The sequence below is a fragment of the Cupressus sempervirens genome, chromosome 3, assembly GCF_028749045.1.
Source record: "Cupressus sempervirens isolate cs-2001-9-10 chromosome 3, ASM2874904v1, whole genome shotgun sequence".
Taxonomy (NCBI): domain Eukaryota; kingdom Viridiplantae; phylum Streptophyta; class Pinopsida; order Cupressales; family Cupressaceae; genus Cupressus; species Cupressus sempervirens.
Genome location: NC_143120.1, coordinates 86718813 through 86862991, shown reverse-complemented (window position 1 = coordinate 86862991; position 144179 = coordinate 86718813).

Here is a 144179-nt window from a genome sequence, read left to right as displayed (position 1 = left end):
GGAAATAGTTGAGAAAGAGGAGGGGGAGAATGTTGAAGCACAAGCCATGCAACTAGCTCAACCTAGAGGATGACAACTAAATCAAGGGATGGTGGATGAGTTTGAAGTGATTAACCCCTGTAACTTATTCCAGATCAAGGGGAATGACTCACCACTCACAAATGAAACCCTGGTGGTTTCACTCCTAGGTATTATCAAAATACTATCCCCTACCTCTAAGATACTAAGACTTGACTACCTAAGTAATGAATGTAAATGGAAAACCCCTAAGAGGTATCCTAGAGGGGTAAATAGGGCTGATGTTGGGTCAAAAATGAAGTTAGGGAGACCTCCAATTAGGAACATTTGTAAGAAGGAAATAGAAAAGGATATGGTATAAGGTGAAACAAAAAACACTGAAGGAATTCCAACAACACAAGAGATGAAGATTATATCCTAGAATGCGAGAGGGCTTAATAGTCCTAGGAAGTAGTATGAAATTTTTAAAAAGATTATTGAACTTGATACTGATATGATTCTTTTGTAGGCAGTGAAAATGGTAGAGCAGGTTTTCTCTAGAGTGGCTACTTACATTTGGCTAGGTGTCAAATTTTCTTATAGTGATGCTAATGGTGCTTTTGGTGGCATTACAATGTTGTAGAACCTAGAGAAGGTGGTGGGCTCAATGATCCTCCTCAATACCCACTTTGTGGTCATGTGTTTCACCTCTCAAGATGGTAGCTAGAATTTGTTCAACTTCTATGCTCCTGACACTTGAAATGGTAAACTAGTTGTTTAGGATGAGGAAACTAAAGTGGTTGATTCTATCAGACAGGGAAACATATTGTGCATGGGTGATTTTAATACCCCACTTTATCCTTTAGAGAAAATGAGGGGCTCAAAGGACTTTTCTAAAAGTATGCATGACTTGGAGGGCTTCCTTAGGAGGAATGACTTGATTGATATTGATCTCCAAGGTCCTACTTTCACCTAGTCTAACAGTAGATTGGGGATAAATTTGATCTAGGTTAGGCTGGACAAGGCCCTTAGCTTAGTTGCTAGGGACATTGTCCAACATAAATCCTTAAAGTTGGATCCAAGGACCATATCAGACTACTCTATTAGTTTTTTCATGGGTGTAAAGCCAAACTACCAGACAAAGGCCCTTCAAGTATTAAATCGTGTGACACTCACACCTAAGATTCAAGGATGTGGTGGAATAAATTGATTGAAAGAATGACTATGTTTTGTATTGCTAGAAAACTTGAAAGAGTCTACAAAGAGGTTCTAAGAGGATGGAGAAAATCTTCATTCAAAAATATTTTCAAGGAAAAGAATATTATTGAAAAGAAGTTGGAATCTCTTTAAAATTATCTGGCACAACGTAATGCTAACATTGAACAACAAAAGGAGGAGAGGGAGTGTTAGGATAGGTGGAAGACCCTCCTAAATCTGGAGGAAATCTTCTAGAAGCAAAGATCTAGGGTCCAGTGGTTGTTGGAGGGTGACCAAAATATGACCTTCTTCGATAGATCAACGTCAAGGAGAAAAAAGAGAAACACCATAAACCTTTTGGTTGATGATAATGGTTAGAAGATAAAGGAAGTAAAGGAGATAAAAGATAAGGCCAATAACTATTTCTAGGAAATCTACAACCCCCATTAGTTTAGGTTAGTAGTGAGATGCAAAATAATATTTTAAGGTTCTTAAATGTAGTGGTGAATAAACAGATGAATGTGCCCATGACTGATAAGGTCAAGGAGGAGGAGGTGAGAATGGCACTATTTAGTATGAATCAGCACAAATCCTCAGGACCTAATTGGCTTCCCCTAGCCTTTTTCCAAGAATTCAAAGATATTGTTAAGTACGTTGTGGTTCACACAGCTAACAACTTCATTAGAACTAACAAACTATTGAAGGAACTTAACCTTCCATTCATAGTTCTAGTTGTTAAGATAGATGACCCTAGATGTCTAGAAAATTTTAGACCCATTAGTCTCTACAACACAATCTATAAAGTTCTAGCCAAGATAATGGTTAGTTGCATCAAGCACCTACTTGATAGGTTTATAGGACCATGCTAAAATGGTTTTATGCTAGGGAAGCAAATCCTTGATGTGGTCATAACCACACATGAGGTAATTCACTCTATTGAAAGGAGAAAGAACCTAGGTATGGCCCTTAAACTTGATATTTCCAAGGCTTATGATAAGGTCTACAGGGAATTTCTTTTTGCTATCCTAAATAATTTAGGCTTCAAGTTATCAGAATTATGAGTGTTGTGAACATGGTCACATTTTTTGTTCTTTTTAATGGTGCCCCTAGCAGATTCTTTTCTTCCTCCCAAGGTCTATGACAAGGTGACCCCCTATCACCTTACCTATTCATCATTGTGGAAGAGGTGTTGAGTAAAAATTTAGTCACCATGTCTAACTCTAGCAGAATAAAAGGCTCCAAATCTACATCCCTATGACCACCACAAATTATCTAGCAATTTTTTTATGACACCTTCTTATTTGGAATCTCTTCAATTCATGAAGCTAGGGAGTGGAAAGATATTCTAAATTATTATGCGATGGTTTTGGTACAATTCATAAGCATAAGTGCACAAAGTTGTGGTGCCAAAAGGGGGGTATAAGTGGACTCCATTTTCCTGAAATCTGCAAATTTTGAACTTCAATAACAATTTGAAGATAGTTACGCTCAAAATTTTCAGATATGACCAAAAAAAAAGTTGTAGTCCTTTGAATCTAGTTTCTAAACTACTATTTTTTTTTCAAAATGGTTTAGTTTTAGGTCCTCAAAAAAGGGGTCCACAAAAAGTGGTACTATTTATTCCAAAAAAACATAGCACAGTACAAAGTGTGGCCCCCCTAAAATTTTAACTTTTTTTTTGAAATTTTTTAATCACTCTGGTCAAAAGTTACTTAATAGTATGTAGTTTATCCCATATTTTTTGAGTAATTTTATAATGTCTATTTTTTTTATTAACAAATTTTTTAATTAGACACATCCCAAAAACGTGAAATATCTGTGTGCTCCCCCTAGAAATAATTGAAAACTAATCTAAAATTAAAACTTGTTTTTTTCAAAGTGTGTAGAATGGAGTCTAGTTTCTAAAAAACCAAGTTGTTACAAGATTCGATGAATGAGCTAAAATCTATAGCCCAATTAGTACGTGGTGGTTTTTGACAAAAAATGAGCATACATTCAAAAGAAATTATAGATGAAAGGATTGAAATAGTTCAAATTAAAAATAAATTATATGGTTAGATAGCTAACACAGAGACCTATAATGCTATGTAACTTGATCTTATCGATACCCAACCACGAGAAATCTTGAAGGGGAGCACAGAAGAAAAAATAATCATTTTTTGTATATTTGCTGGAAAACATGTCTCAGGCCTATTCATCAAATCCAAACCTTTGGGTTGGATCTCCAAGGCAAAACCAAGCCTTAGGCTTGGGTTTGATTAAGGTTTAAATAGTGCATGCGTCCTATAGCGCGCATGTGCTATAGTGTGCACGTCCTATTTAAACCTCAGTTCTAAATAGTGTGTGCGCGCTATAGGGTGCAAGCACTATAGTGCGCATGCACTATTAAGATGTAAGTTGCAAAAGAGAACTAGGTGGGGAGGGATAGGGGAATGGCTATGTGTGTGAATGAAAGAGGTAGAGAGAAAATAGGGGATAGGAGAGGGGAGAGAGTACAGGATGGGAGAGAGAAAGTGAGAAAGAGTATGGGTGGAAAAGAGAGTATAGGATGAGAGAGAGAGAGAGAGAGTAGGTGTGGCAAAGAGAGGAAGTGTGAGAGATAGTACGGGTGGAAAAGAGAGAGTGTGGGATGGGGGAACGAGATTTAAAGTAGGGGATGGGAGAGAGAGGAAGTGTGAGAGAGAGCATAGGTTGGGAGAGAGAGATTAAAAGTAGGGGATGGAGAAGAGAGAGAGTAGGTGATGGGAGACAGAGTGGGAGAGGAAGAACTTGAAGAGAGGAGGATGGGATTGCATGTGTGTGAAAGAGAGAGAGTATGGAATGGGAGAGGGGGAAGACAAAGTAGCTCAAGAGAGAGTAGGGGATGGAAGAGAGAGTAGGCGATGGGAGAGGGAGTGGGAGAGGGGGAGATAGGGGGGAATAGAAATGTGTGTAAGAGAGAGAGAGAGAGAGAGAGAGAGAGAGAGAGAGAGAGAGAGAGAGAGAGAGAGAGAGAGTAGGCGGTGGGAGAGGGAGTGGGAGGGAGAGAGAGGTGGAATGGAAGCATTTAAGAGAGATAGAGTAGGGGATGGGAGAGAGTAGGCAGTGGGACAAGGACTGCGAGAGAGAGAGAGAGGGGGGGGAATGGGAATGTGTATTTATTTATAAGAGAGATAGAGTAAAGGATGGGAGAGAGTGTGAAAATTTGAAAGAAAGTAGTAGGGGATGGGAGAGAGAGTGAGAGTAAGGGATGAGAGAGAGAGAGAGAGAGTAGAGAGGAAGAAAGAGAATTTGAGAGAGATAGACAGTAGGCAATAGGAGAGGGAGTGGGAGAGGGAGAGGGAGAGGGAGAGAAATAGGGGGGATGGGAGTGTGTGTGACAGATGTAGAGAGTAGGGGATGGGAGAGAAGAAGGAGAGTGGGGGGATAAGAGTGTGTGTATCTATGAAAGTGAGAGAGTAGGGGATGGGAGAGAGTGTGAAAGTGTGAAAGTAGGCGGTGGCAGAGAAAGAGTATGACGATGGGGGAGAGAAAATAGGCGATGGGAGAGGAAAAGAGAGAGGGGGGATGGGAGTGTGTGTGTGTGTAAGAAAGATAGAGCAGGGGCTGGGAGAGAGTGTGAGAGTGTGAGAGTAGGGGGTGGATGAGAGAGAGAGTACGACGATGGGGGAGAGAAAGTAGGCAGTGGGAGAGGGAAAGAGAGAGGGGGGATGGGGGTGTATGTGTAAGAGAGATAGATTAGGGGATGGGAGAGAGTGTGAGTGTGAGAGAGTAGGGGATGGGAGAGGAGAGAGAGAGTAGAGGATGGGGGAGAGTGTGAGAGTGTGAGAGAGTAGGAGATGGGAGACGAGAGAGAGAGAGAGCAAGAGATGCGAGAGAGAAAGTAGGCAGTGGGAGAGAGAGTGGGAGAGGCAGAGAGAGCTTGTACAAGATGGGAGAGAGAGAGAGAGAGAGTAGAGAGGGAGAGAGAGATAGTAGGCAGTAGTAGTGTGAGTGTGTGAGAGAGTAGGGGGTGGTAGAGAGAGTACGATGATGGGGGAGAGAAAGTAGGCAGTGGGAGAGGGAGAGAGAGGGGGAATGGGAATGCCTGTAAGAGTGAAAAATTAGGGGATGTAAGAGAAGAGAGAGAGTAGGGGATGGGGGAGAGAAATTAGGTGGTAGGAGAGGGAGAGAGATAGGGGGGATAAGAGTGTGTGTGAGAGATCTAAAGAGCTGAGGATGGGAGAGGAGAGGGGGTGAGAGAGGTAGAGAGAGTAGGTGGTGGGAGAGGGAGAGCAAGAGAGAGTAAAGGATGGGAGAGAGTAGGAAGAGAGAGAGGGAGGGGATGGGAGAGAGAGTAGGGAGGATAGAGAGTAGGGAGGATGGGGAGTGATCTATTTTGAGAAAGTAGGGGGTGGCAGAGAGAGAGTACGATGATGGGGGAGAGAAAGTAGGCGGTGGGAGAGGAAAAGAGAGAGGCGGGATGGGAGTGTGTGTGTAAGAGAGATAGAGCAAGGGATGGGCCAAAGTGTGAGAGTGTGAGAGTAGGGGGTGGCAGAGAGAGAGAGAGTACAACAATGGGGGAGAGAAAGTAGGCAGTGGGAGAGGGAAAGAGAGAGAGGGGGATGGGGGTGTATGTGTAATTGAGATAGAGTAGGGGATGGGAGAGAGTGAGAGTGTGAGAGAGTAGGGGATGGGAGAGAAGAGAGAGAGTAGGGGATGGGGGAGAGTGTGAGAGTGTGAGCGAGTAGGGGATGGGAGACGAGAGAGAGAGAGTAGGGGATGGGGGAGAGAAAGTAGGCAATGGGAGAGAGAGTGGGAGAGGCAGAGAGAGCTTGTACAAGATGGGGGAGAGAGAGTAGAGAGGGAGAGAGAGAACTTGAGAGAGAGAGAGAGATAGTAAGTAGTAGTAGTGTGAGTGTGAGAGACAGTAGGGGGTGGTAGAGAGAGTACGACGATGGGGGAGAGAAAGTAGGCGGCAGGAGAGGGAGAGAGAGGGGGAATGGGAATGTGTGTAAGAGAGAGAAAGTAGGGGATGGGAGACAAGAGAGAGAGTAGGGGATGGGGGAGAGAAATTAGGTGGTAGGAGAGGGAGAGGGAGAGAGATAGGGGGGATAAGAGTGTGTGTGAGAGATCTAAAGAGTCGGGGATAGGAGAGGAGAGGGGGTGAGAGAGGTAGAGAGAGTAGTTTGTGGGAGAGGGAGGGTGAGAGAGAGTAAAGAATGGGAGAGAGTAGAAAGAGAGAGAGGGAGGGGATGGGAGAGAGAGTAGGGAGGATAGAGAGTAGGGAGAATGGGGAGTGATGTGTTTTGAGATAGTGCGTACGCACTATAGTGCATACACACTATAGTGCATACGCACTATCTCAAATCACCAAAAAATGGTCAAAAACCAACCTTGGGGCTCATTTCATCCATTTTTAACTTTTGGTCTGTTATGCTGTCTATTATTCCGACAGAAAACATGGGTTTCAACATCTAGCAAACACTATTTCAACACTTTTGGAAGCTAGCAAACACCAAATTCAATCATTGGATACGTGAATTGAAGAATTTTTTAATATTCTTTTAATAGAAAAGGTTAGTGCAATCCATTTTAAATATTGTTTGTTGATATATAGATACAAATTTGATTATAATTTGATATGTTATGTAATATATAGTGAATTCTTTAAAAATTGTATGTTTGAATGAAATGTTATTTCGAAATGGTTAGAAATTTGACAAGTCATTTTATATATATTGTGTATTCATTCAAATAATTATAATTTTTATATGTAATTGAATAATTTGTAATTTACGCATTTTAAGTAATTGGGATGTTTGAATAATTTGACATGTAGAAATCATCATCATGCCAAGGAAGAAACCAAAGATTCAAACAAATGTAGATAGGGAGAGAAATTTGACAATTAAAAGAGATAAAATGAAATTACTACATGAACAAAGAAAATTGCAAAGCAATGATGAAGAATTAACTTTCAAAGAGGATCAAGAACCACTAGTACAAAGAAACCAGGAGGAAGAATTAGAAAGACAAAGAGAACGAATGAGATTGTTACGCTCAAGAAGACAATTGAATTGTGAAGCTACACCATCCTCCAATGTTGGAGTCATATCATCCACTACACCATCTTCAAATATTGGAGTCATATCATCCACTACACCATCTTCCAATGTTGAATTCATATCATCCTCTCATGTTGAAGAGACACTGATTTATAGATCCGATGATATACACACTCCATCATGTCATGTTGAAAGCACAACATCAACACATCAAGTAGGTGATATTCCATCTTTTACATCTTATTGCCAAGGCACATCATCTTCAGTTCAAGGTACGCAATACACTCAACCTTATATTGATGTTCAAAATGTTGAGAGAATTGAAGAGATTAGAACACCTTCTAGAATTCATTTTAGAAAACCAAAATATTTGATTGATATTGATACTAACATTTTGAAATCAATGCCTGACAAGATTAGCAAGCATACTTGTCAAAGAAAAGTTAATCATATGTGGAGATTATTTTTTGAAGAATTAAATATTACAGGTCAATGCCAACTATTTGTTGAAATGATGAGGAATTTGAAATTTAGGTCTATCATGAAGATTCTTGGGCTAAGAATGATGGATGATTCAAATGAAAGAAATATTGTAAAGAATCTAATGAGTGCTTATGAAAATGTGGGTTCATGCACCAAAGATAGTAATATCACAAGACAAGTACTCACATCGACAATAGTAAGTAGCCAAATGAAGAAAGCTTGACTCATGAGAAAGACAATCAAAATATTAAAAATTGGTGGAGGTACCTTAAGGAGAGCCATGCTAAGGTGTGAGAGATTAGAAGATCCAACAAAAAATGAGTTATGGACATTTAGCGGTAGACTACCGCAAAAGGATAAAGAAATTAGTGAAGCCTTGAAATCATTGATCGAAGATTTTTGGAAAAATAACAAGTGTTTCTCCTAATCAAAGAGATGTTGTAAGAAGGAGGATTGGTAGCCAAAATCGCGAGCCACATGCGAAACATTTTTTGGACTCAACTCAGACACAATTTTTTGCAAAATTTATTGGTATGTATCCTCAAATTCGAATAAGTAAAAGATTTTTTGAGATGGGTAAACCTTTTTATGTGAAAATAAATCACACAGGCACAACTTGTTGTTCTAGGATACATATTGAATTTTCTAACCATTTTGATGTTTTTAGGCACATATTTGTAGTTTTGCATTCTCAGTTTGTTTTGCAGGATTGTGACATAAAAGAGCTACCAAGATCTTCAAGGGAATTCATATCCAACATTTTATGTGAAATAGGGGACGGCCAAAAATTTTACAAGACATCATGCTTGGATGGTATGTGCTTATTTTGTGGTTCTTTGCAACTTTTATCAACTTGTCAACATATGGATAGTACACATGCAATTGGAAATGAAATAGTAGATTACAAAAAATTCAAGATAGTGACGTATGCTCTAAAAGATGGGAAACATGGTAAAAGATGTGATCTAATTATTGAAAAGATTCCAGTGTATGAGTTCATGAAGATTTTTTGTGAAAAGATTATGTACGAGTATGCAAGGCATACCCATAGAGCTCAATGGTTGGATTTGCAATTCAATTTGTACAAGGATATGTTTCCATTGGATACCATTGTTTTAGTTGTAGATTTTGCAGTGAACTACACACTACAACCACAAAATGAGGTGCAAGCAAAGTATTATACATCTCAACAAGTTTCTATATTTGTTCACATAACATTCATGCATTCACCTACAAGTACAGAGGATGATAGGAAGATTTTGAGGGAGTACCATTTTTAGATCAGTGATGATCGATCACATTCTACGGAGTTTATACATGGTTGTTTTCAACTATTTTATGGAGATTTGGCTAACAGGGGCATATCATATCATCAACACATTATTTGGTCAGACAATTGTGCATCTCAATTCAAGAATGCATGGATGTTCTATTGGTTGATCAGGATGCACAAGTTGTGTAGAATTCAATATATGTGGAATTTCATAGAAGCTGGTCATGGTAAGGGAGAGCACGATGGTGTAGGCACATGCATTAAAAGAGCCTTGGCTCATGAAGGACTAAAGTACAAAGATGGAGCAATATTCATAGATGCAAAATCCATCGTCCAATGGTGTAACGCTACAATGGGTCTAGGTAAGGAAGGTGAGTCTACAGTTTGTAGATTTTTTTGGTTGATAGATAATACTAACATTGCACCATATCAAGATTGTTGCACACTAATAGGATCTAGTGAGTTACACTCTTTTAGAAGCTCTGATGTAGGTTCATGGAGTATCCACACATGAAAAATGGCATGCTATTGTCCATCATGTGCAGAGGAAAATTAGGATGACTATGAGTCAACTGAATGGGTGGACAAATGGGATATACAGGTTTTGGACCCAATTGACACCTATCGTCCCCCACAAGCACTGGAAATGGTAGATATGGATTCATCTATTGACTTTGAGTGCTTGTCAGATTTAGTGCAACTTGGTAATATATATATATATATATATATATATATATTAATTAATATATCTTTGTAATTTCAATATGTAACTTTATAACTTTTACCCAAGTATTTTCTAAATTAATGATCGCATTTTGTACATTTTTCACTGTAGGCCATGTTTTTGCTATTATTGCACCTAAAGATAGTGAAGAAGGGACAGATTATTATTTGTGTTGTTGTGTTGAAGCCAAACAAAAATTGGATCACTCGGTTATAGATGGTGAAGGTTTAGAGTACCATGTCAGTGCGGTGGTTGTAACAAGCACATGGCTTAGACGATATCCTATGAAGAATCCTAACTTGTGGTTATTCGAGGATTGGCAAACATAGAGGAAGATTCTTCGTTATTCAAACCTTGTTGTCACATAAAATGTCCACTTGATAAAATATGGTGGAAAACCATATAATAAGATTCTTTGGAAAGTTTGTGAGTCAAACCATGAGGTAATGCTTGAGACATTAAAATGTTGAGCAGATCCAGTTAGCTCATTAGATTGAATTGGGAGAGAGAGAAAAAGTGATCAATTGGATCCAAATACAATGTTACAACCTCTCCCCCAAGACTATCACATGACTAAGGTGGAACATATTGTTATGATGTGTAAGTGATGAGATTTAGTTTTGATTTGTTTAGAATATAGATACATTATTTGAATTTATATTAGATTCTTTAATAGGACCCATTTTTTTAATCTTATCTTAGATTTGTTACTATGCTAATTCTTCATTTGTAGGTCACCAAAGAAGAGGGCTAATAAATTTGACGCACAATAGATAAAGGGTGAGATGCCAAAATCATCTGCGAAATGGTATTATCAATTCACATCCTCAATATTTATTAGTAGTCTTTGTTCAAGTACCATTGTATGCTAATCATCTTATGCCTGGAATTGTAGAGGTTAAATTATGTCAATATTAAGGTTTGTAGCATCAATACTAAGATTTTTAGCATCAATTGGTCATGCTAAGTATAGTAGTTGTATCATGAATCCTTCTGAACTAATATGACTAAGATTCTCTGAAGAAGACTAAACCATATAATCTGTCTACTCCCTCTTTATATAAGACTTTGTCAAACAATGAGAATGAAACATTGATTATTACTCCCCCCTCAATGTAAAATTCTCATTGATTGCATTTTGTAAAGTTTTAAGTCACTATCAACCTCTATATCATTGTACTCTTCTTATCATCAAATTACACAACAATGAGAATATGAACGATGACTTCTTCACATGAACCTGACAATTATAAATGCTACACCTTAATAAATGTTTGGGCTTGGTCTTTACCATTCGAGCTTATAATACAATACATTGGCTTCATTTGTATTTGAAATTATTTATTATGTTTGTTCCAAAAGTCATTCTTCATTTGCCAATAGGAAAATGCGACTATCATGAAAGGCACAGTCTTATAATTTGTGATTTGTACAATGGTATAAAAGCTTGGTTGTGGGTTTGAATCCATTGCCCTCATGACCCTCCTTCTCATGCATTTATTCTATTTATTCTTCTACCTCCTCCTCCGCTTGGCCATTTTGCAACACCATCTGGATGGAACTCTAGCCTTCCTAAAAACCATTATACATGACCTCTCCTTCTTCAAGATATTCTATAAAAAGTTCCTCAACCCTTGAACCTTTCAAAATCCCAATCTCAATGGAAGGCTTCTAGACCAAAGGAACTAGTAGATCTAGTTCTTTAAGAGAAAGAGACAACAAATCCAATTTTCTAGTGACTAGATGGAAAATTGGGGAAATCATTTCAATTAGTTGTAAATTGAAAGGAATTATAAGTAAACTATATCAATATAATAAGTAACTTAGTAATTATATCAATATAATTTAATTACTAAGGAAATAAATTTATTACTCTAACATATAGTACATTAGTTTGCAGACAAAGGTGTTGAATTTGATGCTTAACAGATTTACATACATGTATAATAAATAATAAATGTTGTAGCTTTGGGATCAACACTATAAAATGAAGGATGTCATACTACATTCATAGAGGTACCAAAATATTTTATTTGATATGGAGACAAAAGAAAATGTGTATTCTTCATAACTACATTTGAGTCTCATGTATTATCATTTTCAACTATTGACATCAGAGATACCTTTACATCTTCATCATTGTATTGATCAACGAGTCCTTATTGCACTCACTAGTTCTAAGCCAATGACTAAGGTATGAAAGAGTTTACATTAAAATTTCATTAGTACTAAAATTAAATATAAAATTCATAGCCACAATTGAGTGGTAACTTTGATGGTTTTTGTAGGGTCTTATTATTCCTGACCATCACTGTATCCCTGAGGTGTATATACAGAGGAATTATCAGCTAGCTGTAAGAAAATATTAAGTTTTATGTGTAAATATATATATATTTTTAATATAAAATAGTTATTTATTCATATATAATTTTGATTGTAACATGTCGAGTTACAGAAGATTCTAGACTAATGGACTAGTGAGCATGTTAGGAAGACCTCGTTATATACATTGGTCATCTCCCACTTGTTGGCAACTAAAGACAATTAGGGATTTATTTTGTTCCCCTAGTTGGAAAGAGTATATATCTAATGATGTACATTTTACACCTATATGGCATTATTGGGCATATGTTTTGTATAATTTTTTCTATGTATGTCATTTTTCACATATATTTCATGTATGACATTATTATACATATGCTTATGATGTTTCAAATTATTGATAAATGAATTATATGATATTGTTAGACCTTATGGAATCAACTTTGATTTTTTGTTATCACATTGGTTTGATGCTTGTATTCAATCAATCAACATATTTTCCTTTTAATTCTTCCACATTTGGCATATCCATCTAACAATGAACTTATGATACTCCCAACAAGAAGTGCATGATTGCATGGTTTTATGGTGGATGTCCCTCTCCTTTTTAAATTCCAATTTTATTCATCTACATGAGTAAGGGAGATCAATTCCATTTCTTTCAATTGTATTTAAAGGTCATTAAAGTTTTTTCAAACAATGTGATTAAATAAATATTATTCAGCATTTACCTCTATCATCAAGGTTGATTCATTCCTCCTCTTATTTTACCAAATAATTTGGATGAATCACCCATGGCTCCATACATTTCTTGAAGAAAATTTTCAAAGACTTTGCAACATGTCTTCTCTTCTTCCATATAGTTCATGTTCATTGAAGACATTTGGTCAAACAATATATATGCTTTGTATATTCTCACAACACCAATAGTCATGGTACAATGCTTACAAGATCCATAGTTGAAGATAAGCTATGTGAAGCTCCTAGAACCATGGACCTATACTTAATTTAGTATTATTGTATCCATGTTACTTATAAAATTGGAACTTTCACATAGATAAATAGGGAAACCAAAATTGAAAGCCAAAGTTAACATAGAAAAGTAAAGCAAGCCTCAACTATATTCTCATTAAACACTGTGAATTCAAATATCTTTGATGGGGCATATCTCGAAGCTCGTGAAAGATATGGATGAGGTTCTAGTTCCTATTGAACCATGTTGCAAAGACCTACAATAACCTCTCTCACTTTTTGGAGATCGCATTCCGTTTACATTCTACAATGCCATCTTGGGTGATGTTGAAACTTGCAGTGTTGGCGAGTACAAAGTTGCCAACTGCCAAATCTCTCTCATCTTTCGTCGTGGGATCAAACTGTCTACTCGATTAGCTCCAGGTGGCTGGGTAAACCCTATCCCCAACCTCATCTTGTCCCCTTTAGTGCTCGAACGTTCTCAGGCACGCTGAACCATAATGTCCCTAAGGGTCACTAAATGCCACAGGGCTGCAATCTTTGACGGGGCATATCTCAGAGCTCGTACAAGATATGGATGAGATTCTAGTTTCTACAGGACCGTGTTATAGATAACTACAATAACCTCTCTCACTTTTTGGAGATTGCATTCCATTTTCATTCTACAACGCCATCTCGGGTGATGCTGAAACTTGTAGTGTTGGCTAGTACAAAGTTGCCAACTGCCAAATCTCTCACATCTTTCCTCATGGGATCAAACTATCTATTCCATTAGCTCTAGGTGGCTAAGTAAACCCTATTCCCAACCTCGTCTTGTCCCCTTTAGTGCTCGAACATTCTTAGGCATGCTGAACCGAAATGTCCCTAAGGGTTACTAAATCCCACAGGACTGCAATCTTTGATGGGGCATATCTCAGAGCTCGTGCAAGATATGGATGAGATTCTAGTTCCTAGAGGACCATGTTATAGAGACCTACAATAACCTCTCTTAGTTTTTGGAGATCATATTTCATTTTCATTCTACAACACCATCTCGAGTGATGTTGAAATTTGCAGTGTTGGCGAGTACAAAGTTGCCAACTGCCAAATCTCTCTCATCTTTCATCGTGGGATCAAACTATTTACTCCATTAGATTTGGGTGTCCGGGTAAACCCTATCCCCAACCTCATCTTGTCCCCTTTAGTGCTTGAACATTCTTAGGCACGCTGAACTGGAATGTCCCTAAGGGTCACTAAATGCCACAGGGCTGCAATCTTTGACAAGGCATATCTTGGAGCTCGTATGAGATATGGATGAGATTCCAATTCCTACAGGACTGTGTCGTAGAGACCTACAATAACCTCTCTCACTTTTTGAATATCACATTCCATTCTCATTCTACAACACCATCTCGAGTGATGTTGAAACTTGCAGTGTTGGCGAGTACAAAGTTGCCAACTGCCAAATCTCTCTCATCTTTTGTCGTGGGATCAAACTGTCTACTCCATTAACTCCAGATGGCTAGGTAAACCCTATCCACAACCTCATCTTGTCCCCTTCAGTGCTCAAACATTCTCAGGCACGCTGAACCGGAATGTCCCTAAGGGTTACTAAATGCCACAGAGCTGCAATCTTTGACAGGGCATATCTCGGAGCTCGTGCGAGATATGGATGAGATTCTAGTTCCTACAGGACCATGTTGTAGAGACCTACAATAACCTCTCTCACTTTTTGGAGATCACATTTCATTTTCATTCTATAATGCCATCTCGGGTGATGTTGAAACTTGCAGTGTTGGCCAGTACAAAGTTGCCAACTGCCAAATCTCTCTCATCTTTCATCGTGGGATCAAACTGTCTGCTCCATTAGCTCCGAGTGGCCGAGTAAACCCTATCCCCAACCTCATCTTGTCCCCTTCAGTTCTTGAATGTTCTCAAGCATGCTGAACCGAAATTTCCCTAAGGGTCACTAAATCCCACTGGGCTGCAATCTTTGATGGGGCATATCTCGGAGCTCGTGTGAGATATGGATGAGATTCTAGTTCCTATAGGACCATGTTGTAAAGACCTACAATAAACTCTCTAACTTTTTGGAGATCGCATTCCATTTTCATTCTACAATGCCATCTCGGGTGATGCTGAAACTTGCAGTGTTGGCCAGTACAAAGTTGCTGACTGCCAAATCTCTCTCATCTTTTGTCGTGGGATCAAACTGTCTACTCCATTAGGTTCAGGTGGCTAAGTAAACCCTATCCCCAACCTCGTCTTGTCCCCTTCAGTGCTCAAACATTCTCAGGCACGTTGAACTACAATGTCCCTAAGGGTCACTAAATGCCACAAGGTTGCAATCTTTGACGGGGCATATCTCGGAGCTCGTGCGAGATATGGATGAGATTCCAATTCCTATAGGACTATGTTGTAGAGACCTACAATAACCACTCTCACTTTTTGGAGATCGCATTCTATTTTCTTTCTACAATGCCATCTTGGGTGATGTTGAAACTTGTAGTGTTGGCCAGTACAAAGTTGCCAACTGTAAAATCTCTCTCATCTTTCATCGTGGGATCAAACTGTCTGCTCCATTAGCTCTAGGTGGCCATGTAAACCCTATCCCCAACCTTGTCTTCTCCCCTTCAGTGCTCGAACGTTCTCAAGCATGCTGAACTGGAATGTCCCTAAGGGTCACTAAATCCCACAAGGCTGCAATCTTTGATGGGGCATATCTCAGAGCTCGTGCGAGATATGGATGAGATTCTAGTTCCTGCAATGTTGAAACTTGTAGTGTTGGCCAATACAAAGTTGCCAACTGCCAAATCTCTCTCATCTTTCGTCATGGGATCAAACTGTCTCCTCCATTAGCTCTAAGTGGCCGGGTAAACCCTATCCCCAACCTCGTCTTGTCCCCTTCAGTGTTTGAACATTCTTAGGCACATTGAACCAGAATGTCCCTAAGGGTCACTAAATCCCACAAGGCTACAATCTTTGACGTGGCATATCTTGGAGCTCGTGAAAGATATGGATGAGATTCTAGTTCCTACAAGACTATGTTGTAGAGAGCTACAATAACCTCTCTCACTTTTTGGAGATCCCATTTCATTTTCATTCTACAATGCCATCTCAGGTGATGTGTATCTTAATTATATTGTTGGAAAGCGTATCTAGCATGTCATTTTTGGAAAGAAAAATCATGGAACTTGGTAAATGTTTCATAAGTTAATGAAATGTGTCACTACCAGATTATGTAAACTTAGGATTATATGATCTCCAAGAGTTTTGTTATGTTCTTTAACGCACCTTGGACGCAAGGTAGTGTGTAGCTTCTACTCCCTCTTTGTGATTAATGTTAGTCACTTTGTATATGTAAATTGGTTTTCAATTGGATATGTTATTTTCAACCTTAATGGTAAATGAAGGATTAGCTTGAATCAGCTTGTAACTATCTAGCCACCAGATTTTCTATGATTCCATCAAATGTGGGTTTTGTTTGTATTTATTTATTTATTTATTTTTGTTGTTCTCTTAACCTTTGAGGCTTTGAATTTAAACTTGTGCACTTTGGTTTTTGAAATTTTATGTTCTTGAGGTGGCTAGGAGGTATGTTCTATGTTGCTAGTTATGTGTTGTGATGTTCTCTATCAGGTTCAATGTGAAACATTGATAGAATGTATAAGGGAATTCAAAATTTATGCTTGTAACACAAATGACCATTCAAAATTGAATATGATTACAATATGTGAAATAGCATTATGAGAACTTGTAATGCTCTTGTGAACATTGTGTTAATTCTTGTAAGAATCCCTAAGATGCTTGTTATACTCAAAATTTTGTTGAAATTGAATTAATTTTTATCCCGTCGGTTAATTGGCTTAGGGTGATATATGCTTCTTGGATGGAATAATGAGTTCATGATTAACTCTGTATTAAGATTCATAGCATCTTCTAGTTATTTGCAAAGGAAATTTATAAATTAAGCTAATTTCATATGGCTTGCTTGAGAAAAATGTCCGTGTTCTTATTGATGGGTACTAATGACTGTCCACATTTAGTTCTTCAATATCCTATTTGACAAGCTTTCCATAGACATTTCTTTGCCATACTAAGTATTTTTGAAAACATATTTGAGTAGAAGCACTATAGTAGATACTACATGATGTTTAAACAAATAAAGTAATGGGTTAAAGACTATTATTTCCAAGGTACTATGTCATAGTATTTTAATTGTAATGATCTTAGACTAATGATATTCTTGAAGGTAACTTTGACATGCAACAAGAAAGACAACCTACAACCAAGGCTATATTGTGCCTACAACCAAAGCCATAAATGCACACAGCCAAAGCCACTAGTGCACATAGCCAAAGCCATGGATTCTTATAGCCAAAGTTACGAGTGTTCGTAGCCAAAGCCATGAGTACATGAAGTCGATGATCACAATTGTTTACAACTATTCACCAGAAACAACTTCTTTGCAATTTTTGAGAAATACTAATAAAGAAAAAAATAACATCTACTAGTTGGTAGACATAATGGCAACTCTCTAGCAATTGAATTTAATTTCATACATGCACATATCTAATTTAATATCATACATGAACATATCTAATTTAACGTCATACATGAACAAACATATAATATAAAATGATAACCAATAATGTCATATACATTAACAAACACATAATATATTATGATAACCAATAATGTCGTATATGAACAAACATATCATATATTAACCAATAATGTCATACATCAAATATAGAATGTCATATGTACATGAAATATATGTCGAATATGTCTCTCTGATGCCTATATATATACATGGGGAAGGAAACAAGTCTCTCGACATCCTCTGCTGTCGTGTGGAGGGAGACAATGGAGATGACAGGGCCCTCTGACACGCTCACTTGACCTATTGTTGAGGCTCTTCTCTAGGTCCAACTGATACAAAGAAAGTAGATATGAATAAATATTTATTATACGTTGAAATCAAATATATGTACACAAAAAATCAATTATTTTCTTACCACCAACAAATAGTCACTCTGTAAGTCCACCTCAAATGCTCATGGATGATCAGGTGTGACAAGACCCTACAAAAATTCAATAAATATAGTCACTTATAAATAACATTAGAAATTTTGAGATTAAATATTATAAACAACAACTAAAATGAAGAAAATTCTTTCATACCTCTGTCAGTGGTTGTGAGCTAGCCATAGCTGTGGCCACTCCACTATCAACAGACTGTCGTAGATGAGGAGGTGTGTCCGACATCATGAGATGCATGCCATACAATACACATTATATTTAACATGAAACATGGAATAAATATAATCAAATGAATTAAATTAACATGAAACAATTGTACCTGTGTGAAGCTTGTATGATGTCTCTACTTTGTGTCTGTGGTAAAGGTTGAGGGTCTTGTGGAGAACTGATGGACATGCATAATTTTTTTTCTCAATCCTTAATATGATTATGTAATAAATATATGTATTAATAAAAATGATTAAATTGATACATACCTCAGGACTCATCGAAGGGACAAAAAATGGGCCTGGAGGATCACTGCTAGGCCCAGCAACACTTTGACCTTAAATTTTGAACAATGTCAATAAATGCTAACTAATTAATCATTCACTATACATATGAAATGTGATCAAATTAGTAGTTTACCTATGTGTCAATTCCAAATGTCTTGTTCAGGAACTCATCGGTGACAAGCCCATCATCTGGACCATCTCTGCAATGAGTACCAAATGCGCATAGGGATCTGCATGAAGTGTGCATGTGACCACGATGCATAGAAGGCTCCCCCTCAAATAATGGGCTTGTGGAATGGATGAGGGTCTACGTCAAAGCATTAATGGTCCCTAGAGTGCTAGCCTCTACATGTTCCTTCACAACTAAAGGAATAATCACATGCTCGTACTGTGGATGGACCACATGTGCCCTAACTACATTAGGGTCATGATGTGCTCCTGGCCTCTCAAATGATGACCCCCCACCTCTACCTTGGGAGTCTATCATATCAAAATAATTGGGGATCTCCCCAAGGACAAACTCACAATATAATTTCTTCAAAAAATACATGGGGACCTCATGATTGTTGCAAGGAGTGGCATCAAAAACCATCCACCATCTACCCCAAAAATTATTTCTAATAGCATCGTGTATGCACCAATGGATGGGGAGTTGTTTAGTACCCTCTCTAACAGTATTTGGCTCGCCGAGTTTTCTAAATAATGCACACATACTACCTTTTGATATTTCTTTTTTTTTAACATCTTCATATGTCAATTTATTTGCATAAAATCTTTTTTGTTCATCCCTCTTAGCCCACCAAATATCTAACTAACCACTACTTGAGGCTATCTGAGTGTTAGTGGATTCGAGGGATGATGCCAATTGAGCCCTCATTGGATTGGTTTGTTCGAATTCTTTCAACTGAGCAATGAGTCTTTCTAATTCAGTTTTGCCTCTCTGTATTTCATTTCTTATATTTTCTTGTGTGCCTGGCAGAGGTCTTGCAATTGGTTCAAGTTCTGGAATTTTTTGTTCTTCTTGAGGAGGGTTTTGATTTTGAGGTTCTTGAGGGTTTTGTGGATTTTTTGATTGATTATGGACATTTCCTGATAAAAAATCAATTGAAATCAAACTAAATAAGCAAATCTAAATGAAATTTGTAAAAACCCTACAAAAGAATATCAAAAACTAATAAAACAATATGGAAAACATATTAAACAATGAAAAGTTAAGTTTATATTAGTTACCTCGTCATCGGGGGTGTGCTCGTTGTCTTGGATTTTGTCGGCGAGGAGGCATTTTGGAAAATGGTGGTGAATTTTTGTTGTCAAACCTGTGTACGCGCTCTTGGAGAGCCAAAAAAAAAAATGAAAATGATGGGCCGCAGGTCTATAGCCCATCATATAGCTTTTTGGACATCAGAATATCACATACATGCTATTGAAAATTAGAAAGAAAAAACCAAAAAACTTGTCACCTTTTTGGCACCACAACTCGGTGCATATGCCCATAAAGTATTAGAAAAGAAAAGTGTATTTTTTCAACACATACACTAATTTGAGAGAAAAGGTGACTAGAATATTGGAATGCCAAGAGGTAATTCTCTCAGATACCAATCTTGGTCTCTCACTTATAATTAAAGAAGTCTCAAATCAGTAATGGAATGGCCTAGTTGAACACTTTCAAAGAAAGTTGGTGAGATGGAAAGGATAGATCCTAAATAGTGTAGGGAAACTCTAGCTTCTTTCAACCTCTTTGTATGGAATTTTTGTGTATTTTTTGTCCATCTTTATAATCCCAGGTAGATATAGAGATATTTTACAAAAAATCCAAAGAAATTTTTTATGGTGAGGTTTTAAAAGAAGACTAAGATGAGCTTGGTGAGCTAGGAAAATGTCTGCTGACCTAAGGCCCTTAGATGTTTGAATATAAGGAGGATAGGACATATAAATAAGGCCCTCCTAGCTAAGGTTGGTTGGAGATTGATAAAATTTCTTGGTAGTTGGTGCAACATTGTGAAGGTCAAGTATCTTGGAGGGGACCCATTCCATCATTTCCTATGGACCCATGCTCTCCCCCAGGGTTCTAAAATTTGGAACAATGTGGTGCACACCCATAAAATTCTAAAGATGGGTACTCACTGGATTTTGGGGGATGGAAACAAAATTGACTTTTGGGAAGACCAATGGCTCCAATATGATCCCCTCATGAAAATTAGGTTCCAACCCTTACGTGAGACTTGTAATAGGTATAATGATACTCTCACTTGAAGCTATATCACCTCAAATCATCAATGGATACAAATTTAGAATCAAGAGTTTACTGGCATGAGACTTGCCCTGGAACTACAAAATATTCTTCATTATTATCAGATTTCCTCCACCTTTGTGGATGACTCTTTGGTTTGGGTACTTACCCCCTTGCATGACTTCATAGTGAAATTGGTTTATCTTTGTTTTCTAAGGGGGGATGTGGTCCAAGGAGATTAGATGAAGCTCTGGCACCCATGGATCATGCAAAAGATAAATTTCTTTTGGTGGACAACCTTACATGAGACTATCCTCACAATTGATAATCTACAAAGGAGAGAGTGTCAACTAGCAAACTATTAATAGATTATTTCTTCAACTAATTATTAGTAACAAACATTCACTAGCCAAATATCTTAGAACTTGTCTTTAAAGTCTTAACATATACTTCTAGAAAACCTCCCAAAACTATTAGTTAGTTAATATTATTTCTGGAAAGCCTTAATTATTTCCAAAACTAGCAGTTAGTTAATATATTCTTGGAAAACCTTGATTATTCCCAAAATAAGTAGTTAGTTAATAGTACCAAGTTTACTTATTCACCATGGTCATGTCATACTATGAATCTTCATCTTTGAAATGTACCACATTCAAGATCTTTTAGTTGAGATTGAGAAATTGGTTTCCTGAACATTTTTCAAACATATTTAGTAAATTACTAATTGGTGAAAGGAGAAAGTACAAATTTTCCATGGTGAGGAGTGATGCAAAGGACATAAAAGAAAGTTGAGTGGAGTAATTTTTCCCACATATTTGGCCCAAAGATGTGACATGTTGAGATTCTTTGATAGTACAATATAATTTAATCTACATATAAAATTATAGAACTTTTTGCCTCTTCTTTAAAACCATGGGATGTATTTCTATCATTGATGAATTATTTCATAATTCTCAAGCATGGAATAATACCAGCTCAAATTTAAATTGATCATGTTTAAGACTTTAATAGACTATGGGAAGTAATAGGGAATTCATAAACAAGCTACTAGATGGCATATTATAAGAATCATGTTGACTATCTTTACTCGGGTCCAAATAAAGAATAGGTCATGTGACTGGTATCGATAGTTTAGAATAAAATGTCATCAAAATCACTGAGAAGTTGTGCTTTTGAATTTATGTTTAATTTTTATCTTCTAGGATGCATAGTTTTTGGTCCAAACTAGGACTCTTGCAACACTAATGTCTAAGTTTATATTCTTGGGCAGGAATTCTTTAGTTTTTAAACAAATGCATTTTTTGATTAATATCAAATTGATCATTTTTTTTCATAAGAGTGTAACTTTTTTATAGTAATGTAACTATTGGAATGTATATCTATGAAAAGTTTCATGCTAACAAAGACATCATTCTAATGATTTTAGTTAGAGCAATATTGTTTATCATTATAGGATAGAGTAAGCTCTATCACTAAGAGATAATTTGACAAAAGACATACAATGAGATGATCATCATACCAAAAAAAAATTTCTACAAAGAGCACTACACATTTAGGCAAAAAATAGATTGATATAAGCATGTAAATCAGTATGATTCAATACAAACAAATAAAATAAGTATAAACTACTTAAACATACAAGTCAATTCAGAAATTACCTCCCCAATCTTAGATTAATCAACCCTAAAATTATTTTTTCTCCAACACTAAAAAATACAAGGTATTGGATTGATGAATGTTCCTTCAAATTAGAAAGAGGAATGATCATTGATATGGAGTATAAGAGATTAAGAAGCCTCAAGATTGACATTTTCTTCTTATGCATTCATTAACTTTGGTTCTTCGATAAAAATTTTCTAATGTTGAGAAGTAGCATAATGGTTGTTATTGTCTTTAATTGCATTCCTCTTGTAGAGATGCAACATAAACTAATGGAATTACAATAATAGTGAAAATAAATAAGAGGATAAAGTGTCTCAATGCATTGACAAAGCAAGGATGTTTGATAAATCTTATGAATCATTTGTCTACAATTACCAAAGATCCAAAACAGACAAGCAAATTTATTTCTCCATAGCATATGTCTTTCCTCAATGCATGTGGAAGCAAGTATTTTTCCATTGATCTTTTTTTGTTTTTCCCAAATTTAAAATAACTCATATAAAGATGTCAAATCATGAGGGGGCATAATATACTCCATGTTGTAAGGATGTACTTTCAAGATAATTTTCACCTAAAATAAGAATTACAGGGAAGCTAATTGTTATGAACATGAAGTAGATTTATGCACTTTTCTATCCATTTACACAAATAAAATCTATTTGAGATTTGTAGAATTAGAATCATTTAGAATCATTTATACCAATAAACCAAATAATCTATAAGCACAAAAACACTTACCATAAAAAGAGTTAACCTACTCACTGATCGATAAAAATAATTAAGCATAGAGAATAAAATCTGAAAATTAAATTATCATAATTTTGTACTCATTTGAGAAGAATCAAAAAAACAAAAATTCAAAGAAAGAAGTTTTATGAGGCGTGTCTCCCCAAAAAATAAATTTGGATGAATTGACATTAAGAACAAAATTTTTCTACATACAAACTATTGACATGACTATGGTAGGAAATATTATTCTAGTAGTGGTAGCAACTATAAATTTCATCAAAGCCTACATTGATGGATGAAATCCATGTTCAAAAGAAAAATTTATTATGAAAAACATATAACAAGTATACAACTAAAATATGAAAATATTTGTGTAGTAGGAGAAGATTTAAGGAGTGTACAATTAAAATGGAGAAAATAAAATTGTGAATTTAAATTAAATAGAGCACCCCATTATACTTGTAGATCTAAAATAAAAGCTCTTATGCTATACTGATAATCATAGAAATAAAAAATAAAGCATAAACAACGATTTTTTGAAATTAAAGCGTATATTATTAAAAGAAAACTAAAATAGTTAACCGTGACTATTGATCAAGATAGTACTAACTACAATAAAAAAACCTAAACAATAACATGCAAAGAGATTGCATGAAAATCAAAGTTTTGCATATTATGAAAACTAATTAACAAATAATTAAAACTAATGCTGATGAAGCTAATTGCAAGATGAAATTTTATTAAGAATGAAATAAATAAAACAATCTAAATAAAAAATGATGCGAATGATGCGGTGGAACTAGAACTCCACCATGACTAATGCATGCCTTCATGATCAAAAATTATGGAGTGATGTGGTGAAGGAAACGACGCATGCCTTCAATCTCCCCTGCATGAACAATGGGAATGAGACAGAGGATTAATTTCTTAAGGAAATAAAACTAGTGGTAGTGAGAGCTTTGCTAAAGATATCAACAACTTTCTCAAAGGTTGGGGAAAACTGTAACTCCATTGTGGGTCATCCTATGCAAATCATTCCCACTTTTCATCATGAATATATTAGATGAAAAGTGGGATAAACTTTTTTTTGGGCACTTCGAGCGAAGGATGGGCATCCATTGAAGCTCAAAGCCCTTGCTGCCCAAAGGTCCGCTTGGGCTCTGAGTGACATCGTGGGCTTCCTTCAAAGCCTCTTAGCTTCATGAGAAGCCCTTAAAAATCCTAACCCTGGTGACTTTTAAGTTGATTTACCACTTTTGAATGTCATTTTCATGGTGACTATTTTGGACTAGCGGTTGGAGTGAAGTTCATGATGTTTGCAATTAGACCATCATTTCATATTAGCATATTCAACCTCCTTCAAACATTTAGTGTACTAGGTATGTTCATTTTTATATTTTTAATGAATATTTAGTTATTTATAATCATTGTTTAATTATTTTGATGAATTATCAGTAGTTTCTTTAAAAAATTAGTTAGTTTTGTGAATTTATTTAGCTTTTAATGGATATTTTTTTATTTTTAGTATACAGTAATTAATTTTATGTTTATATTTTGTATTTTAGTTTAAGTGTTAGAAATTATTGTTAAAATTATAGTTAATGGAAGAAATATTATATGTTTAGTTTATTTAAACGCTAGGTAGATAAACAATAAAAACAAAAAATATGATTAGATTTAGAAAACAAAAAATGTAATTCTAAATGTAGAAAACCAAAAATAGGATTTGATGTAGAAAACTAAAAATATGATCTAAGATGTAGAAAACCAACAATAGGATTAGATGTAAAAAAAACAACTTAAATCTTAGAGATGAATAAAAATTAATAAAAATCTCTCTTCACTTTCTATCTCTTCTCACTTTCTCTCTCCTCACACTTTCTCTCTCTTCTCACTTTCTCTCTCCTTAGACTTTCTCTCTCTTCTCACTTTCTCTATCCTCATACTTTCTCTCTCTTCTCACTTCTCTCTCTCCTTAGGCTTTCTCTCTCTTCTCACTTTCTCTCTCTCCTTACTTTCTCTCACATCACTTCCTCTCTCCTCTCATTCTCTCTCCTCACACTTTCTTTCTCATCACACTTTCTTTCTCCTCTCATTATCTCCCTCTCCTTACTTTCTCTCTCCTCTCACTTCTCTCCTTTATCTCTCTTCACTTTATCTCTCTTCTCACTTTCTCTATCCTCACACTTTCTCTCTCTTCTAACTTTCTTTGTCCTCAAACTTTATCTCTTCTCACTTTCTCTCTCCTCATACTTTCCCTCTTCTTACTTTCTCTCTATTTACTTTCTCTTTTCTCACTTCTCTCATTAATTTCTCTCTCCTTACACACACACTCTCCTCAAATTTTTTCTCTCTTCTCATTTTCTCTCTTCTCACTTCTCACTCATTAATTTCTCTCTCCCCACACTCTCTCCTTTGTAGTTTCTCTCTCCTCACACTATCTCCCTATTCCTACTTTTTTCTTTCATCACTTTATCTCTCCTTACACTCTTTCCCTCTTCTTACTTTCTCTCTCACCACTTTCTCTCTTCTCACACTCTCTCCCTCTTCTTAGTTTCTCTCTCACCACTTTCTCTCTCCTCACACTTCCTCTCTCCTTGAACTCTCTCTCACACAAGTTCTTTGTCTCCTCACACTATCTCCCTCTTCTTATTTTCTCTCCTCACACTTTCTCTCTCACACAAGTTCTTTGTCTCTTCACACTCTCTCCCTCTTCTTTCTCTCTCTCCTCTCACTTCGCTCAAGCCTTACTTTCTCTCTCCTCACTCTCTCTTTTCTTACTTTCTCATCACTTTCTCTCTCCTCTCACTTCTCTCTCCTTCCTTTCTCTCTGAGCATCAATTTCTCTCTCATCACACTCTCTCCCTTTTCTTACTTTCTCTTTCATCACTTTCTCTCTCCTCTTACTTCTCTCTCCTTACTTTATCTCTTATCAATTTCTCTTCCTTACACTCTCTCATCACTCTTTCTCTCATATCACTTTCCCTCTCCTCACACTTTCTCTCTCCTCAAATTCTCTGTCTCACTTTCTCTCTCGTCACACTTTCTCTCTCCTCTCACTTCTCTCTCATCATTCTCTCCTTAAAATTTCTCTCTCATCAATTTCCCTCTCCTCACTTTCTCTCTCCTACTCTCTCACTCTCATCACTTTCTCTCTCCTTACTTTCTCTCTCATCACTTTATCTCTCCTCATACTTTCTCCCTCTTCTTATTTTCTCTCCTCACACTTTCTCTTTCACACCAATTCTCTGTCTCCTCACACACTCACCCTCTTCTTACTTTCTCTCTCTTCTTGAACTTTCTCCTTCTTACTTTTTCTCCTCTCACTTCTCTCTCCTTACTTTCTCTCTTATCCATTTCTCTCTCCTCACACTTTCTCTCTCCTTACTTTCTCTCTCATCAATTTCTCTCTCCCCATTCTTTCCCTCTCTTCTCACACTTTCTCTCTCCTTGTATTCTCTCCCTTTTTTGCTTTCTCTCTCTTCATTTTCTCTCATCACATTTTCTCTCTCACACAAACTTTCTCTCTCCTCACACTTTATCTCTCCTTTCAAATCTCTCTCTCTCTCTCTCTCTCTCTCTCTCTCTCTCTCTCTCTCTCTCTCTCCTCACACTTCTGTCTCCTTAAACTTTAGCAGGTTCTACAGATATGAAATAGATGTCAAGTGGTTCCAAGTGGTTCCACATGCTCATGGAGAACATTTAATATTCTCTCTTGGTCATCAATATCTAATCTCCACTTGCGACATCCACCTTTATGTTTAACTCGATGTAGAGAAATGGACATAGCAATACCATGGTGACTAGATTGAAGCACTTTATTGTTAGGTTGGTAATCAACAAAGTAAATTCCATGTTTCACTAATATTTGTTGCCTGAGATATGTTCCCTACAAAACAACTGAACCTATAGACAATGTATTTCAAATAATTTTTCATCATTTAAATATGAACACACTCATAATTTAAATTAGTTAATTTAAAGCACATGTACCCATAGGGAATAACATTCCATCATTTTCTTTAAATTCCAACCTTTCAAAAGTACAATGCAATAAATAGTAACTCACTCCTTCTACATTTCTAGGCTCAACGATAACTGCAAAGACTTCCCTTATACATACAATTTAAATATTATACATATATCTTGTGAGCTCTAAAATTTCTCTGTGACTTTAATATATTTGTATATAGATTTATTATTTTTAAAATTTTACTTACCAATTTGAAGTAGTCTAGATATATGGTTATATTTAGTAGAAATCAATGGAATGTCATCAAAGTTTTCATCTTCATCTCTATTATCTATATTAGTAACAACAAGTGGCACAAAAGTCCATACACCTATATATCCATGATCTTGATTGATTCACTAATTGTAATTCTTGGCAATGCAATAACAACAAAAACATGAATAGTATCTCATGTACAATGTCCAATTATGATGATTGGTACTCATAACAAAATGTAAGGATCATGTTTTTCCTATCCTCTTGCAAACATGCATGCTTTTTCTATCCACACTTGAGGACACATAGTTAATATATATACAAAAACAAATTAGAAATAAATTTGTGTGTGTGTGTGTGCGCGCGCGCGCGCGTGTGTGCGTGTGTGCGTGCGTGCATGCATGCGTGCATCTGTGTGTGCATGCATGTGTGTGTGTGTGTGCATGTGCAATGTGTGTATAACTTAAATTAGATTTAAGAGAAAATATATAAACACACATGTACATTTACTTGGTATCTCCCAAAATACTCTACATGACACTATTTGACTCACTCTTGATGATGCACCAATCTCATTTGATGCAAAATGTGTCTTGCACCATTCAACAACATCATGTGTATTATTTATATGAACTCCCTTATAATTCATTTAATACTTTCATAGAGTATTTTTGATACAAGCTCCAACACAATCATGTTCACCTTTTCCATGTCTACTTTCAAAGAAACTCCATACGTGTGGTATGTTTTCATCACAATGATATCAAAAAAGTGCATAAAATGGTTGAGATGATTTGAATTGTTTAGCACACCTATCTAACCAAACATAATGTTTATCAATACTTATTCCTCTTTCTTTGATATATGTGAAAAAAATTTGAAACAATGTTCTACATAATGAATATCATGTTCTTTATCATCACTTATGTAGAAGTCATATTCTTTTTTGATGACTCGTACTTCAACTATGCGTTGATTACCATTTAAATCTAATTGTGCATTACAATAGCACACTGGTACCATAATAGTAACCTGATCTAAAAAATAGTAGTCTGATTGAATAGCCTTTTGATGAACAAAGAAATAGTTTTGTGCAAAGTCAACAACTAATAAAATGGTTCCAAGTGGGAAATGGTCTCTAAGTGTTGAAATTGTTGTGCTTGCCACTTTTCAAAATATGCATGACAAATATATGATTGTATCAAACTTTTAAATTTGTCCATAAAAGCTCCCACATTCATCTCCTCTTCAACATATTATACTCTTTTCTATTTTTTCCCAAATTTAGTTTGATTTGTTACATACGTGTAACCCTTGCAAGTTATCATTTTAGTGACATCAATACCTTCATTATTCAAAGGAAAAAGAGCCAAATTATAACATGGGTCACATATTCCTCTAGTGCAATTGATTTGACCAACATGATCATCTATTTTTTCATAGAAAATAGATGAGATGAACTCACTTTGTCTACTAGGAGGCGTATTTTCATAACCAAAAGTTTCTTCTATAATTTTTTGATAAACTTGATAGTGGAGATCAAATTCAATATGATAATGACAACAAAAAGTTTCAAACACTTTGTTTCTCCTAACATAATATGGCTTCAATCTTTCAAACAATGTTTGCTCAATCTTTATATCTAGATTTGAACTACAAAAATTAGACAAACATTTCATGTTGTGTTATGTCCAACCAATGTTTTGTATGATGTTCATAAAGGTTAGGTCTAACCCTATGTCTAAGAACATCTCTAGTATTTGATGAAGGAAAAGTATTATCATTCCAAAATGATATTACCAATTTTTTTATTCTATCATCAATCATATCACAATGAGGAACTCTACCCATAATTGCCCAATTTGCTTCCAAAGTGCTATCATCCAAAATCATTCTTCTCTTAATATATTTTGATACAGTTTTTCTACTAAAACCAATATGTGATGAAATTAAAGATATTTGTCTATTGTTTGGTATACTAATACAAATAATAGATTGCAACATAACTCTTCTTGTAGTGATCTTATCTTTACTTTGAGTTTTCTTCCCTATAGAGCTCAAACATTTCTTAACATTTTCGACAATATCACTTTGCATGTTCAAAAAATTTCTCCTTTTTTATGTTATGTCTACACTTAAAAATTTTAATGACTCTTCCACATTTTTCTATAAAAGAACACGAGTAAGTACTTGAGTTTTTTTAAGTGTTTCCAAAGCATCAAATTTACTTGCTATATCTTTTACTATCTTATTCATACCTCATTTTTTGGAAAGACTTAATGATTTAATATTAGCAAGTGATCAATTTATCCACATCCAAGTAAATTATTTAAATTTCTATGACTAATATTTTTCTTTACACTTGTGGCTAGTCTAATGCATTCATCTAGAGAAATTTGAGAAACTAATCCTGACCCTTCTCGAAGTTCCATTGGTTCATGTCCATAATTATCATGGGGTATGTGCACCAAGTTGTGGTGCCGAAAGCATGACACCTAATGTTTTATTTTTTATTTTTTAAAGTGCATGCATGCTATAGCATGTACATTCTTTGAAAAAAAAAAATTATAAATGGGTTGCAAACCCATGGCCCATTTTATCATTTCATTTAGCTTTTGCATTTCTCCCAAACAACGCACATGCGAATTAAAGAAGTTGAGGAATTTGGTCACCCTCCTCCTCGAAATGCCTCCTTATCACCAAAGTTCAAGATCCAGATCACGTAGTATGCTTTCTAATCTTGTTTTTGTAGTGTTTTATATGTTTTTGAATTAGTTTGTAAGTTTTACATTGTTTTGTAGGTTTTTTCAATTTTTCTTTAAAGTTATTTATTTATTTATATTGCAATTGGTTTCTTATCAGGAAATGTAAATAATCAACTATCAAATCCTCAGTTGGATCAGCAAAATCAAAATGAAAACCCTCCACAACAAGAGCAAGACATTCTAGAACCTACACCTATTGAAAGACCTCCTCCTAACACCCAAGACAACATTATGAATGAAATAGAAAGAGGAAAAAATGAATTAGAAGCACTCATTGGTAGGTTGAAATCTTGTGGACAAACTAATCTGATGAGAGCAAAATCGGCATCTTCCCTCAAATCCCTTATGACCCATGTAGCTTTTGTTAGTGGTTAGTTGGATATTTGCCATGTTAATAGGGATAAATAAAGAAGATATTATGAAAAGAAATTATCATATCAAGATGTATAAAAATAAATAAATAAAAAGAAAAAGGTAGGATTTTTGAATTGTTTAAAAAGACTGGTGAACAAAATATTGTTAGACATATAACTAAAAGGTTTCCCATCCATTGGTGCATACATGATGGTATTAGAAATAACTTTTGCAATAGATGGTGGATGGTCTTTGATGCCCCTCCCTACAATAATTATAAGGTTCCAATGTATTTCTTAAAGAAATTGTATTGTGAATTTGTCCTTGGGGAGATCCTCAATTATTTTGATATATTAGAATCTCGGGGTAGAGGTGGGGGGTCATTATTTGAGAGGTCAGGGGCACATCGTGCCCCTAATGTAGTTAGGGCACCTGTTGTCAAGCCATAGGGTAAGCATGTGGAAACTAGCACTCTAGGGACTATTAATTCATTGATGCAAACCCTCATTCATTGCACAAGTCCATTCGTTGAGGAGGATCCTTCTATGTATTGTGGTTATGTGTGCACATCATATGGATCATTATGCACATTTGGTAGTCTTGCTGGAATAAACTAATTTGATCAAATTTTGTATGTTTAGTGAATGACTAATTAGTTAGCATGTATTGACATTGTTCAAAATTTAGGGTAAGAGTGTTGCTAGCCCCAATACTAATCCCCTGGCCCCATTTTTTGTCTTGTAGATGAGTGAAGAGGTATGTATTGATTTAATCATTTAAATTAATACATATATTAATTAAGTAATCATAGAATGATTGACAAAAAAAATTTATGCATGTGCATCACTTCTCTACTAGACCATCAATATTCACAAGGGACTCCAAGGCTAGGCATGATAGGAGCTTTGTAGAGGTACATTTGTTTCATGTTATTTGAATTCATTTTATTATATTTGTTTCGTGTTTCATATTACATGTAAATTGTATTATATGACATGCAGCTGTATACATATGAGACTCCTCCTCATCTTCACCAATCCATCGATCGTGGAGTTGTTGCAGCAATGGCTAGTTTAGAGCCATTGACTGAGGTATGAAAGAATTTTCTTGGTTTTAGTTTTTTTTTTATAATAGTTAGTACCAAAATTTCTAATGTTATTTAGAAGTGATTATAGTCATTGAATTATTGTAGGTCCTTGTTACACTCGATTGTCTATGAGCCTTTGAGGTGGACGTATAGAGTGGCTATTTCATGGCAGTAAGAAAATAATTAAATTTGTGTGTATATATATTTGATTTAAATGTATAATAATTATTGATTCATATCTACTTTTTTTATATCAACTCGAGTTAGAGAAGAGCCTAAATAAGAGGACAAGCAAGTGTGTGAGGAAGACCCCATCATCACCATCATCTCCCTCCACATGATGATTGAAGACCTCTAGGGATTTGTTTCCTTCCCCTCATGGGAAGTAGAAGATATGGTTGATAGACAAACATGTATAGGCATTAGTGGACATATATGTTGGATTTTATGTCAGTGGACATATTCGATATACATTTGATGTATATATGAAATTTTATATTTGATGTATGACATATATTTGATGCATGACATTATTAGAGTTATGAAATTATTGGTTAATATATGATATTTTTTTTCACGTATGACATTATTGGTTATCATAATATCTTATATGTTCATTCATGTATGACATTATTGGTTATCATAATATATTATATGTTCATTCATGTATGACATTATTGGTTATCATAATATATTATATGTTTGTTCATGTATGAAATTATTGGTTATCATAATATATCTTTTTTTTATTGTTTAAATTTTAAGTACATTTCATGTATTTCATTTTAATGTAAATTGCATCCAAAATGATGTAGAGTGCTCACACCAAAAGCTAGTGGATTCCTAGCAAGAACACATTTAAGGCAAACTACCTTTCCCACCTTCGTAAGTGTCTTCAAAGACTCTTTCCAACTTGGTTACAAAATTGAAGAAACTTCTACCCAACTTCAAGAAACTACTTGATCACTTTCCCTATTCAAGACTTTAGAAGCAATAAGGGCAAAATGAGCGAATTTGAGAAATAGATCATAATCAACTCCTTGCTTCAAAATAACATCTTAGAAACTTCAAGGAACAGCTAATAAATATCTCACAAAATTTAGTCTATCATCTATTCCATCCTTCTAAGAGATTCTTCAACATCTTGAGTGAAAAAAATCTTCCAAGATCCTATGACTGTATTTTCTTTGCAACATGTAATTTGCTGATTTTTGGACAACTCTTCACAAAGAGAAGTGATTATGTTTCAAACCCATGAAATGAATATTAAGACAACCAAGAAGATTCTTAAAATCTTTCACTAACTCCATTCAATGATAACATGCAGCTATATAAGGCGTAATGACTCTCAAAACACTTATTGAGTCAACTTATTAACAAAAACAACAATAAAATAATAATTGTTAGGACTAAGGTAACTTGGGTTTATAGGTGACCTCATGTTTCTTGACCTTACAAAAAAGGATTACCTTATTACCATAAAAAAAATAGCATTTCCGAAATGATGTGTATGATCACCCCTTTACCTTCTATCATGAGTCTCCATCATTGGATGAGATGACATATCTAGTTGCCACAATCAAAGATCCCTGCCCTATAATATATAGTGACTCTTAGGGATGATTCAGTTTGATGTGCTTGAGAACTTTTGAGCACTCAAAAAGATTAGAGGATCTTGGGGCTAGTGTTTACCCAGCTACTCAAAGCTAATAGAATGGATAGTTTGATCCCACGACAAAGGGTAAGAGAGATTTCACAGTTGGCAAGTTTGTACTAGCCAACACTACAAGTTTCAACATCACCTAAGACTCTTAGGGACATTTTGGTTCAGCGTGCCCAAGAACATTTGAGTGCTCAATGGGATAGGATGAGCTTGGGGCTAGGGTTTACCTAGCCACTTGAAGCTAATGGAATAGATAGTTTGATCCCATGGAAAATGATGAGGGAGATTTGATAGTTGGTAGCTTTGTACTAGCCAACACTACAAGTTTTAGCATCAATAGAGATGGCACCACAAAATCAAAATGGAGTAAGATCTTCAAAAAGAGAGAGAGGTTATGGTAGGTCTCCACAACATGGTCGTATAGCACCTAGAATCACATCCATACCTCACACAAGATCTAAGATATGCCTCAACAAAGATCACTACCCTATGGCATTTAGTGACTCTTAGGGACATTTTGGTTTAGCATGCCCAAGAATATTTGAGCATTCAATAGGATGGGACAAGCTTGGTTCTAGGGTTTAATCGACCACCTAGAGATAACAAAATAGATAGTTTGATCCCATAAAGAATGGTGAGGGAGATTTGGTAGTTGGAAACTTTGTACTAGCCAACACTGCAAGTTTCAACATTGCCTGAGATGGCACCAAAAAATTAAAATGGACTAAGATCTCCAAAAATAAATAGAGATTATTGTAGGTCTCCCTAACATTGTCATATAGCACTTGGAATTGCATCCATACTTGCACGAGCTCTGAGATATGCCCCATCAAATATCACTGCCCTATGGCATTTAGTGACTCTTAGGGACATTTCAATTTGGCATGTTCAAGAATGTTTGCGCACTCAATAGGATGACACAAGCTTGGGGCTAGGGTTTACCTAGCCACCTAGACCTAATAGAATAGACATTTTGACCCCATGATGAATGGTGAGGGAGATTTGGCAATTGGCAACTTTGTATTGGCCAATACTACAAGTTTAAGCATCACCCGAGATGGTGCTCCAAAAAGAGATAGAGGTTATTGTAGGTCTCTACAACATAGTCCTAGGGCACATAGAATCGCATCCATATCTCACACAAGCTATGAGATATGCCCTATCAAAGATTGTTGCAATGTGGTATTGAGTGACTCTTAGTGACATTTTTGTTCGACATGGCCAAGAACATTTGAGTGCTCAAAAAGATGGAATGAGCTTTGGGCTAAGGTTTAGCTAGCCACCTAGAGCTAATAGAGTAGACAGTTTGATCCCATGATGAATGGTGAGGTAGATTTGGAAATTGGCAACTTTGCACTAGCTAATGCTACAGTTTCAGCATCACCTAAGATGGTGCTGCAAAATCAAAATAGAGTAAGATCTCATAAAAGAGAGAGAGGTTATTGTAGGTCTCTACAGTACAGTCCTATAGCACCTAGAATTGCATCCATATCCTGCACAAGCTCTAAGATATGCCACATCAAAGATCGTTTCCCTATGGCATTTAGTGACTCTTGGGGATGTTTTGGTTTGGCTTGCCCGAGAATGTTTGAGTGCTCAAAGGGATAGGATGAGCTTGGGGCTGGGGTTTACCTAGCCACCCGAAGCTAATGGAATAGATAGTTTGATCTCATGATGAATGGTGAGAGAGATTTGGTAGTTGGCAACTTTGTACTAGCCAACACTACAAGTTTCAACATCACCCAAGATGGCACTGCAAAATAAAAATAGAGTAATATCTCCAAAAAGTGAGAAAGGTTATTGTAGGTATCTGCATCATGGTCCTACAACACCCAAAATCACTTCCATACCTCACACAAGCTCTAATATATGTCCCGTCAAAGATCATTTCCCTATGGCATTTAGTGACTCTTAGGGATCTTTCAATTTGGCATGCCCAAGAACATTTGAGTGCTCAATGGGATGGGACAAACTTAGGGCTAAGGTTTACCTAACCACTCAAAGATAACAAAATCACTAGTAGAAAAACAACAATATATTACCAAATAAACTACTAAAAAATGTAGATATGTGACTAATTTTGATCATGTGACCAATGGTAGTTTATTGCCAGACATTTATCTCCCAACCAAATTTATGACTAAACTATTTTAATCATTGATTTAGTCATTTATTGTTGTTACTTGGTAGTTTATATGGTAATTTATTTGGTAATTTTGGTAGTATATTTGGTAGTTGATTTGATAGTTGATTTGGTAGTATATTTGGTAGTTTTTTGGGTAGTATATTTGGTAGTTTATGGTAGTATATTTGGTAGTATATGTGGTGGTATATTTGGTAAGATATTTGGTAGTTTATTTAATCATTAATTTAGTCATATTAGGGCATGATGGAATTGAACCGCCATCCTCCTACTTATAAAACACGTACTCTTCCATTGAGCTAGTGCCCTTTAATGATCATGGTCTTGGAACATGATATACTCTTCTCAAACAACACAAATTTTAGTTATTATGAAAAACAATAATCTAAATCTTTATCAATAACAATTCAACAATTTTAAATTCTTTTGTTCAAGCATTTTAAAATTATATTTTATGTCAGTTATACTTCTCTAAATTATTGTAGTGATAGGCTCTTATAAAATATAATTTGGGGCATTTTGGCCATACAGGTATTGTTTCTGTGCTAACTTCTTAGAAAAGAGATACAATTGATTGTGCAATTTATGTCAAGAAAATAAACCTTTACACTAAATAAACCAAGTAACTATGAAGGCCAATGAAAGATCATCTTTCAAATTAATTGACAATTGCATTCTAAATGCAACTATGTACACACAAATTAGATGTTGTTCAAAAAAAAGTATTTAATCCATTAAGTATAAGAGTTGTAAAATGAAACAATTTAATGAAATAATAACCCTAATCCAATAACACCTATCTATAGTGTTTTCTTAGATGCCTTCACCTCTAGTAGTTGTGCCCTTGCCTTTAATGCATATGCTTTATGTGATGGGTAAACAACTAGTGTTGCAACTTGCTTCAATTAAGCTTGTACCTAGCTTGGATATAATAAAATGTTATTAAACAAAAGCTGAAATTGTATATAAAAAGCAACAGACAAAATAGTCATGCTCCTATGAAAAGATACTTTAGAACAATAGGAATTATCCATTACCATGCAAGAATAAATTACACCAAGTGGCTTCTACTATAAGCTACTATAAGAAAAATACACATTATATAGAATTGTCACAAGACAAAGAGATAAATATTCTTTCCAAAATTAAGGATTTATGTTTTCATAAGATCAAACTAATAGAATAGAGAAATAAAATAAAGGGGTGAGTTAGTTGCACACTATTCAGGATAATAGTGAGTGTTAAATTGGATATTTCCTCAAAAATTATTGTACTTGGTTTGAAAAGAAAAGCAAAATCAATGCGATATGACATAATGGGAACCCAAAAGAGAAGAAAAATGGCTATTGAAATTATTGCTGCCACAATCAAATTTCACAATCCTAAGCTCATCTGTATCTCTAAGCTTGTCAGTAAAAAGTGTTTAACCATCACCAAATTATGAAAAAAAAATACTTTTATTGCTTGTTCTGTAAATTTTAGGGAACTTGAAAATTACCCAGTGGGAGCTAAAAATCTCATCAGTATCCTAACTCCAACTCCATTCATGTTCATGCTACATGAAATAAATCAGCACATGTCCTCCAGTACACGCAGCATTGCTTCTTGTAAAATATAAGAGGCAATTTATGAAACTATACCATAATGAAAGTGAATTAGTAATTTGTAATACAATGTTTCCAAACTATTCATAACAACATAGAAATATATATTAGAGATTTAGTAAAGGGTAGGTTGCCAATTTTGACAAGACAAAACTTAAACTTGAGATCATGTTAATTAGCTATAGATATTAATTGGTACCAAAATCAAGTGGATGTTACTGATGCATCAATTAATTGTGATATTGAGTAACTAGCAATGAAAATGATATAGAAACTATTAAATGCGAAAGCATTTTGATTGGAGTAAAGAGTGGAAAAAAATAATTGCATTCCCATGTTTGTCTAGCATGTCCTCAACATTCTTGTATATGCTCACCACTTGGGTCAGCAATGTAGACACCATCTCTACATGCAGAGTCTCTAATACAATATCTATCCTTAACTTGCCAAGTAACAACTATGCTTCCACGTGTACGTTTACAGATGCTCAGGTTTTTCTACAATTTGTCAACACACCTCAGTTAAAAAAGTAATATGGTTTTTCTACAATTCGCCAACATGACTCATTTTAAAAAGTAATATTTTAACAATCTACAGCCTAAAATAAAGCCAACAAAAATACTTTGATATTCCCCCACATTTATTAAAAACACCCCAACTGTTCGAACATCTCACTTTGATATTTCTTAGCTCTCTTGTACAAAAACTTGTGAAGTCTCCATTTTGGCCAAATGAAATGTGCCAAACATTTATACTAGAAAAACAAACGCTAAAATTAGATCATTTTTCCATTAAAAACATCGAAGATAAATATAGCAAAACAATCTATAAACTAAGTAGAAATGCAATTCTCATTAACTTGAATTTGATACATCATTCATATGATAGTAACAAAACATGTAATAGATAAACATATTGTAACATTGCATACCATGAAAATAGGGGTGAAGATGAACATTATATGTAGATTTTGTTGTAGGAATGTTGTTATGAAGATGTAGACATGGTAGCCATGCTGACATAACAAGGCCCTGTCGATTTTGTAGATCACCTCCAAAGGTAGGAAACAACCACTCATTAACATCGAGCAATACAAATCACCTCCAAAACACAAAGGAATTAACTTTGATAGGTCTATCACAAATGATCAATCACCTCAGAATGAATGACTCTCTTTTTTGACATCCAAATGATCAAATATTAGACAAAACTAATGGCCTCGAAACACTTCCAGCAGAAAAATATAATGTTAATAAATTTTTATTACAAGCATGTGAGACCAATAACAATATGCATCTATCGTGAAGCCTCTGAATAATAGGTTTGGTGTCTAATCTTTTTTTCTAGTGTATAAATCAAAGTGGAATGTAAGCATACCTATACAATTAGGCCATTGTAGTAGTATTACCACTTTGCTACCTCTACACAAACATCATATTAGCTCTGTCTCCTCTTCATTAGGTTTCTTTAAGAATCAATTAAAATTTCACATTGATAATGATAAAGTTTCATTGGTGATTCCACAAAACCTCAGGAATTATAACTCACTATCAAATTTTTGACTCCAGAGTTGCCTCTTAGCAGAAGACTAATCGGCCAGCTCCTCACTTTCAGTAGAACTTGGATGATTTTAATGCCTCACTCCTCCACCATTGTAGGAATTGAGAGTAACATGGAAAGCTTAATTTTTGATTAATGAAGATACAATTCTTCTTCACCAGGTTGTTTTCAAAAAGCTTTCAAACTATAATTGCCACCCCTCTTCTACATGCAGATTCGTGTCTCCATTCTACTCCTCTCTCCTAATGCCACTGCACAACCCCATCTCCCCATAACTAAGCACACACGATCCAACATACTCTCATAAAGAAATGTGTCTTCTCTTCCATAAGGACCTTATAGCTTTCTATCATATCCTAGAACCATCTCTACAGTCCAATAGGAGAACAACAACAAAATTTGAATTGATAGGCTTGTTAAAAATTATGCATCGTTGCTGATAGAGGTAGTAATGGGAAGATAAATTTTAATTAAAATAAATTTATGATTGGTGGTTGGAACAAAGATTAATCACTGTTTAGTTAGAAACCCTTGGCAATAGTTTCCTGCCATGGGAAGGAACTAAAAATAAAGCACAACCAACTCTTGTATGGGCTATTTGATACCATGGTCTGAAAATGGTTATTTATATGATAGGTGTGATCTAGGAATGGAAAAAAATATTTTTATTTGTAGGTACATTTCATGAATACAAGGTCTTTTCAAATAAAAAAAACCTAGGTAGAATGTCCACCCTGACTGTGTCTTCTGATATTATAATGCTAATGTCTGAGCTCCCAACATCAAGACTAGCATAACGTTTCTTAGCTACATTAGGGATACTCATGAATCTTTAGCCAATATTAGGTGATAAGGATTTTGGACAAGAAAGTACGAGGTGACTGGTTATGAGAACAATCTAAACAATTCAAACATTAAATCACATTATATATCATAACTAGGAAATTCTGAGTGAACATACTGTAGGAATGGTATTTTTACTCATTTATTTTGTACATAAATGAATAAATGACTAAGGTAAGCCTATCATACAACAGTCAACTTGTGGGTAAAAGCTTTGAGTTGAAATTCAGTATTATCTATGCTTGATGATCGTTGTAAATGAGGCTTGTAATCACTGAATTCCAACTATAGCCCAAAATTTATATATAGTCATTTATTTCTATCATGATTGGATATGAAATAGTATAGATTTTATTAGTTCATTCAATATCATTTAAATCTAAGATCAATTTGAATTTTACATTCAATTCAAGTCTCTGTTTTTCTGTAGTTCAATATTTGTAACCCATTTATTTTGAATTGGTTTATAGTTTAAAATCCTAAAGAATCTATTAGATATCATGTTCTTCTTTTCAAAAATCTTTAAAAAAAAAAAATTCTCATACAAGAGTCTGATGCTTTTTTTTGAATGCAATTATTCAAGGGAAATTCTACAGCATAATGCATATAAATTGTTTTAAATAAATGTCCCTTGGGAAAGAACCCAAACACTAGTAAAGATTACAAGTGAAATGGGATGCACTCACTCATTGATTCATTTGGGTTTTCACATTGGAAACTTATATTTAAATATCAAGAGGATATATTAAATGTTTAAATATACAAATTTAGTCAGGTGAACCACCAAATAATTATGGATGTTGTGTACATCAATGACAAGGTGAATTCATTTGTGGTTTTGCCTCTTTATTATTGCATTGAAGTGGAAGGATGCCCTATAATAGAAATTGACCAACCAAAAAGCCCATACAAGTGCTGGAACCAAAGGTATCTTATAGAGTAAATAATTAAAATCTTAGATGTACCCTTTGGGAGGGATCATTAATTCATCAAAAATTGACTATAGAAGAGCTCCTCCAATGGTTTCAAGTTGAATGCTTAACAACATACGAAATGATTTTTTTACTTTTATATATGTTGCACTGCAATGTACAAACCATAAGAAAGCCCTAGATGAATTTCCAAGATAATTCTTTCATCTTATGTGTAGCTTTTAAGCACAAGGTTACCCCATACAAGAAGGAAATATATTGTTAAAAAAAAAGAATAAACAATCCCTAGACAATATTATATCTAGGGTTTCATAATACTAGATAAGAGATACCATTTCTTCTCAACTTGCCATAGGAATTCTAGATGATAATAATAAGCATAATCATTTCAAAATTATAATAAATTCAACCCATTAAATTCGTTACAAATTCTAGGGTTTTTCGTGTCTTGCATAGGAGCAATTTATGCAAAATCCTAAACTACAATAAATGCTAAAAACAATGTTCCAGCAAGTGAATCCACCAACATTCCACAAAAACGAAGTCAAAAGCAAGTGAATTCATTCCATATCATCCAAAAAATCACAAAATGCTATAAAAATATATAAACAAATTCTTAATTACTATTCATGTTCATGATTGCAATTGCAGCAAAGACATAGGTCAACAGCAAAAACACATTCTAAATACCAAGATTTACGATAATTACCCTCGAATCTAGCTGCAGAGTAGCGTGTTGTGAATCTCGAGTAGGCGACAGAGAATAGTTGGCACAGTAGATGACAGAATCGACGGTGAGCTTCAGAATATTATGGACACAAATTTAATGATAATAAAAAGAATAATCATAAGCACCAAGCTCCGTTCATGGGAAAAAATGATTCAAAAGTTGCATAAGTCAAATTCCATTTTAGAGAAAAGATCTTTTGATTTATGGGTTAACATGATGGAAAAAATCCTTAATTATTTATGAAAATCAACTCATTTGTGTGCAGATAGAACAATGGATCTAATATGTCATGATAATTAGCTTTAAAAAAATTACTGACAAATTAACAGTAGCAATAACCCGGTCGATGAGATCGCTGAGAAATGGATATAGATGCACATTTGCATCTTGTTTCGTGGATGCCATGGCTATTACATATAACTTTTCATGAGACCTAGAGGGAGGGGACACAATTGGATAGGTTTTCTTCTTTATTTAGAATAATTATAGGTCAAAATAGACAAATTAGAGAACCACCGACTAAACTAGCATATATAGTTTAAATACCTAGGACATTTAGCTTTTGTGTAATTGAATTTGTTTAAATACTTTATATTTATAACTTTAACTAAATTATTTTATAAAATTCAAAAGGAATTATTACATCTTTTATGGTTCTCTCTAAAAAAAAGTTTAATATTATATTAGAATTCATTATAGTTGTATCAATGTTGACATATGTATACACGCACACACACACATGCATATATATATATATATATATATATATATATATATATATATATATATATATATATATATATATATATATATATATATATATATATATATATATATAAAATCATAGCTAAAAACTAATTATGCATTCATTTCTAAAAATTCTAGTGTAATTCAAAAACTTTTCAATCTTTCAATATTGGTAAAGTATTTATTAATTTGATATTATTATTTTGATTAGCAACCTCCAATGCAAATTACAACCTTATATATTTTACTAATACATATCAAATCAAAAAATACTTCTAACTTTATAAATAAATTCTTTACTTCTAACTATATAAATAAATAAAATGATAAGGTTGGCAATAAAATATATATAGTTAGAAGTACATGTTTTGTTTTTTGTTAACTTTTTGCTAAAAGTACATGTTTTGTAATTTGCATTGTATATTGATAAGTATATGTGATAGTCTTATTCTCCCTTAGAAGCTTATTGGAAGAATATATTTTAAAGGAAATAGAAGAAAATGTGTTTGATAGACTACATATTCAACTAGAAGACAAATACAAGTGTCAACATCCCTAACAATTATAGATTACTCCAAACTAAAAAATGTTACCTATAAAACGAATTTATGTAGCGACATAAAATAAAAACTCAAATTAGTTGAATGGTTTTGCACACTTATGAAGTTGTCCTATCCATTTTGGTTTGAGGAGCGTGCAAAAAAAACAATGTGATTAAGAGTTGCTATTAATATTTTTGATATGAAAAGTTAGACTTCTTATTTTCTTTTGAGTGCATAAAGGGTTTTTTTTAGGAGTAGATTTGAGGAGTTTGATTATAGATTGGGGTGACCAGTTCATTTTTAGTTCAATATCAGTTGAGAGGATATTAAAGAAAGTTTACTAATAATGATGTATTGGTAAAATAAAAACTTTATCAATAAGTACTAAACATTAGAAAAAAGTTAAAAGAATGTATTAATATGAATAAAAATTCAAAGCTCATTGATTTAGTCATTTTTTTGGGTGACTAATTATTAGTAATCATTTTTTTAGCCATTTATTTGATAATTGATTCAGTCACTTATCTTTGTCTAACCCTGTAATTTTGCTTGATGACTAGATTAGTCATTTATTTAGTCACTTATAAATTATCTAATATTACTATAATCTAATCACTTTTAATCATGTGACTAAAAAGATTAGTCTTGTGACTAAATTTTTTAGTCACATAGTCATTTATTTGCCAAAATTCTACTAGTGAATAGACAGTTCGATCTTATGAAAAATGGTAAGGGAGATTTGGCAGTTGCCAACTTTGTACTGACCAACACTATAAGTTTTAGTATCACCCAAGATGGCACTACAAAATCAAAATAGAGTAAGATCTCCAAAAAGAAATAGTGATTATTGTAGGTCTCCCCAACATGGTCCTATAGCACCTAGAATTGCATCCATACCTCACAGAAGCTCTAAGATATGCCCCATCAAAGATCACTATCATATGGCATCTAGTGACTCTTAGGGACATTTTGGTTCAGAATGCCAGAGAATGTGTGGGGACTAAATAGGATGGGACAAGCTTGGGGATATGGTTTACCCAGTGACTTAGAGTTAATAGAATGGATAGTTTGATCCCATGACAAATGGTGAGGGAGATTTGGCAGTTGACAACTTTGTAATGGCCAACACTACAAGTTTCGGCATCACTCGAGTTGGCACTGCAAAATCAAAATGGAGTAAGATCTCTAAAAGGGTGAGATTTTATTGTAGGTATCTACAATGTGGTCCTATAGCACTCAGAATCATATTCAAACCATGTATGAGCTTTGAGATATGCCCCGTCAAAGATCACTACCCTATGGCATTTAGTGAATCTTAGGGACATTTCGATTTGGCATGCCTAAGAATGTTCGAGCACTCAATGGGAAAGTATAAGCTTGGGGCTAGGGCTTACCTAGCCACCTAGAGCTAACAGAATAGACAATTCAATCCCATGACAAATGGTGAGGGTGATTTCACAGTTGACAACTTTGTACTGGCCAACACTACAAGTTTTAGCATTACCCAAGATGGTACCAAAAAATAAAAAATAGTGTAAGATCTCCAAAAAGTGAGAGTAGTTATTATAGGTCTTTTCAACACAATCTTATAGCACCTAAAATCACATCCATACCTTGCACGAGCTTTGAGATATGCCCTATCAAAGATTGTTTCTCTATAGCATTTAGTGACTCTTAGGGATGTTTTGGTTCGGCATGCTCAAGCTTGGGACTATGGTTTACCCAGCCACTTAAAGCTCATAGAATAGATAATTTGATCCCACAATGAATAGAGAGGGAGATTTGGCAATTGGAAACTTTGTACTAGCCAACACTACAAGTTTCAACATCACCCAAGATGATGCCATAAAATCAAAATGGAGTGAGATCTCCAAAAAGAGAGAAAGGTTATTGTAGATATTTGTAACACATTTCTATAGAAACAAGAATCACATCCATACCTTGCACGAGCTCCACAATGTGTCTCGTCAAATATCACTATCCTATGCCATTTAGTGACTCTTAGGGATGTTTCAATTTGGCATGCCCAAGAATGTTTGAGCACTCAATAGGATGGGATGAACTTGGGGCTAGGGTTGACCTAGCCACTTAGAGCTAATAGAAAAGACAGTTCAATCTCATGATGAACAGTGAGAAATATATGAGCAAGATATGTATGCTTAGGCCACTTTGTGCAAGATATGAGCAAAAGTTGCTAATTAGGAAAAATTGGGTCTTTTTGAGTTTTTTCTCAAGATAGCCTAAGATTAGGTGTTTTTAGTTTTTTAAAAATAATTTGGAACCTTTTCCAATTCCTAGAAGTGAAATCTAGTAAACTTTGCATTAGTTGCACTTTTTGTACAAAATTGCAAAATCTGTAAAAGTTGCTTAGAAATGCAAATCTGACTAGAAACCTTCTAACCTTCAAAAAAATGTTTCCCATGCTCATATACATGAACATGGATAATTAAAAATTCCCAAACTCCCTTTTGCACATTTTTTCTAAAAATTGCAAAAGTTGCTCAGCAAATTTTTGAGCAACATTGCAACTTTTGAGCAATTTTTGCTCTTTACATATTTAGGTCAAATGGGTCCATCTAGGACTATTCTAGGACCCTAATTAAGATTCTAGGATCTATTAGGTAACCAAATACCTTAGTTTCCCATGAATATTGAAAGACAATGAATAAGAATTTGGGTACCAGCTACAGATATTTCAAAGACATCCAAAATAACATATATTATTCTTTCAAGAAAACTGAGGTACCAATTCTTTCAAATATAATGTTAAAGAATGTTGACCATACACAATGATATTAACTTCTCTCATTTTAGAGTTTGGAAAGTCTTTATATCTCCTCCTAGGTATTTCCCTTTCATCCTTATGGTTTACATCAGCCTCCTTCAAGTTTTAAAAAGAAAATCCATAATTTCTTGCAAAATCAACATTTTGCAAAGCTTACAAAATTGCAATATAGAAACTTTTGGATTTTTCTTGCTTGCTCTTCTTAACACTTCTAACTTGTTATTTAGGCTATCCCTTAGAAATTTTATGCTAGGGACCCTTCCATAAGCTAATGACTCATTCCTTAGGTTATTAATTTCCCTATTGCAATGTATGCCTTGATCTTTAGTCCAAAATAGTGACTCTTCTAAGGACATTAAATGACATCCAATACTCTATCTACCACACCTAGGTCCAATGATGCTTATTCTAATTATAAGACTAATTTGGACAATAAAAAAAAAAAAATGAAAATGTGAGGGGCCTATGATTCATGGTGCCCATGCACCTCACCTCTCTCTCTCTCTCTCTCTCTCTCTCTCTCTCTCTCTCTCTATTCAATCTAATGAACCAACTAGATCTACTCTACATTTTGATGTCTCAAGTATTGCCTCCTAGTCTAACTTACAAAATTTCCAAAGAGTCTTATTATGTGATTTTCCACCATATTTTATCAAGTGTACATTTGATATGACAATAAGGTTTGAATAATTAACAATCTTCCTCTTTGTTTTCCAATCCTTGAATAACCACAAGTTAGGGTTCTTCATAGAATATCGTCTAAGCTATCTGCTAGTTACAACCACATGGTACTCTAAACCTTCACCATCTATAACTAAGTGTTCCAATTTTTGTTTGGCTTGGACACAATGACACAAATAATAATCTATCCCTTCTTCATTGTCTTTAGGTGCAATAATAGCAAAAACATGGCGTGCGGTGATAAATATACAAAATGCGATCATTAATTCAAAAAATACTTAGGTAAAAGTTATAAAGTTACATATTAAAATTACAAAGATATATAAATATAGATATTACCAAGTTGCACTAGATCAGACAAGTGGTCAAATTCAATGGACTAATCTATCTCTACTATTTCCAATGCTTGTAGGGGATGATAGGTGTTAATTGGGTCCAAAACCTATATATCCCATTTGTCAACCCATTCAGTTGACTCAGAGTCATCCCAATTTTCCTCTACACATGATGGACAATAGCATTCCTTTTTTCGTGTGTGGATACTCCATGAACCTATATTAGAGATTCTAAAAGACTGCAACTCACTTGATCCTATTAGTGTGCAAGAATTCTCATATGGTGCAATGTTAGTATTATCTATTAACCAAAAAAATCTACGAACCATAGACTCACCTTCCTTACCTAGACCCATTGTAGCATTACACCATTGGACAATGGGTTTTGCATCTATCAATATTGCTCCATCTTTGTACTTTAGTTCTTCACGAGCTAAGGCTCTTTTTATGCATGTGCCTGCACCATCAAGCTCTCCCTTTCCATGACTATCATTTGTGAAATTTCACATATATTGAATTCTAGACAACTTGTGCATCCTGCTCAACCAATAGAACATCCATGCATTCTTTAATTAAGATGCACAATTGTCTAACCAAATAATGTGTTGATGATATGGTTTGCTCCTATTAGCCAAATCTCCATAAAATAGTTGAAAACAACCATGTACAAACTTTGTAGAATTTGATTGATCATCACAGATGTGATAATGGTACTCCCTCAAAATCTTCCTATCATCCTCTGTACTTGTAGGTGAATGCATGAATGTTATGTGAACAAATATGGAAACCTATTGAGACATATAATACTTTTATTGCACCTCATTTTGTGGTTGTAGTATGTAATTCTCTACAAATTTTACAACCAAAACAATGGTATCCAATGGAAATGTATCCTTGCACAACTTGAATTGCAAATCAAGCCATCGAGCTCTATGTGTATGCCTTGTATACTCATAAATAATATTTTCACAAAAAATATTCATGAACTCATACACTAGAATATTTTCAATGACTAAATCACATCTTTTACCCTATTTTCCATTTTTTACAGCATATGTCACTATCTTATATTTCCCCTAATATACTATTTTATTTCCAATTACATGTGTACTATCCATATTTTCATATGTTGATTACATTTGCAGAGAACCACAAAATAAGCATGTACCATCCAAGCATGGTGTCTTGTAAAATTGTTGTTCATCCCCTATTTCACATAAAATGTTGGATATGAATTCCCTTGAATATCAAGGTGGCTCATTCATGTCACAATCCTAAAAAACAAACTTAGAATGCAAAAACACACATATATGCCTAAAAACATCAAAATGGTTAGAAAATTCAATGTGTATCCTACAACAAGTTGTGCATGTGTGAATTATCTTCACATAAAAAAGTTTACCCATCTCAAAATTTTTTTGACTTATTCAAATTTGAGAATACATACTAATAAACTTTGCAAAAATTTATGTTTGAGTTGAGTCGAAAAAATGCTTTGCATGTGAGTCACAATTTTGGCTACCAATCCTCCTTCTTACAACATCTCTTTGATTAGGGGAAACATGTGTGTTATTTGTCCAAAAATATTTGATCAATAATTTCAAAACTTCACTAATTTCTTTATCCTTTTATGGTAGTCTACCACTAAATGTCCATAACTCATTTTTTGTTGGATCTTCCAATCTCTCATACCTTAGCATGGCTCTCCTTAGGGTACCTCTACTGATTTTCAATATTTTTCTAGTCTTTCTCATGAGTCATGCTTTTTCCATTTGGGTACCTACTATTGTTGATGTAAGTACTCATCTTGTGATATTACTATCTTTGGTGTGTGATTTAGAACCCACTTTGTCATAAGCACTGAATGGATTCTTTATAATGCCTTTTTTATTTGAATCATCCATCATTCTTAGCCCAAATATCTTCATAATAGGCCTAAATTTTAAATTTCTCATCATTTCATTAAATAATTTTCATTGACTTGTAATATTTAAATCTTCAAAGAATAATCTCCACATAAGATTAACTTTTCTTTGACAAATATGCTTGCTAATCTTGTCAAACATTGATTTCAAAATGTTAGTATCAATATCAATCAAATATTTTGGTCTTCTAAAATGAATTCTAGAAGGTGCTATAATCTCTTCCATTCCCTCAATATTTTGGACATAAAAATAAGGTTGAGTGCTTTGTGTACCTTGAACCGAAGATGATGTACCTTGGCAATAAGATGCAAAACATGGTAATATCACCTAATTGATATGTTGATGTCGTGCCTTCAACATGACATGATGGAGTGTGTACATTGTCTGATCTACAAATTAGCATCTCTTCAACATGAGATGCTAATATGACTCCAACATTGGAAGATGGTGTAGTTTCACAATTCAATTATCTTCTTGAGCATAAAAAATTTCATTCATTCTCTTTGTCTTTCTAATTCTTCCTCTTTGTTTCTTTGTAATGGTGGTTATTTTTCCTCTTCAACAGTCAATTCTTCATTATTTCTTTGCAATTTTCTTTTATCTCTTTTAATTGCCAAACCTCTCTCCCTCTCTTTTTCTATTTGAGTTTTTGGTTTCTTCCTTGGCATGATGATGATTTCTATATGTCAAATTATTCAAACATTTGAATTACTTAAAATTTGTAAATTACAAATCATTCAAATACTTATATACAAATTACAATTATTTCAATGAATACACAATATATATTAAATAGGGTTGTCAAATTTCTAACCATTTCCAAATAACAATTCATTCAAACATACAAATTTTAATGAATTCACTATATATTAAACAAAATGTCAAATTATAATCAAATTTGTCTCTATATAACAACAAAGAATATTTAAAAAGGATTGCACTAACCTTTTCTATAGAAAGAATATTCAAAAAGCATTCAAATAGTGTATCCAATGATTGAATTTGGTGTTTGCTAGCTTCAAATAGAATAAAAGTATGTTCAAAAAGCCTTTCAAATAGTGTTTTCTAACTTCCAATGGCTTGAAACATGTGTTTTCTATAGAACAATAGAATACACAACAGAAAAAAGTAGAATATAGATTAGTAGGGACCCAAACTTGTATTATGACATTTTTTGGTATTTTCACATAGTGTGTACACACTATAGCACGTATGCACTATAAAGCACACATGCACTATGTGCAAAATAATCTCTCCTATCCCACCATCCCTCATCCCCTACTCTCTCCTCTCTCTCTCTCTCTCCTACCTCTCCCCTCTCCTCTCCCATCCCCTACTCTTTCACTCTCTCTCTCCTCGTCCCATCCCCTACTCTCTCTCGCTCTCTCTCCTCTCTCATCCCCTACTCTCTCTATCTATCTCCCTCTCCATCGCCTACTCCCTCTCCCACTCTCTCTCCTATCCCTTACTCTCTCTCACACTATCTCTCCTCTCCCATCCTCTACTCTCTGTTGCTCTCTCTCCTCTCCCATCCCCTACTCTATCTCTCTCTCCTCTCTCATCCCCTACTCTCTCTCTATCTATCTCCCTCTCCCATTGCCTACTCTCTCTCACTCTCTCTCCCCCATCCCCTACTCTCTCTCACTCTCTCTTCCATCCCCTACTCTCTCTCTCACTCTCTCTCCCCCCATCCCCAATCTCTCTCGCTCTCTCTCTTCTTTCATCAACTACTCTCTCTCTCTTAGGCTACTCTCTATCTATGTCCCTCTCACACTCCATCTCCCACCACTTACTCTCTCTCTCCCATCCCCTACTCTCTCTCTCACTCTCTCTAATCCCCTACTCTCTATTACACACACTCCCATCTCCCCTCTCTCTCCTCACTCTCCCTCTCACACTCCCTCTCCCACTGCTAGTCTCTCTATCTATCTCCCTCTCCCACTCCCTCTCCCATCTCTCTCTCTCTCTCTCTCTCTCTCTCTCTCTCTCTCTCCTCTCTCTCTCTCTCTCTCTCTCTCTCTCTCTCTCCCCTCTCCCATCTCCTACTCTCTCTCTCTCTATTTCCCTCTCCCACTGCCTACTCTCTCTCACTCTCTCTCATCTCTCTCCTCTCCCATCCCTACTCTCTCTTGCTCTCTCCCTCCTCTCCCATCCCTACTCTCTCTATCTATCTCCCTCTCCCACTCCATCTCCCACTACCTAATCTCTCTCTCACTGTCTCTCTCTCATCCTCTACTCTCTCTCTCACTCTCTCTCTCCCATCCCCTACTGTCTCTCTAATTACACACACTCCCCATCCCCCATCTCTCTCTCACTCTCCCTCTCACACTCCCTCTCTCTCTATCTATCTCCCTTTCCCCACTTCCTCTCCCATTGCCTACTCTCTCCAATACCGTACTCTCTCTCTTGCTCTCCCTCTCCCACTCCCTCTTCCACTGCCTACTCTCTCTCTCTCCCATCCCCCACTCTCTCTCTCCTCTCCCATCCACTACTCTCTCTCATAGACATACACTCCCATCCCCCTCTCTCTCTCTCTCTCCCTCTCCCACCACCTACTCTCTCTCTCTCTCCCATCCCCTACTCTCTCTCTCTCCCTCTTACACACACTCTCATCCCTCCTCTCTTTCTCTCCCTCTTCCACTCCCTCTCCCACCATTATTTTCTCTCTCTCTCTCTCTCTCTATCTCCCTCTCCTACTCCTCTCATCGCCTTCTCTCTCTCTCTCTTTCTCTCTCATCTCTCTCTTCTCTCTCTCTCTCTCTCTCTCTCTCTCTCTCTCTCTCTCTCTCTCTCTCTCTCATCCCCTACTCTCACTCTCTTTGCCACCCCCTACTCTCTCAAACACTCTCACACTCTCTCCCATCCCCTACTCCCTCTCGTACACACACTCCCACCCCCCCTCTCTCTCCCTCTCCTACTCCCTCTCCCACTGCCTACTCTTTCTCTCCCATCCCCTACTCTCTCTCCCCTCTCCCATCCCCTACTTTCTCTTTCACATACAAACACTCTCATCCCCCCCTCTCTCTCTTCTACCATCCCCTACTCTCTTTCTCTCACTCACACACTCTCATCCTCCTCTCTCTCTCTTTCTCTCCCTCTCCCACTCCCTCTCCCATTTCCTACTCTCTCTCTCACTCTCTCTATCACCCCCTACTCTCTCTCTCACATAGTCTCACACTCTCTCCCATCCCCTATTCTCTATCTTATACACACTTCCATCCACCTCTCTCTTGCACTCCCTCTCCCACCACCTACTCTCTCTATCACACTCTCTCTCCCATCCCCCACTCTCTCTTTCTCACTCACACACCCTCATCCTCCCCTCTCTCTCTTGCTCTCCCTCTCAAAATCCCTCTCCCACCAACTAATCTCTCTCACTCTCTCTCTCCCATCCTGTACTCTCTCTCTCTCTCTCACAGTCTCACACTCTCTCCCATGTCCTATTCTATATCTTACACACACTCCCATCCCCCTCTCCTACTCCCTCTCCCACCACCTACTCTCTCTCCCCTCTCCCATTCCCTACTCTCTCTTTCCAAGACACACACTCCCATCCCCCTCTCTCTCCCTCTCCCACTCCCTCTCCCACCACCTAATCTCTCTCACTCTCTCTCTTCCATCCCCTACTCTCTCTCACACACTATCATCCTCCTCCTCCTCTCTCCCCACCGTCTACTCTCTCTATCTCAAACACTCTCTCCATCCTGTACTCTCTCTCTACCATCCCCTACTCTCTATCTCTCATAGTCTCACACTCTCTCCCATCCCCTATTCTCTCTTACATACACTCCCATCCCCCCTATTCAACTCCCTCTCCCACCACCTACTCTCTCTCTCACACTCTCTCCCATCCCATACTCTCTATCTCTCTCTTAGGCTACTCTCTCTCTCTCCCCTCCCCCATCTTCTAGTCTCTCTCTCTCTCTTTCACAAACACACACTCCCAGTCCCCCCTCTCTCTCCTCTCCCATTCCCTACTCTAGATCTCTCTCTCTCTCTCTCTCACACACACACACACTACTATCCCCCTCTCTACCTCTCCCTCTCCCACTCCCTCTCCTACTACCTACTCTCTCTCTCACTCTCTCTCCCATCCCCTATTCTCTTCCTCTTGAGCTAATCAAGCTCTCTCTCTCTCTCCCCTCCCCCATCCCCTACTCTCTCTCTTTCATAGGAAGACACTCCCATCCCCATCTCCCTCTCATCCCCTACTCTCTAGATCTCTCACACACACTCCATTTCCCCTCTCTCTCTCCCTCTCCCACCACATACTCTCTCTCTCTCACTCTCTCTCTCCGCATCCACTACTCTCTCTGCCACCCCTACTCTCTCTCACACTTTCACACTCTCTCCCATCCCCTAGTCACTCTTACACACACTCCCATCCCCACTCTCCCACTGCCTACTCTCTCTCTCCCATCCTCTACTCTATCTCTCCCCTCTGCAATCCCCTACTTTCTCTCTCTTTCACACACACTCTCATCCCCTCTCTCTTCCTCTCTCTCCTCTCCCATCCCTTACTCTCTCTCTCACTCTCATCCTTCTCTCCCTCTATCTCTCTCTTTCTCTCTCTCCCATCCCCTACTCTCAATCTCTCTCCCATCCCATACTCTCTCTCTACCACCCCCTACTTTCTCTCACACTCACACTCTCTCCCATCCCCTACTCTCTCTTATACACACTCCCATCCCCCTCTCTCTCTCTCTCCCTCTCCCATTCCCTCTCCCACTTCCTACTCTCTCTCCCATCCCCTACCCTCTCTCTCTCTCTCATCCCACACTCTCTCTCTTTCACACACACTCACTCCTAGCCCTCCTCTCTCTCTCCTCTCCCATCCACTACTCTCTCTCTCTCACACACTCCCATTCCCCCCTCTCTCTCTCCCTCTTCCACTCCCTCTCCCATTGCCTATTGTCTCTCACTCTCTTTGTCTCCCTCTCTACTCTCTCTCTCATACCCTACGCTCACTCTCTCTCCCATCCCCTACTCTCTCTACCAATCCCTACTCTCTCACTCACACTTCCTCTCTCTCCCATCCCCTACTCTCTCTCTCCCCTCTCCCATCCCCTATTTTCTTTCTCTCTCCCATAGAAACACACACACTCCCATCCCTCTCTCTCTCTCTCTCTCTCTCTACCTCTCTCATTCCCTCTCTATTGAAATTTAGGTTTTAATAGTGTGTGTGCACTAAGTGCATATGCACTAAAGTGTTCCCATGCTATTAAGACCAAAATTTAAAAATCTTTAAATAGTGTGTGTGCACTATAGTGCACACGTGGTATTTAAACTTTTGCATTCTACCAAGTCTAAGGCTTGGTTTTACCTTGGGGATCCAAGCCAAAGGTTTGGAGTCTCTAAATTTCTTTGAGACATGTTTTGTTGCAAACATATAAAAAATGATTGATTTTTCTTGCGTGCTCTCCTTCAAGTTTCCCCATGGTTGAGCACCAATAAAATTAGGTTACATGACATTGTAGGTCTCTATGTTAGCTATATGACTATATAATTTAGTTTTTATTTGAAGTATTTCAAGCCTTTCAACTATAATTTATTTTGAATGTATGTCCATTTTTTATCAAAAAAAAACATGTACTAATTGGGCTATAGATTTTAGCTTGTTCATCGAATTTTGCAACAATTTAGTTTTTAAGAAACTAGACTCCATTCTACACACTTTGAAAAAAAGAAGTTTTGATTTTAGATTAGTTTCAATCATTTCTAGGGGGAGTACACAGATATTTCACATTTTTGGGATATGTGCAATTAAAAAATTCATAAAAAAAAATACACATTATTAAATTACCCAAAACAATCTAGGATAAACTACATAGTGTTAGGTAACTTTTGACTAGAGCAATTAAAGAATTTCAAGAAAAAAAAAATTAAAATTTTAGGGGGGCCACACTTTGTACTGTGTTATGTTTTCTCTAAATAAATAGTACCACTTTCTGTGGCCCCCTTTTTTGAGGACCTAAAAATAAACCATTTTGGAAAAAAATTAGAAGATTAGAAGCTAGATTCAAAGGACTACTACTTTCATTTTTGTCATATCTTAAAATTTTGAGCATAACTATCTTCGAATTCTTGTTGAAGTTCAAAAATTACTGATTTTAGAAAAAAGGTGTCCACTTATACCCCCTTTTGGCACCACAACATGGTGCACTTATCCCATATCCCAAATTTTTATGTCCTGGATTGTCATGTCCCAAATTATTATGTCTTAGATTGCCATATCCTAGATGGTCATATCTCAAGTCTTTTCAACATGTATTTGCTAATGTTTTGATTGTTTGTTAAGACCTACATGCATATAAATGAATAAATTTAGAAAATTATTTATTAAATTTCAAATAAACGCATCCATATGAATTTACGCATATACATACCTTCTCTTCTTTTGTGCTAATTTGCTAAAGTTTTCTCACAATTTCTTTGTTTTGAATTAGTTCATCTATTTCTTGCAAATTTACTTTGTCTTCCTTGCCATCATCCCACCTTCGATTTTCAAAATATTTTAAATTGTCAATTTGATCTACAAAATAACAACAAAATATTTCAAATTATCTTAAGTCTTCTTCCATTTTCTTCAAAACAACAAATTCCTTTTAACATTTTTGTGTATTTATTAAAATATGAGACAACAATTTTTATTTATACCAAACAAAATAATTTCAAATATTTTATTTTGGGCTTACTAGTGGCTTCAAATGAAGCCCATAGGACTAATTTAGGCTGACTAGGGGCTTCAAACGAAGCTCATAGCACCCAAAATTATTTCTAAGGGCTTTGCTCAAAGCCCCTTGGCACCTAAACATGTCTCTGAAGGGCTTCATATGAAGCTAATAGGTGGTTGAATCCCTTTGGTCATGGACGGGTTGGCCAAGGGGCTTCAACCAAAGCCCACTTGCTTGCACAAGGGCTTCAAACAAAGCCCCCTTGTTGTCCCACAAAACCATTTTTGGATGTTGTTTAAAAACCCAAGGGGATTTGTTTCAATCCTCCCTTGATAAGAGGTAAACCACCCAAGGGGCTTCACATGAAGCCTCTTTGATTAATTGAAGACCCAAAAATGGGCTTAGACTGAAGTCTTCTTCGTGTGAAGCCTCCAAAAAAGTAAAAGTTTCAAATTATGCTCAATTTTTGACAAATTTTCTTCTTTTGATGGCTCAAACAAGGACCAAATAATTTTAAACATTGAAACTAAGTTTATAAATCTATTCTCCTTTCAATAAGCTTTCCAATGAATATAATTTTAGCATATATTGTGTTTATTGTGATGTTTTATTTTTAATTTTATTAAATATAAGTTTTTTTAGTCATTTTAGAAACCTCCATTTGATACCTTGGAAAAAATATATAAGTAAACAATAATTTTAAAAAAGAATATGATCATCAAAGGTATGTGTATAAGCTTTCTAGCAAGTCAAGAAAAAATGTATTTCAATATATACAAATCAAGTTATATTGATCAAAAGCAACCTATGTCTAAATTATCGCTAGTGTCACTTTGACACTAAATAAAACCTATAATTTTTTATGGAATTGAACAAAACCAAAAAAAATTTCTAGTTATTGATATTACTATTCTAGCCCAAAAGTAATTTTGTAACTATCCTATTTTAAAAAAAGTTATGTTTATCAAAACACCCATCACTTTTTGAAAATATCAATTTTCGTATAAAGCACTTCTCAGAGGAGATAAAGAAAGGGGCTTCAAATGAAATTATTAAAAAAACTAAAAGATATTTTTAGAAACTAGATAGAAAATTCTAAAAATCTCTAGTTTACATCATCATAAATTTTTTTACCATTTTGTCATAATATGCATTTGAAAATCAAGTTTTTGTTAAAAATATCTATTTTAGTGTCAAACTTGGTTAAAAAGTGGGAACAATTACCATGGCCTTACCCTTTAATATTTATATGTTTTTCCTTTTCAAGTTGTCTTGAATATAATTTCCAACAAATAAAATTCATCCCATAAGTCAACTAGAACTAACCAAAGAAACTATTAGATTAAATATATTGAATCAGGAAAATCCTTTGTTAGCTGACACAACTTAGTCAAAACTAACTCAGAAATGACTTTCCTTCATACTTCCTTTGGTAACCAAGTGAGCTTAGTTAACATTGGTTCCATTGAGAATTTCCTTAGGCAACCAAGTGAGCTTGGTAGACATTGACTCAAAACTTGGTTAACGTTGAAGTACTTATCATACACTAGAACTTCCTTTGATTGTTGAGTGAGCTTGACATACATTGATTTCTTGATATATACTTCACATTTGTGTAACATCAAAGACAACATCCAATTGAATGATTGTCTCAAACAAATAGCCCATTTTTCATGGATAAATTCAAAGAAGAAATGAAATAAACATTTGAGATGTTAGATCTGGGACTTATGCATTATTTTCTTAGGGTGGAGGTGTAGCAAAAACCTAATGGTATATCCATTTCTCAAACCAAGTACGTTGCTAATTTATTGAAGTGATTTAGAATGATGCCATTCACAACATTTTCTACCCCTATAGCCCTTACTGAAAAGTTAACAAAGGATGATCCAAGTCCCTATGTTGATCCTACATTATACATAAGTTTGTTTAGGAGCTTACTAAAATGAGGGTTGATATTATGTATGTCATGAACCTTATCTCTCAGTTCATGAAAGATCCACAAGAGTCTCATTGGAAAGCTACAAAAATAATCTTAAGGTATGTGAGTGGTACACACAATTTTGGTATTCATTATTCTCGAAATGATAAGTTTGACAAGTACCCATCTGAATCAAATCTTGAATGAAGTGATGGTAGATTTCAATGTGCTTCGATATAGCATAAAACACTATATCCTTGGTCATTGCAATGGAACTACTATTATCATAAAAAATAGTTGTAGGATGTTCTTGAACCAAATGCAAATCTTCTAGAATCCTTCAAAACCATATTGCTTCACAATTGGCTATTTTTTTTGCTACTACAATATACTCTTCTTATGCTAAAGATAGAGCCATGGTTTCCTTCTTCTTACTACTCCATGAAACAACTCTAGAACCATGCAAGAAAACATAACCAAAGGTTAATTTTTAATCATCCATTGAATCAACCCAATTAGAATCTATGTAACCAACCATAAGGTCAAGTTGAGGATTGAAATTAGAGAATAAGCATTGGATTGAAAAGATAAATCAAGGAAGAAAATTATAAGGATATTAGGGTATCTAAATTGACCAAGTTGCAAAGAACATTCTGATAAAGGATGATCAAATATTCAAGGAAGAATAGAGATCTAAAATCAAAAAATATAGTTGCATTAGCAATTAGATCATGTTATTTTTATTTCTAATAATTGTAGTAGTGAATCAAATCTCACAATAGAGTTAGCTTAACAACTATTTTCCAAATCCTCTAACAAGGCGGCATTTCTAGATTGAAGTGTCTAAAGACCTCTAGCAAGGCCACTCCTAACATGGTGAACTAATTCTTTAATAGGGTCATACCTAACAGTGTGTTTTGTAACTTTTAAGAATGTTGGCTCCTAATAGGGCTCACTTCAAAAGAGTGAAAACTAGCAACTAGTTGTAATTGGTGTTTTTTTCTAAATTGGGTTTCCACGTTAAATACTGGTGTCTGTTATGTTCATGTTATTTTCTTTATAAACTTTCAACTAAGTTAATTAAGGTTATGATATGAATATCAGGATTTAATTGTGTGATTTTTGAGTCAAACTCGATGACCCATATTTCATGAGTAGTGATTCAACATGAATCCATCTCTCATGAGAATAAATGGAACACTTAGCACTCATTGGATCTAGGTGATGCTCACAGGAGTGAAGCACCGGGACTTCCCGGGAGGTCACCCATCCCAGTACTACTCCAGCCTGAGCGCGCTTAACTACGGAGTTTCCTCCATAGTTAAACCCAAAGCTTGCAACCCCATTTGCAAAACCTTCACCAAGTGTTGTGCCTTATGAACCATTCATTAGAAAGCCCCTTAAGCTCATCAATTGATAAGTAGGAGATAATTTCCACAGCTAGTCAAATTGTGATATGAATATCAGGATTTAACTGTGTGATTTTTGAGTCAAACTCGATGACCCATATTTCATGAGTAGTGATTCAACATGAATCCATCTCTCATGAGAATAAATGGAACACTTAGCACTCATTGGATCTAGGTGATGCTCACAGGGGTGAAGCACCGGGACTTCCCGGGAGGTTACCCATCCCAGTACTACTCCAGCCTGAGCGCGCTTATTAATTAAGGTTAATCACACTAAAAATATTAAGAAGCAATTATTTCAATGTTTGTTGAGTGACAGTAACTCTTAGTGTTAACCAAGTTTTCTTTTGTTAATCAAGTTACAATAGCATTTCAATTTCAGCATATTTTTGTTTTGAATTGTATTGACATCTTAGGGGATCTTTGATTTGTTTTCATGGTAACTGATTTACCCCTCCCCTCTCAACTACTTCTCTTATATTTCCAATAATTGGTATTAGATATTTTGGTGTTTGTAGAGAAGGTTTGAAAGACCTAAGCTAAAGATCAAGATGTCTTATAGAAGGGAGATCCCTAAGCTAAACATAGATAACTTCCAAGCATGATAGGAACTTATGAATCTCTATTTGGCAACTAGTGGTGACACGAGCTTTAAATAATTTAAGAACAAATATGTGGCACCAATAGTAACATTTACTATGGAATAAATTATAGAAAAGAAGATCAAATTGAAGGATATCTATGGAGGTGATAATAATATGAGGAGAGCTAAGGCAAAAAGTCTTAGGTTAGTTTGATCAGATGAAGATGAAAGAAGATGACAACATTTCATAGTATAGTTAAAGAATCAAAGCTAGTGTGAGCACAATCAAAGCCTTAGGTGGGAAAATTGATAATTAATAGTGGTAAGCAAGGTACTCATAACACTTCTTCATGTTTATGTAATTAGAGTGTTAGCTATTCAAGAAATGAGATGTGATCCTAAGAATGCTATAACCTTAGATGCACTAGTGGGATGGTTGGTAACATTTGAGTTAAATAATTTTGATAATTATGTTCCTAACTCTAGTGGCCATGAGTCTACATTTCAAGCCAAGATATCATTCAAGAAGAAAGATGCAAAATCTAAAAGTAAGAAGTCTAAGAGTGAAGATGAAGATGATTCTGATGATGAACTTGAAGTCATTGAAGCATTTCTTACAAGAAGATTTCAAAAAGGCAAAGGAAAGTACAAAGGAAAAATTCCTTTGATATTCTTTTCTTGTGAAGAAGTTGGTCACATTTTTGCAAGGTGTCAAAATAAAGAAGGAAAAGAAGAAAAGAAGCATGAAACATACAAAGGAAAGAAGGATTTCAAAAGCTATAAAGATTACAAGGACAATGGTAAGAAATCTTGTTACATGGCTAAAGATTTTGATAGTATTGCAGAAGATGAAATGATTTACATATTTGTTAAAGATGAATCAAATGATGAGAATGATAAGATGTCCCTCATTTCTCATGTTAGTAAGAATGATACATAAATTATTGGTAGTGATTATTCTGACTACATGACTGGAGATAAATCTAAATTTGAGTTTGTGGAACATTGTGATGGTGGGAGTGTCAAAGTTGGAAATGATGAACATTGTTATGTGAAGGGAAAAGGTTTTATTGCACTAACAATTGATCTTAGATGTGACAATGCTTATTGGGTTGAAGGACTGCAGCATGTGACAATTGAATAACATTGGATTCAAGAAAGCCAAGCTACTAGATGGAAATGGAAATCTAGTTGGGATTGGTAATTTTTGTGGTGTCCACAACACATGCACCATTCCTCACTAGGAATGGGGATCCCCTACTTTTTTGACACCTAGAATAATAGTTCGAGAGTTAGGAGAATAAAATTTGTTTAAAATTTAGAATCTTAGAGTCAAAAAAGAAAAAATTGAAATGCAAGTTTCAAAAAAAAAATTTGATAAAAAATTAAAATTAAATTGTTGTGTGCTCACCCTCACACACGTGCACCATGCATCAACATTCACATACATGAATCTAGGAGATTTCCTAAAAAATTGTAACAAGCCGATGGAGAGGTCAGCCTTGGTATCTGCATTGATCCATTCTAGATTAGTGAGTGTAGTATCACATCTTGTGTCGGTGCAATCAACTAAACTAATCATGGCCCTATCACAACACTTTGTTCCTGATGAGAGGGTGGTCAAGAGCGGCACAAGGGAAGTAGTACTAGATTTGTGACCTGATAACATTGAGAAGGTTTTCTCCCTACCAAGAGTAGACTAGTTCATCTGACTTTCTTATGAAGTGACTGAGAGATGGTACAAGGAGCTTTAGTAAGAGTCCATTGACATTATAAAATTCTTATACCTAATTATGAAGCCTCCTCGGGGAAGGATAACCAAAAAAGTGGATAGTACTCAAGGATATATGAAGGATGACATTAGATACTCTATCATTCTCCTAAGCAAAGTCATGGGCTTACCTGCAACAAGTCATCTCACTACATTCATGGTCAATTTCATTGAGACCATCAAACATGCATGGATACCACTAGATTGGGCCACCACACTAAGTGAAAACATGTGTGATCAACTAAGGATGGTGAAGGACAAGAAGAAGTTTTAAATAACATCTTATATGGTGTACCTACTTGCAGAAAAGGCAATAAATTATCCTAGTTTGTACAATAAAGGCAGTATGTAGGACCCTAATGCCTAGCCATACATAGTCTACCCTTAGTTGGTGAAGAAGAAGCTCTCAGCGTAGAGCAAGGAGTACAGGATTGTGAATAATGCATTCATCTTTGTGGTCATTTGATTCATTGAGGGAGACTATGGGAAGAGGTTATCTGATGAAGCCAAGACACAGATCATAGCTCTGGGAGCCTACTTTATCCAGTTCAAGACATTCATGTATCTTCAGGTGGGTGGTCCATCTATCAATCCTGAGAAGCTTCTGAGATACCCAAGTGACAAGTTGGTACTATTGGAGATCTCTAGGAAAATTGAGTTGGCCTATGAGAAGATAAATAGGTAACAGAGACCCTATTGGGAATGGCCATTGGTCATTGGGTCATATCAGGTGAAGCAAAAATAAGATATTCCAACCTTTGAGTGGGAATGGGAGAACTATCCTCTTGAAGAATATGACTCTCCTTAGCCATACTTTGACAATGTGGGTAAAGTGGAAATCTTGGAAAGAAAGGACTTCCATCATGAGGATGCCATTGAAGATCATTGGATGAATGCCACAAATGACTAAGATGTCCGCATCAGGGACTATTGTAGGATGACTTTTTATTTAGTGAAAAAGGCTCTCCATTTTAATATCCTTGATGAGATAAGGCTACAAGACTCTAAATAATTATTGGATCCCCTGTTCAATGTAGAAAAAGTCAATGAAAGACCCATTTTGAATGCAGAGGTTGATAGAGAGGAAGGAGATGACATCAATCATCAAGCGAGACATGTCATTAGAATGACAAAGGATTGGATCAAGAAACCTTTTCCACTTGATCCAATTCTTGATACTATAATCTTCCATGCATATGCTCACCCAGAAAGGGGTAAGGGAAGGAAAGTCACAGTTCCTATCTTTGCATTCCAATCTCTTATTAGGCTAGAGACAATCTACTAGCTTGATCACCCAGTGGGATATTATCACCCTCCTAAAAGGAAGGGAAAGAGGAAGAGAACCTCTCCCTAGAGGATTTTGATAGAATAGGTTATAGAACATTTTTCTTCCTAGAAGCATGAACAAAGCTCAGAAGAGTCCCAAGGTATTGGAGCCTCTCAAATCTAGGATGAACCTCAATTTCCTCATGTTGTGCCAAGCCAACCAGAAGAGGGAGAGATTCTAGAAGCCTCCATTCCTCCTATATTAGAAGATCGCCCTTCTCCTTCCATCTCCAAGAAACATAAGAGGATCAAGATTAAGATGAAAAAAAGGCAAAGGATCATCAGAATATTGGTACCTAATCCATCTATTCCTAAAACTATTCTAGAGGAAAAAGAAGATGAGGAAGAAACAAAATTAGAAGAAGGGGAGGAACAAGTACCCCTACAAAGAAGATCTTGGTTAGCAAAAGTTGTAGAGTTAGAAAGAAGAAAGAGTGCCACCAATACCCTACCATCCACCCAAGTAGAACCATTAGAACTCTCTTCTTTGAAAGATGAATTGCAACACTAGGTGAATGAGCAAAGGGAAGGAGGTGAGGATTTTTTCTCCATGATAGATTTTGATTTCATGCTCATGGGTACAGAGTTGGTTGGACATAAAATTAGAGACACTCCTATAGGTGAACCCCAATAGGAAGACTGGACACAAATGTTGCTAGATACATAGGGTCCTAATATTACTCCTCCATCTCTACCATAGATTATGATGGTAGATAAGGGTTCAGTAACTCCCCCACCTCTGAGTTTAGAAAAGGAACAAGTTCAAAAAGTACCATCACCACAAGAGCAACTAGAGTTGAGGGCTACTAATGAAGCATCAAAGCAGGGGAAAATGGTAGAATATGTGCAACAACCTTCCCAAGATGTTGAGAAGCAAACTACAAGATCTATGGAGACTAAAGTTATAGAAGTAGAATCATCACAATAGGATATGACTCCAAGTAAGAGTGATAAAGGGAGGAGGTTGTTGAACACACCCCTTTGTCATCAAGAGCCAAGGTTGTAGAGAAACACATTCCAAGATGGTTCCAAAAGGAGATAATAGAGTGCTAAGCCTTAGCTCTATGCTTTAGAGGATGATATTTGCGATATTGTAGAGATCTTGAACAAACCTAAGCCTCCATTACATGATGCAACACCATTCATGTTTGTCACTACCATACAGTACCAAGATTTATTTGCACAAGTGGCTCTCCCTCCTGAAGATATAGATGTAGAAGTTGTTAGTCTGGAGAATTATGAATTGAAGGATGTTATGTTGGGAAAGCCTACATGGGATTCAACTTGAAAAATGATGACTATGGGAGTCAAAGAGGTTCTTAGGCACATGGAGTAAGATGAGATTAAATTATGAATTCTTTGAAGGAAAGTTGAGATCCTAAAAGGATATCTAGCTAAAGTGGTTGGTCCTTTTGATCCTAAGTGCCCCAAGGAGACTCTAAATACCATTCTTTGAGAAGGGGAAGGTGTGTGGCTCAATCCAATTTTGAGAGCTTTTCAGGAATGGCAAGAAAGCCTTGAGGATAGAAGTGTTACCACAATCACAGGGAATTTGAAGTTATTGCATGCTACACAGGGGAACATGAATAAGATCATAACAATTTTGAGGCAAGACTTCAGTATCATGGATGAGATATGGGCATGGAGCAAGGATTTCAAACTCTACAAGCCATAAAGGGCCAAAGGTATTGCATTTTGATCGATGTATATACTGGAGAAGAGTTAGACATGATAGATGATTAGATAGAGAAGATAGCATATGACAATAAAGTGATGGAAACATTGCAAGAGGAGATCCATCGGCTCAAGGACCAAGCCTGAGAGGGAATTTTGGAAGAAAAAAAGTTGTACAATGATGCATGCTTGGACATTTTTGAAGATGAAGAATGAGAGAAGCTATTTCCAATTGAGGTAGTAGTGGAGAATCTCAAGAAGACTTTAGAGGAAGCATCTAGTGATGAAGATATCAGGCAAGCCTTCAAAATAGAGGAAGAAATGTTAAAGTTGGACACCAAACTTAGAGATTTTGTAGAGACTCAAATTGAGGTGGAAAACTACAGACAAAAGGTAAAGGATAAATATGAGGCTTTAGATCTTCTAGATGTGGCCAAAATTATTGAGATGATAGATAAATTCAAAGGAAAATATCCAAACATAGCTTTGGGATGAGGAAAAAAAAAACCTAGATGCCAAAATTTCAATTTTGACACTTAGTAAAATTTTGAGATTTTGAGCCTTTCAAGATCCATGGCTACGTGGCTTTGTAGGTCCAAAGCTCCACATTTTCATATAGGTATGCAAGTATGTAGGTATGTAGGTCTACGACTCTGCAATTCAGAGGTGCATCAATAGTTAACTACCAGTTCCAAAAATAGCACCTTCCATGCATCAACGACGCATTTTGATGGCAGTTTAACTTTGACACATGCCTAGTGAAGGACCAACTTCTATTTTTGGTGCCTCTGTGCACTTCCACTTTGACTAATGGCTTTTTCCTACTTTCTCTCTCATGCTTTCTTTGTTTTTTACATGTAAAGGGCTCATGCATCCAATTAATGAATAAAATATGGATGGAGTCCCTCTAAGAACTAGATTAATTGTTAGTCTATATATATATATTTAGTTTGTTTTAATATTTTATAAGAATTTTATTTCATGAAGTCATCTCTCACTCTCAACACAAATTGAGGAGATGATTTCTTATAAATACCCCATTGTAAAATGTAAAAAGGTCTACAATTATTATGCAATAAAATTATGCTTTTGGTGCTTATATTTGGAGTGTAGTCATTCTTGCCCGAATGTGTCATTGTTTTGTGAATTTTATTCATGAGATTGTGATTGAGCTGAAGGTTTATTGTGTTGTTTCTAGTTGTGTGATCTTTTAGTTCTAGTGTTTGCTATAGGTTTATGAATTTCACTAATGTAACGAGCTTGAGGAGAGATCGCAAATTATGCCTACATAACTCTTTGTCTCACATGAGTGCACTTTTTGTGGCCTTGCATTTTTATGAAGAGTGAAACATCATTCGATTATTGAACTTTCCCATCAATGACCGACTGCATCAGTGGATTCTAGGAAGCGCTGCTCTTGTTCTCATTAGTTTCCTACCGATTTCTTCAAAAGTTTAACTCGTAACATGTTGTTTTTTGTAGCTTATGTCCGTTTAGGATTTCAATTTCAAGTTATTTCAATTTTATGTTATTTTCTTTTAGTTTCATTATTTTCTTTGCTAACCCCTTGTTAGAATAGGAACTCATTTTAGTTGCACTATTAGATTGAATTCATTGAAAAATCAAAAAATACAAAAATATTGTTCTTTTGTGTTTTATTTTGAGATAGAAAATATATTTACTTCATTTTGAGTTTAAATCAAAACTAGCAAAGCAGGGTAAACTTTAAGAAAGTCACCTCCAAAAAAAGATATAAAATATTGGCGAATATTTCATTATTTTGGAAAAGCAAAATTATTTATATTTGCAAAACTCTCAATTTTTTATTCTGAATATGATTAATTTTGGCGATTATTTTTGAATCATAATTTTTTTTTTTATAAAATATTGACAAATCTCAATAATAATAGGAAGTTCATTAATCACCATGGAATATTACAAATCAAAATTGAACATTTTTTTACCTTGTGGAATGTTATGAGAATAGTTACATATACTTTAAATCAATAGTGAATAATAAATATTGGTGATATATTCCTAAATTAATTAATAATTATGATACTTATTGCTCAGTTCATTTTAATTTCTCCAAAAATATATTATATTTAGGTTACTCAAATCTATTCATGTAACAAATATTGTAGCGAATATTTGAGTTTAAATTTTTCAATAAAATAAATTATTGAGCGATTTTAAATATTCTAGAATTGAATTTTATAAAACTATGGCGATTTAGGATGTATCAAATCTTAAATTATTAGCCAAATTAAAAATATTAGTCACTAAATTATACCCTATAGAAAAGGCCTCTTCATGAACAATCACATTTATCTTCAACTGAGCAGATGTTGGTACGTCACAAGACAAATATTGAACCTTGGAGTTGATCCAAAAGGATTAGCTTTTCAAGAGAGGATTTGTGCAATGAATTCCTACTGTTGACCTCATGCAAAATGACTACCCAACAATAATCAAACAAGAGGTAATCTATTGTACCTAGATCTAACTATAAATTCATATTTCATAGCTCAAGTAGAAGAAAGTTGGTTATGGCATAACAGGTTGTGTCATATGAATTTTGATAACCCATTCAACATAAGCAAGATCAAAAGGGTTAGAGACATTCCAAGCCTAAAGAAACATGATATGGATGAGTTGTCAAATTGGAAAGATGAGAAAGACAAGTTTTAAAAGCAAGAACTATCATTCTAAAGAAGCCTTAGAGTTGGTTCATACAAACCTTTTTGGACCTATTGGCATACAAAGATACACTAGAGATAAGCACTTTATTTTTTTGTTAATGATTATTCTAGGATGATGATAGTTATGTATTTAAAGGATAACTCATGAAATTTTCAAAAGTTCAAATGGTATTTGGCAAGAGATGAGAAAGAAAAATGAAAGAAATTGAAGTGTCTAAGGTTAGATAGAGGAGGTGAATTCATCTCAAATGAATTCAATTAATTTAAAATAGAATTAAAAGATAGGTATCTACACCTGGCACACCTCAATAGAATGGCATTGTTGAGAGAAGGATTAGATCAATCATGTATTGTGCAAGGATGTTGATGATAGAGAAGAGTGTTGCTTTCAAATACTAGATAGAAGAAATTAGCACTACAATTCATACCTTGATTCGAGTTAAGTTGAAGAAGGACTAAAATAAAACACCTTTTGGATTATGGTATGGCTATAAACCTAATGTGTGATATTTCAAAGTATTTGGAAGAAAAATTTATATTCTGAAGGAGTCAAGAAAAGGAAATTTTGATGTAAAAAGTGATGAAGTCTTATTATTGGGATACTCCAATAAGAACAAATCAAACAAATGGTTGAATCTATCTACTCACATAGTTATACAAAGTGCACATGTAAAGATTAATGAGTTTGCAGAAGAGTCTGAAGAACAAAGTAGGAAAGAACCTAAAAAAATGAAACTTTGTTTACTACAAGCCTAATACTTTACTTTAAGTTCAAGAAAATGGCAGTTAGTAGTATTCACCACTTGAGTCCCCAAAATCCCTAGTTCAACTTGAGTTGTAGCTAGGGCAAACTAAGTCATTTGATGGACTTGAGCCATAGATAGTGGGACTTGAGCATGATTCAAAAGATCATGGTGGACCTAGTGAATTTAGAAAGAAGGAGCCTAGTCTTACTAGATATGTCAGAAGGCATCATTCACCCAAGAAAATTATTGGAGTTTAGTTAGATGATATAATGACAAAGAAAAAATTAAAAGTTACATATTTTCTTACTGATTTTGAACCTATAACTATCAAAGATGCATTAGAAAATGAAAGTTGGATAGGGGAAATAATTGAAGAGATTAATCAAATTGAAAGGAACAAAACTTGGTCTCTTGTTTCTAGACCCAAGGATAATAATATAATTGGCACAAAATGGGTATTTAGAAATAAGCTAAATGATGGATAATTTGTAAGAAACAAGGCAAGGCTAGTTTGCAAGGGTTATGCTCAAGAAGAATGTGTTGATTATGAAAAGACTTTTGCTCCTATTGCTAGACTAGGTGTTAGAACACTCCTTGCATATGCAGCACACAAAGGATTCAAAGCATATCAAATGGATGTGAAATCAACATTCTTGAATGGAATCATTGAAGAGGAAGTCTACATTGAATAACCAAAATGTTTCATTGATCTTAGGAAAAGGGACAAGATTTCTAGACTACAAAAATATTTGTATGGTCTCAAACAAGCCCCAAGAGCCTTGTATGAAAGGTTACATAATTATCTCATAAAGATTGGTTTTCAAATAACTAATGATAATAGAAACCTATACATCAAAGAAGGATTGGATAAGAAGATTGTGTTGATAGACTTCTGTGTGGATGATACATTACTAGAGATGATGATTTGTGCAAATGTTTTTCTATGAAAATGGGAAAGCAATTTGAAATGTCCATGTTTAGAGAGACTAAGTATTTTTCCATCTTCCAAATTCAATAGATGAAGGATGGTATCTACATTACTCAATAAAAATACATGAAGGAGATACTAATTAAATTTGGAATAGATGGTTCTAGACCAATTAGAAGACCTATATCTACTAGACATTAGATTTCCAAAAATGATGATTTCGAGGACGTAGATCTAACTACATACAAATAAATGATTGGAAAACTTCAGTATGTAGTGCACACAAGATGCGATATAGCATTAGAAATTAGTATGGTGGCTAGATTCTCTACTAATCCTAAGGAAAGTCTTATGATGTCAATCAAAAGTATCATGAGTTATCTAAAAGGTATTGAAGATTGTGGTTTTTGGTATAAAAAATGAGGTAAATTTCAATTGAAGGCATTCACTGATGCTGATTAGGCAAGAAATGTTGATGACAAGAAGAGCACTAGTAGTGGAGCACTTTTTCTTGGAAAGAGGCTAGTTTCTTGGATAAGAAAGAAGTAGAACTATATCTCTTAGTCTATAGAAGAAGTAGAATATGTTGTTGTAGCAATCAATTATTCCACCATTGTGTGGTTCAAGCAACTATTGTTAGGTATGAAGGAGGAGATAAAGGACCCAATTGTTATATTTTATGATAATACTAGTGCAATCAACATATCCAAGAATCCAGTGATGCATACCAAGACCAAGCACATTGTAGTAAAATATCATTTCTTGAGAGAATTGGTCCAAGATAGAGAAGTGAGATTGCAATATGTGAATACAACAGAATAGATTGTAGACATATTCACCAAGCCATTACCTAAGCATGCATTTTTGTATGTAAGCGGTAAGTTAAGGGTCATCCCCTATCTGAAGCTTAGTAATTAGATTTTAGTGATGCATCAAACAAGCATGTTGAAGATCAGTCAACTTGATGTAGTATTGTCATAGCAGATTATATATGAATTTGTACATCATGTACATGGAAACTGCATTGATTGTTTTCTTTGGCATAAGATGTCAAAGAGGGAGAGTTTTTTGTCATATATCAGAGAAATTTTTGTGAATGTTTGAGATGTTGTTTCAAAATTTTTGAGTTGATATAAAAGAGAGAGATTTTGTTGTTAGAAGGAGATATTAGATTTATTATAATTAGAGATTGATGACAAAAGGAGTTCACACTGATGGAGAGGGTTCTCATGAATGAGAATTAGAATGAAACTAAGGTTATTATCCTTACTTCTATTCTTCTCTAAAACTTCTATGTATCATGACATGTTGTGTCACCATCAATGCCAAAGAGGGAGATTGTTGGATACAATCACCCAATTGTAAGTTGTCTTTAATGTTATACAAATGTCAAGCATATACTAAGGATTCAGTGTATGTTGAGATCACTTAGGAGTCAAAGGAAGTTCCTATGTATGATGAACATTTCAACATTAACCAAGTTTAGAGTCAATGTCTACTAAGCTCACTCAGTCGCCTAAGGAAAGTCTACAAGGAACCAATGTTATACAAGCTCACTCAGTTACCAACAAAAAGCTTTAATGGAATGAGTGTTAATTGAGCTCACTTGATTACCAAAGGAAGTTTGAAAGAAATTCATTTCTGATTTACTGTTGACTGAGTTGGGTCATCTAATGAAGGATTTTTGTATATCAATATATTTGATCTATTAGTTTTTTTGGCTAGTTCTAGCTCACTCATGGGATTAATTTCATTTCTTTGAAATTGTATTCAAGTCAACTTGACAAGGTAAAATATATGAATATAAGGCCAAGTTGAGGATTGAACTAAAGAATAAATATGGGATTGAAAAGACACATCAAGGAAGCAAATTGTAAGGATATCAGAGTATCTAAATTGACCAAGTTCTAAAGAATATTTTGATCAAGGAGGATCAAGCATTTAAGCCAGAATGAAGATTTGAAATCAAAAAATATAGTTGCATTAGCAATTAGGTCATATCATTGTTACTCTCTAATAATTGTAGTAGTGAATCAAATCACCTAATAGAGTTAGCTTTAAAACTATTTTTGAACTCCTCTAAAAAGGTAGTATTTCTAGATTGAAGTTTCTTTAGACCTCTAACAAGGCCACCCCTAATAGGGTGAACTAAATCAATTAATAGGGTCACACCTACCAATGTGTTTTGTAATCTTTAAGAGTATTGTCTCCTAACAGGGCTCACTTCAAAAGAATGAAACATAATAACTAGTTACAATTGGTGGCTTTCCCCAAATTGGGTTTCCACATTAAATCTTGGTGTCTCTTGTCTTCATATTATTTTCTTTATGCTTTTGCAACTAAATTAATTAAGGTTAATCACACTAAACATATTAAGAAGCAATTATTTTTAGTGTTTTTTGAGTGAGAGTAATTCTTAGTGTTAATCGAGTGTTCCTATGTTAACCAAGTTACAACAACATTTCATTTTCAACGGACTTTTTTTTTCAATTTTATTGACATCTTAAGGGATCTTAGATTTTATTTTTTGTGGTAACTAATTTACCCCTCCCCTCTTGATTACTCCTCTTATATTTCCAACATTATTACCTATAAAAAAGAGTTCATCAACATAAAGGAAAACAATTAGAATATCATTACCAACATGTTGGATATAGAAGCTTGGCTCTAAAGAACTTTGAATGAATCCTTTCTTCAAGAAACAACTATCAATTCATGCATATCAAGAATGTGGTGTTTGCTTCAACCCCATAGAGTTCTTTTTTAAGCTGTAAAAAAAGTGTTATTTTCCTAAATTTTCATAGCCAATAGGTTGATTCACATAAGCCTCTTAATCAATATAACCATTTAGGAAAGTTGATTTTACATACATTTAATAGACCAACAACTTTTTTTTAGTAGCAATAGACAATATAACTTTAGCTATATCAAATCTAGAAACTAGAGAAAAAGTCTGGCCTCTTGTTTTGAGCAGAAATAGACAATATAATTTTAAATGTATCAAACTTGGAAACTAGAAAAAAAGTCTCCAAATAATCTACTCCAAGTGTTTGAAAGAATCCCTTGGAAAATAGTCTAGCATTGTGTCTTTTCACAAAACCATCAACATGATATTTCACCTTGTAAATCCATCTGACACCAATCACATGTTTTTCTTTTGGAAGTGGAACCAATTCCCATGTATCATTTGTCTCAACAGCATGCGTCTCTTCATTCATAGCATCAATCCACTTTGGTTCTATCATAACTTCTTCATACAGAGAAGGTTCAACTTTAATGGAACTTAACAATGCAAAGTTAGCAAATGGATCCACAGTAGAACTCATCAGATATATTTCATTTAAACTTCATATCTTTTGTGAGGAACTTGGATTGGATTGTGAGTTTGAACTTTCATCAAAAGAGGAACTTTGTGAACTTGGTGAACTTGGGCTTCAACTTCCACTTGAGCTTATGGGGGGAGGAGGAACTTGAACATCTTCATTACCCATGGTGAATGGTCTAGATTGTTGAACTTCTTTCTTCCATTTTCATACTCCCCCTTCATCAAAAACCACATCTCAACTAATAATCCATTTCTTTTTATCAGGTTTATCAAATTTATATCATTTGGTGGAATCAGAATATCTCACAAAGATACAAAGTTGGGATTTGGCATCCAAATTTTTCCTCTTTCAAACAAGAACATGAACATATGTAGGGAAACAAAATACACAAAAGTGAGCTACTAAGGGCTTGTGTCTACTCCAAGATTCCTTTGGAGTGATATTCTGAAGCACTTTTGTTGGCCTTCAATTCAAAATATAAATTTCAACATGGTTGCCACACTTAGACTTTGACATACTTCGTATACATTTCTTTCTTTCTTTAATAACATTCTACTAGGGGGTAAACGATGTCATAGGCTATCTTTGAATTCTATGCATGTCACAAAAATCAAAAAACTCTTTGTAGATGAATTCTCCCCCTCTATTTGTTTTGGGTATTTTAATAGAATACCCACTATGCTTTTCTGCCATAGATGTAAAATTCTTGAAGCATCCAAGTGCTTCAGATTTTTTCTAAAGAAAATAAACTCATTTGTGGCATTAGAAATCATTAATAAAGGTTTAAAAAAATAGATATTCTTACCCAAGGATTCCTCTTACATAGCACCACAAATGTCAAAATGCACATGCTCTATAGAAGATTTTCCCTTCCATGAATTTTTCACTAGAAAAAATTCTTAATGTTGGTTACTAAGAGCACACCCTAATCAAAATTCTCCTTTTTCCTAAATGAGAGGAAAATTCTCTCACCATGTCCTTTTTATGAAGCAAACATAAGCCCTAAAAATGCAAATCACCATACCTTTGATGCCATAACCACAAATCATCTCTAGTTGACTTAAGAGCATGCATATTAGTGGAAACCAAACTGAGAGTAAACAATCTATTCTCTATCATAGAATTCTTTCCTACAAGATGATGGTTAGCTAATTTATCAAAAGCTTTGTAGAAGTTATCCTCAAAAAAAACCTTATAATGTTTTGCTACAAGCTACCCAATACTCAAAAGATCATTTTGTAACTTGGGCACATGCAAGGTGTCATGAATATAAGTAATTTCTCCTTTTTTAGTTTTCACTAGAAGGGTACCTTTTCCCATAACATCAACCTCTTTATCATCACCAAATTTTACTTGAATTCTCTTAGATTCATTTGATTTGACAAAGAGATCAAATTTACCTATCATACGATTTGAGCACCCACTATCAAGAAACCATACATCCTTCTGAGGTTCTTTTTTCAAATTTCATGTAAAGAATGTGGATTACTTTACATCTTCAAGATATTCTTCAGTATAGTTAGCTCTTGAACTATTTAAACCATATTTTTTCTTTCTAAATTTAGATTCATAGTGTCTATACCTTTCACAATATCTGCACTGGATGCTTATTTGATCCTTAGAACTCCTTCCTTTTCCTCAATTATTTCCTCTTCCTCATCCTCTACCACATCCTCTTGATGTAGAAGACTCCCCTTGAGTTTTTTTTGATTGAAAAGGGGTTGTAGGTTTTGCTTCAATTTTGACTATAGACTGGAAGGCTTGCACTAGATTCTTTGTTGAACACTCCATGCACTCTTCATGTGATTGCAGAGAACCTATAAACTATTCAATTTTGAAGGTAGATGTATCTTTACTGTGTTCAATGGCTATGACCATTGGATCAAAATTTGGAGGAAGAGATTGCAGAATCTTTTGTACAAATTTTATCTCTATGATAGTTTTCCCTTGAGTTTTAAGATGATTGATAATAGTTTGAGCCCTCATAATAAACTCATGAGTGGACTCAGCTTCTCTCATTCTTAAATTTTCAAAATATCTTCGAAGGGTTTGAAGTCGCACCAATATTTTCTTGTCAAATCCTTGGTATGTTGTTTGAAGAGCTTCACATGCATCCTTTGACTTTTCCATACCTATTATACGATGGAAAATAAACATATCCAATGAATTTTGAATGAAGAAAAGAGCTTGATTATCCTTTTTCTTGTCTTCTTTCAACTAATTATTTTGAGCATGTGTTAAGTCATGTAAAGAATTTAGGTGTGAAAGCTCATTGTATTCTCCTACTAATTGCAAAATATCTTGAGATAATAGTAGGGTCTTCATCTTGATACTCTAATATTCACAGTTGTCTCCAGAATATAATAGAAGTTGGAATGGAAAGTTGCCACCATTTTCCATTGTAAAAGATCTTAGAGAAAATTGATGCTCTACCTACAAGAGAATAATATTCTATAAGCTACTTTGATACCAATTGAAGATCTACAATTAAATCTCTTATGCTATACTAATAGTCAAAAAAATAAAAAAATAGAGCATAAACAATGAACAACCAAAATCAGAATAAAAACTATATTTTTATTGAATGTCAATTTATGAAATTAAAGAGTACATTATAAAGAAAAACTAAAACACTTTACCTTGACTTTTGATCAAGGAACATAGCAAAAAATATAATAATAAAAACCTAAAAAATAACATGCAAAGAGATTTCATGAAAATTAAAGTTTTGCATATTATGAAAACTAGCTAACAAATAATTAAAATTGATGCCTATGAGGCTAACTAAAACATGTAGTTTTGTTAGGCATGAAATAAATAAAACAATGTAAATAAAAAATGATGTGAACAATGTTTTGGAACTAGAACTCCATTGAGAATGCATTAAATGCATGACCAATACATGCCTTCATGAGCAAAAAGTGCGGAGTGATGTGGTAACAACTTTGAAATTGTACTTTGGTCTTGCTAACTCCATGTGTTTTAAAGTTTTTAAATCATTCTCAATGATTCCATTGCATGGAGCTATCTATATACACTGCCATGTAGGGCCTAAGGCTCAAGTTACTTCAACTAAATAAGTAATTGTTCAAACTCCTAAGTTGGTTGAAGCTCCTGTGGTGGTTGTGATTGGTTCTTCTAGAGCAATTGGCATAGATATTTCTCTAGTTCTAGGTGGAGCACACTATAAGGTGCATGTTTATTGATCATGTATTAACATGTACAATGTTGTCTTTTCATTTTTAAATTATCATGGATTGGCTATGTGCTTGCACTTTTGTAAATAGAGAGTGGCTCAATATATATGGAATTTGTGTAGGAAGGAAAATTGTTTATAATGTTTCTAGTGCCAAATGCCAAAAATATGTTTTTTTTCATAGTGGCCTCTTTTTTCAAATTTATATTTTTGTTACTTAATTCTTCTTATGTGTCCTAAGGTATTTGTCCTTTCTAGCCCAACTATGGAAAATATTGCTAACTTCTTAAGAAAGTTTATTAGTTTCTACAATTGTGAAACATTGTATTGAACTGTATTATTATTTCAGCTTGTTTTATTTTTAATGTTTCCTTAAAGAATGTTAGAACACCTAGTAACATAACCTATTTAATAAACTATAATTAAGAAAGAAAAAGCTAGTGTTACTCATTCTAATAATATTTTGTTTCCAATGTTGCTAGTGTTGGAATTTTTTAGAATAACTAAGAGAGTGGGTGAATCAATTATTCAAGGTCCAGATATACAAAAAAAACTTTTCTCTTAGCTTAGTGAACCAATAAAACATTCATATCTATGCATGCATCCATGAAATCATTGAAACTTTTAGGTTACTATTAAATCAACTTGCAAAAATGTAAACATGAAACATAAAAGATTCATCAACGCACTTGACGCAATGATTTAATGTTGAAACCCAATTTGAGAAAAACCACCAGTAATATGCTACTCTTTTTCACTCTTCTAAAGTGATGCCCTATGAAAGGCCATCCTTGTTAAAGGTTACAACACACACTATTAAATGTGACCCAGTTAAGGGATTTCAATCACCCTATTAGAAGTGAGCCTTGTTAGAGAAATTTAGACCATTCACTTGGAATGCCCCTAGTTAAAGGATTTTTAAATGACTATTAGGTTAATCTTAATCTAAAGGATTTACCCTAGACTAATACAATTGTTAGAGAGTAATAGTAGAGCTTTGATCTAATACAACTTACAACTTCTCTTGTAGATTATAGATCATTGTTCAGTCCTCAATTCCACTTGGCTTTCATACTTTTACAATTATAACATCTTGTTCACCCTTTAAACATATATCTCCTTATGCCTTCTTGCTTAGCACACCAATGCAGTCATCTTTTAGGTTACTTAATGAAGTAGAGTCCTTGACTTCCTATCTTCCTTCTTTTCTCTATTCTTTCATTTTCTTCTCTGACCCTCTCTCCTTTTTGGCTTCATGACTTGTTGTCTTCTCTAACCCTCTCTCCTTTTCTACTTCATGACCATACATTCCTATAAATATGAAATTAAGATATTTTTCCATTTTCTATCGTCCATTTTAGGGTTTGGATGGATTAGGTAGAATTCAATGTATCTACTACATATTCCATCTTTCTTCTAGACACTTCTCCTAGAATCCATTCGAATTTGCCTAGAAATAGTTTACAATAATTTTTGTGTCACTAGCTAATCAACCTTATCTTTCTCCTAGTTCACAAGTTTCAAGAAAAAAAACTTGTCGGTTTAGATTTGACAAATCTTTGATCTTTAACATAATGCAATAGCTTGGCATTATCAACCTTCTAATGCTCGACACATACTATGTTGCTTAACATCAACTATGAAATCTCTTAGCATCAACTAAAGTTTACTAATGGTCGACATCAACTAAAATTTACTCAACATCTATTGTTCTACTCAACATACACTAGAATTTTCTTTTACTCAGCTCCAACTAATTTGTTACTCAGCTTGCACTAACTTTTCTCGGCACCTACTAACAACTTGGTCAAGCTTGGCAAACAATCTTTGTGTAACTTGTTCTTCTAAAGTTTCTAAGTGTAACCAACCTTTGTAAACTCAAGTAGATTATCAATGCATTATGTCATAATTGTTTTAACTAATCCTTGTACTTCATTACATAATCATAACTCAACCTTTCCTCTAGGTGCTATTGTTACATCATATTGATCAAATCCTTTCATCAATCAACTAAGTGATAGTACTTGAATCCTATAAGAAATTTTCTTACCAAAAAATAGTAGGTTTGACATTAGTGACAAAATAATGATTAAAACACATTCTACTTCAACAATCTCCCTCTTTGGCATTGATGGCAAACCAAATTGATCAACCAAGTCACCTAAATGGTAAAACACTTTGCTTAGCCAAACTAACTAGGTTAAAACAATAAGACAATACCAAAAAGAAAACTCATACCAAAATATCTCAAAATTTCTCCCTCTATTACCAACTTCCATCTTCTAATTAGGTTACAAAATTCTTTCTTATGACTCCCTCTAAGTTTCTCTCTTGTAACTCCCTCTTACTAGGTAGATTAAGAGTTCTACCTCTTCATTATTTTATATCTTCCTCATCATATTTGTTTTTTGCTTTGATCAACAACATCAGCAATTAACTCCCTCTAAGATAACAATCACTTGATATCTTCCTCTTATATACTTTCTCCCTTCTGATTAGTAGAATATCTCTTGTAACTCCTTTTGATAATGATCAGTTTAATGCTCTTTGTCCTTCTTTGACAAAAATGCCAAAGACATATCATCTTTTCATCTTAAGATGCAAATATAGACTTTTGTAGTTTCTCCAATTTCTCCATCTATCACCTTTCTTCTAATTGTTTTGGAGTTTTAGCATCTTATTACTTTAGGTAGCTCCTAAAGTAATATTCTTTGCATCAATTTGTAACATTTAGCAATCAACTTGTTTGATGTAGGGAAGTCCTCTTATTACTTAGATAGCCTTTGACAGGGGTATCACCCCTAATTTACCTCTTACATATTCATGAGTATCCTTAGGCAATGGTTTTGTGAAGATATCAACAATTTTCTCCTTTGTGTTAACATATTCCATCTTCATCTCTTTATCTTGAAGTAACTCTCTCAAGTAATGATACTTGATTGTAATGTGCTTTGTCATATTGATAGCACTTGTGTTATCACAATAAAATATCACTGGTTCTATTATTTATTCCTTCAATCCTTTGAGTAGTTTCTTGATCCATACAATGTTTGTGCAGTTCATAGCAACAACAACATATTTAGCTTTAGTAGTAGACTGTGAGGTACAACTTTGTTTCTTACTAGTCCATGTAACTAGTATCTTGCCTAAGAAAAGTGCTCCTCCACTAGTGCTCTTTCTATCATCTATGTTTCTAGCCCAATCGGCATCAGGGTAGGCTCTCAAGTCAAACTTTTCATTCTTCTTGTAGTATAGGCCAAACTCTTATGTTCCTTTCAAGTATCTCATTATTCTTTTCACGGCCATTAAATTATTTTCCCTAGGATTTGCAGAGAATCTTACAACTATTCCTTAAAATAATGTAATATTAGGTCTTCTATGTACAACATATTGAAATTTACCAATCATAGACCAATATAGTGTTTGAGTCACTTCAACAGAATCATCATTCTTTGACAGTTTATGTCCTATCACCATTGTCCAGTCCAAAATTTTTCAATATTTCCTTGATGTACTTTGACTGAGTGATATATATGTTACATTTCATCTGATATATTTGCAATCCCACAAATAATTTGATCTCTCCAAACATCGACATTTCAAATTCATGCTTCATCTGATTTGCAAAATCCTTACATAAAGCATCTTGTTCTCCAAATATTATATCATCAACAAAAATTTTAGATAACAAAATACCTTTACCTTTTTCTATTTTTATGTACAAATTTTTGTTATTGTCAGTTCTTTCAAATCCAATCTTCACAAGATACTTACGAAGTCTCTCATACCATGCTCAATGCTTGTTTCAAATCATATAGAGCTTTGTGTAGTCTACATACCATATTCTTATTTTTAACATCAACAAATCTTTCATGCTATTCTATGTAAACTTTTTCTTCTAGTATGCCATTCAAAAATGCAGATTTATCATCCATCTGATAGACTTTGAATCCTTTGTAGGCAACATAAGCAAGTAGAATTCTTACTGCTTCTAATCTTGCAATAGGGGCAAATGTCTCTCCATATCCAATTCCTTCCTCTTGTGTATATCCTTTGCAAACCAATCTTGCTTTGTTTCTTATTATTTCACCATTTTTATTTAGCTATTTCTTAATACCCACTTGGTACCAATCACATTTTTGTCTTCTGGTCTAGGAACTAGACTCCATGTTTTGTTCTTCTCCATTTTTTCAATCTCCTCTTCCATGGCTTTGCACTAGTCAACATCTTCTAATGCATCTTTTACTATCTTGGTTTCCTTCATGCTCAACAAACATGATTCACTTTTGAATCTATTTCTTATCATTGGCCTAGCATCTTTCTCTCCAATGATTTGATTAGCAGGATGATGTCTTTTGACATATTTGGAGAATCTTGGCTTAGCTCTTATTTCTTCATTTTGTCTTTTAGCTTCAAAGTCACTGTGCATATTTCTAGTAGGTATTTTAGCATCTCTTTCATATGTACTATTATAAAAATTAGAATTTGTAACTCCTTCATTCTATAACTCAACATCTGAATGTAGCTCAATTCCTAAATTCAACTCAGTATTCATAGGATGTGACTCGACAATCACTAAAACTTGATGTTGGTTTCCAACTTGATTTGCAACATTTTCTTTAGTAGGCATTCCTTCATAAAAGTATACAAATGATTTCTATTCTTGTGGCTTTTTCATAGGTTCAACATCATGTACTTCTTTCTGGATTTTCACATGGTTCAATGTATAGATAGTTGTACTGATAGCTTCTCTCCAACATTTTAGAGAAACATTCTTTTCCATCAAGAGTGCTTTGGTACAGTCTATTATTGACCTATTTCTTCTTTTAGCAATTCCATTTTGTGGATGGGTTCTAGGTGTAGATGTTTGTCTTTTGATTCCTCTATGATTATAGAACATTTCAAACTCATTTGATGTAAATTCTCCTCCTCTATCTGATCTCAAACATTTTAGACTTTTATCTATTTCTTTCTCAACTCTTGCCAAAGAACCACTTAAACATTTGAAAAAAATCAAATTTCTATTTTAGAAACATTACTATCATCATTTTAGAATAATCATCTACAAATAACGTTATCTACTTTTATCCCTTGTGGATTTGCACTTCAATTGGTCCACACAAGTTAGTATGAACAATCTCAAGTATCTCTTTAGAGGTATAAATTTTGCTCTTAAAACTTGACTTTGTCATTTTACCTAGCTGACATTGTTTGCGTATCATATTATTAGGTTTTTTTCAACTTAGGTAAACCTCTAACTTTCTTCATGTTACTGATACTAACCAAGTTATCAAAGTTAACATGACATAACCTTTTGTGCCATAGCCATGCATCATCAAGTTTGACAACAAGACAAGTAGCATCCTTTATATCAAGATAGAATATATTACTTTTAGTTTGATCATCTTTTCCAATTAGTTGCCCATTTGTGTCATATATCTTAGCAATCTTGTTTCAAATTCAACCTTGCATCCCAAATTGTTCTATTGTGACACACTTAACATATTATAATTTAGTCTTTCAACATAGTAAGCATTGTCAAATGAGATCTTATCTGTGAGTTTGATAGAACCCTTTCCTTTTATCAAACATGGTGCATCATTACCAAATCTTACACCATTTCCATCATAATAATTTAGGTTAATGAACTTACTTTTGTCTCTATTCATGTGATGTGTGCACCCACTATCAATGATCCATCTATCATTTTTGTTCACACAAGTCACATGTATAGTTTCCTCATCTTCATCAGATTCATCCTTCATTGCAACATAAACTACTTCATCATCATGATCATCAGAATCATCCTCTTTAGCAATGTAGCATTTCTTGCCTTTGTCTTCATTTCTTCTACCTTTTTATTTATCACTTCCTCTGTAGTTCTTCTTTTCTAGACATCTAGCCGCAATATGACCATTCTCATTGCAATTGAAACAAATGATAGGGAAGTTACCTTTGAACTTGCCTTTTCCTCTATGGAATCTTCTTGCCAGCAGTGCTTCAAGTTGTTCAACATCTTCTTCATATGTGTCGTTGTCACTAGACACATGTTTTATCTTTCTTTTCTTCTACTACTTCTTCTCATCAAAATCTTTCAATAACAACTTAGCCTTGAAAGAAGATTCAAGACTCTCTGGTTTGTAATTATCAAAGTTAGATAGCTCAAAAGAAATGATTCTACCTACCAAAACTTCAAGAGTTAGATTATTTCCTAGAATACATCTCAATTCTTGGATTGTAGAAACTCTAATAGCATAAATAAGCAATTGTATTCTTAAGAATTTTCTTAAAATATAAACATCATCTATATGACCAATGGATCCTCTTATTACACTAACAATGTATTTTATCCTAGCAACATATTGAGAAATATTCTCACCTTCTTCCATTCTCATATCGTCAAACTTAAATCTAAGACACTCAGATTTGGCTCTTTGAACATTTTTTTCTCCTCCATAGATAGTGTGCAAGGCATCCCATATTTTCTTTCCAGTGTTACAACCTTCAATATCATCAAATTTTGCATAGCTTAGGGTAGATGCAATTTCCAACATCACCTAATTATGTTCTTTCTTCTTCTTCATATCTTCAACGGTTGGAACTCCAATAGGATCAACATGTTCCACTATGATGGTGGATTGTGCATGATCTTCTAGTCCTCCAAGATGTAGCTTTATCAAACTTTTCCATTCAGGAAAGTTGTCTCTATTAAGCTTGGGTACATCTCTTTTTGACATCTTGATCTTTGTGCTTCTAGTACCTTCAAACTAGTTCTCTTTAGTAGATGATTCTAATACCATTTGGGGGGGGGGGGGGGGGGGGAATAAAACTTTTCTCTTAGCTTAGTGAACCCATAAAACATTCATATCTATGCATGCATCCTTATAATAACTAAAACTTGTAGGTTAGTGTTTAATCAACTTGGAAAAATGTAAACATGAAACATAAAAGATTCATCAACACACTTGACACAATGATTTAATGTAGAAACCCAATTTGGGAAAAACCACTGATAACATGCTTCTCCTTTTCACTCTTCTGAAGTGATGCCCTATGAAAGGAAAACCATGTTAAAGGTTACAACACACACTGTTAAATGTGACCCAGTTAAAGGATTTCCATCACCCTATTAGAAGTCAGCCTTGTTAGAGGACTTTAGGCTATTCACTTGGAATCCCACCTAGTTAAAGAATTTTTAAATGATTGTTTGGTCAACCTTAATCCAAAGTATTTACCCTAGATTGATACAATTATTAGAGAGTTACAGTAGAGCTTTGATTTGATACAACTTACAACTTTTCTTCTAGATTATAAATCACCATTTAGTCCTCGATCCTACTTGGCTTTCATACTTTTGTAGTTCTAATAGCTTGCTCACCCTTCAAGCATATATCTCCTTAAGTCTTCTTTCTTAGCATGTCAATGCAATCACCCTGTAGGTCACTTGATGAAGTAGAGTCCTTGACTTCCTATCTTCCTTCTTTTTTGTGTTCTTTCCTTGTCTTCTCTAACCCTCTCTCATTTTTTTCTTCATGAATAGACATTCCTATAAATAGGAAATTAAAATACTTTGTCATTTTCTATTGTCCAATTTAGAGTTTGGAAAAATTAGGTAGGCTACAATGTATCTACCTCATATTCCATCTTTCTTCTAACACTCCTCCTAGAATCCATTCAAATTCTCCTAGAAATGGTTTACAAAAATTTATGTGTCATGAGCTCATCAACCTGTCTTTCTCTTGGTTCACAAGTTTGAAGGAAACAAACATGTCAGCTTAGATTTAGTGAATCTTTGATCTTTAACATAATGCAGTAGCTCGGCATTATCAACCTTCTAATGCTTGGCACATATTGTGTTGCTTGACATCAACTATCAAATCACTCAACATCAACTAAACTTTACTTAGCATCTATTGTTCTACTTGGCATACACTAGAATTTTCTTTTACATGGCTCCAACTAATTTTATACTCATCTTGCACTAATTTTTCTCAGCACCTACTAACAACTTGGTCAATCTTGGCAAATAGTCTTTTTGTAACTTGTTCTTCTAAAGTTTCTAAGTGTAACCAGCCTTTGTAACCTCAAGTAGATTATTAATACATCATGTCATCATTGTCTTAACTAATCCTTGCACTTCATTTGATAATCATAACTCAAACTTTCCTCTAGGTGCTATTGTTACATCTTATTTATCAAATCCTCTTTATCAATCAACTAAGGGATAGTACTTGAATCTTGTAAGAAAGTTTCTTACTAGAAAATATTAGCTTTGACATTAGTGACAAAAAAAATGATTGAAACACATAGTCTACTTCAACAATCTTCCTCTTTCAATAATCTCTTTTAGCAATGATCTTTTCAATCAGATCTCAACAACTAGTAGCCTTACCAATTATAGTGAAGAAAGAAAGAACTAGCTTAGGTGTTCTAACATTCTTTAAGACAACACTTGATCACTTCTCCATCTGTAAATAGTGTCAAATAGTAACTTCTTGCTTAGTTGACAACTTGCAATCTACACATGAACTAGTCTCCTCACTTAGTTATCTTTGTCCTTTTTTGTTTGTCATACTTTCTATCATGATAGTCATAACTCTTGTTTGTTTTATCCATTACTCATACAACTCATACCCAAGTATACAACACTTATGTTGATTTTTGAGGCTACATTCTAGTGTGGTCCTAATCTAGGATTTTTCTCTTTGTCATTGTCTATGACTATGGAAACAAGGAGTGGAAACATGTTTTATCCCCATAGATCTAGACAAGGTAGAGCTAGGGGTTTTAATCATGGTAGAGGCTACTTTTCAATTTATACACAGTCTGTCTCCAATTCATCTAGTAAGGAGTCTTCATGATCTCCTTCACTTGTTAGATCACCTCATGTTTAGAGAACATTTTCCATAAACTTACAACAAACTAGGAATCCCTTGTATTAGGAGGATCTAGAAACTATCACACATCTCCAAACAACATAATATAATTCTTATTTAGATGCCCTTTTCAACCAACATACACTAAAACTTTTCACATTCCTAAAATGGCTGATCAAGACCCATAAAATGGAGAACATAGTGGAGAACAAGATCACCAAAGGAACAAAAGACATAAAGAACCTTTTATAAATGAGAATGATGAAAATGAAGAGATACCTCTTAAAGATTTTGAGAGATTTCATAAGGATAAACACTTCCAAAAAGTCATTGAAATATTGCTTAATGATGAGAAAGAGAAATACTTTCTCAAATTTTCTCAAGAGGGAGCCAAGCTACCTCGTCACTTTAATGTTCAAAAATCATTACATCTGAAGAGGAAAATAAAACATCTAAGTTGCAAAAACAACTGAAGATCATGCAAAAACAACCAGCTCAAATTATGTGTGATAGGAAAAACCTACAAAACCATAGATCTTATAAACTCTTTGTCCATTTCCTTTTGAAAAGAGTATAGACATTCTTCCTTTTACTAGAGGAGTTGAGTTACCCAAGTACAATAAATACTTTGGAACTTCCAATCCCCAAGATCATTTACAAGAATTTGATGCCTTGTCTATAGAATTTCAGCATAATAAAAAATATCTCATGCATCCATTACCACAAAGTCTAGGTGGTCAGGCCATGGAATAGTTTTCACAGTGGCCTCGTGGTATCAAAATATTTGATGAGATAGTTAAATTATTTGTTCAAAAATACTCCCACAACATACAACATCTAGTTAATGTATGAGACTTGTGTAATCTTAGATAGAAAGTTGGGGAACCTTTCCTCTAGTTCCTTCAGACATGGAGAAAAATTTACACCAAATATTCATGAAAGATTCCTAAAATGGAAAAACTTGACATCTTCACTGATAAGCTTTTACCTAACTTTGGGTATAAAGTTCAACTTCAAGGTCCACATACCTTTGAAGACATGGTTACACAAGCTATCTAGATAGAGAAATTCATGGTCAAAAGGGGGAAAATAACCCTTCAAAAGGACACCAAACAAGGATCAACCTTTAATAAGGAAAAATCTAAGTATATAAACAAGAAATGAGAGGTGGTGCATGATGAAGTTGTTGACAACATTACTCCTAATCCTACTAAGGCAGCTTTCAATCTTACATACAATCTCAAAGCATCTAAGAACATTAATAAACCTCCTTTTGACAACAAGATGTTTGGAAAAAAATTGAATAACTCATCATGGGGTACATGCCAAAAATGAGAATATACACCTCTTTTTGAACCTTTGGATGTGGTCTATAAGACCTTGCTACTAAACAAGCTCATTTCTCCATTGGATAACTCTCATCCTTACGATCCACAACCATGGCCGTCATGGTGGAATGAAACTACATTTTTCAAATATCACCAAAAAAATGGTCACAAAACCAGAAATTGCGTCAACTTGCATCACAAAGTCCAAGACTTAATTGATGATGGTGATGTTGTTGTGGATGGACATAACAAGAACACAAATCACAAGGCTTTCAAGGAGCCATTCCCACACTATGAAAAGGGAGAAAATTCAAAATAAAAATCTCATAAAAAGATCAACTATATGTAATCTAATGATGATGAGATAGTCTACATGGTTGAACTAATGGATTTTGAGTATTGTAATGTTATCACCATCAAGAGAAAACAAGACAACACTTAACCTAAGACACCCTTTTTCTTAAGGGGCCCTACTTCTAATACATTTGACAAAAAGCTATCACAATCTTGTGCCAATGTTTTTATGAATTCCCATGCCAAGTTAGTACTAAAGGGCCCACACTTTTTGCTCCTAATTTAGAACAATACAAAGACAGACCTCTTGCCAGTCCATATAGAAAAGGTACATAAGTTAAAAAATCACCTATGGCTACTAGCTACAATATCCTTGATCAATTACAATGAACAAATGCTCAAATCATGATCTTTGAATTGCTCAAAATCTCACTTGCTCATACGTAGATTCTCAACAAAGCCCTCACTGAGACAAATGTACCTCAAGATCTTGATCTTGATAGGTTCTAATCTATGGTAGGTCATCTAACCTCACCTTACTATGTCCTTCTCTAAGGAGGATGTCAATTCATTAAACCATTGCACATTGAAGTCATGATACATGATAAATGTGTCTGATATGTGCTGATTGACAATAGAGCTAGTTTAACATTGTGTATGTTTCTCTACCTGGACAATTGGGCTATTCTAGAGTCCATTGATCCTCATCACAAGATAACTGTCAAAGCATATGATGAAGTCAAGTGTAAATCTTTGGGTCTTGTTGTGTTGCCTCTCTGACTTGGTCCTATAGAAAGGGATGTCACTTGTCAAGTCCTTGACAATTTATTAGCTTTAAACATCTTACTAGGAAGACCATGGATACATGAAATGAAAGCTTTGACCTCCACTTATCATCAATGTGTAAAGTTTGCATTTCACAGCTCTAGGTCAGCATGCCTACAAATGATAGCTATACTTGTAACATGCTAAAATCTACTGAAAGATTTGTACCTACTAATAGGGAGTCCATAGACCATCATGTTAATAAGCTGAAACAAATTAAGTAGTCACCCAAGATGAAAGAAATTGGAAGGGGTGAATATCACATAAACTAGTTATGTCTTTGACATCTCTTCTTGAGTCTCCCTATCATTATGGGAGACCATTTGAAGTGAAGAGACCTTTTGTGCTAACACCTAAAACTAAGTACAATTTATCAAAGCTACTATACCTCTAGAGGAGGAAATGAAAATAGAGCCATTGTTGCATGGATATACAAAGAGGAAACCCTAGTTGACCTCATAGAATAGTCCCATGAAAATACTCATGAAAAGTATGGTCAAGTTCCTAAACCCATGAAATGTTTTGGCTATAAGGGGAATGGTCCAATTGGATGCAACAAAAATGGTTTGATTGATTGTATCAAAGTGATAGGTAGAATGTCTTGAGATACATTTGGCCTAGGCTTCAAGAAGATTCCCTTCCATCTAGGGATTAACATGTTTATACCAGAACCAAAAATTTCATCTGACCATGAGTCACAAGTTGAGTCAGTTGACCATGAGGATGACATTTATGATGAGGACCCTTATCCTTATCCAATTCTTGTTGATCTTGCTAAATTATTCATAGAACTAGATGCTTGTGTACCACATGTTAGCACCACATATACTAATAGTGATTCTTCTAACGAAACTATTGATTCTCCCCATAGGCAACAAGAATAAGGAGAGTCTAGTCATTCTTTGGTCATTGAGAAACTATGTAAAAATCTAGATGATGACAAAGAATTTTTCCCTATCACTATTGGGGAATTCTATATTTTTTCCCCATGTAGCATAGATTCTTAAGAGTATGAATTCAGCTCTCTCTCAAAAACAACTATAGACAAAGATTTAGATCAAGTGCATGTCTATGAAAATTTAGTCGAAGTAGGTGAACCATCTAGGGTTAGGTCAGATGAGCCTTAATTAACTAGTGTCATCAAATCTTTGATTAATGATGTTAGAACTAAAACATATTTGAACACACTTGCAAATGAAATTATCATAGGTCTCAAATTATTTGTCCAAGCATTTGATGATTATTGCTATTGAACCTGCCACATCTCTTTCACTCACCTATCCCAAGCTCATAGATTGGAGTTGCAATACATCTAATGAAGTTGCTACATTAAAAAATGACTATGTTCTTGCCTACTACTTAAACATTGTTGAACCTATAACACCTTCCACTAGTGAAGAAAGCATCGACATGACTAAATTTGGCATAAATATCTCAGCCACACAATAAAATATAAAAGAAATAGAAGGTTTGATGGTGAAAACCACATTGTGGCAGTATCAAAACTTAAAATAGTAAACATAGAAGATGTATCCAAAGGTGAAAACCTCTTTGAGGTGCCTATTGATGAGATATTTGATGCACCTCCTAGTCATTTTCAAGAAAAATGTTATTGTTGATAGAATTGGCATATCCGATCAAATTGGTAACAGAGTAACAACTTTACATGATACATCTTGCATAGTTGTTATCTCTAGAAGAAAAAGGGGAATTCATTGCCTTATTCTAATAGAAAATGATAAATTTTTCATGGAAATATATAGACATTCCTAGCTTAGATCCTAATCTCATAGTGCATCATTTATCTATTACACCAAGAGTTAAACCCGTCAAACAAAATTTAGAAAAATGCATCCTCATGTTGCAATACTAGTTAAAGATAAACTAGAAAAGATGTTGAAATATGGTTTCATCCATGCTATTGATTATGTTGAATGGATTTACAACATTTTTCTAGTCTCCAAACATGAAAAATCTATCAAAGTCTATATAGATTTTTGAGATCTGAACTTAGCATGTTCAAAGGATGATTTTCCACTCCCCAACATTGTTGTGATAATGAACATGACAATAGGATATGAAATGTACTCACTCATTGATTGATTTACTAGTTATAAGTAAATCAAAATTGTACCCAAAGATAAAGAAAATATTGTTTTCACTTGTACCTGGGAAACCTTCTATTGGAGTGCAATGCCATTTGGTCTAAAAAAATGTTGGTGCCATATATCAAAGGGAAGTTACTAAAAATTTTCCACAATATGATTCATAAGACCATGGAGGACTATATAATTGATACCTTGGTTAAGAGTACAAAAAAAAAAATCACCTTCACGATTTGGGGCCCATCCTAGATTGTACGGAGAAATTTAGTCTGAGAAATGTGAATTTGGTGTAACATTTGGGAAACTGCTTGGTTACATTGTGTCTACAATAGGAATCAAGGTTCATCCAACAAAAGTTCAAGAAATCATGGACATGCCTCCACCCTATAATATCAATTAGATTAGGTGCTTACAAGGAATCCTTCAATCCATCTTTAGATTCATCTCACAGCTAGTAGATAGGTCACAACCTTTTATCAAGACTCTGCATAAAGGTGTCAAATATAACTAGAGCCAAGATTGTGACTAGAGTCAAACACAAATAAAGAAATACCTTACTAATCCACCAATATTTATGCCTCCTATCTATAGGAAGCCTCTTATTTTGTATATCTCAGCAAGAGTGTCATCTCTTGGTATCTTGCTAGCTCAAGAAGACAATGATAACAAGGAAAGAGTTATCTACTAACTGAGACACATGCTGATTTCTTATGAAATGAATTATAGTATCATTAAGAAGGCTTTCTTGGCAGTCATCTTTGCTTCCAAAAAGTTGAGACACTACATGCTCACTCATACTATATGGCTGGTTGCTAAAATTGATCCACTAAAGTACTTACTTAGTAAGGAAGCTCTAATAGGAAGGTTAGCTAAGTGGGTCATGATCTTAAGTGAATTTAAAATTCAATATTTTGAGAGGAAGGCTATCAAATGACAAGTGATCACTGATCAATTAACAAAAGCACCAATGTAGAGTCTTCTTCCACTAAACATCGACTTCCTTGATGAATCAATTCTAATAGTCACACCAAACTTGGGTGATGTTATTTGACAATTCCTTTATAGAATAAGGATCTAGTGCTAGGCTCTTATCCATAACACCATAGAGGAACTCACTTCCTAATGCATACAAGATTTTTTTTCCTTGTACAAACAATATTACAGAATATGAAGCCCTAATTAATGGCATGAAAATTTTAGTTGAATAGAGAGTGTGTGAATTAAATATCTTTGGTGATTAACAACTCATAATTAACTAGGTTAATGATGTATATAAAAAAAAGGATGAAAATTTGTTCCCCTATAAATGCATGGTGGATGACCTGAAGAAATACTTCACTCATATCACTTTTCAATAAATTCCTTGAGTAGACAATAGAGTGGTTTATGCAATGGCTACTCTTGCTTCCATGTTACAAATGCCAGAGAATGATCTTCAACATGAGTTCCTAGTTGAAACTTTACTCTATACTTCATATAATTCCCCTATATCTCAGATGATTGATTATATTATAGGACATGAATCATCCTACTACAACCATATATACTCTTATCTACATGACCAAACCATCCCAAATAATCTAACCTAGAATGAAAAATGTGCAACACTTCAGGGTATGTCATTATTTTTGATGACTTGTTTAGGAGAGGTCTCAATAGAACACTCCTTAGGTATCTAGAACGTAATGAGTTTAGGTGTGTATTAATTAATGTACACAAGGGAACTTGTGGATCTCACTCTAATGGTTTGACACTAGCTCATAAACTTATTAGATATGGTTACTATTGGCTAAATATGGAGCAAGATGAAATCAAATATGGCAAGTCTTGCAAACAATGCCAACTCCATGCAAATTTGATTCATGCTCCATTTAGGAAGCTAATTCCATCTATTACATTGTACCCATTCCAACAATGGGCCTTTGATCTTGTGGGATAGATTCACCCATTCTCTTCAAATGGACACAAGTTCATCATTATAGCTACAAACTAATTCACTAAGTGGGTAGAGGTAGTCCATCTCTCTATAGAAAATGATAAATTTTAGCTCTATTCATTATGAATTACATCATATGTAGGTATGGTGTACCTTCCTCCATCATTACTAACAATGGAGGATAGTTTAAAAACAAGGATCTTAAGGAGTTGTGAAAAAAAATTAGAATCATGCAACATTGGTCTTCTATTTATTACCCCTAAGGTAATGGACAATAGAAAGCATCAGACAAGGTGATCCTTAAGATCTTACACTGTACAGTTAATAAATCTAGAAGCAACTGACACCTTTAGATTAATCTAGCTTTATGGCTTATAGAATAAGTATCTAATTCCCTTTACTTTGGTATATGGAGTGGATGTTGTGCTTCAAATTGAAGTTTTGATTCCTACTCTGAGAATCTCCATGAAGGGCCTCATTAGTAATGATTTTTATAGAATATCCTAGCTTCAAGGGCTAGAATTTTTAGATGAACGTTGGCAAGTGGCATGTGATCATATTTGAGCTTATCAGCAGTGCATGTATAGAAGCTACAATAATAAAGTTTATCCACATGACTTCCAACTAGGTGATCCTGTTCTAAGAGAAAACCCTAAGAATTAGAAACAATAGGTACAAAAAATGAAGGTGAAACCCAACTAGCATGGTCCATACATAGGTACTACAATGTTTGGATCTAGTGCTTACCAACTTTCTATAGCCAAGGGAGAAGCATTTAAGGAGCCCATCAATACTCTCCATTTGAAGTGGTTATATAGCTAATATGATTCCAAAAGCTCTTTGTATATACTTAAAAGTCTTGAAAAATGTCTAAAAATTGCAAAAAGTCTTGAAAAAAATTATTATCTTAGTGAAAATCTAGAAATAGGCACCTTGGTAATACCAAAAACATTTGAAAAATCAAAAAATATTAAAAAAAGAGAAAAAAGAGAAAAATACAAAAAAAAATTGAAAAAAGAAAAAAAAAAGTGTCATTGCTAAAAACCTAGCAAATAGGCATCATGGTAGCTAAAAAAAAGGAATCTCTTCCAAGAAGGTGAAAACTTGGTAAAAGGAACCTCTTGTTTAAAATGTTATATCTAGTAGCACATCTTCTAGCTCTTGTATAGTTGCTTTCTTGATTTAGCCTACTACTTTCACTCATGTATCCATGTATTGAATCTTTTCATAAAGGTGAGGGCGACACCCTACAATGTCATAGGGATCCCTTTTGCATCAGTCACTAGTTGTTCTAACTGCTTCTGCCTACTATTTCTTGTGTCACTTTTGAGATTCCTCTTATAGAAGATCTCTTGCATTAGTCACCAGTTATTCTAACTACATCTATCTATTATCTCTAGTGTCACTTTTGAGATTCCTCTCATGGAAGATCTCTTGTGTCAGTCACCAATTGTCCTAACTATGTCTATCTATTGTCACTCATTTTTCTACTAAGGTTCTTCTTACTAAAGATTCCTCTTTGACTTCAGTCACCAGTTGTTCCAACTATGTCTATCTTCTATTGTCCTCCTATTGAAGAGATTTCTTTCACATATATTTTGAACATTAACACTTGACATCAATCCTATAAAATAGAAATTGAACTGAAAATAATGAACTTGTTTAGGATATGCTAAACTTTTCTTTGTTTACTTTGGTTTTTATTTATCATGTCTCTTTGAGCCACTTGATGACGTCTCTTTCAACTAGAGAAGTGAGGACTCAAGGCATGATCTTTCCTTTTCTTTATTCTTTATGGTTTAGTTCCAATAAACTGAAGTATCCATATAAAATGAGTGTCCAATATAAGAGACTCTATCTCATATTTTATGGCCATGTGTACCTTGACTCATTTTACATGGACTCTCCAGTGAGGTTGGTTCTTCTCCTTTCTTTTTGGAGTGAACTCTTTATGCTATAGTAAATATTGATATTCATCCTACTAAGTGAACATACAAGTCACTATGAGTATACCTAGCACACTTCTATCTCGGGTTACAAATGCAAGGGTCATTGCAAATAGAATACTTACTGATTAATTAGCATAAGAAGGATCTCTTATGTGTCTAGTGTGTCTGCATGCAAGAAACATTCTAGTCATCCTATTCTCTATGCTCTGATACTTATATTATCTTGTTATATCAAAAGGAACAAATGTTCTGGTCATTTTGGCTTCATGTGCCTCAAATTCTTACATTTAATCTCGAAAAAACTAGAAATTATGTCCTATTCATATTTCCATGATTGCAATGTTAGTGGGAATTGAATGACATCTGGGATTCAGCTAAATTCTCAGTGATGATAATTTTTGAAGCCTGGTAACTAGACTCAGGGTTGCATCTAGTGTAGGGCTACATTGCATAAGCACATAGTTCGATCACTAATCTACTTGCATCCTTTGTGATGAGAGAGTGTTGGTTTCTTAAAAGTATCATGTTTCTTCATGACTACAAAAGCATTTGGTTCTTTAGTTCATCCTCTCAATCTTCATGTGATACCTATCACTATCAGCAAAATAGAACACTACCTGAGATGTTAGTTCATTCACATTTTTCCTTTTATACATTCTATCATGACTCATCTCATCGACACTACATTCATACATAGAATCAAAATTACATTCATAATCATAGCATTGACATATCATGTACAAAAAACTATAAAGAAAGAAAGATAACACATGTGAAGATACTTGAATTAAAATCTCATATATATGGAGTTTATATGTGTGAATATGCGGCCTCTGCTAACACACACTTCAACACGGTCTTTGTATGAAAATTCATCCTGGAATGAACATTGGATTGTTCATCCAAAAATCAGCCAGCAAGGTTGCCTGTTGCCTTCTATCTAAAGGGAATTGCTTGTTAGATATCCTTAGATTTGAGGTGTTAAGCAACCAGACCCTCTACGAATGAAGGATTTGAAAGAGAATGTGACTAATCTATATTAGAATGCAGATTAATCTAAAATGGAGTATGCACGTTTAATCTAAGAACATGTCAAAGAAAGCTATGCTAAAATGTATGCATATTAAATCTATATGAGAATTAAACTAAAAATGAAAATCTTATGAAAATAAGGAGCTCAAATGAATGCACAATCCAGCAGCAATTGAATGCAAAATATCATTCAACCTCTTTCCAAATGAAGAGATGAGGGTCGCTTAAGTAGACTTTCCTAGAATCCATCAACGGTTGAGATCGATTTCAATCAATGGTCAAGATTAAAGGTGAAGTTCAGTCATAAAGGAAGATTATCAAATTAAAGGGAGTTAACTTATTTAACTCATTTTTCATCAATAGTGAACTAAAAATTTCCTTTTTTGAACTAAAGAGAGATTTTGGTGAGATATTTAATGTAATAAAATGAGATATGCTCTCATAATTACCTTTTTCTATTTAATTAAATAATCCTTTAATTAATTAGAGACACTTTTGTTATTTAATTAAATAACTTCATTTAATTAATTAGGAATGGCTTCCCATTTAATTAAATAACTTTGTTTAATTAATTAGAAGTAAGTATTGCATTTAATTAAATAATTTTCTTTAATTGCTTAGAAATACCTTTCCCATTTAATTAAATAATGACATTTAATTAATCAAGATAGGCGTATCTATTAAATTAAATAAATTTAATTCCATAGTACATTAGCCTTAAGATATAATTTAATTTAATTAAAGTATAAATACTTAGTAATTAAATTAAATATTAATCAATAGGTTTAATGTGACTAATATGAATAAATACTATAGGAATTAAATAATAAGCATGATGAATGCAGATTAGGGTTTTCTGCATCTGACAATTAATTCAAGTAGCGAGTAGTAGAATAAGAATTTGCCTAATGGAATAGGACTTTAGGATTGATCAGAAATAGACCAAAATTGGTTGAGATGGCAGTGAGCCAATTTTAGGGTATTACATTTTGCCCCTCTTTGAATGAATGTGCAAGCAACATGTTCAATTCAAAGATAATCAGAAAGCATGATGCAAAGATGAAACTGGTTCCGAAGGTGATGACATGGAGACCAATTGGTAAGCTTTTAAGGATTATCTCTAGAACATAGCTTAATCCCAAGGAATCCAAGTAGAGCACTTAGATACCTAAGATTGATACCATTTAAAAGACTATCTCTAGAACGAAGTGTAATATTTAAGAATCCAGATAGAACGTCTAGATACTTGAAATTGATAAGCATTTAGAAGACTATCTCCAGAATGAAGCATAATCTTTAAGGATCTAGACAGAATGTCTAGATACCTAAAATTGATAAGCATTTAGAATGTCTAGATCCCTAAAATTGATAAGCATTTAGAAGACTATCTCCAAAATAGAGCTTAACCTTCAAGGATCCAGGTAGAACACCTAGATACCTGAGATTGAAAGCATTTAAAAGGTTTCTTCATAATGAAGTTTAACCTTTAAGGATCCAGATAGAACACCTAGATACCCAAGATTGAAAGCATTTAAAAGGTTTCTTCAAAATGAAGTTTAACCTTTAAGGATCCAGATAGAACACCTAGATACCTGAGATTGAAAGCATTTAAAAGGTTTCTTTAGAATGAAGTTTAACCTTTAAGGATCTAGATAGAACACCTAGATACCTGAGAGTAATAACATTTAGAAGACTATCTCCAAAATGGAGCTTAACCTTTAAGGATCCATGTGGAACATCTAGATAACCGAGAGTAATAAAAGATAACAACGTCTAATCATGAGTCATAGAATCATCCCCAGAACGAGGCTTGATCCTCAGGAGAAGGGGTTTAGACTGTCCCAATGCCTATCCATCAAACTCTGAGAAGAGTTGTTATAAGGTTGATCAATTGATGAAAAGATAAGATAGATAGCAAAGATGCCAAATAGAAGGGAACAAGATGCCTCGAGTGATGAGATGCCCCGAGTGATAAGGACATAAAATGGGAATCAGATGCCCCAAGCAGTAGGTATTTAATGATGTTTAATCATCCTACCCCTCAAGAGTGAAATCAAAAGATGACACACCAAAAATATGATTTGAAGCAGTATATCATGAGATATAGGAAAAATGTGATATTCAACAGAATATAGAAGAGACCAGAATGATCGAAAGAAGATTTGATTTGAAATAATTGTGAAGTTGCAAAGATGAAGTTTGACCAAATGTTGACCAAATTTAGCCATAGTTGACTTGAGTTGACTATTTTCAAAATGAATTTTGAAAATATGGAGAATGTAAAGTTGAAAAGATTCTAAGAATCACAAAGTATCAAAAAGATTTGGGCTGCACAAGCATTCAATTGCATCGGTCCCTTAAATTTTAAAATGCATTTTTGAGGCTCTTAGGTGTGTCATATTTTGAATGTTATCTTGAAAATGGATCTAGAATGGTCCAATCAGCTAGGGGTGTGATTTTTGCGCAAATCTGAGCACTTTGAAAAATTTGGTCAAGAACTATATAAGGGCCCGAGGGGTCATTTTCAATTCATATGTGCTTTTGTCTTGTAGTGATTTTGAGCTTTGATAGAGACATGGTAGTGAATGTGAGATATCATCATTTTGAGTGCTCTAAATGACACAATTTGCTAGCAAACTATGGACCATCGATGAGTCGTCAATTTTCCATCTTTGTACTTTTGTTTTCATGCATTTTGAGGTCATTTATTGCACGTTGTAGCATGTTTTAGGATTGTTTAATTCAGTTTTCGTGTGAGGCCAATCTCTTCTCGTGCAAAGATCTTTCTTCATGTGAAAAAATAGGGTAGACTATTTTTTCGTACGCAGCCTAAGCATCTTTGCGCAGGATGAATCAGGTTTTGCATGAAGATTGAGTTTCTTTGCGCGAGGTGATTCGTGTCTCACACGAGAATGTCTTTTCTCACGCGATCATCTCTTTTTTTGTGCAAGTAGTTAATTTTTCGCATGAGGAGCTCTTTTTTTGCACGAATACGAGAATCTTTGAGCGAAGAAACAATAATTTTGCTCAAAATTGGAGAGCTTTGTGCTAGATTTCACAAATTTTGCGTGAAATCTCGTGACAGTTATGCATAAAAATTTGATTTTTGCACTCCAAAATTGCATTTTAGTTCATTTTGATGCTTCATTTCGACTTGATATTGATCATTTGTTTGTTGTTTGTTGTTTGTTGTTTGTTGTTTGTGCGTGTAAGAGGTCTTTGGAGATGTTTCATTCAAATCACATTATCCTCCATATGGAGAGTTATTGCGGAGTCTTGATGATGTAGATTGGGCTCACATTGTCCAATTGGGTTTGTCCTCTTTATGCTAGATTCCAGTCATGATGGTGAATCACGACTTACTCACAACTTTGGTGGAGCATTTCCATTTGGAGATGAACACCTTCCACTTGTCGATGGGCGAGATGACCATCACTCTGAAGGACATCTGGAGGATTTTGAGGATTCCTTTTCATGGTGCTTGGGTTATTTATGAAACAGTGCTCCGAGTAGGGACAGAGGCATTATCTGTTGTGTTCGAGAGAGAGTTACCGAGAGGCAAGGCCATCAGCTAGGATGAGCTGATGCATACCTATGGACCCACACACATGCTAGCATCCATGCTAGGTATATTTCTGAGTTATTTCTTATGTCCTGATAGAGGACAGCATGGGTTAGAGTGCAGATGGGGTGCCATGCTTCGCAGGATGCTGGAGGCACCAGAGATCTTCGGGTGGGGTCAGTGCATGTTGGCCCACCTTTTCCATGAGATGCATAAGGTCATCTTCCATGAGAAGAAGACCATGGTAGCGAGGGTATATGTATTGTAGATCTGGGCCTGGGACATCTTCTCATATGTCGATCAATTTTTGAGGATGCCAGAGAGCCCATGGAGCCCTACATATGTAGATATTGAGGGCATATTACCCAGGCCCACCTGGGTAAGACTGAGCATTGGCGGACACATCTTGATGACCTGGTGTCCATTATATGGTGACCTCGGAGAGAGACAAAGGACTGGGATGATGCCCCTAGAGAGTTGCCATAGTTGTTTAGTTCTCGACCTCTGGTGGGCAGGACGATATCAGTGATTGAGAGATTTTCTATTTCACGAGTGTGGTGGCAGTATGGCCATCCCCAAGACATTTCTCATGAGTATTGTGCCTATGAAAAGGTGTAGAAGGATATTGAGTGGGGATGGCCTCCATGGATGGATCTAGGGCGATCCATGATAGATATCTGTAGTCTAGCTGTTCTTTAGTGGGACTACCTGCTAGAGGTAGTAGATGCAAGGATGACGCCTGCATATCAAGCATTTTTTATCAGTCATCCATTCCCACACCTCACAGATCCACTAGGGATGGCAGGGTAGGTACAGAGATAGGTGCCCCAGTAGCAGCAAGCACAGCCACAGTCGTCAGTTCAACCACAAGTCCAACATCAGGTATAGCAGATGCTTATTCCCCCACATCAGATGGGATCAAACCTAGGTGCTAGGGGCAGTGGGGCAGGACACAGTAGATGGCAAAGGCAGAGGATAGAGGAGCGGGCTCTATAGTAGGAGGGTCCACAGCAGCAAGTGCCACCATAACCGCAAGCACCTCCATAGTAGCAGGCACCAAAGATGGTAGATGAGGATATGCCAGATCAACCAGTAGGTGGCATGTAGGACATGGTGCAGTGGTATCATGAGTGGGTTTTTCAGGCCGCCTGACAGTTGGGAGAGTTGTAGATTGTAGTGGCAATCCGTGATGCGCAGCTGGTGGAGAGACAGTGGGAGATAGATCGATAGAGGGAACGCACAGAGACTACAGAGTGGAGGTTGGAGCTAGTGTAGGATGAGATCTACTTTTAGTCAGCTAGTACCACCTATTATTATGTTGTATATACCAGCATGATACTAGATGGTACATTGTAGGTTCAATGCTTCTCTCAATATGTGCAAGAGCCTGGGGGCACAAGACCTCCTGTCAGGCCAAATATGCCACCACCGCCTCTGCCACCTGCTACCCTTTCTCCTCCTACTCTTCCTAGAGGTAAGAGTTTGGGATAGAGTTAGATGCTCTGTGCTTGATCTTTGATTTTGATCCCTAGCTATGTATTGATTGGTGTGCCAGCACCACATGTATCATTTTTTATCGATTGCACTCGAGTAGTGCCCATTTTTGTACTGACCTATTCTTTTGATATATATACGAGATTTTGAGCCGAGTATTTTTGTGTACATTTCATTGTCTATTTTTTTTTACTTTGATGTCCATGAGATGTATGTTGTACATAGATAGAATGCATATGCATGAACTAACATCTCATGTAGTGTTGCATGTTTTTCTTGATAGTCACAGGTATTCCATTGAGGAGTGTAAATCAATGAATCAAATGCTTGTGCAGCCATGGAGGAATCTGATGCATGTGGAGTATGAACAAAATGACCATCAAATTGCACGGTTATGCAAATAAAGTATGTAATGCAAGACTATGTTAAATGCAACCCTAGGTCTTCTTACCAAGCCTTGATGATTTATCATCACTGGATATAAAATAAAGCTGGTCTATTATACAATTCCCACTGACATTGCAATCATGGAAATATGAATATAACATACATTATTGGTTTTTCGGGATTAAATGTAAGCATTCGAGGCACAAGAAGCTAGAATGACCAAAACATTTGTCCCTTTTAATGTAGAAAGTTAACATAAACATCAGAGCATAAATGCTAGGATGACCTAAATGTTGCTTGCATGACAGGCACACCAAACACATGGGAGATCCCTCTTATGCTAATTATTTAGTATTCATTATGTTTGCAATGACCTTTGCATTTGTAACCTGAGACAAAAGTGTGCTAGATATACTCGCAGTGACTCGTACGTTCACTTAGCAAGATGAGTATCAGTATTTACTGTAGCAAGAAGAGTTTATTCCAACAAACAAGGAGAAGAACCAATGTCATTGACGTATCTATATAAAAGGAGTCAAGGTACACACGGCCATCCAATATGAGATAGAGGCTCTTATAGTGGACACCCCTCTTATAGGAATATATCAACTTATTGGAACTAAACCACAAATAGAAAGCAAAGAAAAGATCATGCCACTAGTCATTACTTCTCTAGTCAAAGATGACATCATCGAGTTGCTCGAGGAGATATGATAAAGCAAAAACAAAGAAAACAAAAGAAAAGCTCAGCATATCCAAACAAGTATATCATCTTTCTTTTGAGTTCAATTTTTTTGGGATTGATGTCAAGTGTCAATGTCCAGAACAAGTTTGAAAGAAATCTCATTAGTAGGGTGACGATAGTAGGCAGATGCAGTCAGAACAATTGGTGATTGAGATCAAAGAGGAATCTACACGATGAAGAACCTAAAGAGGACTAAACGATAGTAGACAGACACAACTAGGATGACTAGTAACTAACACAAAAGATATCTTCCATAAAGGAGTCTGGAGACATAACCTGAGCAACAGTAGGTAGACATAGCTGAAACAATTGGTGATTGTTGCAGAAGAGATTCTGTGAGGAGAATCTTGAAAAGAGTGACACTAGAGATAGTAGGCAGACGCAGTGAAGACCACTAGTGACTGTCATGAAGGAGATTCTATGAGAAGAATCTCAAAAAGAGTGACACTAGCGATAGTAGGCAGACACAGTGAGGACCACTGCTGACTGTTGTGGAGAAGATTCTATGAGAAGAATCTAAAAAATAGTGACACTGAGGGAGAATGCCCCCGAGCTGTGACAAGACTCAATCCATGGATACATGAGCAGGAAGAAAGAAAGAAAAAGAGACTATACAGAATAGCCAGAAGATGCACTACAAGATGGAGGATTAGGAACAAGAGGCACCTATTTACCAGGTTTTCACCTTCTTGGCAAGATTCTTCTTTTTTACTTTTGAGATTTTTCACCTTTTTTTGGTGTTACCAAGGCACCTATTGTTAGGTTTTCACTAGGGCAACAATTTTTTTTAGGAATTTTTTTTATTTTTAGATTTTTTTTAGGACATATAGATATGTACAGAGAGCTTGCTGAGATTAAATCAACTATAAAATTGCTTCAGGTGGAGAGTGTTGATAGGCTCTTTAGGCACTTCTCCTTCAGTTGTGGAAAGTTGATAAGCACCAGATCTATGTACTGCAATAATGATGTATGAACCTAACCGGTTTGGTTCAAAATTTCCCTTTTTCATTTGTTGTTGTTGATTCTTAGGGTTCTCTCTCAGGACGAGGTCACCCAGCTAGAAGTCACGTGGCCTGATTCTCCAATTATAGCTTCTTGCCATTCTTTGTTGATATGCTCATAGATGATCGCATGCCACTTGTCATCGTTCATCCAGTAACACAAGCTCTTGAAGTCAAGCTATCTTGTAGTCATCATCAATGATAAGGCCTTTCATGGAGATTCTCAAGGTAGGAATCTCGACTTCTATTGGAAGCACAACATCTGCCCCATACACCAATGCAAAAGGAGTCGTGCCTGTTGGAGTTCTAATGCTTGTCCTATATGTCCATAGGGCTGAATTGATATGGAGATGCCAATCTCTCCCTAATTTATTGACTGTGTGATGAATAATTTTGAGGATCACCTTATTGGATGCCTTAGCTTGGCTATTACCCTAGGGGTAATAAATGGAAGACCAATGTTGTGTGATCTTGAATTTCTTGCACAGCTCCTTGAGATCTTTATTCTTGAATTGTCCTCCATTGTCAATAATGATTGAGGATGGTATACCATATCTATAGATGATGTAGTTTTTGATAAAAAGCGCTATAGTTTTTCCATCAGCAATTGTGAGAGGGACTACCTCTACCCATTTCGTGAAATAATCTGTAGCCATGATAATGAACTTATGTCCATTGGAAGAGCTTGAGTGAATCTGCCCCACCAAGTTGAAGGCCCATCGTTGAAATGGCCATGTTGTAGTAGAGGGAATTAGCTCTCTAGTTGGAGCGTGAATGAGATTCTCATGTAGCTGACACTGCTTGTAGGACCCAACATACTTAACAGCTTCTTGCTCTATTTTAGGCTAGTAGTAACCAACACAAAGGAGTTTGCGAGCTAGTGTTAGGCCATTAGAATGGGATCCACAAATGCCTTCGTGAACATCAATTAGTGTGCATTTGGACTCATTGATTTCTAAACACCTAAGGAGTGTTTCGTTGAGACCTCTCCTATATAGATCATCAGCAATAATGACATAATGTGAAGTGTTACAGATTAGGTAACATTTCTCATTTTAGGTCAAACCTTCTGGAATGGTTTGATTATGAAGGTAGGAATAGATGTGATGGTAGTGGGATGATTCTTGTCCTATAATAGAATAGATCATCCTAGAATTAGGTGTGTCATAGGTTGGGTAGTGTAACGCTTCCACCAAGAACTCATGTCGGAGATCATTATCTAGCATTTGTAGTAGAGCGGCTAAAGTGGCCATGGCATTAGCCACTTTATTATCTATGTGTGGAACTTGTTGGAAGGTGATGTGTGCAAAATACTTTGTCAAGTCATCAACCATGCATTTTTAAGGAATTATTTTGTCATCCTTTGTTTGATACACATCATTTACTTGGTTGATAACAAGTTGAGAGTCACCGAAGATGTCCAACCGATCTACTCTCCATTTAGCTGCAATTTTCATACCATTGATCAAAGCTTCATATTCAGCAATGTTATTTGTACAAGGAAACAAAATCTTGTATGCTTTGAGCAATGAGTATCTCTATGATGTAATGAAGAGTAAACCAACACCTGATCCTTGTTGTGTGAAGGACCAATCGAAGAACATAACCCATGTATGGTGAGTTAGTGTTAGAATTGACTCATCTAGAAAATCAATGTTTATTGGTAGAAGACTCTATATGGGTGCCTCAGCCAGCTGGTCTGCAATTGCCTGCCCCTTTATAGCTTTGTGTTCAACATATTAGATGTCAAACTCACTTAGTATCATGACCCATTTAGCCAATCTTCCTGTGAGAGCTACCTTACTAAGCAAGTACTTTAATGGATCTATTTTAGCCACAAGCTGTGTAGTGTGGGCAAGTGTGTAGTGTCTTAATTTTTGGGAAGCAAAGAAAACTACCAAGCAAGCTTTCTCAATAATGTTTTAGTTTTTCTCATAAGAGACCAATGTTCAGCTCAAGTAATAAATAACTCTTTTTTTGTTTTCATTGTCTTCCTGAGCTAATAGGATTCCCAAAGATGCTTCAGTGGCTGAAATGTATAAAAGAAAAGGGTTCCCATGCATAGGAGGCATTAGGATTGGTGGATTGACAAGATATTTTTTGATCTATGTTAAGATTTTCTCACAATCCAGGCTCCAATTGAATTTCACACCCTTATGTAAGGTCTTTGTGAAGGGTTTTGATTTATCCGCCAATTGTGAAATAAATGTGCGAATATCTTGAAGCCTTCCCTGTAGTCCTCTCATCTGACTGATGTTCTGAGGTAGTGGCATGTACATTATTGCTTGTACTTTTTTTGGATCTACTTCAATTCCTTTTGCAGAAACAATATATCCTAACAATTTTCTTGATGTGACACCAAATGTGCATTTCTTAGGATTGAGCCAAAGATTTAATTTTTCCATATGATCTAGGATGGGATGCAAATCTTATAGATGAGTATTGCATTTAGCGCTTTTGACCAAGCTATCATCAACGTAGTCCTCCATGGTTCTATGCATCATGTCATGAAAAATTGTAGTAACAACTCGTTGATATGTAGCACCAGCATTCTTTAAACCAAATGGCATCACATTCCAACAAAAGGTTCCCCATGCACATGTGAAAGCCATTTTCTCTTGATCTTCTGGCATAATTTTTATCTGATTGTATCTAGAAAAACCATCCATAAGTGAGTACATCTCATAGCTAGCCATCATGTCTACGATCATATCAATATTAGGGAGCGAAAAGTCATCTTTAGGACATACCAAGTTAAGATCACAAAAGTCTATAAAAATCCTAATAGATTTATCATGCTTGGAAACAAGAACAATATTGGATATCCATTCAGCATAATCAATTGCATAGATGAAACCATCCTTTAGAAGTTTCTCCAATTCTACTTTGATGAGCAATGCAACATGAGGGTGCATTTTTTGAAGCTTCTATTTAACCGGTTTGATGCCTGGTGCTATGGACAAGTGATGCATGATAAGATCAGGATCCAATCCTAGCATGTCAAAATATGTCCAGGCAAAATTTATTTCTTTTCCTTGAAAAAGGCAATGAATTGTTCCTTTTCTTCAAGTGACAATGACTGAGCCAAATGTATCACAAAAGTATGTTCTTCTGTGCCCAGGTTAATTGGTTGCATTGGCTCTATTAACACTGATGATCTCTCCTGAAAGTGACTAGGAAGGACATCAAATATCTCATCCATGGGCAGCTTAGAGAGGTTTTCACCCTTGGATATGTCTTTTTTTTTTTACTTTTTTGGTATCCGGCACTGCCGCAATATGGTTTTCACCATCAGACCTCTTGCATTTTTTCTTTTTAATTATGTGACTGAGATATTTGATGTCGGCCTTAGTCATGTTGATACTTTGCTCATTGGTGGAAGATGTTATAGGTTTGATAGTGTTTAGGTAACAAGCAAGAGCATAGTCATTTTGGAACATGGGGACTTCGTTAGATGCATTGGGGTTCCAGTCTATAAGCTCGGGATGTGCAAGTGAGAGAGTAGTGGCTGGTTCAATTGCATTCATAGTATAGTCATTAAATGCATGGACCAGCAATTCGAGACCTACAATGACCTCATCCACAGGTGTATTCAAATGCCTCAAAGTATGAATGTTAGTAATTGATGACTCTAGGACACTAGTTGGATCAGATCCCTATGACCTAACCCTAGACATTTCACCCACTTCGATTCAATTTTGATAGACATGCACTTGGTCAATGTCTTTATCAGTAGTCACTTTTGAAAGATTGTCAAACTCATATTCATGAGAATCGGTGCTACATGGTGAGAGACTATAGAACTCCCCAATAGTGATAGGGACATACTCTCCTTCAGACTCTGGATTCTTACACAAATACTCAATATGACATGACTGACTAGGTTCTCCCTTTTCTGAATGATATTTGAGTTACTCAATATTTTCCTCAAAAGAATCACTAGTATCATCCATAGTGCTAACATGTGGCACAAAGTCATCTGGCTCAGCAAAAAATTTAGTGAGATCATAAGGAATAGGATGAGGGTAGGAATCCTCATCATCAAATTCTTCCTCTTGAGTACCTAACTCAAATTGTGACTCATTTTCAGATGAACTCTTAGGTACAAGCTTCTTCTTTATAAAGCCATGCAGAAATGGCTCTATTTTCACTTTCATCTTCTAAGGGAACTGTAGCCTTGATAAAAGAGCCATTAAACTTGGTCTGAGGTGTCAACACGAATGGATTCTTTGCTTCTGAAGGCCTCCCATAATGTTGAAGGGACTCTGGAAGAGATGTTAATGATAGCACTGGTTCCATGTGGTACTCTCCCATACCAGTCTCTTTCAATTTAAATGATTGCTCAATTTGTTTTAGCTTATTGTCGTGACCATCAGTAGACTCACAATTAGTAGGGACGAAAGAATCAGCAGCTTTGAGCATATTACAGGTGTAGCTAGTAGTGGTAGGAATAGTAACTTCAAAACCATGAAATGGGAATTTAATGCATTGGTGGTATGTGGATGGCACATCACGCATCTCATGTATCCATGGCTATCCCAACAGAATTTTGTAGGCTAAGGGAATGTCAAGCACCTGACAAGTGACATCCCTTTCGACAAGACCGACGCGAATTGGTAAAACCACTAGACCTAGTGACTTTCGTTCCACTTCATCATATGCTTTAATTGTAATCTTTTGTTGAGGATCAACAGAGTCCTCAAAATAATCCAATTGTCTAAGTAAAGCAGTAGAGACAATATTTAGGCTAGCGCCATTGTCAATGAATACTCGACGAACACATGTCTGGTGGATCATAACCTCAATGTGTAGAGGTTGATTGTGTGGGTGATTCAGTGAGTTGTCATCCTCCTCGGAGAAGGTCATAAGATGAGGTGAGGTCAAGTGACCTACCATGGATTGAAATCACTCAAGATCAAGATCTTGAGGAACGTTTTCCTCAGTGAGAGCTTTGTCCAAAATTTTCCTGTGTGCAAGCGATATGTTAAGTAACTCAAAGATGGAAATTTGAGCATTAGTTTGTTTCAACTGATCGAGAACACTATAACTGGTTGTAGTGAAGTGCATTGTGTGTTTTACATCTTTACTGGATGGACCAACAAGGGCTTTGTCTTTGTGTTGTTCAAGATTTGAAGTAAGAGGTGTAGGGCCTTTGAGCACCAACTTCGCATGAGAGCAAGTAACAACGTTAGCACAGTGTTTTGAAGATGCATTATCCATGTTATTGGAAGTATGGCCTCTCAAGACAAATAGTGTCTTGGGTTTGTCATTATCTTACTTTCCCTTTATGGTAATAATGTCACAGTATTCAGAATCTACATGTTTAACCATGTGAATAACATTGTCATCATTGGAATATGTATAGTTGACCTTATTGTAGGGTTCTAGTTTTGAAGTCTCTCCTTTTTCATAAGCTGGGAAAGGCTCTTTGAATGCCTGGTGGTCTGATTTTTTGTTATGTCCATCTACCACAAGATCACCAGCATCAATCATGTCTTGGACTTTATGACGCAAGTTTATACAATTGCTAGTTTTGTGTCTCTTGTTTTGGTGATACTCACAAAATGAGGTCTCATTCCACCATGGTGGACGTGGTTGTGGATCATAGGGACGAGGGTTATCCATTGGTGAGATAAGCTTGTGTTGTAGAAAATTTTTGTAAACCACATCCAAAATTTCCCCCAAAGGCGTATACTATCGCTTGGGTCGTGTTGTCCATGAGTTTCTCGATTTGTTCCCAAATGCCTTATTGTCAAGGGAAGGCTTCTCAGCATTTTTGGCCGCTTTGAGGTAGTCCATGAGATTAAATGCTGCTTTAGCAAGTTTGGGTGTGACATTGTCAACAACCCCATCCTGTACAATTTCTCAGTTCTTGTTGACATGTTTGGTTCTATCCCTATTGGAAGTCGAACCTTGTTTTGTGTCTCTCTGAAGAGTGAGCTCACCTTTCTTGACCATAAATTCTTTGATACAAATAGCCTATGTAATCATGTCTTCAAAGGTACGTCAACCTTGTAATTGGACTCTATACCCGAAATCAGGTAAGAGGTTATCAATGAAAATGTCGAGCTTTTCTATTTCTGGGATTTTATGGGAATACTTAGTGTATAGTTGTCTCCACCATTGGAGGAAAGTGAGAAAAGGCTCACCAACCTTCTGTTTAAGGTTGCATAGATCTCGAATATTTATAGGATGTTGAATGTTATGAGAATATTGCTAAACAAATGAATTGGCAATTTTGTCAAACATCTTGATACCAGGAGGTAAATGTGAGAACCACTCCAAAGCCTGACCACCTATGCTTCTAGGGAATAAACGCATGAGGTATGTTTGATTGTGTATAAACTCCATAGAAAAAGCACCAAATTCTCACAAGTGATCTTGGGGATCAGTAGCACCAAAGTACTTGTCATATTTGGGTATTTCTACGCCTTGTGGGAAAGGGGGCATGTTTATGCTTTTGTCAAATGGAAATGAATAAAGAGCATCCAATGTATATGTCTTTGTGGGTTTCTCCTTCTCATGCATCATCTGAGCAAACTTGTCTTGCATAATTTTTAATTGTTTTTGGATTTTGGAGGTCTCTGTTTCTTCTTTAGTTTTGACAATGGTTTCTACATCGAAATGAGAAGGTAACTTTGCTCCCTCTTGGGCAAGTTTGAGAAACTATTTTTCTTTTTCTTTGTTGATTAGGATTCCCATGACCTTCTAAAAGTTTTTGTCTCTTTGACATTTTTCTATGTGTTCAAGAAGGATTTCCACCTCTTCCTATTTCTCATCAGTGTCATATTCTTTCTCTTTCTCTTTGTCATCCCTAGGTGGTTCTTGATATTGACTATGACTACCATGTTCAAGTTCACGATTAGTCATTATAGGAATGTGTTCAGTTTCAATGTTTTGTGTTTCAAAAGGATCTCTAGAGAAAGGATCATACATCATGTTTGGGAATGCAGGACCTCTATCTGTCTCAATATCCTCTTGGTAAAAAGGATTCCTAATTTGTTGCAAATTGGAAAATGTTTGTTGAACTTGAGAATACTTGGAAGGTCAGGAAGATCATGAAGATGCCTCACTAGCCAAACTAGATACAGATTGCGTAGCAAAAGGTAAGCTACCTATGTCATGATTATGACCCCTAGCACAACCATGTCTAAGATTATCAGGATAAAATGTGTTGCCACTTCTGGTTGCGATAGTCATAGACAAGGACAAGAAGCTAGAACCTGGACAAGGACTACCCTAAGATTGAGTCTCAAAAAGGACAAGATAATAGGAAGAATGTTGTTCACTAAGGCACAAATGGTCTAATTTAAAGGCTACAAAAACTAGAGATTACGACCACTGCGACACAAAGTATCACAAGCATTAAGATAAAGACCAAAAAAATTACTTATGAGACGAGACTAGTCAAGGCCTAAGACACAAGTCTTTAGCTAAGCGAAGTATCACTTTTTTAGGATTGTTTGCAAATAGATAGCGATAAATAAACACAGAAAAGGACAACATGTAGGCCATAGATAGCTAAAATAGACCCAAATTAGTAATGCTGATACAAAGTCTCACGCGAAAAACCTTCATGGGTCGTGCGAAGAAGTTTTACAAGTCGTACAAAGAAGTTTCTATCTCGCGTGAAGGTTAGTGATAGCAGTTTAATTTTGTGTGAAGAAGTTCGCAGGATTAGGCGAAGATGCACAACAAAAATTTAACTTCACATGAGAAGAAATTGATTTCACGCAAGGAGCATATAATTTTGTGCAAGACCAAAATGATTTCGTGCGAGAAGGCAGACCAATTTTACAATAGCGACTGATTTTGACAAATTTTTTGATCATTTCAGTAACCAAGCAGATAAACAGGCATGTAGAATAGCAAGAAAGTGATTTCAAGCATGTTTGAAAACAATGAGCAAGGGAAAAAGCAACCTTGCGCATGAACAATCAAGTGACTTAGTTTGTGCTAATCCCTAGGAGAGCTACTTGTGTATGTTTTCAAAATGTTTTGCAATCACACATACATCCCTAGAAAATAAAATTTGGCCTCTCTAAAGTATTTACTAATGGTTTGACTCTACAACTTTTATGACTCACAGGGGTGACCTCCAATCTTGACGCACTGAGGTTTTGACATAGTCTGAGAACTTAATCTTCAAGAGCTGTTAGGGACATCTAAAAACCCACAATGAACCACACCCATGGAGATTTCTTCCACAAGGACATTTATATAGCGATTGTCACTACCATGTCAAAAATGGCTATTACCGCTCGAGGTTTTGTCAACACAGTTTTCCCTGAAGAGGGATTGTCTGCTATGATTAACCCTCTCTAAAGGTGACCACTCACAATAGTGTACCACAAGGGGACTTAGCTTCTAGATTCAAGGTTTTGACACCTTTTCAAATTTAGCCCAATCAAAGCAAATAGATTAATCTGAAACACTAAACTAAGAGTATCTCTTAAAGATCTATGATATCAACCCCTAGTGATCTATCAACCTCTCTAGACAAAGGATGCCTTAATCAACAAGTTGAAGATTCATCTATCTACGAGATTCTCAAAGTATCCTCCCCACCTACAAGGAATCCATCTTAGAGAGGAGTTTCACTAGGAACCCACTCCCTCAAGATCCATGAATAGTGTTCATGAGGGCTTAATTACTATGTGTGTACAGATGTTAATTCCTGAAAGCAAATCTATCCAAAAGTAGTCAAAGAGCACAAGGTGTACACTTAATGCTTTAACTAATGCAAGGTGAGTCCAAAGATGTGGAACATTTAACCCCTCACACAAACCAAAATGAGTCCACAACTTAGAAACTAGTGAGTTCTAGAAAGCACAAAAGGATTGCCTAGTGGAGCATTTAACACTTCTTTCCTGTAGACCCCTCCCTTTTAACCTGGTGCTGATCTTGCAACCATGGGGTGGAATGAGGGGCCGACAGATTGGTGAGTCCAATAACCCAAAATAGCTATCTAAATCTATCACTAGTACCTAAGCCTGCTAAATGAATACTAATGGAGATCACACCCTAGTATCAAATTATGCATGTGTTGTAAAATGAAAACATGGAAGGAAACACACACAAGCTCGACACGAGAGATGTTTTTTTTAGATCCAAATGAAGTGTTATCAGCTGAGGAAGGTTACCTGGTGATCCTCGCAATGTGCTTAGTAGATTTTACCTATTTTTTGTAACTTTATCATGCTTTTCCAATTGTCCTACAAATCGCTGTTATGTTGTTCCAAAAAATCAAAAAACATAGAAAAACTAGAAACTGTGAGAAGTTAGCAGAAAAACTAGAAAACACAAAAATCAATACAAAAAATTCCCTCTGTCAGCAGAGTCTCGCATGAAATTCCTGACAATCCACGTGAAGAAGTTTTATGACTTGAGCAAAATTATATTTGGCTCGTGCGAAGAAACATGTTCCACGCAAAGTTTTGCACGCCTAGGAACATTCTCGTGCGATACAGAAAGAATCTTCGAGTGAAGATTCTAGATCCTCGCGTGAAAATGAATAGTCTCATGCAAAGATTCTCGAATCTGTATGGAAAAGTACGAACAAAGAAAAAAATGATTTAAAAAATACAGAAAGAGGCTAGAAAATTTAATTTTCAAGCCCCATGGTGGGCACTAGAAATGTATGCGTGAATATGCGGTCTCTGCTAATACACACACTTCAACATGGTCTTTGTATGCAGATTCATCCTAGAATGAACATTGGATTGTTCATCCAAAAATTAGTCAGCAAGGTGACCTGTTGCCTTCTATCTAAAGGGAAATGCTTGTTAGATATCCTCAGATTTGAGGTGTTAAGCTACTAGACCCTCTACAAATGAAGGATTTGAAAGAGAATGCGACTAATCTATATGAGAATGCAGATTAATCTAAAATGGAGTATGCATGTTTAATCTAAGAACATGTAAAAGAAAGCTATGCTAAAATGTATGGATATTAAATCTATATGAGAATTAAACTAACAATGAAAATCTTATGAAAATAAGGAGCTCAAATGAATGCACAATCCAGTAGCAATTCGATGCAAAATCTCATTCAACCTCTTTCCAAATGAAGAGATGAGGGTCTCTTAAATAAACTTTCCTTGAATTCATCAGCGGTTGATATCGATTTCAATCAACGGTCAGGATTAAAGGTGAAGTTCAGTCATAAAGGAAGATTCCCCAATTAAAGGGAGTTAACTAATTTAATTTGAGTAGAATAAGGAGTTAACTGATTTAATTTGAGTAGAAAAAGGATTTTACTGATTTTACTCATTTTTGGTCAATAGTGAACTGGAAATTTCCTTTTTTGAACTAAAGAGAATTTTGGTGAGATATTTAATTTAATAAAATGAGATATGCTCTCATAATTACCTTTTCTATTTAATTAAATAATCCTTTAATTAATTAGAGACACTTTTCTTATTTAATTAAATAACTTTGTTTAATTAATTAGAAGTAAGTATTCCATTTAATTAAATAATTTTCATTAATTTCTTAGTAATACCTTTCCCATTTAATTAAATAATTAAATTTAATTAATCAAGATAGGCGTATTTATTAAATTAAATAAATTTAATTCCATAGTACATTAGCCTTAAGATATAATTTAATTTAATTAAAGTATAAATACTTAGTAATTAAATTAAATATTAATCAATAGGTTTAATGTGACTAATATGAGTAAATACTATAGGAATTAAATAATAAGCATGATGAATGCAGATTAGGGTTTTATGCATCTGACAATTAAGTCAAGTAGCGAGTAGTAGAATAAGAATTTGCCTAATGGAATAGGACTTTAGGATTGATCAAAAATAGACCAGAATTGGTTGAGATGGCAGTAAGCCAATTTTGGGGTATTACAGAGTCAAGTGTAGAACAGTGCAAAACTAAATGCTACTCAAGTGCTATCAATCTCAAAAATGATACAAGATGGTGTTGGTACACCTAATGATACATAGACATAGCAAAATTAGAACAAAATGAGCTAACTCTATCCCTCTCCCTTCTCTCTAGTTGGCATAAGAGGAGGAGTAGGAGGCATATTTGGTCTTGTCAGAGGCCATGCACCTCTTGACTGTTGGGTGATGCGACGCGCTCCCCTGCCCACAGGTGGTTAATTATGTGGTGATCCATGTTCACTAATAGTCATGGCTTTTGGTGCAACAGAAAATGGGCCCTACAATTGGTATCAGAGCCTAGTGTTGGCCTGCTCATGGGTTCAAATCTCCCCGGTGCCTTCCCGACCCGTGTAAGCACCTGGTATGCGCGTCGAGGGGGAGATTGTTGGGTGATGCGACACGCTCCCCTTCCCACAGGTGGTTAATTATGTGGTGTTCCATGTTCATTAACAGTCATGGCTTTTGGTGCAACGGCAAATGGGCCCTACATTGACTCTCTCGCATACTATAAAAATTGAGACACCTACTCTGCCTCCTCTGGTACTAATACCACATATGCCACATAATAGTATGTTACTCTCACTAACTATAGTTAAATCTCATCCTATTTCTTCTCTGATCTATGAGCCTCTTACTCCAACTACTCTCATAATCCATAGATCCCTTGATCCCACTCTGTTATTTGTGTGTCTTGCACAATGAGCTATATATGCAGCTCCCCCAAGTGTTTTTGTGTTATCCTCAATCAACCTTTAGATCTCTTGAGGGCATCCTAGGTCTATCTTAGGGTATCTCAACCTTGTGGCTCAATAGTAGGATGGTCATGCATCTCCTCATCACCACCCCCTGCTCTATCTACTCGACTAGTTCCTCAGCCTCTATACATGGCCTCTAGGTATGCCCTCCAATGGATCCTATGGATCCATTCTCAATGCGAGGATGTTTGTGTCATGTTCCACTACCACTGACATCTAGGTCTAATCTCATTCATCGAGGAGAATTAGGCACCTAACGTGTCCTCTACCTAGCCCTCTCCTATTATAGTTGTTGTGGTGGTGGTTGCGCTACCTACACTGGATGTATCGATATAGTCATCTGCATTAGGTCTATGAATTAAGAGAAGGGATGGCTCAAAAAGTATGCCCAATAAGATGGTGTCATCCCCCCATTTTCTATAGTTGGTAGGTAATCCCACTGTGTCATCACTGTGGTCCACACATCAATCATAGAATGTGTTAGTTTGTGGTGACTGATCAAGAAAGTACTGTACATACTTCATTAATTCTTTGGAGTTTAGGGATTTTGGGCCCTACTTTATCAAGATTTTGGGCTAACATGTAATTATTAATTATAACCCTAAAGTAGTAAAAATACTTTTATAATAGGGCTTAGGGTTAGGGATTATTTAATAAGGTGATGTGAAAATTGGTTCTTATGGTAGTATTGAGCTATAAGGGATTATGGATTGTAACTAGGTTGTAATCACTGGATCATAAAAATATTGGACCTACTATGTGGTGGATGTAGCCTAGGGTTTGGGTGAACCATGTTAAATCTTAGTGTCTTGTGTTCTTTTTTGTGTGATCTATTATTTTCTATTATTGGTTATATTTGCATGTATTTGTTATTTCTATCTATAGTTTAATCCTAACAAGTGGTATCAGAGCCAGGTTGTTTTTTAGTTATCCTTTATAGGAAAGTCTCATGGTTGAGTGGGAGTCTCACTATTGAGTGGGAGTGATGGCAGATGAGGGTAAGCTAAGGGGTGACAGGTTTAATGGGCAGAACTTCTAGTTATGGAAGATGAAAATGGAAGACTATCTATATCAAAAGCATTTATGGATGTCATTGGAATGCAAAACCAAGAATTAGGGATATATGTCAAATGAAGAATGGGATCTTTTAGATAGAAAGGAATTTGGAAGGATTTGATTATGTCTAGCACCATTAGTGGCATTTAATATTATAAAAGAGAAGTTGACAGAAGATTTGATCAAAACCCTAGCAACACTATATGAAAATCCCTCCACTTCAAACAATGTATTTCTTATGAAGTGTTTATTTAATATGAAAAAGGAAGAAGGTTGATTTGTTGCTGATCATTTAAATGAGTTGAATACTATTACTAGTCAATTATCTTTTTTGGATATAAATTTTGATGAAGAAATTACGGCTCTCTTGATTTTGTGTTCTTTGTCTAAAAGCTAGAATGGCTTGGTAATGGCTATGAGTAATTATGTTCCTAGATCTAGTACCCTAAAATATGATGATGTGATCAGTGTTGTTTTGAGTGAGGAAACTCATAAGAAAAACTCAGGTGGATATACATTAGGAAGTGCTTTGAATGCACAAAGTAGGGGGAAAATGATTGAGAGAGGAAGTAATTCTAGAAATCATGGTAAATGAAGAAGAAAGTCAAAGGGGAGGAGGCCTCAATCAAAAGTGCTGCAGTGGTAGACTTGATAGTTTCTGCTCTAGGAACTAGTAGGATTAAAAATGCGACAGGAAGTTGTGTAGAAATTTAATGTTATGTTTTAAAGTGTGTTTAAATTTTGATATTGGTAATAATGTCCTACGATGTGGTGGCATAAATGGAATAGCAATCATATAATCTCTCCAATTATAGCCACTTAGGACAAAGTAATTTCAGTTTTATGTTTGAGTCAGTTTTCTTTAAGAGTTTTGTGTGTGTGTGTTTTAAATAATGAATCCAACTAGAAATTGATAACTTTGGGAAACTTCCAACAGCTGGAAGAGTTAGTGGTAGATTCTAAAATCTGATTTGTCATGATTCCAAAATAGGTTTCAGTTTCTTGTTTTATTGTGGAAATTTTAGATTCCCAAGAGAAGAGATGGGAAATCTTAAAAGGAAAATTTTTAAATGTAAAAGGGATCGAATAGAATACAGAGAAAGGAATAGAAAGTTTCATGCTGTGTTGATTTTTTGTGTTTTAAATTGGAGAGTGTTTTTTCTAATTTTTCTTTTCAGTTCTCGAAAGTGGATTTTTGAGTTTCATTACAAGGGAATCGATCTATAATATTCAGCTGTGTTAAAAATCGTTTTGAGAGTCATATAGCTGATGAAGATTTATTAAACTTTCTGTGATTGATTCTGAGATCGCAGAAGAGTATGTATATATAGAGTTTATTCTTTTTTTTTTAATTCTTTTTTTTGTTATTTTTATGTTTGACATAGGTAGCCACACAAGATTCTATATGAAAATTGATTGAATATTTTATATATTCATCGATTTGTGAGTCATATAATATAGATGCGATACCAAATATGGTGGGCAGAGATATGTCTGATATGTTTTAATATTGATCGATATTCATTTCAATGTTTTGATTTTTTGGTCTATTCAAGAGGAGTATTGAAATTGCATAATTGAATGGGATATGGGAAATGTTTGGTTCAAATAACAAATTTGCAAATTTGGTTAATGAAAAAGGTTTCATGTTGATTGGGTTGTTTGTTATCGAGTTGTTAAACCATGCATGTATAATGGTGATATAAGTTGGAAGCAATTAAATATTGTTTGATAGTTATGCTTTGGTAAAGATTTGTAAATGCTATTTGATGGTCAGTCTATGGTCGGTTTGATTTTAGGTTTTGTTTTCCCAAAAAAGTATGTCAAATAGATTGCAGAAAAGTCGGGTCAGATTTTATTAAGTTTGGTGCAAAAAAATGTTGCGACAAGAGGTTAGGAAAGTTCATGTCGCATTCCAATTTTCACTGGTATGAAAAAAATCAGTTTGTTAATAGTTTGCAAGAGTTTTTAATCATTCCTCAAGTTCGTGTTGCATGTTCTCATTTTAAATATGTATGCAAAGAACTAGTTAGTTAATTGCAGAGTTTGATTTTAGTTTGATCCTAGAAGGTGCATGTGCCCCTTGAAGCAACTTAGTTGAGTGATTGATTTCCTCTTGAGGTTTCCAAGGTGAGGCTCTGCACCATTTTTGGTATCAGAGCTGAGTAAAAGATTTGGGAAGTGGAAGAGTTTTCTGATTTGATTTTTTGTTAGTGGAGTTTTTATTGGTTGTAGATGTTTTCTTCACTCGCTACAAGAGGTGGACATGGAGGTCTATCATGAGGGCCTTAGAAGGAGGTCCAAGTTGTTTGCCAAAAGTCTTGGGGAGAAAGGCATGGAAGGAACTCCTAGGTGAGGTATAGAAGTTGTTTGTGTGTGTGAGAGAGATGCAACACTGGAGAAGTGGACATTTGGAGGTAGCCATTAAAAATTGGAAAATGAGAGTTGAAAATATTATGGAGGAAAAAGCAGAAAGAAAAAGCTATAGCCAAAGACATTCTATATTCTGAACAAAGTGCAGGTGCAAGAATAAGGTATGCAAAGTTATAGTTGACAGTGATTCCTTTGAAAATATAATCTCAATAGAAATGGTTGAGAAACTAAATCTTCCAAGAGCACCTCATGATTTACCTTACAGAGCTTATGGGTTAGTAGATGAACAATGGATTGATGTCTTAGAAAAGTCATATGTTTCTTTTAATATTGGACCATATTTTGATACCATTGAATGTGATATTATGCCTTTAAAATATTGTCACTTGATTTTGGGAAGAGCATGGCAATATGATAGGTCAACCATATATGATTGTAGAGAGAACACATATACTGTCAACAAGCATGGGAAGAAGATGGTTTTGTTTCCATTGAAGGGTGATGAAACATGGAAGGAATCAAGAATTTTAGGTCTTATTGATAGGATAGCATTTTCAATGCATGATGAAGTGAAAGGGGAAGTGAAAGAAGTTTTCATGGAGGCTAATGAAATTGTAGAGAAGGCAGCCATAAAGAGTGTAGATGTATGTGAAGTTGGGATAGAAATCTCAAAAATGACAGATGTAAGTTGTCCTTTGGAAGGGAAAGAACATGAAGTGCAAAAAGAAGAAGTGCAGGAAGTAACTGTTGATGGGAGGAGTAAAGAGGAAAGTCCTATGGGATTTGAGAGTGAACAATTTGTAGTTGGAACAGTAACATGTCCTTTAAAAATAGAGAAGAGCACAATGCTGGAAGGTACTCATATGAACAAGATTTTGGAGGCAAATGATGAAGCCTTAAATATGCATGATGAAGTAAAATGTCAAGAGGAATGGCATGAGGATGGAGATAAAGATTGTGTAGCATCAAGTTTTGAAGAAGAATCTGATTTATGGGAAGAGTTTGCAGCCATCATGGGAGAATGGCAAAGGAATGGTGGTAGTATGGAGATTCAAAATGAAGAATTTTCCAAGGAAGAGATATTTGATGTTGTTATGGAAAAAGAAGATGAGGCCGAATGTGTTTATGAAAAGGTAATACATTTTGATTATGTTTATGACAAGGTTGAAGAAATGAAAATTGAGAAATCTGATTTGGTTCCAAGAGAAGAGACTATAGAAAAGTTGGTTATGGGTTATGAAAAGGATCAAGTATTTGGGTATTCTCTATGTATGGAGACATGACATGTTTTTGAGGACAAGAAAGAGGAATTTCATTGGAAAGTGTATTTTCTGGAGTCACAAATGTATTCAATAGAGGAAATGATATGTGGGATAAAGTTGTTACTAGAAATGAATGATCAGCAACAAATAGTTTTAATGTTATGAAACAGAGACAAACCAAAGATTAAGATGAAGAAGGAAAGACAAATACAAATGATCCAAGGACAAGAAAATGTAGGATTGCAACTAGAAGATGAATATAAGCCTAAAGTAAAGATGAAGAAATATTTTTCTTTTCTAATATTTCTTTTTGCAAGTATTTCCAAGAAGACTCAAAGGAGACAATATACTCAGTATCCAATAAAATGGAAGAACAAACCTCCAATAGAAGATATTCAGATGGATGTGGAACAAAACAAAAAAGCATGGTTCATTACTACAACACCTCATCTCAAGAGGACTTGAGATTCATTCTACAGGGGAGTATGTTGCAGTGATAGACTTGATAGTTTTTGGTACAGGAACTAGTAGGATTAAAAATGCAATAGGAAGTTGTGCAAAAATTTAATGTTATGTTTTAAAGTGTGTTTAAATTTTGACATTTGTAATAATGTCCTATGATGTGGTGGCATAAATGGAATAGCAATCATATAAGCTCTCCAATTATAGCCACTTAGGACAAAGTAATTTCAGTTTTATGTTTAAGTCAGTTTGTTTTAAGAGTTTTGTGTGTGTGTTTTAAATAATGAATCCAACTAGAAATTGATAACTTTGGGAAACTTTCAATAGCTGGAAGAGTTAGTGGCATATTCTAAAATCTGATTTATCATGATTCCAAAATAGGATTCAGTTTCTTGTTTTATTGTGGATGTTTCAGATTCCCAAGAAAAGAGATGGGAAAGTTTAAAAGGTAGATTTTTGAATGTAAAAGGGATTGAATAGAATACAAAGAAAGCAATAGAAAGTTTCATGTTGTGTTGATTTTTTGCATTTTAGATTGGAGAGTTTTTTTTCTAATTTTTCTTTTCAGTTTTCAAAAGTGGATTTTGAGTTTCATTACAAGGGAATCGATCTGTAATATTCAACTATGTTAAAACTCATTTTGAGAGTCGTATAGCTAATGACGATTTATTAAACTCTTTGCGATTAATTCTAAGATCGTAGAAGAGTATGTATATAGATTTTATTCCTATTTTTTGTTCTTTTTTTGTTATTTTTATGTTTGACACAGGCAGCCGTGCAAGATTCTATATGAAAATCGATTGCATATTTTATATATTCATCGATCTATGAGTCATATAATATAGATGTGATACCAAATACGGTGGGTAGAGATATGTATGATATGTTTTAATATTGATCAATATGCATTTCAATGTTTTGATTTTTGGGTCTATTCAAGAGGAGTATTGAAATTGCATAATTGAATGGGATATGGGAAACGTTTGGTTCAAATAAAAAATTTGCAGATTTGGTTAATGAAAAAGGTTTCATGTTGATTGGGTTGTTTGTTATCGGGTTGTTAAACCATGCATGTATAATGGTGATATAAGTTGGAAGCAATTAAATATTGTTTGATAGTTATGCTTTGGTAAAGATTTGTAAATGCTATTTGATGGTCAGTCTATGGTCAAGTTGATTTTAGGTTTTATTTTCCCGAAAAAGTATGTCAAACAGATTGCAAAAAAGTTAGTTCAGATTTTATTAAGTTTCGTGCAGAAAAATGTTGTGACAGGAGGTTAGGAAAGCTCATGTCGCATTCCAGTTTTCACCGGGTATGAAAAAAATTAGTTTGTTAATAGTTTTCAGGAGTTTTTAATCATTCCTCAAGTTCATATTGCATGTTCTTATTTTAAATATGTATCCAGAGAACCAGTTAGTTAATTGCAGAGTTTGATTTTAGTTTGATCCTGGAAGGTGCATGTGCCCCTTGAAGCAACTTAGTTGAGTGATTGATTTCCTCTTGATTTTTCCAAGGTGAGGCTCTACATGAAAAAGGACTGAACAACTAATAGTACTATGGGAAACTAGGGCACAAAAAGAAAGATTGTTGGAATCAAAAGAAAAATGAAGGAGATAAACTAGATGGAGACAAGGAGGAAAATGTGGTAAGTAAGAAATTCAAAGAGGATGCTTTGCTTCTATCTTTAGAAAGTGTTGATGATTCTTGGGTTTTAGATTCTGGTGCTTCATTTCATGCTACACCTCATAGAGGTTGTTTCATTGATTATGTCCAAGGAGATTTTGGGCTTGTTTATTTGGGGGATAATGAACCTTGTCAAATTGTTGGAAATGGAAAAGTTAAGATTAAGTTGTAGAATGAGAATCATTGGCTACTACATGAGGTAAGACATGTTCCAAGGCTAAGTAGGAATTTAATTTCAGTAGGACAACTAAATGATGAGGGTTGTGTAGTTACTTTTAATGATAAAAATTAGAATGTTTCAAAAGGTTCCCTTATAGTAGCAAAAGGTGCAAAAGTAGGAACCTTATATCATTGTATAGGTCATATTGTTCCTTATACTTTAATTGTTTTAGAGAAAAATGAATATTTAGGAACAATTGCTATAGTTGAGTAGGGAGAACAAATAGCTATTGTAGATTATAATACAGTGCTATGGCATAATAGACTTCGGCACATGAGTGAGAAAGGTATGAAAAGATTTCATTCAAAGAAAGTTTTACTAGGTCTAAAATGTGTTAATATAAATTTCTATGAAAGTTGTGTGTGAGGAAAACAAAATACAGTGAGTTTTGTGAAGACTGGGAAGGAAAACAAAAAGGAGAAATTATAGCTTGTGCATACCAATGTATGGGGACTAGCTCAGGTATCTTCCCTTAGAGGCTTTCACTATTATTTTACATTTATTGATGACACAACTAGAAAAGTATGAGTTTATTTCCTTAGATAGAAATCTGATGTATTTCAAACTTTTAAGAAATAGAAATGCTTGGTTGAAAATGAGACTGGTAAAAAATTAAAATGTCTGAGATCTAATAATGGTGGTGAGTATTGTAGTCATGAATTTGAAGATTATTGCTCCACTAATGGTATTCTTAGACAAAAAATTGTTCCAAGGACTCCATAGAAAAATAGAGTGGTTGAACACATGAACAGAACTATAATGGAGCATGCAAGGAACATGAGGTTGCATTTTGGGTTTCCCTTACACATGTGGGTAGGGGTTTTCAATAATACTATTTATTTGATTAATAGACGTCTCTCTAATCCTTTGGGCTATGGCATTCTAGAGGAAGCATGGGCTAGTAAGAAGGTGAGTTATTCTTTTCTCAAAACCTTTGATTGTGAAGCATTTGCTCACATAGATTCTAAAAATAGAACCAACCTGGAAGCTAAGTCAAAGAAATGTGTATTTGTTGGATATGACATTAATGACTTTGGTTATAGGCTTTGGGATTTTGAAAATCATAAAATTGTAAGAAGCAAGGATGTCATATTCAATTAGAAAGTGTTGTACAAAGATTTTTTGTAGCAACATGAGAAGAAAGAAGATGATTATGTAGTGCTGGATGATACTCCAAAAGTTGATGTTCCAACCATTTCTCATGATACTCCAAAAGTGAATGTTAGATGGTCAACAAGGAAAATTAGGCCTCCAAAAATATTTTCTCCCTCTTGATATTCAATTTTACATACTGATGCTGGTGAACCTAAATCTTATGATGAAGTTGTGTAGGTGGATACTAAGATTCAATGGGAGTTTCCAATGAAAGATGAAATGGACTCTTTGCTAAAGAATAAGACATGGGATTTATGCAAGTTGCTTGTAGGTAAAAGAGATTTATAGAATAAGTGGGTTTATAGGTTAAAAGAAGAGGATTGAGGTAAGAAAAGATTTAAAGCTAGGTTAGTTGTAAAAGGATTTGCACAAAAAAAGGGCATTGATTTTGATGAGATATTTTCTCCTATTGTTAAGATGACTTGTATCTGTACTACTTTAAGTCTTGTAGCTACTAAAGATTTTCATTTAGAGTAGCTTGATGTTAAAATAGCCTTCCTTGATAGTGATTTGGATGAAGAGATATATATGGCTTAGCCACAAGGATTTGAGGTCAAAGGTAAGGAGAACTTAGTGTGCAAATTGAAAAAATATTATATGGCTTGTAGCAAGCACCTCGGCAATGGTATCTAAAATTTGATAGTTTTATGCATGAGCATGGATATCACAAGTGTCATTCAAATCATTGTGTTTATCTTAAGAGATTGGATGATGATAACTATATTGTTTTATGTTTATATGTTGATGATATTCTTGTAGCTGGGTCTAACATGGATCATATTAAGGGGTTAAAACACTTGTTAGCACATGCATTTTCTATGAAAGATTTGGGGGAAGCAAAAAAAATCATTGGTATGAAGATTTTTAGAGATGGGAAGAACAAAAAATTAACACTATCTAAAGCTAATTATGTGGAGAAGGTGTTGCAATGTTTCTCTATGGAGAATGCTAAAGCTGTCAGTACACCTTTACCTGGTCATTTGAAGTTGACTAAAGAGATGTGTCCCAAAACACAAGAAGAGGAGGTTAAGATGTCCAAGGTACCCTATGATTCAATTGTAAGAAGCTTTATGTATGTTATGGTATGCACCAAGCTAGATATTGTAAATGCAGTGTGAGTTGTTAGCAGGTATATGAGTCATCTTGGAATTGATCATTGGAATGCAGTCAAATGGATTCTTAGATATTTGAGAGGAACATCCAATAAGTGTTTACACTTTAGGTGCTCTACTACTAATTTATAGGGTTATGTTGACTCAAATTTGGTAGGGGATATTGATACTAGGAAAAGTACTATAGGCTATGTCTTTACTATTGGTGGGGTAGCCATGAGCTAGGTTTCTAGGTTACAGAAGGTTAATGCATTATCCACTATAGAGGAAAAGTATGTTTTTTTTATAGAGGTAGCCAAGGAGATGATATATCTTCAATTCTTCTTGGAAGAATTGGGACATCCTTAGAAGGATAATTATTTTTTTACAAATGGTCAAAGTGTCATTCATCTTGCAAAGAATTCAGCTCTATATTTCAAGACTAAACACATACAACTGTGGTACCATTTCATTTGGTTAGTTTTGGAGGATCGATAGTTAAAGCTAGATAAGATACATATAGATGAAAATCCAACAGATATGTTTACCAAGGTAGTGACAAGGGAGAAGTTGAACTTCTCTTCAGCTTTAGTTGGTCTTCTAGACTAAACATGAATACAAGAACATCACAGTCTAGGGTGGTTTGATCTAGTGGGAGCCTCATGGAGTATTGGCATAGCTACAAGATCAGTCTCCAAGTGGGAGATTGTTGTTTAATGTGGAGCCTGATCAATCCCCAAGTGGGAGATTGTTAGTTTACAGTGACTGATCAAGAAAGTACTATACATACTTTATAAATTCTTTGGGGCTCTATTTTATCGAGATTCTGGGGCCTATTTTATTGGGATTTTGGGTTGACATGTAATTATTAATTATAACCCTAGAGTGGTAAAAATACTTGTAAAAAAAAAATTGGGCCCTATTTTATTAAGATTTTGGTCTGACATGTAATTATTAATTATAACCCTAAAGCGGTAAAAGTACTTGTATAAAAGGGCTTAGGGTTAGGGATTATTTTATAAGGTGATGTGAAAATTGGTTCTTGCAGTGGTATTGAGCTATAAGGGATTATGGATTGTAATTAGGTTCTAATCATTGGATCATAAAAATATTGGACCTACTATTTGGTAGATGTAGCCTAGGGTTTGGGTGAACCACATTAAATCTTGGTGTCTTGTGTGCTTTATTGTGTAATCTATTATTTTCTATTATTATTTATATTTACATGTAATTTTTATCTCTATCAATGGTTCAATCCTAATAGAATGGCTCAAGTCTAACCTTGCCAACCACCCACAATCCACATTTGTAGAGAGCCATGCATACAAATAGTAGTCCTATGATATGTCCTATGGCTAACCATACTATTGCTAGACTCGTGTCAATGATAAACTCTCTATCACCTACATAGAGCAACCAATTAGTGGTTGAGATGCAAAAATGTATCCAACCCTAGGTTGCATCATCCTAGGCCTGTATCTCCCTCTATGGTCTCCACACTATTGCTACCAGGTCATCCAGTCGACCTCTCTACTACTCTATCTTCCCTAGAGTTGTCTAGGTTAGCTAGCCCTGATATCTACATATATAAAGCTCTAAGGGTTGTCTCTCATCTATAAAAATTGGTCTAGTAATAGGAAAATGCTCCCATGCCCACACCTGAAGAACATAGACCCCAATAGCCATGCTCTTCCTCTCATGGCATACAATCTCATGCATCTCATGGAACATCTAGACAAGCATGCACTTACCCCATCTATATCACTCGGGTGCCTCTAGCATCAGCTGCAACATCTATCCCCATCCACACTCTACATCATGATGAACTTTATCTATCATTAAGAAGTGACTGATAAATATGGCCAATACTAATGGAAACCTATGGGTGGGACCATAGGTACACACTAGCTCATCCCATGTGATGGCTCTACCCATGATAAGGTCCTCCTAGAAGATGGCCCTTAGTGCCTTTGTACTTGTCTATGGAACTATGTCATATGCTACTTGTGACTCATAGAATGGTATTTGAAGAACCTTATAGATGTCCTCCAAGGTGATAGTCATATCTCCCTAGGGTAGATGGAAGGTGTTCATCTTTGAATGGAAATGCTTAACCAATGCAGTCAATAGGCCATGATTCATGAGCAATGGGGGAATCTAGCAAAGATATGACAATCTGAGTGTATCAATATGTGCCATGTTAGCATCATCTAACTATCATAGAAAGTCTCCATAAGGAGGGTAATGTGATCTTAATCCAACATTAGGAGAGCTAACCTGTACACACAAAAATAATAGGCAAATGATCAGTCTTAGATAAGTGAACACAACAAATGAAAGTGTAAAATATCAATGTGAAAATCAATTTTCAAACATTAAATTTGTAGTTTACACTAGCTTTCGATTCTAGAATTCATGTTCTCACATGAGCTTGCACATCTTCACGTGCGGGAACACTTTCTCGCATGAAAAGAGACAAAACAATGAGCAAAATAATAACCTAGTTTAGGGTTTCTCACATGAGAGATGGATATCTTCTGCATGATGAAACCCATAAAACTAGGCAAAGAAGTACCGACTTAGTACTTTTTTGCATGAAGGATGATTGGCATCATGCGAGGAATGACATCCTCGCATGAAAATTGACATTGCAATATTGAAAACACCCTAAAAATAACCTAAAACTAACTCGAAATGTATGATATTTGAAAATAAAGTGAGATTATCAATGAATCACTAGAGGCTCACACTCCACCGACCCATTGTGTCATCTAGAGCACTTGAATTGATGCAAATTTATAAGGACCACCATCTTTCTCCTTAAAGGTCTCCTCTTTAGTAAAGACAAATGTAAAATTGAATTGAAAATGACCCTTTTGGGCCTTGTATAGGTTTTGACCTAATTTTTGAAAGTTCTACTATTGGCATGAAAATTACCCCCTGGCTAATTTGGCTACTTTGAACTCATATTCGAGATCAAATTACAAATACAACACACTTAAATAACTAAAAAATGCATTTTACAATTTTGGGACTGACGTGATTGAAAGCTTGTGTAGTCCATCTTTCTAATACTTTGTGAATCTTGGAATATTTTTAAATCACATTCTCTTCAAAATTTCCAAAATTTCTTTAAAAAGTCAACTCTGGTTAAATTTGGTCAACTTTGGTCAAACTTGGTCTTTTGGATCTCAAAATCACTCCAAATTGACTCCTAATTTTCTTCAGACTCTTCTGACCTCTTCTATATTCTTCTAAAGTTGGATCTCTTTAGTATCTCTCAATATACTACTCTGCATCACTTTTCTAGTGTGTCATCTTTCAATTTTGTTCCCAAGGGGACAGGATGATTACATCATTAAATCTTCCAAAATTGGCTTTTACTCAATTTGAATCTTATGTCCTCATCATTCGGGGTATCTCATCACTTAGGGCATCTTGTTCCCCTCTATCTAGCATCATACATTATCTATCGCATCTTTTGATAAGATGATCACATCTTATAACAATCCTTATCAAGGTTTGATGGATAGGTATCGAGATAATCTAAACTTGACTCCTAAGGATCAAGCCTCGTTCTAGGGATGATTCTATGACTCATGATAGGTCTTTTTATCTTTTATGGAGTAGTATTTAGATGTTCTAGATGGACTCTAGGGGATTAAGCTTCATTCTGGAGATAATTCCAAAATTTGGCTAAGGGTTAAGCTTGATTCTGGAGATAATCCTAACTCTTGTTGAGAATTAAGCTTTATTCTAAAGATAATAAGTTCTTTCTTTCAATCACTATTCAATGGATAGGTATCAAGATAGTCTAACTTTGAATCCTGAGGATTAAGCCTCATTCTAGGGATAATTCTATTACTTGTGATTAATCTTGTCATCTTTTAATGGATAGGTATCAAGATAGTCTAACCCTGACTCCTGAGACTAGAGTATCATTCTAGGAACAATTCTATGAAATTTGACAATCTTTTTTTTATCAACTTCGGTGTCTAGGTGTTCTATCTTGATTCCCTAAGGTTAAGCTTCATTTTGGAGATAACCTTAAAAAGCTTATCAATCTTGTTATCTAGGTGTTCTATCTAGATTCCCTAACGTTAAGCTTTAGTTTGGAGATAACCTTAAAAAGATTATCAATTGGTTTTCATGTCATCAATCTCAAAACCAATCTCATCACATATTAGTATCTAGGTGTTCTATCTGGATCACCTAATGTTAAGCTTTGTTCTGGAGATAGCCTCACAAAGCTTATCAATTGGTCTCCACCTCATCAATCTTAGAACCAATCTCATTTCTTGATCTATGCTTCATACTTCTGATTTCTTTGAATCAAACATGCTACTTGCACATTCATTCAAAGAGAAAGAAAAATGTAATACCCCTAAATTGGCACATTACCATGCTAAACCAATTCTAGTCTATTTGATCAATCCTAAGTCTTATTTTACTAGGCAATTTTGATTCTAATAATCACTACTTGACCTAAGTGTCAAATGTAGAAAACCCTAATCTATCATAATTACACTCTTTATTTAATTCCTAAGTATTGACTCAAATTAGCTACACTAAACCTATTAATTAAGTTTAATTTAATTATAAGTCTTCATACTTTAATTGAATTAAAATTATCCTTTTAGCTAATGTATAAGGGAATTAAATGTATTTTATTTAATAAGATATATCCTTATTTTAATTTATTGAACTTAATTATTCAATTAATTAAGAATATTTATTTATGAGGTCATATTCTATTTTATTAAATTATATATTCTCTCCAAATTCTCTCTTTAGTTTAGAAATGGAAACTATGAGTGAACTAGAATTAGGAATCAAATTAACCTAGTTAACTCTTTTTCACACTTGGAAGAGAACTAGTTAACTCTCCATAATAATTAACTTCATTTACACAACGAAGTTTCCACTCTAACTAAATCTCATTTTCAATCTCAACTATCTATTCTACTTGACCTTGACCATTGATCAATTTCTAGAATTTTATTTAAGAAGTCATCAATTCTTGATTAAGGAGGTTGCAAAATGAGAGTATCTAATTTATTTTGAATTAATCACTCGAGCATTTACTTTCATAGCTTTACATTTTCTAGCATAATAATCTTATTTAAGCGTTAAAATGCATTCATTTAGAATAATATGCTCTCTTTATTCCCAGCTTAATATATGCATTACATATAGATTAATTTTCATATTTCATTTAGATCAAGTTTTCATATCATCTAACTTAAATAAATCCTTCATACTAAAGGTTTGGTTTCTAGCTTCTCGGTCTAAGAGAAATAGTATAATCCATCTAGTTAGGATGCAATATATCGGCTTGCTGAATTATTTTGGATGAACAACTCAATGTTCATTTCGGGATGATTTCACATATAATGATCATGTTGAGGTGTGTGCAGGGTAAACTTTAAGAAAGCCACCTCCAAAAAAAGATATAAAATATTGGCAAATTTTTCATTGTTTTGAAAAAAAAAAAATTATTTCCATTTTTGAATCTCTCAATTTTTAATTCTAAATATGATTAATATTGACGATTATTTTTTAATCATAATTTTTTTTTGTATAAAATATTGATGAATCTCTATAATAATAGGAAGTTCATTAATCACCATGGAATATTACAAATCAAAATTGAACATTTTTTTACCTTGTGGAATATTATGAGAATCGTTACATATACTTTAAATCAATAGTGGAAAAAAAATATTGGTGATATATCCCTAAAGTAACTAATAATTATGATAATTATTGGTTAGTTCAAATTAATTTCTCTAATAATATATTATATTTAGGTAACTCAAATCTATTCATGTAACAAATATTGTGGCGAATATTTTAGTTTAATTTTTTTATTAAAATAAATTATTGAGCAATTTTAAATATTCTAGAACTGAATTTTATATAACTATGACGATTTACGTTGCATCAAATCTTAAATTATTAGCCAATTTACTAGCCAAAAAATTCTAAAATTAGCCAATTTACTAATATTAGCCACTAAATTATACCCTAAGTGTGTGTGAAGATTGAGGTTCACATTTCCCACATACACTTTGTACGTTTGCATGTTAGCATCAAATTTAGGTAGAAACTTGTGATTAATTTACCCAATAGATTTCCATTTTCCAATCATCTATCTGTTTCGTGTCTAGATGATTTGTTCTTTGAAATTTGTAGAATTATTTGATATCATTGATGAAACCATTTTGTGAATCTTAATTTATCTTTGTATCGAAGTTATTTGTGTTTGAGGAATAGATTTTTTAGGAAAACCTTCGTGCTTGTAAATTTTAATCAGTTGGATTATTTGTTTAAAAATCAAAATTTAGAATTTAAATTTGATTCGTTTATCTAGGTTTCCCTATAAAATTAAATTCACAATCTTTATTAAAATAATAATAATAAAGTTTTAAAGAAGGGGGTGCTATGTTGTTTTGTTTTTATTATAAAATAAATTAAAAATTAAAAATTAAATATTAAATAGGGGGCGAGCCTTAAACATTTATTTTTATATTAATTTAATTTAATTATAAATTAAATAAATTTAATTTAATTTTAAATTAAATAATTTAATTTAAATATATTTAATTTTTAATAAATTTAAATTTAAATTTAATTAAATTTGATTTAAATTTTAGTTTAACTAAATTTTAATTATTAATATATTTTGTTAATAGTTTTCTTTAAAATATTAAAGTATGTTAATTTATTAAGCCGATAGGCTTCACTCCTTGAAAATCATTGACCAGATTGTCTAGATTTCCTAGCAGTCTTACGCCAACTTAAAGATTTGAGATGTCAAGAAAGAGTATTCTCTGCTAAATAGTCTTTGATCACATAGAGTGTAGATTAAGTTTTGCCAAAAAGCCCACAACATATAAAAATGGGTTGTTTGTCACGTCACATAGGTTTGACCCCTTGTGCTTCTAAGCATTGGGAGGAATAAACCCTTTGGAGAAGGGTGCACGTGTCTAGGAAACGAGTATGCAAAATGGAGATGCTAAAAAATAATGTAGCATCTTGTCAAAAGCTTCAATTGGTTTGTGTAGATTCTAAATGAGCCCATCATTCACAATTCTTATTGCCTTCCTTCAATGGGACTAACTCTAAATCTCACTTCCCTCCAAAACAATTGAAGCTTTACACTAAATTCACATGGGTGATGGAGATCAATAAAAAATTCTCATCTTTTTCTCATGGTTCTCCTCACAATAGATACGAACCAGATTTGTTTGAATGACGTAAAAATTTTGCCATCCAAATCCATGTTTTCCCAATAGAGTTTTCTCAAACTGAGCAAATAAGTTCAAGTAGAATATGGAAATAGATAAACAATGAAGAGTTGATTCAACAAAATGAATTGTTCAACAAGGCTATTGCTCCTGTGAGCGAACTATTTAGTTTTGAAGCGTACAAGAGTGTATGCATGAATAATACTATTTTTCATATTTTATTTTATATATGATAATTTGGTGTCTTTAATAAAACTATGAGCTTTGAAAATAACAATGAGGCACAACTTTTGATGTTGTATGTACTTATAAAATGTTGTTTTTATTTCCTCTATTTTAAGGGTTTGAGATGGGGTAAAACATTAAGCAAGATAGATCTCACTATTCCAATTCAATGTTCTTGACATTTTGAGAGAAGTAGTGGGAGAATGAAAGAATATAGAATGCCTTCTCTTTGTTTTTATCCTTTTGATATTTGGTAGAGTAGAAAAAAATGAAGTTCCCTAAGTTACAAGGTTAACAATTAATACAAAATGAGCATGAGAAACTCAATATTTCAAACAAGAAAAATAAAACAGGTTGTTCAGTGCATAAAATATATAAACATAGAGGCTTTTCAGTGTATGGCTCCAGAAAAGTGAACTGATAAGTGAAAAATAAATTGCTCAACAATATACCAACACACCAAATTTCATTTTCTAGATATCCTAAGAATAATATGGAACAATACAAAGGCATAAGTATGTATAATTAGTATTTTACTAATATTATTTTTTCTACATTTATGGCATAGACAAAATATCTACAAGATATACCCATTCTAATGGTTTGTTTTCTTGAAAACAAGAAAATTGTATTCTATATCTCACACCATATAATAATTCAAAGTATTAGATATCAATTGTAAATGTAATACAGCTGTAATTTTTCTTCAATGATAGTTCTACATAGGAAAGTGTACATCAAAGTACCAAGCTATGTTGAATATAAAAATAAATAGGCAAATGCTTGCTTTGAGAAAATTGTGGTAGACGAAGCTAATTAATCAGAGTTTAAATCATTTATTCACTTTTTTTTTGCCAAGATCTAAATAATTTTAGCTTATATTTGATTAATTATTTTTTTTATTAATTTATCTAGATTGTAAGAAAATTTTAAATTATTATTAAAAGGGTTTCTAATAAAGAACTATTTTATAAGTTCTTTTGTTAATTTTTATTAAAGTTATAATGATATTTTAGTAGTTATAATAATTATTTTTATGTAAGGTTCATTTTTTTAGAAAATTATTTTAATTTGTTATAAATTAATCTACAATATTTTATCAATGCATACTTTTTTAATTAAAAATAAGAAATTAATTCTTTAATAATCATCAACTTTTTGAAATCTAAATAAATAACAATTATTGTTTTTTTTAAAAATAAAATAAAATATAATCTAAGGGGAATTCTAAAATGCAAGTATAGGCACTAATTTAAAACACAATAAAATATAATATAAGGGGAATTATAAAATCCAAGTATAGGTAATCTATATGGTAAAATTTTGTGACCAAGACATGAATGTGGTAATATCTCACCGAACATGTGTGTCAACACAATAGAGATCAGAAACTATATCTATTGTTGCCCCAAGTAGAATCATGTCAATATATCATAGACATGCAATTACACTCTCCTCACTCTCTGTTGAGGAAATATAAGTTGTTTCTATATATAGAAGACATATTAGTACTTGATCCTCACACCTTACCAAAGATGTATTAGTCTTAGTTTGGCTCTTGCATCACTTCTAACTATAATGATTTCTCTCCTACACCATAAGAGTTTATTTCTTGTGTACATGTTCATAAACTTGAATTCATCTAATTTGTATAATGTGGGGTTGTATTTAAATGAAAACTACCACTAGTTGGGTTCATATTTTATAGGATCACACATGAATGAATCTATTAATTTATGCTAAGGTTGAGACTGTTATAGAATAGTTGAACATAACATTTTGCTCTTTTGAAATAAAATACTTGTGGTTGATTTGTAAGCTTGAATTATACATTTCATTATCTATTTGAATTATACATCTTAAAGAACATTTTAGCTAAACTTACCTCTTCATCCATTAGACATGTGCAATCTCAATTAAGCATCCTATTAGATGAAGCAAAAAATGGGAGCCAAAAAAAAGGCTTGACATAATGAATTGCAGATAAGAATGGTGCAATTTCTACTAAATGAATTTTTTTTTTTTAGAGCCCTACCATATCACCTTGAAGGTGACCAAAAACAACACTGAAAGTATCATAGTATGGTAGTGGTATACATTATAGAGTATTGTTCAGACTTTGAGCCATTCTTTTCTTAGAAAGGTGAAATGAATTTTGAATAATACTATGAAAAAATGACAAATAATGGAACTTGGATAGATCATTGTCAGATTTATGCAACTTCCATGTTGACTTGAACTAACATTTATGTATACCATTTGAAAGGCCAAGTATCCCAAATCTACAAGTTTGATAGCTTGAAAACACTCACAATCCATGTCTCATATCATGATAGAATGAACCTTGACAAAAGAAAAGTTTAATAGAGTGTATGTAACAATATCTTATATATAACACTATCAACATAATCCTTGCACCCTTCAAAGGTGCAAGTGCTAGTTAAGTATTTTCTTTAAAAATTTAAGTTATTAGCAATTTAATTTATTTAGTCAATCAATTAATTAATTTTTTAATTAAATAATTACTAGTTAATTATTTATTAATTTATTAGTTAATATATCATCCTATAGAGACAATAATTTTGTGAGTTAGTGGTAACTAGGTGATCAAATTTAAAAGTGGAAATGGGTTCTATTATAGGGGAAATTTATAAACTTTATAAAGTCAAAAACTTAGAAATGAAAACCTGAACTCTTATGTTTTGATAATGAATTAAGCAATAAATAATATTTAAATGATTTTATCTGAATTGTTGAATCATCTAAGATTCTAGTGAAATTGGAAACCTTAGTAAATATGAAAACTAGAGAAATGGAAACTGAAGCCCTAATTGAGATCAAAAACATTATGAATTGCAATACTTGAAAATGAATATGAGAACTTGAAAACCTATAAGTGAAAATTAAACCTTGTGAATAATGAATATGACTTTCGTATATACTCTTTATGATGTGTGATTTACTGATGTTGGGTTTCAAGTGTTTAATTACTACTTTGACAAGTCATGATGTTTACCATAGGCTTGGGAGTTCTTTTATATGATGTCATGACAATGTTTAGATTACGATATTTTATACTCAACCATGGTAATATGTTGTGTGTGTGCTATGATGAGTTTGATTAGATACTTTGACATGCTTTCTAGTTCTTGTGTGAAACTAAGGTTGATGATGTGTCCTTTCTAATATAACCATTTGAGTCTTCAGTCAATTATCTTTAATCACTTCCTAGCTGCTTGTATAGGACTAAGGTGATTAATTGATTTGTTTTGGTGATGTCATGTTATGGCATGGATTTGATTTATGTGTACTTGATTTTGGATCAGTCTTGTTAGGATGATCTTATTGGTGGAATCTATGATTATGATTAGTGATATTTAAGTGCTTTCCAGTTGCTTGTTTAAGAATTGATGTGAGGTTTATAGTCATTTGAGATCTTTTTCTTTTATTGAGCTTAGGGTAGGTTATTTTTATGTCATGTTGGGAAGTGGGTCACAATGGAGGTCGGAGCCCTAGTGATAATATTTCATTAAATGGGTTTAAAATAAATTAATAAGATATGGTACCACATAAAGTTACTAGGGGGTCAAAGTCTTGAGAGATTGCCAGTGTAACCTTAGAGTTGACTTGTTATTGTGCCTTATCTGTATGAAATATATTGATGCCACATAGAGACACTAGGGGCCCAGAGCCTAAAGAGGCTACCAGGGTAACCTTAGAGTTGACTCATGTGATTACACTTGCCCATTGACATAGAAGATTTCCTCCATGTTTGTGTTGCCTCTAGGTTTGGTTGATACTTGTATGATGTAGAACAATGTAGGATAATCCTCAAAGGAGATGTCCTAGCCCCCAACAATATAACCACACAGGATAAACACAATAGCAAGAAGCAACAATGCAAGATCTAATACCAAATTACAATAATTTCTTCATAAAATATAATTGATTACATGCAATATGCCTAACTATAAGGCCTTCTAGGTTAGGGCCAAATAAAAACAACAATTACAAAATTAGTTCTACAAGATCTCTCAAGATCCAACCCAGACAATAGCTAGTCTAGATCCACACTTTGGTAGAAACCTCCAAGAAAGATCTCAACTTATGCTCACAAGCGCACCAAGAAATCTCCTTGTTTTCCATCTACAGCCCTAACTCTTCTCCAACTTCATCCAAGATCCAAGTTTAAACTACCTCACATTCAGTGCTCTATCCACATATTCACACCTCCATCACAATCCTACTATAAACTGACTTAAGAAAACTCACTCTTCAACTACTCTCCACTCTCAACTGTTTTGAATGAATGAATCATTCCATGAATGAATAAATAAAAGAATCCAAAAGACCCCTAATTATACAAATCTAAGCCACAAGTTTTCCACAACATAAATTAAATACCCATACATAAATTAAATGCCAAAAGTTAGCCTCCAACAACAATTAAATGTCTAGTAATTAATATTTCAAAAAAATCATGATATCTCATAGATATGATTGAATTAGAACTCACACTTTGAACCAAAGGTATAACTTTAGGTCCTCTATAACCCCATAAATGTACAAATTTTGAATCCTTAATAATATTTGTGCATCCATCATGAAAGTCACATACAACAACCTATTGTGCAAACTACCAGAAATTGATATTGTAGGAGAATTGCCATATCTGCTAATTTATAATGTATTAGAACTTTTTCCTTGGATCATAGATAATAATCTAGGCCCTCTTCAATGCTTGAAGTGCATAGATTCTCATTCATTATTAAAAATTAGTTATACATCCTACAATAGGCACCCAAAAATGAAAAAAACAAAGTTCCAGCAGCAAAGTAAAAATAGTTCAAACTTCAACTCAATCCATCCAATATCTATGCAATCATGAGGAAATGTTTCCCAATGTATTTCCAACACATCCGTAACCATGAAAATCATAACTCCACCAAATCTAATCTTGATGCTCCTACATCAGACTCCCTAGGTAAATAGAATTTTTTGTCGCACACTTTGATGCCCAAAGAAAGAGCAACAACCATCTTCATCCTCACCAAATGCTTCCACTTCATCAAAGTCAATAGAAAAAATTTGAAAATCAACCATCTATGCTTCATCCACTAAAAAATCATAAAAAATATATATATTAGCAACTCAATCAGCATGCTCACACCTAAGAACAAACTGAACATAATACTTCATCAACAAAGCCTCATCCACATCAACAACTAGTGAATCCACACAAACAAAAAAAAACTTCACATTAGTAGCAACAAAATCTATATCAGCAGCAATATATAGATCTCCATCAACACATGCCAAACTCACAACACTAGCAATCTCGTTGCTCACAACAAAGTGCTTTGCAATACATAACTCACCACCAATAGCAACCAGATCATCCATGACCAAGTGCTCTACAACATACAACTCATCACCAACTACAAAAAAATCATCCATGACCAAGTCCTCTACAATCTCCATGTTAGAGCCAATTGACTAATCATGGAAACCAATGTCTATCCCAGCATCAACAACATTAGGAATATCTTTGACAACAACCCTAGCTGCTTTATAGGTGTTACATTAGACTCCACAAATTGATCAACAAAACCAACCTCTTCCACCTCGACCTTGTTATGCCATCTATTGGTGTAAATAAGTATTTACTTATTACACTTACTTAAGTTTACTTAGGTTAATGCATTATTTTATTATTTATTTAGGCGAGACACTTAGGAGTTTGTGTACTCTTATGAGTTATACAACTCTAATTATGCACATGGTGTCTACAACACAGGAGTTCACATCATTCATTGAGTTGTCATGTTGACAACACAGTTATCTACACTCCTCATTTGGCACATGTTGTCTACACCATTGATTTGTATGCTACACCATTGTAGGCTTATCCTCACATCATTGCACTTAATTTTGTGCTTAATGGAGGATAACCCATATTTGGTGGGCATGTGTCTAGTTGTATGACTTATCATGATGCTAACTTCTATGCATTCTAGAAGCTCTCCTGAGGCCTTTATATATAGGCACTCCTAGTGTACTCTCAAGCTAGATATTGAATGAATATTGTCATTCTGATTATACTCTATTTATTTTGGTCTACTATGTGCTTGTGTTGAGTTCTTGGGTGAATTTTGGCCTAAGCCAAATTCTTACATGGTATCAAAACTCTGAGGGAGATTATCTACACATAGCCATTCGAGATTGTTCATACTTCAACACTTCAACATGTATTTGGAGGATTTGCAAAAATTGGGAGCATCTAGAGCCAGATTTGACCTCACCATTGTGTTTGAAGCATCGATTTAGTGAAAATTGACTATAAATTTGCCTATTTTGGGTGAAAGTTGATTGTGAGGCAAAAAAATTTTACAAATCAAAAATCGAAGGCCTCGATTTTCAATTCGGGTATGGTCATTTATTTGATCTTATTATCAATTTTTGGATTTGTCATTTCTTTTGATCTCTACATTTTTCTGTATTTTTAGAATTATTTTTTTGAATTAATTGCCCAGTTGGGCGTTCAGGCAGAGAATTTTTTTTGGCCAACTGGGCAATGACGCCCCAACTTAGGTTTGTAATTTTGGTTAGGAATATTTGGATTTTTAATTGTAGGGCTTATTATATTCCTCAATACAAATCTGGCATAATCAAGAAATTCATGGTCACACCAGCGATCAGACATGACAAGCAGCTACTCTCCACAATTAGGCGAGAGCATTGGCAGACATTCCATTTTATTTGTTATTTGTAGTGTGATCTATTTACAAGTCCTTCGCTCCTCTTAACCCACGCATGTGAGATTTTACTTGCACAGTAGAACATCCTTCTCTGGCCATGAAAGTCTAAGTTTATATAGTCTTTAGCATCACTAAAGTTTTTTCTAGTGCATCTTCCAAAAAAATTTGGTCACACTGCACCAAAATCCAGTTGGTAGAACCCACTAGCTGAGTCCCCTTTTTGGCAAAAGCATTTTCTCCGGCGGGCTTGTTTGTTAATACCTCATGGGAAATTGCTTTTATCTAACTTTGAGTTTGCAATGCCTACACATGTGGGACTATTGCCTAAACTCTAGCATCAGCATCGAAGAATATTTTGGCTAGCTATGAAAGGAAACCCTACGAATAAGTCAACCACACAAAATTCTTTGAGCGTGCCACGCCTATGCAATATATTCTAGGTGCCCATTTGACAGTTATGACAAGTCTATTTAAAATCCAAAAACCCCCAGAGAATCTTTGGAAAATATTCCAGTATAGGCATCATTATTTTTAAACTCCCATGGTGTTTTTTACACCTGCCACGTAGTGCTGCATCCACTTATAGTACCTTGTATCCTTGGCAGACCTATCCATGTGGAATGAGTCTTAGTTGGACATGTGGCATATTTCCAAATCATCGCTTGTGCACATGGTGCCCACATCATCAGCTGAGTCAGCACTATAGAGTCAGCAGTCATACCCTACCATGTAAGATTTTTCATATGATTTCGTACCACCACATCACCACTAACGTCATCACAAGTAGATGGGTACTGACATCATCTTTTTGGTGTCTTAAATTTGATGCTCATCTAGACATCATTTTTAGCCAAATTACAAATGTTGCAATGGTCATATGACTGTCAAATTTAACCCTATGATTCGCTAATGCAACCCCTCTCCGGTTTGAATTTGGTTTTTGTAGTCCAACTTCAGGAGGCCATAACTCAGACATCTAGACTCCAAATTAGGATTAATTTTTTTTGAAATTAGGTAAAATTTTCTAAATTTTTTAGTGGTCTAGATCTTTTCTAGTTTTGGTGCACGGATTGTTCAAAAATTGCATTTTTTGGTGACTGTACCTAGATAATCTTACAATTTTCAACTTCAAATGCTCCATACGAGCACATTTGGAGTCAAAAATATGTTCTTTTTTTTTTGAAAGTGCATTATTTTTTGTCTATCTTCTAGATCTACTATCAAATTGTAGGGTTGTGTGGACAAAAGTGTCACTTTCAGCAATAGGGCCTTTGTTTGCTTTGTAATGCTTCAGAATTGTACCACATTGTAAAGTTTTAGATTTGTACTCTATTAAGAGGTTGTAACAAGAAAAATCCAAATTTCATGAAGGCTAAAATTGGCAAGTGGCGCATTGTAATCACACTACTGATAAAGTGCCCAAAGCATCTATTTTGGGGGGTTTCTTGATTTAGTTAAAAAAGGGGTTTTCTTGGTGTTGTGTTCTCTCTTTTCTACACTTTTCTTTCATTTTCTACATCATGGGAAACTTTAAGTTTCCTAAATTAACTCCTCATAACTATGCTACATGGTAAATTAAAATGTGGTATCAATTAATGCATAATGGAGTTTCACAATATGTAGATGGTACTCTTCCTAAACCAGCAAGTGATAATGTATTAGCAAGTGAAATTTTAGATTGGGTAGCCACGGATAGGAAAGCCCTAAGTGATAAATTTTTGGAGGTTGATGATAAGATCATGTATCAAATCAAGTTGTGTTCTACATCCAAGGAAACTTGGGATACCCTCGAAAGCCTATATGGTAAAGTGTCTGAAGACGATGAGTTCAAAATTGAAGATGAGCTTGTTTCCTTAGATCCTAAGTCATATGACTCAATCTAGGATTACATCATCAAGGTGAATGAACTAAGGACAAAGCTTACTGATTGTGGGAGTTCTATCAAATATGATAGACTAATCTATCTCATACATAACAAGCTGCCATCAGAATATTCCACATTTGTATCTTCTTTTAACAAGTCAAAGACTACCTTAGGGTCTGCCTACAAGAAAGTCACTTTTGATGAATATGCTAAACTATTGGATGTTGAAGAAAAGAAGTTGAAATCAATGGGGATTCTCAAATCACCTCAGTCCTAAAGCATTGGTGGCCAACAATGAGGGTTCTCAAAATTCAACTGGACAATATTCAAACAAAGGAAAGGGTAAGAAGAAATGGAAGAACAAATCGGAGGATGTAGAAAATAAAACACCACAATCGAATCAACAAGGAAAGTCCTCAAATTCCAACAAGAAAGGGGACAATAATAAGGAGAAGAAGAAGTGCACTTATTGCAAGAAATCTAGTATGAAGAGCATGGGTGTTATCTTAAAAAGATTGATAAGTTGACCAACATCATGAAGAGACATAATGTTCCATTGCCTAATGCTTATAAGGATAAAGGGTCGTCTTCATATTCAAAGAGAAAAAGGCAAGCATTCATGGAAAATGCAAACTCTTCAAAGGAATGGATATTTGACTCAGGTGCCTCATATCATATGGGTTGTTCAAAAGAAGATTTTTCTTCAATGAAGCACTCCAAGGTACCACACATCTTCATGGGAGATGATAGCAAAATGGAAGTTCAAGGGAAGAGGAAATGTTGAAATGGAAAATGGGGAGTTTCAAGATGTTCTCTATGTTCCAAATCTAAATGAAAATCTCCTATCAATCTACCAAATCACTAAGCTTGGAGATGGACATACAGTTGAGTTCCTTCCAAACTCAGTAAAAGTGCACAGTCTTAAAGATGATTCCTTGGTTGCAATAGGGAAAGTGAATTACAAAAAAAGGTTGTACTCTTTCTCTCATTTTGTGCCCAAGTCTCCTTCAACAGTCTTGTTATCTCAATCAACTTCAAACACCCAATTATGGCATGAGTGGTATGGTCATCTTGACTATCATTGTCTTCAGAAACTTTGCACATACAAAATGGTCAAAGGTCTGCCTCAAATCAACTTTTCTAAGGTTGAATGTTCAGAAAATTTAGTGGATATGCATCCAAAGGGAAAGTTATAAAGAGGGAAGTCTTCAAGAGTAATAGGTGTTCTACAGATGGTTCACATGGTATTAGTAGGTCCTTTTGGATTCAGCTAGGGTTGCTACATACTTATCTTTGTTGATGAATTTTCAAGGTTCACTTGGGTCTATTTTCTTCATAGCAAGAATGAAGTGTTGGAAAAGTTTCTAGACTTCAAGGCTCATGTAGAATGGAAATCTAGGAAAGTCATCAAAGTACTTTGAATGGATAATGGAATCATGTATCTAAATAGAAGACTTATGGACTTTTGTAGACTAGAGGGCATTGATCTTCAAACTCCTTTAGCATTCAATCTGCATAAGATAGATGTTGTAGCTTTGAGGATCTAAACTCTCAAGTCTATGGCAAGTTGCATGATCCATGCCAAGTCTCTAGATCCATCATTAGAAGTCGAAGCAATCTCTAGTGCCACTCACATTCTTAATTGCTCTCCTCATCCAGCCTTAGATGAAAAAACTCCTTTTGAGGCATGGTGCAGTAAAAAAACCTATTGTGACACACTTTAGAGTCTTTGGACGTTGTCTTGCATAGGCAAAGACATCTTCTAGGGGTCACAAGGCACAATCATCTCAGCCTTGTACTTTCATTGGTTATAAAGATAGTGGGAAGGCATATAGACTTCTAGATCCTAAGACACATTAGATTTTTGTGGAGAAGGATGTTCACTTTGAGGAAATTTCACCAACCTGTCGTCTACTTCTCTCCACACATCATATAATATGGATACTGATAGTGATTTTAGTGATAGTGCTTCAACAGATTCAAAGATGTGGGGTTCTATCAATAGTTTTAGTGAGAGGTCACTCCATCAATTTAGTCCACATTCATACATAGCCATAGTGATAGGTCTAGAACAATAGGGCACATCCAGTCTTCCAGATATAGCTTCAGTGATAGATTTGGGGGATAGTATTCATGATCTACCTCTTCTTCTTGATGTAGAAGTACCTTCTTTAGTTGTCATGAGGGATCCATCAGACTCTCTTGTTTATTCTCTACATGATCAATCCTCATATGTTGAAGTGATTGTGGATACTTATGGTCAATAGTTGTAGCACGGTTCTTCAGCAGTTGCAGAGATAGACAGTTCTTTGGGATAGGTTTTTTAGCCAGTTTAGCAGGTTTTAGAGACATCACTAACCATGGGAATGTATCATTTGTACCCTTGGCATTGTTTTTTCCTAAGGGGTGGAACACCATTTTGTAGTCTTGGATCAGTTTCTTCATCAGAGTAGTCAGTGTTTGGCATTCTTCTTTTGGGGGGGGAGCCTATCCTATTTCTCTTCCTCTTCTCATCATTCTCTTATGTATATACTAGATGTATGTCATAATGGGGGGGTCTTGATTACTCCATCCATCCATGCATCCCTATTTATCTCTCTTTTTGGGGGAGGGTTTTTCCCATGAGGTTTTTCCTCTTTCCCTTCTTTATGAGAGATTGCATATCATTATGTACATGGGTACCTAACATGGCCTAGTAGCTAGGACCCATCTTGCATTGCATCCTAGATTTCAAAAGCTTAAGGGAATTCCCCTGAGTTGCACTTAAGAGGGGGTGTTGGTGTAAATAAGTATTTAACTATTACACTTACTTAAGTTTACTTAGGTTAATGTTTTATTAAATTACTTTTCATTATTTTATTGTTTATTTAGGTGAGACACTTAGGAGTTTGTGTACTCTTATGAGTTATGCAACTCTAATTATGCACATGGTGTCTACAACATAGGAGTTTGCATCATTCACTGAGTTGTCATGTTAACAACATAGTTATATGCACTCCTCATTTAGCACATGTTGTCTACACCACTGATTTTCATGCTACACCATTGTAGTCTTATCCTCACATCATCACACTTAATTATGTGCTTAATTGAGGATAACTCGTATTTGGTGGACATGTACCTAGTTGTATGACTTATCATGATGCTGACTTCTATGAATTTTAGAAGCTCTCCTAAGGCCTTTATATATAGGCACTCCTAGTGTACTCTCAAGCTAGATATTGAATGGATATTTTCTTTGTAATCATACTCTATCTATTTTGGTCTACTGTGTGCTTGTGTTGAGTTCTTTAGTGCTTGGGTGAATTTTGGCCTAAGCCAAATTCTTACACCATATTATCTCTTGAATAATTCTTCTAACCAACTAGACAACTCTCTTTTGGATCAGTAGACTCTAGCTCCACAAACATCTACGAAATGCATTCCTCATCCCATCCTTATCTCGATCATCCAAACTATTTTCAAACCAAGTAACCTCCTTCTTAGCTCGATCCACCAAACTAGCTTCAACCCAAGAAGACATCTTAGAAAACCTCCTCACCACCACATCAAAAAGATTTGTTGTCATCTTAGGGTCCAATCTTCATAGTGCCATCTCCCAAGATCTTCATAAACCCTTTGCAACAAATGCTTCCCATGCTCCTTGTGAGATACACAGATTATTTTCAAGTTAGATCACAACTTGCCACCTAACACAAAAATTCAAGAACCACATCACAAGTCTAGGACCATGGATCTAAAATCCACAAACTCTCTAGGATCATGCCTCAAAAAGATCACTCTTCCATCTTTGCATCCATTGATCCATCTGTAAGACCTCTACAATTGCAAGTCAGAACCATGATCTGCCACCTCACAACCAAGATATCTAGGACTCTAAAAAGGACAATACACCACTAGATCAAGATCTTCTCAAATATGCTTCTCCAACCCAAGTCTTAGTGAAAAGTGCGACAACTTTGGTGATATGTCTACATGCTCAAGAATAACTTTCACTCTGATAAACTTCACCCAACCAAGTTCCTAGTACAAATTTCCTCACACTTTGGTAATATTCTTATATACTTAGGAACAACTAAGCTTTGATACCATTTGATGCAATGCAAGGTAGGAGAATCACCAAAGGAGATGTCCTAGCCCCCAATAATATAACCACACAATGGAAACACAATAGCAAGAACCCACAGTGCAAGATCTAAAACCAAATTACAATAATTTGTTCATAAAATATAAGTAATTACATAAAATATGTTCAAATATAAGGCCTTTTGAGTTAGGGCCAAATACAAACAACAATTAAAAAATCAATTCTGTGAGATCTCTTAAAATCCAACCCAAACACTAGCTAGTCTAGATCCACGCTCTAGTAGAAACCTCTAAGGAAGATCTCAACTTGTACTCACAAGCCCACCAAGAAATCTTCTTTTTTTCCAACCTCAGCCCTAGCTCTACTCCAACTTCATCCAAGATCCAAGTGTAAACCAGCTCACATTCAGCACTATGTCTATAGACTAAAAAAAAAATTCTCTTCAACTACTCTCCACTCTCAACTCTTCCAAATGAATGAATCATTCCATGAATGAATAACTAAAAGACACCATAATACCCCTACTTATACCAATCTAAGCCAAAATTTTTCCAAAACACAAATTAAATACCCATACATAAATTAAATGCAAAAAATTGGCCTCCAACAACAACTAAATATCCAAAAATTGATATCCGAGCAAAATTGTGATATCTCATAGCTTTAATTGAATTAAAACTTTTTCTTTGACCTGAAGGTATAACTTTAGGTCCTCTAAATCTCCACAAATGTGAAAAGGCTTATTTCTTAAGAATATCTATGCATCTATCCTAAAAGTCACATACAACAACCTATCGTACAAACTGCCAAAAATTGATACTGTAGGAGAATTTCCATATCTCCCAACTTATATTGAATGAAAACTTGTTCCTTGGAATATGTATATTAATCTAGGCCCTCTCCAATGCATGAATTTCATAGACTTTCATTCATTACAAAAAATTAGTTATACAGCCTTCACCAGGCACCTAAAAATCAGAAAAACATAGTTCCAACAACAAGGTAAAAACAATTTAGACGTCAACTCAATTCATCCAATCTCTATGAAATCATGAGGAAAAGTTTTCCAACGTGTCTCCAACACACCCCTAACCATGAAAATCATAACTCCACCAAATCCATTCTCAATGCTTCTGCATCATTGTATCTTGGTATGCTTTGAGATAGTTTTATTTCAGTTGATTCCTTGAACCTAGATGTTGGTTTTGACTTTTGAGTTTGTTATCATGTTTGGGACTTGAGTTTATCTCCTCAACATGGTGGGATTTGACCTTTTTGGGTTCCATGAGGTTGGATGGGAGTTCTTTTTCTTATACTATTGAGATCCAACCATCGGATGCCACTATTGGATGTGTTTGTGTACATGTTCCTTTCTATCTGTTCTTGTATTTCTATGATGAATGGTTATGACTATTGTATTGTATTTTATTTCATAGATCTTACAAGACAATGTAATCTATTTCATGATGTATATTATTTCAGCCTCTCATACCTTGTTACTTTAATAGTGGATGATTATGCATTATGTTTATTGCCAAGTGGCATCTTGTAATTGTATATTGTTTAAATATAATTTGTACTTATAGTTATTCTTTGATATGGATGTGGTATATATTGGTTTTAGTATTAATTAAAACTTAAAGGTGATTCAACATCATGGGACCCTTAAAATTTGTAATTTGTTTTATGGTATGTGTTTATGTGAAGGTTAATGCTTCTACTATTTTATAATCATTGTTGTTAACTTATTATCTTTCAAAAAAAAATTGTTGACAAACTTAGTGAAACTTACAGTTAATTTCTTTTGGGTCACCTAGTGGGTCATTACATATGGTATCAAAGCTTGAGTTTCTACATTGTGATCTCTTTTATATTGGAATGTGACTAGAGGTTAACTAGTTGAACTGAAGTAAAACTTAAAATGTTATATGTATCTATTACAAACTTGAATACTCAGACTAGTTAAACTAAAAACCAAAATCAAACAGTTTTATGTATCTTTTGCAACTTTAACACTTGGAAACTTTAAACTTGAACACTTGAAACCTGACAACTTTAGACTTAATACTTGAAACATAGAAAAAGGAAAAACTTGTAAAATTCTTGAGTTGGATTTCAGACATGTTTTCTTATGATTGTGCTTTAAGGTAGTATGCCTTTGATTGTTTTTACAAATATTTAAAGTAGTATTCCTTTGATTGTTTTTGAAAATATTATGTTAGTCTTGTTTGGTTGTTTTCAGTGGATTTACAAACTTGAACCTAAATACTTTGAATAAAAAAAATTAGAAGTAGTGGAACTTTTGAAAATGAAACTTGAAAATTCATAACATTTATATTCTTGAATTTTGATTTATGTCTATACATTATAACTTTTATGTTTTCTAATGGAATTAGAGATGTTGATCATTTTTTTGGAGTGTTTTAGTGGATCTATTTCAGTATTTGTTTAAAAGATGAATGTTGGACTATGGTTTTTGGTTTATTATTAAATGGGATCCATATTGCTCTAAGTAACTGAAAGTGTATACGTAGTTAACTCATTTGTATTATTTCTTAAACGAACCTTTTGTTTGACATTGTAGATAATAATCTTTGACTTTTATTTACCCTAGTCATTGTAGTAGGTTTCTAGGAGTAAGCCTAAGTCTAGGGGAAGTGGATGTAATGCCAGCCTCTATTTTAATTTTCTATTGTATTGTCAGATTCTTTTAGGCTATTTTTTAAATTATTTTTAATGATTATTGGTACTTCGTTACTAGATTAGATTAAATGTATTTCATACTTAGTAATATTTATGTGATGAGCTACTTGAGTTATGCAGTTATTTCATGTATTTATGATTATTTCAATGATGATATATGTATGTTCAATTAGTGATTTCAATTATTTCATGATGTTAGTGAGAGGAATGATTTATATGCAATTCTATGGTTACTTACTCCATACTTGTATGTGTATGGTGTACATGTACGTTTTCTTTATGTTTAACATTTCTGACATGGTTAAGGAATGGAGTCATAATCACCTACTAGTTGGGATCTACATAATGTACCACTTCCCAACATTGCCTATTTAATTTAGAATATATGTGTTTGTAGATGCATGGATTTTATGTAGATTGTAGGTATTAAGTATTGGCTTCCCTGAATTGCCAGGATGAGCATATGATATCGTAGTATTTCAATGG